The following is a 144,179-nucleotide window of genomic DNA, read 5'->3' on the forward strand; positions in this document are numbered from 1 at the left end:
TTACTTGGCTGGCTTTTTGTTTTTTCCTTTCAACAATCGGATTATAGCTACCACAGGCTGACAGCTCAAGACACAAATAGATATAGCTGCTCACTCGTTCCAATTTTCCTACTTCAAAAGCTAAATTTTGGACGGACCCGGATGAAGTGGATGGAATCGGATGAAGTGGATGGAACGGGTGAAGCGGATGGAACGGGTGAAGCGGATGGAACGGGTGAAGCGGATGCAGTGGATGGAATTGATGGATAGATGCAGTAGATGGATGGATGCAGTGGATAGATGGATGGATGCATGCAGTGGATTGATGGATGGATGCAGTGGATAGACGGGTGGATGCAGTGGATTGATAGATAGATGGAGTGGATTGGTGGATAGATGGAGTGGATTGGTGGATAGATGGAGTGGATATCCAGATGGAGTGAACAGAGTGGATAGAGTGGTTAAAGTACATGTAACAGATGAAATGAATGGAACAGGTGAAATGGACGGAACGGATGGATGGATGCAGTGGATAGATGCAGTGGATTGATGGATGGAGTGGATTGATGGATGGAATGGATGCAGTGGATGTGATGGATGGATGCAGTGGATAGATGCAGTGGATTGATGGATGGATGGAGTGGATTGATGGATGGATGGAGTGGATTGATGAGTGGATGGAACGAATAGAGGGATGGATCGAGTGGATAGATGGATGATGGACTGAATCGATGGATGGAATGGATGGATGGAAGGATGCAGTGGATAGATGGATGCAGTGGATACATGGAGGGATGCAGTGGATTGATAGATGGATGCAGTGGTTTGATGGATGGATGCAGTGGATTGATGGATGGAATAGATGGATGCAGTGGATAGACCAAATGGAGTGAACAAAGTGGATAGAGTGGTTAAAGTACATGTAACAGATGAAATGAATGGAACAGTTGAAGTAGATGGAACGGACGAAGTGGTTAGAACGGACGTAGTGGATGGAACGGGTGAAGTGGATAGAAAGGGTGAAGTGGATGGAACGGGTGAAGTGGATGGAACAGATGAATGGATGGATGCAGTAGATAGATGGATACACCATCACTCAACTAGAACACAGCTATTCTATGACACATTCGGTATGGCTGTTCACATACTAACATGGCCTTGAACTACTCATTATACTAATAAATCACAGCTAACTGAGCACTCGCCGCTAGCCTAGGCGTCTCCTCAGGCCTAACGCAGCCAGACCTCAGTCTGGGTGTCTACCCTTCAGACTGAACACATCCAACTGATTTCCTCAGCACCACATCTACCGATAAGAAGCAGCTATCATGCAACAAGCACACCAGCTTCACACATATCAGATGTGCCTGCGCATTATACGTCTCTCTCTCTCTCCCCCTACTGACTTGAACTACGGTTCCCGAGGGCGTTCAACCTACCAGTGCTTTGAGATCATACCAATGATACATAAGGCGCTATATAAATGCCAAATAACATAACATAACATATTCCATCAATGCCCCAAATTTGGTGTTTGTGCCATTTATGGTCCAATCCAGAAGGACCTGATCGTCAGCGTAGAGTGCACACCCCACTAGGTTTGAGCCGACTATCACAGAGTAGCCCATCTCGGATGCAATCGATTTGTGAAGATCTGATAAAATCAGGTTAAACAACAGTGGGGGAAATACAAAACCCTGCTTGACCCCCAGTTTGTCGTCACCTCATTAGTCAGTGTACCCACATCGTTATGCCTCACCTACACACTTGTATTGGTGTGGAAATGCATGGTAATGTCCAACAGCCAATTTGGGCAACCCAGCCTGCGCAACTTTTCCCACAGCTTTGATCGATTCAGAGTGAAAAGCTGCTGAGAAGTCAACAAATATTAAATATAACATTGGTTTGTCCTTCCCAGCAGCCTCTTTAAATCACAGAATCCATTAGTCTAATATTGTATGTGGTGCTTGACCCAGACCCAAAACCTGTTTGGGTAATATATAGAACATTTCATTTTTCCGCCCACTTCTGCATTTTGACCAGGACCAATGATGCAAACAGCTTCCCGGTTACATCCAGTAGGGAGAGTAGTCGATAGTTTTCCGGCAATTCTATATCGCTTTTTTATAAACTCGCAGTAGGATTGCATGTTGCCAGGTTTCCGGTATCTCCCCCTCTCTATAGATCTTGTCAAATAGGATCTTCAGAATTTTGGACCATTCCCTAGGGTTTGCATTGAGAATAGTGTTTGACAGGCCATTTGGTCATTACTGTATGAATTTCCCCAGCTGTAGCCTGCAGGTTTCAATGGTTTAATGCATTTTGAAGGCTCCCGATACTAGGATCGAGTATTTAGATGTTTTATGCTCAATCCATTTCGATGCCAGGACAGGATTTACTAGGTCCCGTTGACCGTCTCCCCTGGTATTAGTCACTTGCTGCCAAATATCTCTGGTATTTTTTCTGCACATAACCATGATCATTTTCTGCCACTGCGTTCTTTATTGTTTCTCTCCCCTTCTTGAAAGTATTTCTTATAGGCGTTTTTGTACTTTTTTATTAGAACCTCCATATTACTTAAGGGTCCACCGGCCTCATATACTTTTCTAATGTTGCTAAACACATTCTGATGCCTATATGGATGTACCGCCAGCTGTATTTGGGGCAGGGACCTGGTCTCGAGGGCCCGCAAACTCAGGTGATCACTCATGTCAGATACACTGTACATAGAGGATTGGGGTAGCTCGTACTTATAAAGGAGTGTTGTGGCACTCGCATCCTTACAGATATTTCTTTGCATCCATCCTATCCTGTTGCCAGCCTTGTTTACATTTACCACACCCCCACCATTTTGTTTTAGACTGGTAGTACCCATATTTAGGGTTAGGAGCAACAGAGCGATCGCTATAATGTGTCCCTTGCAGCTGTAGTGACTCGACCCACACCGCACTCATTGCTGTCGAACAGGTAATCTAGAGCAGATGTTTTATTGCTCATGTCCCAGGTACATTTACCCGGGCAATCGCCTCTGTTCTGCCATTTAAAATGATCAGACCGCATTCCTTAAAAAAGGCGACCCAGCTTTTCCCCTTTGCATTTCCCCTCTGTTTTGTCACACTTACTGGGCACACAAACACTGGTCAAGATCTCTACAACATGCATTTAAGTCACCCTCTGTTATTACAACTTCTTTACCCTTTTTTAGGAACCACTCAGCAAACACTGAATCAAGTATCTCAAACTCAGCCTCCAGGTTTACTATTACCACAGGCACATATACATTTACCAAGAACATAGGACGACATTTAGTCCCCCTTCCAATCCTTGCCTCAATGGCCAACACTTGATCTGATTCGGCAAGCAGCCTAGCACTCTCCAAGTCCAACGTTTGTCTGATGGCCACGATCAGACTACTGAACGGACGGCCCGGGGGCCCTTGTCAGCCAGCCGCTGAAACACAATATAACCCTCTAACTGTATCAGCTTTATTAACCAAGTTTCAAGCAAAAATAAGATATTGGGCCTCATTACGAGGTTGAAGATAGCCCTGCTGGTTTTACCGGCAAGGCTACCTCCAAACTCGCATCCGGGTCCGGCACCCGCAAATGGGCAATTACCGGGCTATTCCGGCCCAGCCGGACCCGGTAATTGCCCTTTCACAGGTGCCGGGCCCGGTCCATCCCCATTCCCATTGAGCCCTCTTGGTGGTAGCACCGGTAGCTTTAATAATGGTACCGGTGCTACCATCATGTTCTGCTCGCAGGTGCCGGTACGGCCACCAGGTAAGACCAGGTGGCTGCAAGGGCACCCGCAAGCAAACTCCTAGTATGGCAGTACGGTAGCAACGGTGCCGGTAGCGATACCGGCACCGGCGTTGCTTTACCGCCATACTTGTAATGAAGCCCATTGTTTTCACACAATAGGGGCAACGACTCCATTTTTTGCCAGAAAATGGCTATGACCTTGTGTATTCCAGGATGCCAGCTTCATGGTTCATGTGCTTTGTCAGGTTTTTCCTCAGGAATCTTTTGAACCACTCCCAAACTTGGACATCCTCTGTCAGAGTTGGAGGAGCCCCGCCCACTCTCCCAGGGGGTACTCACGCCGTGCTGCCTTTTATGACCTGGGAAAACAACTGTATGGGTTATTTTTTCCTGCTAGGGGTGTGTGAAGGGCAATCCACCAGATAGCCTGCCTTCAGGATGGATTCCCGATGTGATCTGGCTTAGGCCGACACTTCAGTAGTTACACAGTGGACCCATACATAACTTTCTCCTTCGTAAACCACTGGTTCAACAAAACCGCAGTGCCAATACCGTATTACAAATTGACAGCAAGTCCGATCTGTTAGTTCTTTTCTCAGTAAAGGTCGATGATCCACGCCCGAGGGTAAAGATCTTTTCCTCTATGCTCCAGGTGCATTTTCCAGCACCACAGCCCCCAGGTCTACGGTCGGCAGCAGGCCGTACAGGCATTTCCCCTGCGGGTTTGATGTCTCCGTTTCGGACTTAGTCTGTGTGGATTCACATACCCCGTTATCCACTGTTGCAATCATTCTTTCTTTACTCCCTACGGGCTCACCAGTCTGGCTTCCATCATCCACTAAGCAGATAGTCAGGGTGCCAGCGGTTTAAAAAAAGTCTCTTCTGTTTCCTTACCATTTTTCTCTTTATTTTTCGTTTGTAACCCACTTCGTGAGAGATGGCTGTAGAATTCAGTGGTTCTGGTTTCTACATGCACAGAGTGGGAATTTTGGCTCGCTATATTGCAGGCTTTTTCCCGCTTTGCAAGCCTTCATTCTTTTCTTGTCATGTGTATAAAGGTTTCAGCCATCACTGCCTCCATTAAGATCGAAGCTCCTGATGGGGCCAACTTGAGCGGTTATCTTTTATTTTGGGTGTGGGACGGGCTTGATGATTTATACTCCAGTTTCCGATGCTCACCATGGAGACTGGTTTGCACCAGCTCTTTCAACCTTCCATCGAGAAAAATCAGGGTATAGCACTGGTTTTGCATGCCCTCAAGAATTACACCACACAACTTCAGTAATCATTTTACAGCAAAGTGCACAACGTCTATCGAGGTTTTATTTGTACATGTTTGAACAAGACCGTCGCAGTCACTAGTTATGGTAGCATTTGCTTCTTGCTGCAACGCTTGGGATAGATCAGGCAATATGGACAGGTGCTAGCTCTTTTCTTGCGGAGGCAGGGTGTTTGGAGGGTCAAGAGGGGGTGGTGATGAATGGTCCGTGATTGTGGTCAGGTCATTGATGATATTTTCCTCCCCCCTATCAGCAGTATTGGGCATGTTACGAACCGCTTGCAGCCTGCAGCAAACACATGGCCAGCAGGGAGGAGTTGTCAATGTCACTTAGGTCGGGATTTGATCCGTTTGGAGTGACACCGGTCACATCATTTGTAGGTGGCATATCCTGCTTCAGTCCCCCTTTACCTGGTTGATAACAGTCATTGATTTTATTAGCATTGACCACTGTTACATTATTTTCCATTTGCACCCTCTCCTCACCCCTCAAGGGGCTCCTTTCATTATCAGTGCCAATTCTCAAATCGCGAGACTGCTCGAGTAACTTTTTCCATAGGGCTTACCCTTCCTGGAGTTTTGAATTCAAGTTTTTGTCTCAGCTTTGCTGAGCATCTCCGGTACTGCATAGGCTCCAAGAGTCATGTATTCCACAGGAGGATTCTCCCTTTATACCACTACACTCTGTCGGCTCACTCTGCGCGAACAATAATTCACCTTCTCAGGTCACGAGCACTGCCGCAATATAATAAATCAATACCATATAATAGATTCTATGGCTTCTTCAGGTTCTCTCACTTGCCTCAAACTTGTGGAGAAGCTTATCAGTATGGATACCGTGGGTACAACGGCAAAGTCAGCCAGTCGCACCCCTCCCCGCCAACCTCAAAGATGGCTGCTGTGACTCTCCCGTGCATCACTTCAACGCACCGAGCGCTCCACAGCTTCATTTTTTTAATGTGGAATACCGCTTGCAGCAGGGACAACATATGACACACGAAAGCAAAGGGGATTAGAAGAAAGAACATCTCTGCGTCAAGCCGCACCATTACACCAGGAACAGAAACCAACAACAGCTGCTTCCGACACCAGTCTAAGCAGAGTTCTCATGTTTTCATTGTTATTTGGTTATAAACTTGTAAGTACACTTTGTTATTTATCATGTTTATGCTTGTTATACACGATGTTCTGTATGTTTCCTCTTCCTTTTGTTGTAATGATTTACCACATTTAATTACTACATACATTGACTCAACTAGCCTTTTTTTTTCTTTGCTCTGTATTGGATCAAGTTACATTGTTTTGTTTTTCGAGATACGTTCATTTTGAAAATTGATTGTTCATGCTTTTGGTGTCAAAACTGGACATGAACTAGGGAATGTTTAAAATGAATTAATTCAAATGCACCATAGGAATATCGCAGCGTTATTTAGTTCTAGTTAGTAGGCGTTTATAAATAGGCCGAATAATAAAGGTTATTTGAATAGTAATATGGTCTGACGGGCATACCAGAAGCAACTTCAAATCCCTCTATGTTATCTGGAAGTTCAATTCAAAGCCTTATATCAAAGTCCATGTAACCTTTGCTTAAAGCCTGAAGTAGCCTGAAGTCACAAGACGTCTTGGGGTAAAGATGGTGCCTTATTATCAATCTGGATTTTAAAATCATCAAGTAAGAGGATATTTTTGCCCAACAAGTGCAGTTCTGCATAATACTCTTCAAAAAGAGACAGGAAGAGGGGACCATACACACACAGGAAAGATAAGATGTACAACAAGTGGTTAAGACTCGTTACTGCCACTGGATATCATAGTTGCAGTGTAAAAAAGTAGAAATGATATCAAAAAAGTTCAGGACCAGAATAAAAGCTGCAGCATCCTCCTTTTGTCTCCCCAAGGTTTTATACAACACCTTAAGTTGCGAGGCAAGATTTCATTAAGTGCTTTTAAGCAACTATTGGAAAACCGTGTCTCTGTCACAGCTAATGTTAGGCTCGTCTAATAAGTCATGCAAAGGCAAAGATTTTTTTTCCCTACCGAACAAGCAAATAATGTAATTAGTTCAATTGCACTACAGGAATATTTCTGTGTTATTTGATTTATAAGACCGATTTTCTTGTTATACGGGTACCCTTGCATGGATATAGTAACTAGAACTAATCAGACTCTTATTACTGTGGGGCGCGCCCCCCCGAGGGGGGCGCGGCCGCCTCCTAGGGGGGGGCGCCAGAGCCCAGCATGAAATGTGAAAAAACAAAACACTTTTTTTTTTTTAGATTTGAGGAAATGGGAGGGGGCAGCTCACATGGTCAGACTGGACCATAAAACGGTCTTAGGCACCAATGAAAACATGGCCAGCAGTTGCAAATGGATATTCAGTCCTTTAGTCACAGACTGTTTGAATAGTACCCAAGGGGCTGTTTTTTATTCAAATGTAAACAAATTGTGATATTTAAAGAATATTTATTCAGCAACAATGGTCAAAACTACTAGCTGCATAGTGAAGCAACTCCTCAAACTGGCGCACATTGGCCAAAAAAGTGGCCCATTTTGATTGGCCTACACTAGCATTTTGCATTTTTGGTACAGTCATCGCCCTATTGCCCTATAGGCCAGTCCAAGCCTGCCGACTCATCCCTAATGGGTAAGGGGGCGTTCACCCACTGGCCACCTCACCCATTATGGAGGAACCGGGGAGCCAGCCCAGTGAAACACTGAGCACTCCCTCAGCTGCTTTTTCCAGCTGAGGGAGTGTTCCTGGGCTGGCTGAACTGTCAAAGGGAAACACTGTTTGCCTTTGACAGTGCATTTTCCCAGCCGCACATGATCACTGAGCCATGCAACGTTGGGGGTGTTTTGCTTCACCAGCCTTACATAGCTCATTGGAAATGCTGGCTGGGGCACTGCATGTATGTATGTGCGAGGGGGTGCTCCTGCGCCTCCTCGCACATAATGGGCAGAGCAACCTGGAGCGGGGCATTTTAGAAACCATGCGCAGGCCCCTGCAGAAGGTAAGTTCATGGCGATTTTTTTTTATTTAAATGTGTATGGATGTCTGTATGCTTGTGTTATGGGACTGTGGTGGGAGCAGGATGGGCAGCAGAACTGGGATAGTGATGGGAGTATGGTGGGGGAGAGCCCAGGGTCTGTACTCGGAGTAGGGTGCAGTGACGGCACGCAAAAGTTCATAGCGATTTCTACATACTGTCCATCCGGCACTTTAGGGGGGCCCGGCCTGCCCAAACTTGGCTCAGGGGGGGCCCCGAGCCAAAAAAGTTTGAAGACCACTGAATCAGAGAGTCAAACCTCATCGGAATGTGGATAGAATCTACTTAAGAGCTCTGCCATGAATGTAACAATTTCATGCAATGGGTTTTGGACCATTCCTGGCCTTCCGTTATGCTATTAAATCATGTTAACATTAAATTCCTATAAGCTTTAGATTACCTAGGAACTTGTATGATGCAAAAAACAAAACCCTTAAACAGAAACATAATCAATCGTTGGTTCATCCCAGAACTATTTTATTTGAAAAAAGAAGACATGTGCATAGAGAACTGTTATAGGGAGACTATTGCCAAATCACATGAGTAGTTGCAAAGTTAATCTGGAAAACTATAAAAAAATAAAAATTTTAAAAAAGCAATCTTGGTGGCAAAATACCCACTTTGCTAGTAGAACATCCAAATTCAAATTCCGGCAGTGCAAAACCTTGTAGGATTTCTTAGCGAATGCATTCCTAAAGACAGGTTTCCATACATAACTCCTTCTTAGCCTTTATGTGAGGCATTATCCTCTATCGTTTAGTCTGATATTAACAATTGGATTAACATTCTCTATAGAGGAAATCACGAGGAGATTAATTGAAGAGGAAGTATAATGTTGTTGGAGGGCGAAGATTATTGTGATGAATTGAAATGAATGAAATGTGAAATCCGAAGTTGTATATATGAGAGAGATGCGTCTGTCATGAGAGTGGCTTCTACTGCAGGGGTAGTGAAGGTCTTCCCCCTTCAAGAGGTTGTCCCTCGACCACCACTGCAGAGAGCGAACCAGGGCTGGTGAGACAACTACCAGATCTTCCCATTGTCCTCTGGCCTGGCACCACTGGCTGTCGAGCCAATCTTGCATGGGATGCATGCGTAGACACGTGAGGAACTAAGTAAATACAGGACACCATCCTTCCTAGCAGCCGCATGGCCTTGCGTACCGTCACTCCCGGGCTTGCTCCATACTGAAGGATCTAAAACAGCATGTTTTGGACCCTCTCGGAAGGGAAGACGAGGTTGTCCCTTGTTCGAATTAGAGCCCTTAGAAACTGTTTGACTGGACTGGGGTCTAAGCTGGATTTCTTCTTGTTGATGGAGAAACCCAGACTGAATAAGAGGTCTATTGTCTTCTGAGTGTTCAATAGGCCTGTTTCGGAGGATTCCTGTTATGAGCCAGTCGTCGAGGTAAGGGTAAACCAGAACGGATTGTCTGCGCAGGTGTGCTGCTGCAACTGCCAGTACCTTCATAAACACCCTTGGCGCTGAGGCAATTCCGAAGGGGAATACTTTTAACTGATAGTGCTTGACCTCTATCATGAACCTTAGGTATTTTCTGTGCGCTGGCAACATTGAAATATGAAAATATGCATCTTCCATGTACAGTGTTGCCAAGTAATCCCCCTGTTTCAGCAGCTGGATTATTTCTTGTAAAGTGACCATACGAAACTTCTGAGGTTTGAAAAATTTGTTCGCTGGGCGCAAGTCTAGTACAGGGCACATGGTGAGATCCTTTTTGGGACAACTTCTATGGTGCCCTTTTCTTGAAGGATCGCCACCTCTTGCAGAAGGATGCACAGGTGTTCTGGAGTCAGGCGTCGTGATTTTGGTGCTCTGAACTGGTTAGCAAAATTCTATGCAGTACCGGTGGGCCACGGTCTTGAGTACCCACTGGTCTGTCGTTATCCCCTCCCATGCTTGAAGGAAAGATGTTAGACGCCCCCTGACTGGGGTGGCATGGCAGGGGACTCGGATTGGATGGTCATTTCTGACCCGAGGCCGTGGAGCCTCTGCGGGTGGAACCACAGCCTCTACCCTTTCCACGCAGCTGTCCTCTAGGTGGATGTGTGGTGGTATTAGATCCTTATGCCAAGTTCCAGTTATTTCCAGAACTGTACTAGTTCTGAAGGGATCAGGAATGCCCACGAAAGGACCAGCAGGAGCCGCCCCCTCTCTGTTGAGCAGGTTTCTGGGTAATCTGCTGAAGTGAGTGTCGCATGTTCTTTCTTGGCTGTTTCAAGTGTGTCGTCCGCTGCTTTGTCAAACAATTTGGTTTCTTCAACAGGTTTGTTTATGAAGGCAGCCTGGGTCTCCGGTTTAAACCCAGAGTTCCACAGCCAGGCATATCTCTTGAGCAAGGTACCTTGTTCCAAGGTTCTTTCCGCTGTTTCAGCGGGGTCTAAAGTGTTCTTAAACACATTCTGATTCACCTGCTTGCCTTCTGATACAATGCTGAGCAACTTAGCCCACAAGGCTTCTGATACTTCTTGAAGGCCTTCTTGCAGCAGGTTCCACTGGACATCGGCATAGCTAGCCAATAAGGTGGCTATATGGGTGGAAAATGCAGCAGCAGTTGTGACCCTTTTTCCCAATGCATACAGCCTCTTGGACTCCATATCAGGCGGTGCCTCTCCTGTAGACAGGGGTACACCTGCCCGTTTTCTAGTCGTGGTAACCACTAAAGAATCTGGAGTGGCATGGCCCTTAATGTAAGCAGGGTCGGTAGGAGAAGGTCAGATCAATTTCTCCACCCTGGGATTCACTGCTCTAGTTTCAGCAGGTTTCAACAATGATGGTTCCAATCTTCTCTTGATAGAGTTTAACAAAGGAATAGCCTGGCTGGCAGAGGGCTTTTCTTTGAGGATGTCCTCCACAAAATAAGAATCCGGCACAGCTTCCTGTGTGGCGATCTGAAAATGTTCAGCCGCCTTCTTCAAAATGACGTTAAACGCCATTTAATCGTCCACAGGGGAGGCTTGGTGGACTGGGGTCAAGGGGGTGAATCCATGCACAGGGCATTAGGGTCCAGGGTAGTAACAGGGGAAGGCCAAGGTTGAGCCTCAACCTTGCAGCTGTCCTCCCAATTGTCCATAGGATCCGTCATCCATATTGTATTCGTCCCCGAAGGGAGCATCATCTTCCACATGTGTGTCCACCTGGACCTCGTCATCAGTGAGGTCATGAGGATCATCAAAGGTCTGTGGAAACTTGGCCATAGGTGTAAAGTGAAGGTCTTCCTGTGGCCTTTTGGGAGCAAGCTTTTCAGAATAAGATTTCTCTAGTTTGTCCATGCACCCCTCAAACTTCTCCCTGATCCATGGGGATGAACCAGGGGACTCTGGGGGAGGAAAGGGCTCCTTTCCCTCTCTGGAACATCAAGATTTCGATGTTCCAGAGAGAACATTCCATTCTTTCCCCTTTCTTGCATTAGGAAATAGGAAAGGAAAGCATATTTCTGATGCTTGTTAATCGTCTTAGAAATCACATGCTGTGCATATAGTCCGACTTCCAGTGGTAACCGCAGAGTATTGCATCTTGTCTTTCGAGGATCGAGAGGGGGCGTCAATATGGGCGTGCCTTTAACACTATCCCTAACATGACGTGTAGTGTACCCAAAATCCCTCACGCATCGAAGTCCCTAAGATTGATTTTTTTCCGCCCAGATAACCGGTTGCCCTAATGCAGAGCTCTTGAAAAACAGATTGTGTTATCCTTATTCTAACATGTGCAAGAGGGCTCATCCAAGTCACCTTTCAACGCAGGGTCCTCACAGTTGAATCCAGTATCCCATACGTTTGAGTATCTACTTGGAGGTGCTGGAAGATCCGATTGCCGGGTCAGGCCTTTTGATACACCAGTATGCCGACAACACACAATTCTAACCTAATGTGCCATCTTTGACAGAGACTCGCAGGGACGGTTGCTGTGCCATTGGCGATTGTATGTCCTTACTTTCAAATGTAACTACCGAAAAAAGCCTCTGTTTTTTTCCTCCTCCTAGGTAATTCACTGCTTTCAAGATTGGCTATTAAAACTTTATTCTCTTTGTATTATTCTTTCGGGTGTCCTCTGAAATCAGGTTTTATTGTTGATTGCAATCTTATAAGTGTCATATTTCTCCACTCATTAAATTTTGCTCTCTTAGGATCCAATTTTCCATATGCCGACTCATATAGCCACACTGTTGCGAACACCCTTGTACTACAGCAACAGCTACAGGTAGGGTTGTATGGGCTGGAAACAGCCTTTACTGTACTCCAGTAAAATCCTGTCATGCCTAAATTACTCTACTCTGAACAGTATGTTTCCTTGCATTGTGCTCTGCGTTTTGCCATTGTATTGCACTTAGATGAAATGTGGAGACTAGCACATGTACCGCATTTAGATGCAATGTGAAGGCTGGCAAATGTACTGCATTTAGATGAATTTTGTAATTTATCTCATGTATTGCATCTAGAAGAACTGTGGTCAGGCTGGGCATTGCCCTGAAATCAATTGTGAAGGATACTGCTTGTGATGAATCTTGTACGTTAGCCATTGCTCTGCACTCAAAACATGTACAGGGTAGCCAGGTACTGCAGTTAGAAGATGGTATGATATGGCATTTATAATGCGCCTGTAGACAAGTGATTCTAGGCACGACAAGACAAAGAGGGGGCAACAGGAGGACAAAACAACAATCTTACTAGGCCTTGTGTCATTAAGATCACACAAGTGCAGGGAAGTGGCAGGCGAGAAGTGCTGTGGGGGTGGAGGGAGGTAGAGAGAAGTGCAGGTAACTCAATGAGTGCAGGCAGCGAGTGGCTCAGAAGTGCAGAGAGAAGGGACTGTAGGGTTGCAGATACAGACCATAAGTGCTGGGAAAGCTCAGAGGCAGTGCAAGGGTAACTGGACATGTAGGAGCCTGGGTCAGAGTTCATAGGGTAGCCAGGTGAACAGTGTGTGGAGCAGTCAGGACATCAGAGGGGAGAGGAAGAGAAAGCAGAAGTGAAAAGGAATGTCTTGAGTTGCTTTCGGAACCAGAGGTGGTTCTGCTCAAGTTTGAGAGAGGCAGAGAAGCTGTTCCAGAGGGAGGCCCCATCCGAGGTAGAGAGATCTGCCCCCAACTCTCTGCTTGGAAAAGCTTATGACCCACAGAGAGTTGGAAGTGGATCAGCGGAGAGCTCGAGAAGGGAGATGTTTAGGAATAGAGAGTTGGAGGTAATGGGGTCCCAGGCCCCAGAAGGCCTTGTGGACAAAGCAAAGGGTCTTGAACTTGATCCTTGCCCTAAAGGGAGCCAATTAAGAGATTTCAGAGCTGGAGAGATAGGATCCCTGGACTTGAGGCCAAGGACAAGTCTTGCAATCCAGAGACTTGTCTCACAGACCTGCTGAAGCTAGCATAGGCGTGGCACACAATAGATCTAGGAGAATACCAAACACACCACACTTGGATGAAATACAAGGATGGCCGATATGTGGCATTTGGAGGATGTTGAGGGGAGCCAATGTATTGCATTGTTTAATAATAACTCTCCATATCCATCACACATTGCATCAATAACTTGACAAAAAGCTCCAACACAGGACACCGAAACTACAAACACGTCTCTCCACAACATCTAAAACACCTGCTTACAACCTACAAATGCCATTACACCAAAATCATACTAGCACACAGTGACCTGTTTTTCTGATCTGAAGCTACCAACAGCACAACAAAAGCTCTCTTGCGCCTTTCCCTCATCCCCACTAACCTTTCCAATCCGCTTCCTTTTCAGATCTGCCAGAGTGCCAGGAGACCATGTAAAATGGCATATGTAGAAACAAAGATAGATAATGACTAAATGATCATTGGCCGCAAGACCGCAGAACTCCCAGGAAAAAGTAATGAGGGAATAAAATTCAAGCAACAAAGAAAAAGTGAAAGCAATATAAAGCAACATAAGAGACTCATCAGCAGAAAGAAGAGCGAAAGACAGGCCAACATAGCTATAAAGAGAGGTTTATGATATGTGCATTTCTGGGTGCATATAAGAGTTTTGAAAGAGAATAAGGTCCCACCATCTTTGAAGCTCTTGAGAGCGGCTGTTTGGACGTGCTCACCTATTTTTTTGTAGTCCTACATTTAATCGTGCACCATAATGAGAGCACCTTTATGACACTTTAATAGCTCCTGGGTCTCCCAACAAATGGCAACTACTTCCAGCTCTTGAACTGTCAATTCCATTTCAAAACTTGAAGAGTTAATGAGCAATTAGGCCAGATGCTATACTGAACCTACTTGCTTGGCTAACGTGGTGCTATCTCCTCCCTTCTTCCAGTGATTCTTAGAAAACCTATTGGACGATTCTGAAAGAAGTGGCACTGGTCACAGACCCAAGTATGGGTTACTCACACAAGTAGCTTACTTACTCCTAAACTTACTTCCTCCATCAGAGCCATCTATTAAGCCCCATCTCTGCCCTGGTAACTAGGGGTGTGGAAAGATGGAAAGAGGCACAATGCTGGGGGAGAAAAGCTGGTAGGTGCAGGGGGTGTGTCACGGACGGGAAAAAGCTGCAGAAAAAATGCTTTGTTCACCATTCTGTGGGTGAGATATTGCACAAGCCTGAAGAAAGGTAGACTAGAAGTGTAAAAAAGTTTCTATAGTAGCTTGGATTTTAGAAGTCCCTCTCCCACTAAATACCAGTCCAAAATGATTCGAGAATTAACACCATTGATTCTGGAATTACCAGCTAGTGAACTACACAAATGCCAAGTTAGCCTTGCAAGAATTAGTGAAGGCTTTTCCTCTCCGTTTTGTGAAGTCATTGGTATTTCATTTCTTTTAGTGAGCCTTCTGTAGCAGTGCCCTTGAAATGTAATCTGTGCCCTTGAAATGTAATCCTTTTTGTTATTCACCAAACTATCCGTCATCAGTTTATCCAGTGCCTTCCATGCATAGGATAGTTTATCCATCCACAGTTACAGGTAAGAAGAAAATAAGTCAGCATCCATAAACTCATTACAGTCTACCCACGAATCGCTATACCTTAAACCCTTCCCCTGAAAGGTAAAAACAAATCCCCATCTTTCACCAAACAGTTATTTTGAGCCTAGATAGAGTATATTTTCCAGCCATAAACGTAGAAAGAAAACAGCAAGCACGATAAGCCATGGTATCACAAAGCAGATCCTGAAACTATCCACATTCTGAACCGTGCCCACCAGGATTTTCCTCCTTTCTCCTTTAAAATATACAATTCTTTAACTTCGGCAACCCACAAAGTCAACCAGTCTACAGATTTCATTTCAACATACTTCCCAGGGTTTACATTGGAGTGTAGTACTGCTCCCGGTTCTCAATGTTTACACTTCTCCAAATGCAAGTCTTAGTGTGGTTTGCTGAATTTTCGTTCTTGGGTGTAATCTTGCTTGTTGCAACATCTCCCTAGGCCGCATTTGGGTGCAGAAGTTCACTTTAAAGACAGAACAATATGTTTTTAGAAAGGACTTCTACGCCTGACCTTTTATTCACCTGTATGAGAAATTAAGCCACCACCTTCCAAGAAAACTATGCACATGGTGTGCGGATGAGCTATAATATTGTTCTTGGATATCAGACAAAGACTTACCATTAAAACAAGGCTTGTCATTAAAACAAGGAAGACAACTATTTTTTCTCCTTCCCTTGGATGTCCTAAAATAGCTAAATGAAGGACAACCCAGTAGGATATAGAATGGTACAATATTGTTGGCAGCACTGGCTCCACGCCCAGCACAGTCACCAAATTCATTACATGTTCACCTGCATATATGTTGGGTTAATGTAGAAAATATCTAATCCCATACACCAGGATAATTATCGGTTTTAAGAGTATGTAAATGTGGGCAAGTATCTTATTAGCATTTATGAAGTGCTCAGTGCCAATCGTCTGTGAGTTAGAGAGCGAATTGTAAAGATGACTTTTTTATTCCTGCAGTTTCCCCACTGTGGCAGAGGAGTCTCGTAACTCGGAGACAACCTCAACCCCCGAAACTGCCTTACCATGGCAAAACTGTTGTATATTTGCAATAGGGTGGGAGACAGGAGGGCGTAGAAGGCTTGGAGTAGACTATATATATATATATACACAGGTGACCTCATAGTGGGCCAACTCAATGTACAGTTTCCCCACATTTTCTGCAGCATTTTTTTGGAGGAAAGCACCCCATAAACATCTCCTACATCCCTACCTCTCCCACAACCTTAAAATATTCTCTAACCCCACCCTCACCCATATAAATGCAGTGAAATACAGCGGAAATGGCAGCAGTGAGTTCGGCTAGTACAAGTTCTACTTTAAATGACTGGGAAAAAAAATCAAGGTGTCTCTCAGATTATATCACCTTCTGTGTTCCAAAATCAGGACCCGCTTTCTGCCCGCTTTTTAAGAAAAAGCCAAATTAAGCTGTTAGTTGGCTATTTTGTTCAGATCCGATTTCATCGCACATCTGTTTCTCTCAGTATTCAAATCAATTTCCATACGTTCTAGATCAATGTTCAGGTTGGGTCTTACAAAACACTGTAAACTTAAAGAAATAGTCAATTAAAACACAGTCCTATCCCCTAGTATTTTGATTGGAGGCTCTAATGATCATGACATGCTCCCTCCCTTATGCTCCAACTACAGTGAAGAGAAGACTGAAACAGACGAAAGGACCAGAATAACTTTGAAGAGCGCAAAATAAATTCATCACTGAAAAATCTTTTATTTATATGCACTTGTTCAAGTTAAATATGAAAACCCCTCTTGTGCCCATTATTCTTTGCCCCCTCTTCTTGCAGTGTAGATCTTCGGAGCTTGCCAGCCTTCTGGAAGCTTTCTCAAGCCCGCCCGACGCCAGATGCGCTTAAGGTCTCGTTCAAATTTCAACTGGAAAAGAATGAAGCAAGGAGATCCAACATTAATCATAAAAGAAAAGAAAATTCAGTCTGCGCTGTTAATGGTAATAACTGCTTGGAGACGGTACAAACAGTTGCTAAAGTAAGTTCCCACTACGGCTTGTCCACACGCGACTGAGTTTTAGAATCTGGTGGTATCTTCAGAATGAAAATGCAAATGACTTCTAATGAAATTCGTTGTATGGAAACTGATCTCATGCATATTCATAATTATAGCCTACAAACCTTACTATTTAGTTGGTCGTTCGAACAGATCAGGCCTATTTCCTACTGCTTATGCAGAACACACTAACTCAGGAATTAAATCTGAAACCAAGTTTCCAATTAAGAGAAAAGACAAATGGCAGCATTTTAAGCATTATATGTATTAGCTGGCAGTAATACATGTTTATGTAGTCGACAGAGACCTGTGGTAGGAGTGTGGAAAGGGGTTCTATGTGAAAAGACCTCATTATTAAGGTCTCATTAGAAAAAGACTGTTTTATTGGTCGCTTTTCTTTTGCTCGTACTTCACGAGACCTTAATAATGAGGTGTTTTCACATTGAACCACCTTTTTTTTTTACAATTCAGGGGGTTTCACCTCCCACTCTCAGCCCCCGCCCAACACACTTACCCGTTCTCCTCGTCATGTGCTTCCGGTTCCCACTGAGCCCATCAGCCCCTGTGTGAACTCGTGTGCCGCAGGAGCTTGACAGTTCGATTTAGAAAGACCACTCTGTGCCATCACGGAGCTGTCTTTCGACATTTATTTTTTTTTAGAAAAAAGCTTTTAAAAGATCTCTTCACCTAGTACCTGGAAAGGCGGCAATTTTGTGCTTTGTTATGCCTTTTATACCTTTCTACACCACGTTATATCTTTCTATACCTTTACTTGCATTATCTAGCTATATTAATCCTATTCATGCTATGTCAGAGGTGAAATTGAAGCCAAATGTGGGGGATCCCCTTCTTGCTGCCCACTGACACCGCATAGATATTCCAAACACATCTCAACTCAGCCTTACACCGGGGTCATGATCAAATGTGACCAGGCAGACACTTTGCATTATAAACTGACACAGCCAATCACACACCACACTGTAACCACAGCATCATCATGCTGGTAAACACTGGAACGGGAGAGCCTACTATGCTTTGTTAAATGAGTATGTTGTTATGTGTTAAGAAAGATTTCTCTTTTAGGCAACTTTCACTCCATATTCTATGGACCCCCAAACTCCTGGAAAAGCTGGCCATCTCCCAGCTTAATCGTCACACTGAATCTGTTGGTTGTCTCCATGACCATCAGTCTGGCTTCAGAGCTGCCAGAAGCTCAGAAACTACTCTCCTGAACATCCGTGAAGCCCTGCTCTGCAACCTTGATTCCAAAACCCCGTGTTCTCATCCTACTTGATCTCTCTTCTGCCTTTGACACGGGCAACCATGCCAACCTGCTCAACCGTCTGTGATAATCTTGGTATCACCGATCAGGCCCTGGCCTGACTGACTTCTTTCCTCTCCGATCGACCCTCCCAAGTCCAACTTGCATCCTTCCTCTCCTCCATCTCTACCTGTGGTGTTGCCCAGGGGTCTAACCTCGCTCTCCCTGGCTGTTCAACCAATACCTGGCACTTCTTGCCCACTGCATTGCTGCTCTAAGCTGCACCTTTCAGTGCTATGCAGATGACAACTAATTTTCAGACTCCCTTCCGCCTCCTCTTCTCCTTCTCTCATCTCTGTCTGCTATCCAGGAGTGGTGCGCCGCCAACAAGCTCTGCCTTAATACCAGTAAGACCAAGATTCTCCTCATCAGCACACCTGATCCTGGTCACTATCAGGCCGGCCTCTCTTGGCCCTCTTCCTGCTACCACCTGTGAGGCTAAAAGCTTCGGGAGTCATCTTCGACTCCACACGCTCCTTCTCTACTCACATCTAGTCACACCACCAGCTGCACCCCCTCAGAGGTATTCTACCTTTCCTCTCCTTCCCCCAGAAGCTCACTGTCTCCAGAGCTCTGGTTCTCTCTAGGCTGGACTACTGCAACAGCCTCTTTCTAAATATGCCTGCCCCTACTCTCCGCCCTCTCCAACTCATCCAAAACAGGACTGGGAGACTTGGCCTTGGCCTCAAGGTCCATGGATTGTATCTCTCCAGCACTAACATCTCTGCATTGGCTCCCAGTGGTGGCGGGGATTAAGTTCAAAACCCTCTGCATTGTCCACAAGGCCTTCTGGGGCCTGGGGCCTCATTAACTTCAACTCTCTCTTCCTAAATATCTTCCTTCTTGAGCCCTATGCTCATCCACCTCCAACTCCCTCAGGGTCAGTCGCTTCTCCAAGCAACAAGTTGGTGGCAGATCTCTCTTCTGCTGGGGCATCTCTCTGGAACTAGAGGAGAACCATCTCCAGTTCCGGAAGCACCTCGAGACCTTCCTCTTTGCTTCTGCTTTCTCTCCTCCTCTCCCCTGCTGATCTCCTGGCTGAAACTGCACTGGTTATCTGGCTACCCTCTGATCTCAGGACCAGGCCTCCTCCCCGCCAGTTGCACACCTGCACTGCCCCTGTGGCAACCCTTGCACTCAGGGACTGTTTCTGTATCCCTACAGCCCCTACCTGCACCTGATGTTCTGCACTTACTCATGCTCTTGCCACCAGCTGGCCACACTTTTATTGATTGTATTTTTGTATTTATTTATTACTGTTATCCTATGCTCTGCACTGCCCCCCAGCACTTTTCCCCTTCCCTCCTCCCCTGCACTTGCGCGATCTCAATGGCCTAGTAAGAATGTTGTCTCCGTCTTCCCTCTGTTCCCCCTCCCTTGCCTCGTCATGCCTTTGCCTGGGAAAGCTGCTGGTGTGTGTCGGTGTGTGTTCCCAAGAAGTGGGTGGGCCTTTCTGGTCCCACTCCACATCTGTGGTGCCAGAGAGTCTGGGGATTTGTGCATGAGTGAAACGCATGGCGATCCCAGATTGAACCATTGCTGGCGGTGTGAATGGTACAGATACTTAACCATTGGTGGGCTTGGACTTGCCTCCAGCCAGGATTTAGGATAAACTGACTCTTGCAGCCATTTGTAGAAGGGCGGACAACTGAAGATCTGTGGACAACTCCTAAGAGGCCTGGCGATCCTTCTTGTATTTGGCCCGATGAAGCCCTGCTGGACTGTGATCTGTGAAGGCCCTCTGCAGTGCTTTAATGCTTGGACTGGTGGGAGCAACCAGTCTCAACACCTTCTCGAGATCCAGATGTTGAGCCTTCGGAATCAGCCCTGGACCACACGGTGGACCGTCCATTCGTCAGTGGGCTACCACAACAGAAGCGTGGAGTTCTGCTTTTACCATCCAGAACTTCGGTGGTCGGCAACTCGCACCACAAGACAAATTCTTGCCAAGTTTCAGATTCCCAGCATCAGGAGATCCTGTTGTGAAAGGTCTTCTTTGAGGGTGAATGGTGAGGCTTGCTATCGCGCATTTGCAGTGAATGTCTGGAACCAACCTTCCGATCTGGTAGAGTGTCCTGAAGAGGACTGCATCAGTGCCTGCTGTATTTCTTCATCGAAAAAGGTTGCAAAAGCTCCTGCACCCAAAAAGAATCATCTCTGCACCCACAGCTCCTGGGCATCTTCTACTGGATCCAACGGCAGGAAAACCTACCTCCAGGAACTACCAATCGACCTGCCTAGTGACTTGGGGAAATCGGAGTCAGGAGGGCGAGTACTCGCGGGAGAGTACTCTCAATACAATCAGCTGCCCCGGACTCCACTATAATACACCTTAGAACAAACGTTTGGTTTATTGCATTCAATTGCTTTTTGGAAATTTGTTCTAAAATCTGTTCTAAAGGATAGGAAAATAATCTTACTTAACTGTAATATCGTTGAGAAGTCTTCTGGAACATTTTTCACCACCACAATAACTCTTCCTACATTGGTCCCCTCTCCTAGAAGCAGCTTTGTAACTTTTGGGCACAAGGTACTATTCAAAATAGGGATCAGACGTACAAAGTTAGGGAATCATTCTTGTGAACGGGTTTTCCTTACTGTATCACTACTTACCTTCATTGCATGCCTTCCTACAAATCTAAGGTGAGTGTATATATATGATACTACTTCTAGCTTGTCCCAATTTTCTAGTGTGTTTTGGGCCTATAATAGAGTATTTTTGTACTTACCTGTTTACGTAGAATTATTGTGTGCTTCACTGTGTGGACTCGTGGACCTACGACCCCACACTGTCTCCTGAGACACAGCCTTGACCACACTCCATCCTTACCTTGATTGGATCTGGCCAACCTCTCATAGTTCCCCTGTTCACTATAACTTGCGTGGCATCCTGAAATCTGTCCACCAGGCAAGATTTTAGAAATACATTATGCAGGCAATATTATATCCATTTGAAAATAATCCAAATGTGTCAAAAATCTACTCATCTTCAGTGTCTTGTCCAATGCCACTTCCTGTGCAATAAATTACCGCAATGTTCTCTCTACAATTCCCCCCAGTGCCCAAAACCCCTGCAGTGAACAACTCGCTCCGACCCGCCCCCCGCTCACACACCAGACTCATTTGCAGAGCAGAGTATCTCTAAAGGTACTCTAGACCCATTTCTAAGACTGCCATCCAGGAAGTCACACAGATACATGCACATCACCTCAAACCCGGACTGAAAGGTGAAGGAAGGCAGATAATTCTCTGTTCACCTGCTAGTTGCATGGTACAAATACATTCATTCACACCTCAGACCTGGAAGTGCTGGCTTAATAATTAAAGTGACACCAAGGTCTGGGTTCATTGCTTCTTTAACAAGGCCACCCAGACTTGAGGAAGATGGGCGCTGGCAATGGGAGGTGAAGTAATACATATGGGAGGTGAAGTAATACATACAAGTATGCAAGGTTTCAATCTGCAATTCAAAATGTCAAAATATTTGTTCTCTCTGGAGCAGGTTCCAGATTTCTTTAAGAGCGTAAAGAAGTAATCTTAATGCTGGCCATGTCACAGGGTAAGAGAAGGACTAACACCATATGCATCTTTCTGCAGGATTGGCTACATCGTGTACCAGATTTGGCAAATTTTTCCTTTATCGTTTACCAGATATGTTTTGGGGATGTCACCCAAGCGGCACAGTGAAAGAGAATCTCCATACAACGCTGTCAAGTTTTTCTACTAACATGTGTAAACAGTGGAGTACCCTAGGATTTGTGGAGGAAAGAGTCTGTGATACACTAACAGAGAAGGCATGGAGAGACAAAGTGTGAGGAATGGCACGAGAGGGTAGGAAGGACAGTCTTGGTATACGAGTTGGAGCAATTCAAATCTCTGACATACATTTTCCTCTGGAAAATGCACATTTCAAAAATGGTTTTCCACTCAGGGAGAAAGCACACAAAAGAACCCTACAAGGAGGTGGAGTGATTGGTGTCCAGGGTGCGGGGTAGAAACAGCAGCCTTCAACATAGGCTGGCAGGGGGAGCACCGAGGGGCACTGTGACAGCGATTCGCTGCAGCGAAGCCTTCCAGATCATCGCTTGGTAACAGACCAAGTGGACTTCTCATGCATCCCTTAGAGCAACAGATTATTCTGAGTTTCATTACATTATTTTGGATTTATTTGACGGAGGCAGTCATGGTCCAAGGGGCACAATCCTAGGAAACGGGTGGTGGAGCTGAGCGTAGTGACTACGTGTCTCCTAGAACTTATTTTTTTTAAAATTATTCTTCATTTTCAATTATTCAGATACAAATAATTCATAAAACAAATTCCAAACAAAAAACATCAATACAACAGAATGATGCACTAAAGAAGAAAACTATATACATAAACCAAATTCCGTACACCCCCCCCACCGCCTCCCCCAATCCAGTGCAATCAAGTCTAGCACAATTGCCAACATTTTCCCCAATTTTTCCCTAAACAGTGTGAATTTATTATCTCTTCTATAGATAGTATTCTCCATGTCAGCCAACTTGTGCATCTTCTCAACCCAGCCTTCAATCTTCGGTGCCACTGCTGATTTCCAACCAGTAAGAATCAATTTCTTACCAGTCATAGCACCTCGGAGCAACTTTTTTTTAAAAACTAATTGTCATGTCTTCCAGTAATTCATCATTCCCCAATATCAACGTTTTGAAATCTAAATATATCCTCTCATCCAGTAGCTTCTCGCAAATCACACCAAACTCTTGCAAAAACCACACACCCTTACACAATCCCACATCATATGTTCCAGAGTTCCCACTTGATGCACACAACACCAGCAATCACTGGTATCGGTGAGCCCTCTCATACACAATCTCTCCAGTGTCCAATATACCTCATTTAAGATTTTAATTTGCCGGAATCTTTCACCCAGACTCGTAGAACAGAGTTTAACATTCTGACACATCCTCACCCAAATCGCTGACGAAATGTCCCAACCAATTCTCCTGCTCCATTCATCTCTCAGCAACACATTCTCCTCATATTCAGCAACAATCTGACGATAAATCCTGCTGCCTAAACCTCCCTCGCCCTTTTTGGATTCAGTAGTGAAAAATTCCAGATTCAAAACTGTGCCCACCCCTCTATCACCTATGGCTCTCCTGAGCTTTCTATAATCCGAGATCGTAAATCCAATAATATTCAATTTTGCTTTAACATCCCTTGCCGTCAACCATTTCCCATCTTTAAACCGGTCAGCAATCCACATGACCCCTGCCAAAAACCATTCAGGCCAGAATATAATCTTACCATCCACACTGATACCAGCATTCAGCCAGATCAAAGCCCCTGGATCTTTAAGTGCATCAATCTTCATAAGATCACAACGTTTTCTCCAGGAGCTACGCAAAAATTCAGTGGTGGGATTCTTCACACAACCTTGACTCATCACAGTAGAAAGTAGTGCCTTTGGAGGCAGAGGCCCAGAAATGCCAGCTTCAGCAATCGCCCAATCGTCAGGGATATCATTAACTAAAGGGATAACAAAAATTTTGCCATGAAAGCTAGGTGGTACGCTCAAAAGTTAGGGACCCCAGACCCCCTTTTTCTAAAAGGCAGTTGCAATTTCCAAAGCTTCAATCTGGGCGGTTTATGATCCCACATAAATGCTTGCACAAGTATATCCACTTCCTTCCAAAAAGTGTGAGTTGATCTGTAAAGGTAACATTCCAAGTACATAATTAATCTTTGGAGTTGAAATCATTTTAAGGCGTTCATTTTCCCCCAAAGAGAAAGGTTTAGCATTCTCCAATGATCTAGATCTGATTTGAAATCTTTACATAAGTCCTTTAGATTTTCGTGAACAATATCTTCTACCTTAGGAGTCAACCATATTCCCAGGTAGAGCAGCCTGTAAGGACACCATTTGAAACCCACTGAAGATATTAACTGTTTGTTGCATGTCACTGTCAACGGCATCCCTTCGGATTTAGTCCAATTAACTTTGCAACCAGACGCTCGGTGGAAAGTTGATATGATATCCAAAGGTTCAGGCACTGAATTCTCCAAATCCCTCAAGATCAAAAGCAGGCATCCGCATAAACCACATTTTCTGTTGAAGTCCCCAGCAACTCACTCCACTCAGCCTACTCTCTTGTCTGAGCGCAATAGCCATAGCAATGACGAATAAAAAAGGTGACAAAGGACACCCTTGCCTCGTACCCCTCTGTAATTCAAAAGAGTCAGATCGTAATCCATTAGTATGTAAATCCACCGAAGGACTGGAGTATAATAATCTAATCCACAAGATAAATTTCAAACCAAATCCATCTCAATCATCACTGAATACAAGTAATTCCAGTTAACGCGGTCAAATGCCCGTTCCGTATCAAGTGAAAGCACCGCGATATCCTCCCTTGAGTCCACAGCAGACAACATCGTCTGGATCAGTTTCCGAATATTACTAGAGGTTCTTCTACGTTGAATAAAACCTGACTGGTTAGCATGAATCAAACGAGGAAGTAAGCTCTCCAATCTGGATGCCAGTATCTTAGATAAGATCTTATGATCTGTATTTAGTAAGCTAATCGGGCAATAGCTCAAAGGCAGGTTCTCATCTTCTCCTTTCTTTACAAAAACGGAAATAATTGCATAGCTTGTCAAGCGAGGTAAAAGGTCTGACTTCAAAGAAGAATCGAACATTTCCTTTCTCAGCGCCAGAGCCGAATAAGGCAATATTTTATAAAACAGAAGATTTGTCCATAGTCAAACGACCGATTGCACGTTTTAGCTCATCAATTGTAATGTTTTTTTCCAAAGACTTAAGGACAAACTCCGAAATTTTGGGAATCTTCAGTCCCCTAAGAAATTGATCTCATGCCCATTACTTCTGATTCATTTGTATGTAAGGCCTTATAATAGTTCTTGAAGGTATCATTGATCTTCTTCGGATCAAACCATTTTTGTCCCTTATCGATGTAATAGTTCTTTCAGAGTTTATTTTTCTCAATCTATAAACCAACCACCTGTCACACTTTTCTCCTTTCTCATAATATGAACCTTTCAGCTGATAAAGACTCGGCTCTTTCGGTTATCGGAGCATTCAATTGTTACTTCAAGCCACGTAGTTCCTTCATTTTCTCACATTGTCCCAGAGAACCCATAACATCACGTGATAGAGCCCAAATCTTTTAATGCAGATCAAGTCTATCCTTTTGTCCGCAAGACAAACCAAGAAGTATCCCCCTAAGAGTACACTTAAAGGTCTTGCAAATTAACTGTGGATTCAGTTCACCAATGTTATTTTCTTCCCTAAAAAAATCCACTTCCTTAACAATTTTCTCAAACAAGTTCTCATCCTTCAATATGGAAGTATTCATCTTTGACGTGAACGACCTAATGAGTGCAAAATCCAAATCGCAAGTATATGGTAACAATCGCATGGTCTGTCAAAATTATATTCCCAATTTTACCAGTACTGTAATTTTCTGCCATCTTCCCCGCAGTTAACATATCCAATCTGGAGTAGCTTGAGTAAAAACTGTATTCCCAAGCGGAAGGGTGTTCCAATCTCCAATTATCCTTAAGATTGTGTTCCTTTAACAACTCCTGCAGGGACAGATAATGATTATCCCTCAATTTGCGTAAGTTACATTGGCTTTTATCCTTTTCTGGATCCATGACCACGTTAAAGTCACCTCCCAAGATTATATTCGGTGAGCCCAAATCCTGAATTATTTGTGCCACTTGTCTAAAAAAGTATCCATCATCGACTGACGGTGACTTATTACAGAAGATCACCATTGCCCCTTGAATGTCCCTCATTATCTGAGATTACTTCAGCACTGTTAGAGGGGCGTTTCTGCGAATTAGAAATGCAACACCCCTGGACTTCGAGGTGTATGAAGATCCAAAAACCTTTCCAACCCAACCATTCTTCAAGGTTGCTTCAAGGTTGCTAGTTCTCCCTTCAAAATGTGCGTTTTCTGTAGGAATCAAACGTCACTTTCCGAATCACACAAATTGAGAATTTTCTTTCAACAAGGTTATTCAAACCATTCACATTCCACATCGTAATAATACACATTTTCTCACCAATCTTATCCATCTTTACTGCATCCAGCAATTCACACTCATGAGAAGGTACTAGGCACAATAAAAAACAAACTATAAAACTCAATACCCAACCTCCTGAACAAAAGCTAGACACCAGCAAGAGCTTTAACATATAATACAAACTATTAATTCCCCCAGGATCCTATACTCAAGGCTCCTCTCCTAATTTCTTCTGAACTCCATCCCCGCACATACAATTATTTTCTTTTCTTTTATAATTAACACCCCACTCCTTACTCCCCCCCAACTGGTAAACCAAAATTGTTATTACTAACACCAAACAAAATTGTAGATTTAAAATGACCAAATAAAATCAAAATATAAACACTATAAAAATACCCAAGGCAATTGCTGCGCATCATGTCTCCACGGATTAACCCACGGCCCAAACAAAACACACATTGACCACCTTTGTCTAGTATCCCTATATTGGAATACCTCCCTCGTTTTAGCATGAATTCTCAATGACATAAGTGCAGGAGCAAGAAAATATCTAAACAACTACCCAACATATGATATGTTACATATGTTATAGGAACAGTTCAACTGCTTTTGTATCTCCCAACCTGCCCCACCATGCAATCAAAAATGCACCCAACCGCCAGCCTATACTGTCAATAATTGAAACAAACACAGATATTATACCGCCAGGTTAGCAAAACCCCCACCACGCTACCAGAGTAATTGTTACTAACAATAATAAATGTATCCCCTGACTGGTCTGCAATATATGCACACGTCAGAATGATAAGCATTCAACCTTACTCAATGTAAACAATAATAGCTACATACATTCATCACATATAGTACCAATGCAACAAAGGTCAATGTACAGCTCTCAAGGGATGAAAGGGAAAGTTACATTCAAATCATTTACTGACAACACAAATTACAGGTACAGAAATCAACAAATAAAACTGTACTGAGCCAATGTCTCGTAAAACCCTATATATCACCCGTGAGCTGGAAAGTAAATTTTATTATAATACAATTATACTTACCTATGCAATTCTAATTTCCTGTAACCAATTGTGGTATCAGTATTAGACTGAAACATGGACGTACCACTCACCCACATAAGAGTAAGAGTGTGTAGCCTAAGGTGAGCACAAACCAAACAAATATCAGCACCTAGAGTAAAATCTTCTGTGTCAATCTCCCCACTCCACCACCATAATCCGACACAAATAAACATTTTATCAATAGTACCTATCTAGATCCAGAATTAAAAACGTGCATGTTGAAAATAGTTCCACCATTGGCCGAGTCAAATACAAACCCAACCCATCTCCCACCAGAGGCAAACTTTCTTCCCATAAAAGGTAGCCCAACCCCAAGTCAAGCCATTCATTCCCATTCCCCAGGGAGAGTAGAAGATAACATCCTTGACCAAATATGTAATTGGGAACCTTGGTGACTGTTAATCAGTGTATTTAAAGTAAAATCACAGATGAGAAATAATTGACTACTTACAAACCTGATATTATGTACCAGTATAAATTGGAGTTGATCAAATAAGAGAAAGGACTGATCCCGACCAGGCCTAGCCCATATGTCTCCTAGATCTTGACCACAAGACAGCGTATAAAAGGGGTTGGGGAGGTGAGTTTGGCATTAGGGTACAAAATGATGGGCTGAGGAGGAATATGCATAATGTAGAGAGGGTAGCTTGTCTTCCAAATATTAAGGAATTTTCCATAAAGACTAAGTGCAATTTCGTGAAGTTTTCTTTTTTTTCTCTTTAATTTGAAAAATATTTAAGTAAACTTGAATGGATATGTCATCACATTTTCAGATTTTTCCCTGTAATTGCAAACTTTTTTTCTCCCCCAAAAATTTAAAAATATTTCCATAGATTTTGAGTGCTTCTACTTATGAGTGGAGCGAAATGCTGAGTACAAGTCTTTGAATACTGTAAAGAAGTGCAAAGTAGACTATAAACGGAGCAAGAAGATGTGAAGCAAAAGAGCAGCAAGAGCACACAGGTGATGAAAGGAGGACCAGACCGAGAGACGGGGAATTTTGTAGGACTGGTGGGACGGAAAGGGAACAGAGCGGGCAACAGTGGGATACAGAGATTGGGCCAAGGACTGGAGATGGACGGGAGGGATGGCAGGAGAGAAGCACGTCCTATAAGTAATAGGGTGACTGGCTGAAATGTCAAGGGGAAATGCCGAAAGGGTGCGATGGCAAGAAGAGGAAACAGTCTGAAAGGAAAAGAGGATGTGGGGAGACAATGCATGGGTTGAGTAAAGGGACAGCATTACCAGCAGAGAGTGTCTGTATGGAATCGAGTGGGAAGGTAAGAAGGAGCATCCAAGGAGTCTTGTATGAATGATACAGCTGGAAAAGAAGAACAGGGTCTAGATAAAGAAAGCACAGAATAGAGTGACAGATGAGCAAGAGATGATTTGAGTAACTGTCAGAGAGGAACAGAGCCTCTATGGAATACTAGGTTGGAGGGGAGAGATCCGTAGGTAATAAAAGGGCAGGGACAGAAATGTAGCCAATGACAAAATGGAAAGTCGGTTGAGAAAGATGAGAGTAAGCAACAGGGGTCGAAATTAAGATTGGATAAGCAGGAACTCAAAGCAGCTCCTGGATATCCATCATTAACCAGAAGCTACCATTGTGGGAAAAGGAGCTAGCAGAGTTGCGCAAATCTAATTTTCACACAAGTCAGTGTGTCTTATGGTTTATGACTCCTTGTGCTTTAAATGCCATATAGAAGGGTGCTAATGTTTATTTATAGATTGTCCCAAACGCAACGAGTTGAATTCACATAGATACGTTTGTTCAGCATCAGTTTTCTTTGCGAGCCAAAAGTAGCTCCTGCTAGTTGTTGGTGTCAAGCTAACCAGGATATAAGCAGGAGCTAAATAGCTCCCAGCTGCCCTCAATTTCAAACCCCAAGCAAGGGCCTGTGTGCAGAATAGGATAAGGAGAAGAGACTGTGCATGTGGAGATGGAAGGACAGCATGAGGTGGAGGGGAGAGAGACAGTGTGTGATAGATAGGAGGGCAGACTGTGGATAGGAAATGTAGAGACACCAAATCCCTGCTCTCCTCACTCGATATCGGGATCTACCTTCCAAGACCCTCTTATCACCATGGAATACAAACACATTCAACATAAACTCTGCCTTTGAATCTAGGTGATACGTAGCACTGCTCTCTGTACATAAGCAGAACCCAGGATGTATACATTGTTGCTTGCACAGCTAGCCAATCCTCGCACACCGCACCTTTGCAATTTAGCGGAAGGCACAGGCTCAATTCCACACACCCTGCACTCACATATAACAAACACTATTTCACAACACCTCTGCCATAAGAATGAAGCTACTTTTAACAACAAAAATTCAAACTGTAGCTTCCCACATAATTCTCTATGTCCTTAAACACAATCCACTCGGTTTATTTCATAGTTTACTTCCACTGCGCCCATCCACAGACAATTCAGACATGGTTGACAAACAGGGTCTTGGCCACCTTCACATAACTTGAACAGCTGAAATGCACACACGCACAATAGCACCTCCCAATTGTCCCAATTTTGGACTCTGGTCCCTGCAAGGGCGTTCAACCAACAAGCACGTTGGCACCATAATTATGGTGAAAGGCGCTATACAAATGACAAAAATGAATGAATAAGGATGTGCCATAAAGCACATGGCAGGCAACAGAGCTTTCACGTTGCCTTTAGATTGAACCGTGGGCCAGAGAAAGCACAACACAGCACATTAGCCTATAGAGGCAAGTGGACAGAGTGAACCAGATCTAATACTGTTTTGCTCATCGAGCTATTTAGAATTGTAAAGGGTCTTCCTAGCACCCCGACACCACACAAAACAAAGATTAAAAAAATGCCAACTTCACGGCTTAATGCATACCAAGCTTGTCTTACATGTCACACAAGCAATCACATTTTAATATTACTGAGGCATGTGACAAATACATCAATTTCTGTGGGACGAGCGCCCTCAGGGGATTGTTGGAAATTATTGCAACGTTAATAAGAAATGATGGGCCATTTCGCCAGATAGAAACCACCTACATCTTACTCATTGTTGAAGCCACAAAGTCCTCTCCAACACCACAATATGTGTCACTCCTGTCAATCTCCGATTAAACTGCTGCAATCTTGGCTATAACGGATTTTTTGAGCTAGTAGCACATGTTGAAAAACACTGCAATCTTCGTTATAAGGGCATGACTGATTTAGTAGCAAATGTTGCAAAACACCGTGGTGTTTGCAGAACCGTCGACCTATTGTTGCGTCTTAACAGCAAGGGAATTGTCACTCGAGCTTAAAAACATTTCACCAATCTCCATAATCACGCAGATGTTTAGATGTTGGACACGTCTGGCAGGTTCATAAAGCGTAATGCAACACGACAAAGGGCAGCTAAGGGGCCCATTTCAAGTGCATCACCTTGTACGATTTACTTATTGGTGTAGCCGTTGCATTTCTAATGGTAAGACCAAGCGGGGAGCTGCCTAATGTGCAGAGACACTGCAAAGGCAGACTAGTGTCCGCCCCTTCAGGCTATTTGCATTTACTGAGCAATTAGGCTGTCTCGCAGAAATGACATACGTTGGAGGGAATAGAGAAAGAACAGAGGCAGTCCCCTGTGCAGTGTGCATTTACAATAGGGGGAAGTATTTATAATTAAAGAGCCTAGTGATGTGGTGATAAAGTAGGACCAATACCAGGGAAGATAAACGAGACCAAACATCAATAGAGAATAAGCGTTAGAGGCTGACCATGCAGTTGTTATACATAAGTCCAATAGTAACAAGGGAAGGTGGCATGGCCTGTAGTGGTAAACTGAGGTTAGTTAGTGGTCTGTGCTAGGGGCGTGGGAGAGTGACCCTTTGCAAGCTAACAGGTGAAGTTTAAGGTTGGTCATAAAGACATACATTTTTGGTCTAGCTTTGATATCAGTGGTAGGACATTCCAGTGGAGAGGGGATGGTAGTGAGAATCAGTAAAAGCGGGAGAAGGACAAAATGGTTGCGGTGAGAGAAGGAGCAAAGAGTACGAGAGGGAGAGTAGAAAGAGATGCAGTTAGCAAGGCAGAGTAGGAACCTTCGATAGATTTATAGAAAAGAGTAGGAATTTGAAGACAATGGCTTGGCATGGACTGCCATTCCGCAAGGTGAAGGTGTGGCAAGGTGGGGGTGGATCTTGGTAGGTTGTAAAAGGCGTGAGCGTAAAAGTTGAGAATTTTGCTTAAAGGATTAGAGGAGAGCAGGACTAGAGTGGTAGATTAAAGAGCAGCTTTGAACAAGAGTCTAATTAGCTTAGGTCAAGGGTAGAAGTTAGGGGTTTGGCTAAATGATGGGAGAGGTGGGGTGGATTTTCCTTATGTTAAGCAAATTAATCATAGTGGCAGTGGGACTAGCCATGATACATTGTTGGAGTCTTAGATTGCTGTCAAAGAGGACCCCACGTTTATGAGCCTTGGGTGACGGGAGTGAGGAGGTCAGGGAGAGTGAAGTTGGCATTGGAAGCTGGGCTATACACAACACTCATCTTGGAAGAGTTGAGCATTAGGCCGCACAGGGTTGTCCAACGGCATATTATAGTGAAGCATGTGGTGATGAGATCTGGAATAGCAGGGGCGAAGGATGGAATGGAGAACAAGAATTGGATTTCATCAGCGAACAGGTGGTAGCAAAAGCCAAAATATGAGTTCAGGTATACAGAATGAAGAGGAGTCGGCTAAGCACTGAGCTTTGGGTCACACCCACCGGGAGCGGTGAGGGGTAAGAGAGATTAGATTTCCAGCAGATGGAAACAGAGCAATTATAGATGGAATGCAACCCAGTTAACGGATGCTTCCATGAACACAAGGGAGGAGAGAATTTGGAGGAGGAACCAATGGCCCACAGTGTTCAATGCTGCAGAGAGGTCAAGACCCCAATGTTTTTGCATAATTAACATCCTAAATCCGTCAGCAGCAGAGGCGAGAAACCTGCTATGGCATCCCACATGCAGGCAGCATAGCCTTTGTTAATCAACCATCTCAAACATTACCACCTCTTTTTCAATCTAAAGATACCTTAATGTGGATGGGGCCCTGCTTTCCCGGGGCAACGTATGACCAGTAACCCTGTGCACCCCTTACGGAGGGACTTGCCACATCCGAGGGTGTAGGGAGGACGTAAGAGGCACTAAAATCACAAGCTGAACAAATAATAACAAAAGCCAAATCAAGACTACAGAGAAACAAACATCAGAGGGGAGGCATTGCTTAGAAATTGCGTTCACTTGCAAACACATCGTCAAGAATTAACCAAACATTGGGGTGGCTATTGCAGGAAACCCAATGGGATGCAATGGTGGCAATTTGCCACGTGGCTATCGGGTATCAGCAAATCTGGGTAAACTGGCTTGTTGGTGCTGAAGAATGGGCGTGGGTCAGGGATCCCAATACGGCCGACAGTCAGAGACTTTTATAGCAAGGTTAAAAATTCATCACTGTTCAACAATACAGATCACAAGTGCAGAATTAAGTGGAGGAGACAGGCAGCAGTTCAGCCAATGAAGTCAGACCACATGCAACAAAAAATAACCGCCATGTCCATACAAGCACCATGTCCCCAACAAACCTGTTCCATCAGCGTGAACTTTATTCTACAGCACAAAATTACCTCATTACCGTCCCACACCTTACATACTCAAAGCAGTTTAAAATGCGTTTCCAAATTTGCTGTGACTACATTATGGCTGAAATTATGGGTCTAAACTGCGGGCACAGACACTGGGTATTTAAAAGACAAGGTCGTTTTTTCCATGTCCACTACCTTCCACACATTTGCCCACCACATCGAGATAAGAGGACCTTATTGAGTTTTCAATTGTGGAGTCAATGCTGCATTTAGAAAGTGAAATCAATAGGACTGTAATTAGACCCACCTTCAGACAGAGCCCTTGCTCATCTTTATCCCCCAGCTAGATGACGAACAGGATCCATCGGGAGGCGAATCCCAAGTGTGTCCTTGCTCTGCTAGGATCTCTTTCCAATACAGGCCCTTTGGCAAATGCACTGCATGTGGATTATGCCCCACAAACTCTCCAAAATGAAGCAGGAGTTGCGATAAATAGGTTACTAAGTCGATGGGGTGGTCAGGTATTTTGTGCAACCTCTCTAATGGTATTATATAGTAAAGATGTATTTGCCCTCCACCAGATTTGTTACCAGCGTCATTCAAAATGTCAGACCCAAGTCTATCTCCCAATGTTGCATATACATCAGCATTTCCATGGGGTTCTCTCAATATAGGAGTCTATATGATCTGGAAATTCGCCTATACACCATTTTATGGTTTAGAATTTGCTCCAAAGGCGAATGTCTGCAACAATCTAGGCATTTTATGTACATGTTTAATGATTGGGTTCTACCAAGCCAGCATACCTCCAAATGATTCCACTTCTCTAAATCCCCTTTGATAGTCTCTAAAAGAGGATTTCTATAAAAGCTTGGAGGATCTCGGATGCTGCTTCTCAAACGCTACAAATTCCTCTAAAATCCTAATTATCTTTGGCAATGTGACTATACTATTTTCCATGAAGAAAAGCACATCATTCGCAAGTTAGACTTCATGAAACAAGCTTAGGTGCAACTTGTCTAGGCCCATCTGAGATAATGGCTTCACAATAAGAGCGAATAATAGATGCCAGAGGGGCTTTTTGCCTGTAAAGAGTTTAATCGGCAGACCTTTTGGTCCGAACCATTGTTTTTGGGATCTGGAAATTGCCATCACAACTATAAATAATGAAGTGCGAAACCACATTTTGTGACAACCAGATGTAGAAACAGCCAATTAGCCAGGTCAAATATTAAGATCATATCCAGTGGCAGAATTGCAAATGGCGTCCCAAATCACTTCTCCATCGTGATGGCGTTCAGTACCTTATGTATGTATAATTGTGCCTTTCCTGTTGGAGCTAAAACCAATTTAATCTGGATCTATTTGGCTTGGTCAAACCCTCGCCAGATGGTTGGCGAGGACTCTATTACATTGGATCTTTAACTGATTTTAGGATTAGGATACCAACTGATTCTACCATAGTAACAGCCGCACATCGCAAGGACAGAAAGGAGTTGAACAATCCCTCCATCTCCAGTGATTTAACCAAGATTTTAAACGCCCTGTAGAAACCACTTAAAAGCCTGAATAGGCTTTTAAGTGGTTTGATGTAATAGCCCATTCATTTTCCCCAACTTTTCTGTTTCAGTGAAGCCTGAATTTCATTAGCACGCGTCACATCTCAATTGAATTGTGAAGTTTGGCATGTGCCACATCTAGATAGAATTGAGAGGTTCTCACTGTCTACCATGTTATGAAACCTATGCCTTTTCTCCGATTATCTAGGAATTCTCAAATCTAGGTGTTTCTCATGGTCTACCACTTTGTGTAACTCAGGCCTTTTCTCATTGTCTACCATTTTGAGAACCCGAAGGAAACAACTAGGAAGCATAGACCCAGCATCAAACAGGAATCCCACGGAGGAACCCATGATCCCTACGTAATCGTCCCCAACCAGAGGGTGGGGGGGGGGCGACACCACGACCAGCCATGCCCACATACCGCTAGTCCACAGAGGAAACTTAGGTAGGTAAGAACCTCACACAGGAGGGTCAGGGAGGGACCAAAATCCTCTATCCTAAACTTTGCCAACTCCAGGACAGGGGAAACATGCCTCCATCAGCCAAGTAAAAATACCACTAAAGTGATACAGAGGAAACTGCCACTCCTCAACATCCCTACCAACTAGGCGGCCAAACAATTCTATCACACAGGATAATCATAGATATTAAGCGCAGAAACGCAAAGACAGAGGTAAGGAAAACCCGAAAAACCTGCAAACCCACCTCTAAAACCTCAACTTTCCACATACACTTCTCATACAGAAACTCACACAACCACATCTCTGCACAACAATCCGCACATACTTCACCACATCGCAACAGACTAACAACACATAACCCGGCAAAACAGCACATGGGAATTCGCACCGACCCAAAAACCGCACTTAAACTCAGCAAAAGTTGCAAACCGAACCAAAGCTGCCAACAGGACATCACAACTCACTTTACTATTCCCGCTACACCCTACTGATTCCCCATTGCCCCCCTTTTTTTCACACCCTTCTTTTAAGATCCACCAGAGCCCATGGGGACTACTCCGATGGTGATGGTGCGCGGTACAAAATACCTTTAGCAATGCAAGACATAGAGATCCTAAGAATTACTATTGTCCGCTATCATCCATGGCTTTCAGGTCATGAAAAGCAAAGAAGCAATCTCCCAACACCATAAATTATCTTCCTTCCTATGACGTATGGCACCCTTCACATCTCTTGGTGTGAGTATGAGGTTCCTTAAGCATTACATTGTGCGTTTATAGTGAATAGCATGCTCGTGTGGGGTTGCCCCTTAGAATAACAGCAGTGAGGTAGGAGACAGTTTGCTGTTAAGCAGAGTTGTCTTTGGTGTCCTCTAGAAGGTGGGAAGGCTGGAAAATTCTCCAAGACAAGGATTTAAAGCATTTAAGAGAAGAGGAAATTGGATCGCATGGTTTTAACTCTGTTTTGAATTTTGGCTTGCAGTTCTGATGCAAGGTTTAGAATGGTTTATGTTACTTACCTGTAACTATTTTTCTACAGCATGGGTCTGGCATGGATTCACATGCTGATGAATATTCCCAGTGGTTAGGCTCTGTGAAAGAAAAAACACATTCACTTAAAAACTGTATTTCTCCTCTAAACCAATCAATGTCCTCTGGGTCATACTGCCCCTATCCAATGACAGTCCTCTCCCCAAGCCCCTCCTCTGGAAGCCATCTTCAGATTTGGTCAGCACTTTAGTGGCAGCATGGCCAAGAAGAGCCAGCATGGCCAAGAAGAGCCACAGAGGGAGGGATTGCATGTGAATCTATGCCAGACCCATTCTGGAGAACAATAGTTACAGGTAAGTAACTTAAACCATCTCCAGCATGGGGTCTGGCATGGATTAACATGCTCACGAATAACGAATAAATAGCAGTACAACATTATACAACCACAGGAGGTGGCAAGGCTCGACAGAAGCAATTCATTCTTACCTCCAAAACATTCTCAGCTCAAGCGAACAGGTTGCGTACCACTGCTTGGCAGACTCTGGATTCCTCCCTGGAATCCCTGTCGACGCAGTAAAACTTTGTGAAGGTGTGCGTGGACCTCCATGTATCAGCCCTGCAGATGACCAGCAGGAGCACACCAGACAGGAACGTCGTTGCATCGATCGCTCTGGTGGTGTGGGCTCTCGGACGGCTGGGCAGCGGTTGGTTCGCCAGCCAATGACAGTGTGTGATGCAGCCAGAGAGCCACCTCGAAATGGAAGCCTTGGACAAGGCTTTCCCATGGTTCACAGGACCAAAGTTCACAAACAGTTGCAAGGTCTATCGAAATCTCTTTGTGCGCGTCACGTCGAACTTCATGGCATGAGCAATGTCCAGCGAGTGCAAGGCCCTTTCTGCGGGTGATGAAGGTTTTGGGGGGGAAAAACAGATAGCATCAAAGGCTCGCTGAGGTGGAATTCTGACAGAATTCGGCATGAAAGAAGGGTGCGTATGCAGCGCTACCCTCGATTTGTGGAAAGCCAGGTATGGTTGCTTGCAGGATAGGGCCTAGATCTCACCTACCCTCCTGTCAGAGGAGATAGCCACCAGGAAAGCAGTCTTCTACAAGAAGAACTTGAGAGGGGTCTGATGCATAGGCTCCAAGGGGGCGCTATTTGGCTCAACAGAACCACGCGAGTTCCCACGCCAGGGCAGGAGCATTCAATGGCGGGAAAGATTGAAAAAGTCCTTTCAGAAACTCCTTGACAAGTCGGTTGGACCAAAGCGACCATTTTCCTGGAGACCTGGTGTAGATGGAGATAGCCGCCAGATGCATCTTGATAGAGGCGTGCACCAGTCCGGCCAAGGATAGCAAGTATGGAAGGATCTGCGGGGCCGTGACCCAGAAAGGGGTACTCTAAGACCGGCAGCACATAGCGAAGCGCTTCCAATTGTGACCGTAGCATTTCAAAGTCGATGATGCTCTGGCCTTTGCAAGGACCTCCCTGCAGTCTCCGCAGGTAACTCTCATCCTCCAAACTCTAGGGCTGCAGGAGCCAGGCCCTCTGGTTTAGTCAGGCAAAGCACTTACACCCAGTTGCCTACTACTCTTGCAAGCGGACGCCTGCGGTCAAAAACCATACCATCACTGAGAAAGAGTTACTGGCCATTAAAGAAGCCTTTCTGAAATGGAGACATCTATGCTCCAAACACCCGTTGCAAGTATTTACGGATCCTAAAATCTACAGGCTTTAAGCACGGCTAAATGCACTAACGCACAAAAGGCTTGCTGGCATTTATTCTTATCTGCATAAGATTTCGTTATTACGTATTGGTCGGGTACCAAGATTGGTAAAGCAGACACATTGTCTCCTCAATTTGGTAGCGACACCATCTTGAGTCCAGAACATGTAATATACGTTTGTGCACTCCAACCTCTGGGCTTATTAGAGCGGCTATGTTCTTGGAGAACCTCGATTTCTCTTGATGATGTCCCATCTGGAATCAAAGAAAGGCAGGGCCTACCTGCAAGAGTCCTTGTTGTATCTTCAAAGAAGAGTTCGACAACACGTCGCGTTGACCTGGTGCCATGACACTAAGGTGGTAGACACCCAGCTTCCTAAAAACGTTGCATCTTCATAAAAGATGGACCTAGTGGCCATCCACAAGAGCTGGCGTGCACCAGTATACGCTTATGTGTACAGTTGGTAGTACTGCGAGGGCTCTGAAATGCGAGACGGACACAGAGTTTTCGCTTAAGTTGCCATTTTATTAAATAACAAGGGTGAGACAAACGCCCATCTTTCCCTAGCCTAGCAAGGATATCCCTGCCTAACAAACTAAGGCTAAAGAAAAATTACCTAATGTCCAAAAAGTTTCTGACCCTCACACTAAAAATTATACAGGAATTGTGGAGGTTTTAAACTCCACAGAATAACATACATTCAAAACCAAAAGTTAGAAACATTAATCCTTGTGACGAGGGTTGAATTCCCTTCCCCTGGATCAATTCGGGATTCTCTGGAACAAAGTTCAGTTTCAAAAAAGTTCAGTTCAATAACAAGAGTCCCAAACAATATAGGATACAAAGTTTTTTCCATTCAATATTTCCTTTCACTTGCCAAAGTGACTATCTTGCTTCCAAAGGTTTTCTCACACTTCAAAGCAATTGTTAATGTTTCCACAACCTCCTTTTTGGTAAACCAAAAGTCTTTTTCTCCAAAAAAAATGAATTCATAAATCAAATACAAATGTTTTCTTCTTTAAATGCCAATCACTTGTTAGCACATCAGACTTCTTCGTAACAGTTTTAGTCAGGATGATACATTCAAAAGAAACACTTTCGTTTATGCACCAGTCCCATCAAAACATGATGATGGAATTGACTTTTCCACAACAAACATTTTAACAGAACCAGAGTACTTTAAATCATCATCTTCCTGGTATACTCGCCTGCCAGGACTAACTACAATAGGCCCCTTTCCTGGATTACTTGCCTGCCAGGATAAAACTCCTACTACTACAATTTTTACTCTGTGGTAAGGTTTGTTCCAAATTCTCCACCCTAGAATCAGCAATGGGGAGATTCTAGCAACTGCTTCTCTGGGTAGACTTTTGACTGCTAACACAATTGGCTTATATCTTCTTCTAAATGGATATGTCACAAAAGGATAATGATGCTCTTGTAGGTCTGTTTGCCACAGGCAATGCAGGCTACAGTTCTCTCCCCCTTGATCCCTTTTACTCTCCCTCTTGACCCCTTTTACAAGGAGGGCTTTGCTACTGCAGTCTTTGATTTCTAGCTGTGCAACCTTTTGGCTGCTGGCAATGTTAGGTAGAATTCTCTCCCCTGGATATCCTTTCCTAGGAGAGTTGCACCCGGTTTGACTGCATTTCACTTTTGTTTGGCTTTGGCAATGCAGGTTACAATGTTCTCATATTTGGAATCCCTTGCACAGTTTGCCTTTTTATCACTTTTCTTTGGCAATGTGGGTTACAATATTACCCTATTTGGAGTAGGAGAGTTACGCCTGGTTTGCCAGTATTTTTAAAAAAATGTTATTACCTAGCAGTCTCTTTCGGAGCACTACGGGGTCACATACTTCAGGTCAACTCACTAGTAAGCATTGGCGTCTCTGGTATTGCTGCTTCAGTTGCTTCGCTCTTTGGGACCTCCTTTGTGTCGGACAGCGCTGGTCGGACGTTTGCCACTCGTGCTGACCTTCAATGGAGCTTTCACAGCTATGTGCACTCTCAGATGAAAATCCAATGCCGTAGCAGTGGAGTATAGAGCTTCTCTCTCTCACAGGATGGCTGGCTTCAATACTGCTTCCCGCTGCACGACCTCTGCATAACCAAGGCGACTCGACCTCTTTCTTGTACATAGCGTCCTGCTGCCGCTACAACTGTAACTCAAGCTTCTGCTTCTCCCTGCTGCTTCTTTCTCGCCCGCACCTGAATGGCCTTTAAATGTTTAAAGGTCCTGCTCAAGTGTTGGTCATTACAACTAGATCTCTCACAGCAGTTTACTAACCCTCCCGATTCCTCGTCTCACTACGAAGAGCACTTGGAGTCCATAATGTTTATTTAACCAATCTTGGGCGATTGGGAGGATTTACACTTAAGGGTTGGTTTCAAAAAAAGAGTTAATGTTCTTCCCTTGGATCTGAGATCTAAACATAAGGTAGAATCATAACTACAGGAAGTTATATTAACTTCCATGCCCTCCCCCCATGTACCATTTTCATGTTTATTAAAAGGGTCTTTATACCTGCACTTTGGCTAATTCTGGGAGAGGGAGCTTTACAGTGACAACATGCCATTAGATATTTAGGGATTAGGAAAATATCCTGAGAAGAGGATGAATGCTGCGCCTCTCCTAACGGGGTCCACACTTCCCCCTGATAGAAGGGAGGATCACATGGGAGGAGACGGCTAATACAACCTCCAGAGTTAGAATCAGGTAGCGGCTACCTTTCCCTCGCCACATTGTAGGAGATTTTAGTCTGGGGTTTTGTGATGACTCAGCAGGATTCACCACAGTACACAGTGTAAGAGAATGCCAGGTAAGCAATGGGGCTTTTACAAAGAATGCCCATACACACGCAACCTTGGCACGAGTCATTGATCTAGTAGTGAAGCTTCCACTTGTAAAGAAACACCATTCCATATTGATGGTCAGACTCATTTACCAAGATGTGACACTTGTAGTCTGTCAAGGTGTACCCAAGGCGGCAGACCTCACACGCTTTCCTTCTCGTCTTTCACCTACATGAGCTACCATCAGTATTCATATCCGATTGAGACGCACAGTTTACTTCAATGTTTTGTAAAGCATTAGCATTATCCTGGTTGGATATGGACTCTGTTTTCGTCAGTTTACCATCTTCAAACAGACGCCCAGACTGAAAGTCTAAACCAGACTCTGGAGCAGAATTTACAAAATGCTTTTGTCCACAAACAGTTGGCTATCCCTTCTCTGTACAGTAGAGTTTGCATATTATACAATGTGCTCTATTCCTCCATCAAGGTATCGCTATGTTTTGCATCTTATCGTCCTCAACCACAAATGTTGCCTGAACGTCTACAATGTTGTACTACGGCAGTGGCTGACAAAACTGCCCGTTATATACATTTTGTTCAGACAAGAATATTGGAAAAATTGCTCTTGGCGAGGAAGGCCCCGAAAAAAATGGGCCGATGGACACAGGTCTAACACTCCAGAGAATACATGTGGTTGCCCACCCAACATTTGAGACTCCCTGGATCTCATAAATTACTACAAAGTATGTGTGCCCATACCTTAAAGCTCAAACCAAGCACCCCATGGCCATGAGCTTGGACCTGCCCAAACCCTGGAAGATTCAGCTGGTCTCTAGACTGGCTCTGGTGCAAATGGCTTGGTCAAGATGCAAAAGTATGTCGGCTGCCTGTATTACTTTGTGGACTGAAAGAGGTATTGGCCAGAGGATCATACCTTGGAACCAGCCACCTATGCACATGCCCCCGACTAGTACCCCAATGTTTTCATCAACTAGGTCAATGGCCAGCCCTTGGGGAAGGGGTATGACATGCATTACTCACCATAATAGCATTTCTGATGATTGTATCTGCTTAGATTCACATGCTGTGCACATTGTCCGACATCCAGTGGTAACCGCGGAGTATTGCATCTCGTCTTTCGCGGACCGAATGGGGACGTCGGCATAGGCATACCTGTAACACTATCCCTATCGTGACGTGTAGTGTACCCAAAATCCCTCACGCGCTGAGGTCCCTCAGATTGTATTTTTTCTGCCATGAGTGAGCCCAAGGCTATTGTGAGTACATAAAGAGAGAAAGTAGTAAGACATCTATGTTTCTTCCACCCGAGCGGGGAGGCAGGGTGGGCGCATGTGAATCTAAGCAGATACAATCATCAGAAATGCTATTATGGTCAGTAATGTATGTTCTCTGATGCTTGTTAATCTGCATAGAATCACATGCTGTGCATAAACTAGCGAGCAGTACCCGGAGTTGGAGGTGGGTTGTGAGAAGGAACAGTACTGAAATGAGGTCATAATACTGCTTGTCCCACCTGAGAATCAGATCTGTTATGTTACTTGGCATTTATAAAGCGCCTTATGCATCATTGGTATGACCTCAAAGCGCTGGTAGGTTGAACGCCCTTGAGAACCGCAGTTCAAGTCGGTAGAGAGAGAGTGTTGTATGGTGCGTGGGCGCACCGGATAGGTGTGCAGCTGGTGTGGTTGTTGCATGATAGCTGCTTCTTAGCGGTAGTTGTGGTGCTGAGGAAATCAGTTGGAATGTGTTCAGTCTGGAGGGTGGACACCCAGACTGATTTCTGGCTGCATTAGGCCTGAGGAGACGCCCAAGCTAGCCGGTATGTGCTCAGCTAGCTGTGTATTATTGTCATGATTGCCTACCCCCGGGGACCCAGACCAAGTCCAGCAACCCCGGAAGCAGGCATCAAGTTATCCCAAGCAAGCCCAACAACCCCTGCTAGGGGCTATTTGGGTCCAGTCCTGGCGCCTATGGCGCTAGGCTCATATGGAGAGTCAGTCCTGGCAGCATAGGCGCCAGGCTCATAGATTAAAACTTACCTGATGCAGACCATGCTTCAAACTTACCTGATGCAGACCATGCTGCAAGAGCTCCAAGACAAAAGAGGCTTGGAAGGGACTACTTTACTTAGGGATTATTTTTTACTCGGGCGGGGCTGGGGAGGAATACTTACCTGGGACTACTTTGGGGGCTATTTAAACCACACCCGAAGAGCAGCACACGCTTTGCGTTATTCTGCATCCAGCAGCATAACGCTCACCGTGCCTGCAAATCTGCATCCAGGCTTCTGCCACGCCCGCCTCGAGTTTGGAGCTCCTAGAAAAAGGGAGAAAGAAGGAGAAAAGGTTAGAACAAGAGCAATACCTTTGATCCTTACCTGAATTCCCGATCCATCGCGCCTTCAAGCTGGAAGAAAGAAGCTATTTATGCGCGTCGCCTCGCCTGCTGCAGCGCTGCGCTGAACTCACCGGCCTTCGCAGCATCTTCACATTCCACCGCATCCTCCTGCATGTTCCCGCCGCACTCCGACACCTAAGGAGAAGACACTCGGGCGGGGCTGGGGAGGAATACTTACCTGGGACTACTTTGGGGGCTATTTAAACCACACCCGAAGAGCAGCACACGCTTTGCGTTATTCTGCATCCAGCAGCATAACGCTCACCGTGCCTGCAAATCTGCATCCAGGCTTCTGCCACGCCCGCCTCGAGTTTGGAGCTCCTAGAAAAAGGGAGAAAGAAGGAGAAAAGGTTAGAACAAGAGCAATACCTTTGATCCTTACCTGAATTCCCGATCCATCGCGCCTTCAAGCTGGAAGAAAGAAGCTATTTATGCGCGTCGCCTCGCCTGCTGCAGCGCTGCGCTGAACTCACCGGCCTTCGCAGCATCTTCACATTCCACCGCATCCTCCTGCATGTTCCCGCCGCACTCCGACACCTAAGGAGAAGACAAGAACAGCAAGGTGAGCCAAGGGAATACACAGAGGAATATTAGTTACCCCCCCATAGACTTACCTGATTTTACCACCGGGGGTACTATTCCTCTTCACGGGTCGGCGCAGCTTCCACTGCATCTTCGCCGAACCCCGGCCCCTAAGGGGAAACAAAAGGACAGCAAGGTGAAACAAAAGGGACTAATAAGGGGAACCCTCCTCACCACAATAGACTTACCTGATTTTACCGCCGGAGGTATTATTCCCCGAGACTTCATACTTTCTCTCAGCGCCTGAATAAGGGAGAAAGCAACAGGTTACATATTGACATTATTTTATCGAACTGTGTTGGAAAATACAAATCCTTACCAGAATACTACCGGTTGCCACGAGGAACTCTTCATTAGGGTCAAGCTGCAACCTGCAAGGAATCGGACAAGAGTGAACATCAGGCATTTGAACTCTTACGAACTTTATACTTACGGTGTCTTGCCGGGAATCTCTGAGTCAATATTGTTCTGTAACTCACCAATTCCTTCGAGCCAGTGAAGCAACTGGTTATCGACGTGCCCCTGCGCTCAATGCAGGATGGAGAGCTCATCTTTTCAAACCATCAGAAGAATATTCCTACGGCCAAGCAAACAAAGCTAGGTGGGCCAGTCCAGTCCGTCATCTCGGCCCTATGCATCACATTGGTGGAGACCGCAGCTGTCCAGTTCCGATCGACGCCTCTGTGGGAGCCAGGTGAGCGTAACAATTATTAGGATGATGAGGTGTTCATGGGGTCATGTTAGTAGGAGAACAGCTAGGCCAAATGAGTCATAGCATTGAATGGTGGTGTATAAGGGAGAGTAAGCGTAGTAGTGTGATATGGTGGTTATCAGTAATGTGCCTGCGACCAAGCACGAGAGCAGGACAGGGGGCGTACATAGCGGCATACGTATATAAAGCGACAGGATGGATGGAAGGATAGGGTAAACATGTGATACAGATAACATGGGGATACAAGAAGTTAGCATATACATAGCATAAATACGAGATGAAGAGCTATATCCACTCCATCCACTCTTATTTCCATCCACTCCATTCACTCTAGTGTATCCTTCCACTCCATCCACTTTTACATCCTTTCCATCTACTCCATCCTTTCCCTCCACTCCATCCTTTCCCTCCACTCCATCCTTTCCCTCCACTGCATCTTTTCCCTCCTTTCCATCCGTTCCATGCACTCCATCCGTTCCACGCACTCCATCCACTACATCTGTTCCATTCATTCCATTGTTCCGTCCTTTCCATCCACTCTATCCTTCGTCCATTCTATCTTTTCCATCCACTCCATCGAGTCTAATCCGTTCTATCCTCTTCATCCGTTCCATCCACTTTGTCCGTCCCATCCACTCCATCCGCTCTGCTAGGCCTGTTCCGCTCCGTTCCGTCCCTTCTGTCCTTTCCATCCATTCCGTCCCTTCGGTCCACGCAGTCCGATCCATCCACGCCGTCCGATCCATCCACGCCGTCCGATCCATCCACGCCGTCCGATCCATCCACGCCGTCCACTCTAAACGCTCCATCAGCTCGATCTGTTCCAACTATTCCATTCATTTCACTTACTCTATCCGTTTCGCTCAGTCTATTCGTTTTAGTTACACTATCCGTTTTAGTCTATCAGTTCCATCAGCTCTCTTTGCTCTTTTATTTTCTTTGTTCAAGCAACCTTGGATTTCCGTTTGTTGTGGCTATTCATTCTATTTGCTTTATCTGTTGATTCTTCAAGGGAAGAGCCTTGTTTTCTGTAATTTGTGGAATGACAGGTAGTCTTCGGTGCGTCGAATGTGGGTGGAAGCGAGTTCCATAAGGAGGGGGCCAGGGCTGAGAATGATGATCCTCCTAACCTGACTGAGTTGGTGTTTGGCATCACTAAAAGGAGGGCAGAGCTTGATCTTACAGTGCACCATGGGCGAGAGGGTTTTAGCTTGTCCTGTAGGTATAGAGGGCCGGTTTTATTCACTGCTCGGTGTGAAATGCCTAAAGTTTTGAAAGTCACCCTTCGTCCAACCGGGAGCCAGTGGAGAGTTCTGAGAGCTGGAGAGGTGTGGTCTCTTGGGCCAAGTGCTAGAAGCAGTTTGGCTGCAGCGTTTTGTGCTCATGAGATGGTATGCTTGGACCCCGAGGTAGAGGGAGTTGGCATAGTCCAGTCTAGACATTACAATAGATTGGACAGCGGCGAGTCTGTTGGGAAAGGAGAGGTACCAAAAATGTGTCTGAGAATTTTGAGGTGGTAATGGCAGGATTTAGAGACATTGATTTGGCGAGAGAGGCTAAGATCAGAGTCGAGAGTGCATCCAAGGTTTTTTACTGTGGTCGAGGGTGGATTGCCCATGGATGATGGCCATGGTAGAGGATGTGTGAGAAGATCAGTGTTTCCGCACACCCTGATTTCAGTTTTAGCGGGGTTTAAGTGGAGGTGGTTTATGGTCATTCATCGATCAATTTCAAGGAGGTAGGCTGCGAGGTCGTGCTGACAGTTGGGGTTTGAGTTGAGGAGTTTTAGGATTAAATGGGTGTCATCGGCGTAGTTGTAGCACAGGATATTGTGCAGGTGGATTATTCTTGGGAGGGTGGACATATAGAGGTTGAACAGGAGGGCTGATAGGCATGCTCCTTGTGTAACTCTGTTATTGACTGGTCGGGCGGTGGAAGCGAAGGTGGAGAGGAGGGTTGTTTCCTATTGTTGAGGAAGGATGCTATCCATTTGAGAGCGTTTCCATGGATTCCTCGAGAATGGAAGCGGTCGAGTATCGAGTGGCTGATTGTTTCAAAGGCAGCAAAGAAATCTAGAAGGATTAGTGCAGCGCATCCCGCAGAGTCTGCGGTGATCTTAAGGTCGTCCCAGATGGAGGTCAGAGTGGTTTCAGTTCCATGTCTAGGTCTGAAGCCCGATTGTGCAGGGTTTATGAGATTGTTGGATTCGACAAAGGCATTTACTTGGGAGTATGCAGTTCGATCGGTGAGTTTAGCAAGGAACCTGGTGTTTGAGATGGGGCGGTAGATTTTGGGGTCGAGGGAAGATTTTTTAGAAGAGATTTGACATGAGCAGTTTTGAAGGCGTCGGGAAAGATTCCTGAGGAGAGGGAGTCCTTTATGATGGTTCTTGCGTACTCTCCTGCGCAGGCGGATGAGAATTTTTCTTTGAGGATTGAAGCGGGGGAGGGCTCTAGGGGGGAGCCAGATGGTTTCCGGGCAGAGAGAAGTTTGAGAAATTGGTCTCTTGATATTGGTGTGAACAAGTCAAAAGTGGGTTGGGTTGTAGTAGGTGTGGCCGGCATAGGGGTGACTGGTAGGGCGGGTGGATTACCTGGCAGGGACATGGCAGCTAGTTTGTTGTTTAGTGAATTTGTTCTGTCAAGAGCAGTGGTGTGAAGTGGAGAGCGAGTGAGTCGCAGAGTGACTGAGATGGGGGTCGATTGGGTGGTGGTACAGGTTGGGCTGGTGAATTCAGAAATTTATTTTGTGGAGTTCCTTGCTAGGGTTTTTACAGTTGAGAATTAGGGAGTTGAAGTGGACTTTTTTTGCTTTTCGGATTTCGGCTTTGTAGTGGCGATGGTGCCTGGCCAGGTTGGATTTACTTAGGTTGGTTTGATCATTCCGCCATTTGCATTCAAGGAATTTATACAGTTGTTTTGCAGTCTTCAGTTCTGGTAAACCATCGAGGGATAAGGGCCGCTGCGAGTGGAGGCTTGGCAAGTCAGGGTGAGCGGGATTAATGAGATATTGAGCCACGAGTCCAAGGAGTCAGTGGTTAAGGGTTCATTACGTAGGGTGGTTGAGGGAGGAGTTTGGAGTAGGGCATTGGCTAGGTCAGGGAGGATTTTTAGTTTCTTCAGCATTTGCATAGATTTGGGGGTTCTGGTTCAAGAATGGGGAGGGGGTGGGCAAGCGAATGGTGAAGGGCACAATGAAGTGATCAGACCAGATAGGTGTAGGGGGCTTAGATGTATCTGGTCGTGGGAGCTAAAGATGGTATCAACGGTGTGTCCTTTAGAGTGAGTTGGGCCGTTCATGTGAAGGCAGAGGTTAGGTGCGTCTAGGGAGTCGACCGGTCATGGGGTTGGTGGGAATGTCGAGCCAGATATTGAAATCCCCTAGTAGAGTGAGGGTGGGATGGTTTATTTGGATGGTGGCTATCGCATCACAGAGGTTGCTTGAGAATTGTCTGTCATAGCCAGGGGGTCTGTAGATGATTAGGAAGCTGTGGGAGAACGATGGGGGGTAGAGATTGTTTGACGAGAATCGCAGGAAGGGATGATTGTCTGGGAGTCGATGATTGAGGCAGAGAAATGTGACTTGAAAACGATTGCTAGTCCTCCTCCTCTAGAGGGACGGTCGAGTCGGATGATGGAGTAGTCCGGGGGGGAGGGAGGCTTCATGGGCGATAGGGGCAAGCCATCGGAGAACCAGGTTTCCGTGATAAAGACTAGGTCTGGTGTTGTTACAGATCAGGCATTGACGAGGATGCATCTTACTTCGGCACGGGGGTAAGTTGTGGAGGTTTGGAGGGGTGGGAGGCTGAGAGAGGTGGGGGTTTGGGGTGAGGTGTGGGGTGAGGGGAGTGAGTGGAATCTGGGGGGTGAGGGAGGCGGGTTGGTCGATGGTGGTTGAGAAGAGAAGGTGGGCGGAGGAGGAGGTGGGCGTGGGGAGGATGGGGTTGGACGGGAGGGTGAGGGAGGACGGGTGGGAAGACGGATTTGAAGCTGGTGATTCAAGGGTGAAGCGTAAGGGGTCAGGGGTTCTAGGTGTGGTTGATGAAAATTCAAGGGAGAGGGGTTTGAAGCAGGGTGCGGAAGGGGAGGAGGGTGGTGGTGATGGTAGAGATTAAGGTGGTGGGTCGGGACAGGAGGGGCAAGGAGTAGTGGGAGATTGAAAGAGACCAGGATGGTTTCCTTTTTTCAGGGTTTTTATTGCAGTTGGGGTAAGTGAGAGGGTAGGTGGGGGGGTCTGAGGGCGATGGGGATGCGGCCACTGCTCTTGCCAGCGTGAGACATGCAGCTTTTAGGGAGGGGAAGGGATGAGGTTGGTGGAGGAGGTTAGAGGGAGTTGTCACGAGGAAAGGGCAGGGGGTGGTGGCGGGACGAGGTGCGTCTGGGGGTGGGCGGGCGATTCGTTGGTGGGGTAGAGAGTGCAGGCATGCTGGGGGGGTGGGCAGAAGGGATTGGAGGAACAGGGGTCTTCAGATGTTCAGTGCGCCATTGGGCTCCTCTGGCGTGATGGTTGGGTCGGCGGTGGGGTGAGTGCATGGTGGAGGGTGGGGTGGATTGGGATGGGGTTCTACTGGCTTGGGAGTTGGAAATAGGGTGGGTTGGGAGTGTGGTGGAGGGTGGGATGGTTTGGTATGGGGAGGGAATTAGGTGGATGGGGGAGGAGGTGCGCCAGAGGCGCTTTCTCTGGACCTAGCTAGGCGGGATGGACTCATGGCGTGGCGAGGGCGGAATTAGGGCTTGGTTATAATATCAAGATTCAACTATACCACAGTGATGCTAGTTGGGCACATTTTCTAAATCAACTATACTACAGTGACGCTATTAGGTACACTTTCTTGATTCAACTTTTCCACAGTGATGATATCGAGCACGCTTTATGAATTAAACTTTTAGCACAGTGATATTAAGCACGCTTTATAGATTAAACTTTTAGCACAGTGATGATGTTAGGCATATTTTCTAAATTCAACAATACCACAGTGGTGCTCTTAGGTACACTTTCTATATTCAGCTTTGCAGTGACACTAATTAGGCAAAGTTTCTAAATTCATCTATATCACACTTACGTTATTAGGCACGGCTTTTGGGTGATTTGCTGAAGAGAATTAAGAGTCTCATGCTCCTTTTTTGGCAGTCTTGAGGGCATCGTCGACTCCTTTACCAAAGAGATTTCTCTCCTCAACAGGCTTATTAATAAGAGCTGCCTGGGTTTCTGGCTTGAAACCAGAGTTCCTAAGCCAATCATGCCGTTTGTTCTTCAGTACATTTTGATTGACCTGCCTGCCCTCGGTCGCGATGGCGAGAAACTTTGTTCTGGCGGGCTCAGGTATCTCTTGGAGGCCTTCCTGCAGTAGGTTCCACTGTGCATCGGCATAACTAGCAAGAAATGTAGTATTGTTTGCTATGCACGTGGAAAAGGCAGCTGCCGTGGTGATCCGTTTTCCCAGGGCCTACAGCCTCTTTGACTCCTTATCAAGAGGTTCCTCTCATGTAGCAAGGGGGACCCGTGCCCGTTTACGGGTGGTGTTAACCACTAGTGAGTCGGTGGTGGCATGGCCCTTAATGGATACTATGGTCAGTAGGCGATGAGTGAAATAATTTCCCCACCCTCGGATTTTGGCGTGATTAAGGAAGGAGCCAGTCTCCTCTTTATAGAATTGAGAAGAAGTATGGCCTGGCTAGAGGGGGGCTTTTCTTTGAGGATATCTTCCACAAAGTCCTGTTCATGCAAAGCCTCCTGGGTGGCTATCTGAAAATATTCAGTTGCCTTCCTCAATATGGTGTTGAACGCTATCTGATCGTCCACTGGGGAAGCTTGGTGGGCCGGAGTGTAGGGAGGGGAATCCAAACATAGGACATCAGGGTCCTGGTCGTGAGTGGGGAGTGCCCATGGTTCCGTCTCACCCTGGCGACTGTCCTTCCAATCTCCTGTGGAATCTGCCTGGTCATCCACAGTGTAGTTCTGTAGGAAATTAGCTACGTCAACCTCATCATAAATGTCCTGATAAGTGTCCATCTGGATCTCATTTTAGGGAGGGATGGAAGCGTAATCCTCCTGAGAAGGTCCTAATTTTCATAGAAAATTTGAAGCAGGCACAGGGTCCTCCCGAGGTCTCTTGGGGGTAGGTTGCTCTGAAAAAGAGACAAACTTCTCCAACTTGTCCATACACCCTTTGAAGTTTTCTCTGGTCCATCTAGATGAACTAGAAGGGTCTAAGGGTGGAACAATTTCAATTTCCTCCCTAAGGCGTCGAAATTTGTCTCCACTAGCTCTAGACAAAGGCACAGAACTATTTTAGTAGTCCTTGCGGGCATCGGGGCGCGTCTTTCGACGTGTCCACGGGCCGCTCATTGCGCCTCGTCGTCTCCTTAGACCTCTCCTTCAGCCCCACTGCCGAAGCAATCCTAGCTATGCTTTCGGAGAGGTTTGGCAAATTGGGGCGAAGTGCCGGTTGACTAGGAGGCCTAGCGGTAGATTTTGCTCCTACCGGGGCCTTCGGGGCGTCGGAGCGTCAACTACGCATGCTTCGACGGCCGGATGTGTTTTGGAAGTAGTGCCCTTTGGTTTAGAAGGCCCAGTCGCAAGACGCTGCTGCGGATGCGGGGAAGGCCGCTGATCTTGAAGATCAGAGGATTCCGTCAAAATTTTCGGTGGTCCTGTTGGTGCTTTCACCAGTTTCGACGGTACCATCAAAACCGGGGTTGGGTGTTTAGTGTGGCTTCGATCTTGTACGCCCCTGTCGCCGGGTGTTATCCCCGTAGTGTGACTTGCATCAGGCCTAGCGGGTCGGGGAATGGCGTGGCGGACCTAGGAGTGTCCGTCGTGAGGTCGATGGCATCCGACATGGATGCCTGGTCATCACTAGTACCCCCGTCACTTTCGGCGGGTGCGGCGGTGGGGGAAGCAGATCCAGCCCGCGACATGCCATAGGCCGGCCACAGCTTAACGCGGCGCACCTTAAGGATATCTGGCCTTGCAAGAGGGGCAACACCTAAATGGTGTCCTTTCCATAGCGAAAGGCAATAAATGCGATGACCAGACCTAGAAGGCAAAGAGGGGGGAAAGAGGAGACACATAGCTGAAAGGATATGGCCACCCCGAACCCACTCTCTCTACTGTGTAGGCCGGCCAGAGGGCCCGGCAACGTGGACGGTTCCGCCGCCAGATCTTAGATGTCGAAAGTCCACCGCAGTCTTCAGCGAATTGCAGGAACCACCCTCTAAATGACTTAATAGGATAAATCGACAAAGTGATAAAGTCTCTCATGAAAGAGCTCTGCAATAGGGCGAACAGTAATCTGGGTGGAAAAAAACAATCTGAGAGACCTCGGCGCGTCAGGGATTTTGGGTACACTGCACGTCATGATAGGGATAGTGTTGGACACGCCAATGCCGACGTCCTCTTTCGTTCCCCGAAAGACAAAATGCAATACTCTGCGGTTACCACTGGATGTCGGACCATATGCACAGCATGTGATTCTAAGCAGATTAACAAGCATCAGAATGTCAGTTTACCCTCAAAGTGGCAGCTGAGTTTGCAGCAGGCATAGCACGGGTGTGTCCTATGGCGTCTTGAAGCATGGAGGGACTACATGTCTTGGTGTGCCGTGATATCGCCACAATGTACCGTGTCACAGCGATTAGGTGATGCGGACACTATGAGGCGCAACCGGCAGATCAGAATAAGTCATGAAACAGGGGACCCAACGCTCTACAATAGAGTACGTTTGCTGCTTGTTTAACTATTACTATGTCTGCCTGTACCCTGGTTACTTTACGATCCCTGTTCCTTTCTCCACTCCTCCTGTGCTGACTCCACGCTCACTTGACCTCTTGTGTGCCGACCCCGTTGCTTCTCTGGACTGTAAGTGGATGCCCCTGTTTGTTACTGGACATGGTTTACTAGCCCTCAACCTGAACTTTCGGGTTTCACCAGTGTATTGCGATTTTGACAGGTTGCCTTGATCTTGCACGATGGATGTTGTATGAGTAAGTCGGTCATTGGGATTTATGGAAGGCTTTTACCTTTTTGACTATCTTTACCGTTCATTAGCCGCATCTGCGTGTCGCCTCTTAGGCCCTGGTATTTTTACTCTTTTTATCACACCTCGACCCGTGTGCACGTTACCTGATCTATGGACTCAAGAGTTCAAGGAGGCATATAGTCTCCCACTAGGTTAACTGTGAATTTCCTTTATGCCCTAGGTAGTCGTTATTCCAGTTGTTCCATTCTGGGTCCCTTGTCTAACATAGCTGTATTTTCTCTCTGCAGCCTGGCGGCTCTCGTTTTTGGCGACTGCTTATTCCTCCCACCTTTTCACCCTCCCACCCCCCGGAAAATCCTGTACAAAAAGGGTTCCAACAGTGGGAAGGAAGAGGTAGGTAGGGCAATCCTCGCAAACTCTCCTCTTGGCAAAAGCTATCTGCCTGACAGAAGCCCGACACATTGTGCTTCTGTGGCCGTGGGCTGCATACTCACTGTGACTTAACAAGCTATCCAGTGACGTAGTTTATCTGCGTTGATGACTTTATATATTTCTCAAACTATTCCCTCCCTCGTCTGAACATTTCTTTTTCTAAGAAACTTGTAAACCTCACCAACTAAACATCATGAAGTCACACACTTGAGGCCTCCCACCTTGAAACAAAATGCCTCAGGTGTACAAATCATTACCCACCTAGATAACATGTATGGTCAGATACCATTTGCGTCTCGTTCTGCAAGCACCATCAATTAAGCACAACTCTTTGCCTTTTTCCACTCTCGTTTTCCACTCTCTCCCAACCAACCTTACCTGAACTTTCCCTTTCAGACCCAAAAGAGTGCCTAGAGACCATTCAAACGCCAGCAAGCAGTGCACATTATAAATCCCAATAACATATCCTAACAATGTAACATTTCTATTAATATAGCAAGCTCTTAAAATGTAGGATGTACACACATTGCAGCCTGCCTGAAAACAACAAAAGCTAATTAAAAAAATAAACGGGTAACAAAATCAATCTACTTTTGGATCACCTACAAAAAGTTGTAAAGATATTTTTCAGAAGTGGAAAGGCACCTTTAAAAAGGTGTGCCGTGCAGTGGACCTGGATATAAGAAAAAGACATTTACAGAGAAGCATGTGCATCTGAAAGACCAGTTGTGCTAGGCAGACAATCTGGTTAGGATTGCCTGCATTTTCAACATAACATATTACACAAAAATATGTTTTTTTTTTCTTTAAAAAGTCTTTCCTCATTTCTTTCTAGGCTGTAGAATATTTTTCTCAGCTTTGACTTTGGTCTGATGTCTTAGAAACATGCAGGTACTTCAGCTTCTGCATTGTGGGAGGCAGTCAGGAAAACGTCTTATTCCCCCAACAACGGTAACGAGCAAGTCATTCCACTACTCTCTTTCATTCAAGAGGTTCTGCATGGCGCCTCTAAATGATTAGAGTCAGGGAATTGGAGAACACCAGGTAATAATTAACCATCAAGAGGCTTTTCAGTTTCTGGTGTGGTCTCTACACCATGATCTTTATGGGATTAGTTAAGTGGTGTAAGCAATGGCCAAATTTACCACTGCACAGCAGAGATTGGAAAGTGGGGAGCTTTGAAGGCAGCTTTTGAAAGAGAAGGTCTGAGTTTCAGGGATGGGGGCAAAGTGATGGACACTGTCAGAGGAGGGGATGGCTCACTTAGAGTTTATATATTCACTACATGTATACCTGACAAATGCAAAATGGAAAAATAAAAATGTGTGTTAAGAAGGGGGTAGGGAGAAGCCCTCACCGCTTATTCTCACAGTATGCAGGTGTTTCTGTGATCCCTGTGTGGCCCCTCACCTGTTTTCTTTTGTTCCGGTTGTCCATGATCTTCCGCTTGAGAAATTTTGTCCTTTTCTGCAACTTCTTGTATTTGTGTCGGTTCATCTTCCTCCGGCGTATCTTTAGAACATTTTTACAGTGTATGCCATCCTGTCTGGCCTCTCCATCTGCCTCGCCCAACGGTGCAATGGGCTCAGCAGGCGGGCAGTCCAAAGAAGGGTTCAGGACAGAGGGATCATAGTTTATCTTTTCGTGGAGATCGATCACCTCCACCTTTGGCAGGGAGTAGCGAATGGTTAACCAGCTTTCTAGAGGTGTGATAGACAGTCTCCGAGGCACCAACAGGTCTTCTAGTTCTGGGTCCAGTGCATACCATCGTTGTGGGGGCCCTCCCCCCTTGCTCGTGTGCTGAGTGCTATAACTCACTCCAGCATTAGTAGATTGTAGACTTGATGACAAAGACCTTGACAGAAACGTGCCTAAAGAAAGAAAAAAGCTCCACTTAATCTGCAGATTAATTACGCATTATTGTAGAACAAACTCAGTACATCTTAATCACCTCTAGGCACTTTCTACCCAACCAAAAGTTGGCATGAAAATAGCTGGAAGGTTATTTATTTAGAAGAGCAGGCTACATGATTTTTTATGAACTGTAGGATATTTAGACACTGGCGTTTATAAGCAGAGCACCGAAATCCAGGGATAGAATTGGTTTAATGAAAACATATAACCACATTTGGAATTAAGATAGCTTTTGGGCTAAAAGTAGATGAGCATTGTGCTCCATTTGAGGGCAGATGTTTTATGCTTTGATTCAGATAGCAAGGAGCTTGGTCATTAATGCATCCTACCACATTCTTCCACTCATATCTCACTTACCTTTCTAATAACACACGTCGGTTGTAAGAGAAGAACAAAGTTAATGTGCTAGTCATATGGCCATGCTTGGAATTTGTGCCATTCAAAGTAGGGAAAATGTATGAAAGTGTCTGCATGCTTTGTGTTGGTCCAATGACACCTACAACAGGGAGAGATTGCACAAAGCCAAGGGTAGAAATCAGTCATCCATACTGCATGAATGAGGGTGTACTCCCATCAAATAGTAGATGATGTGCTCATTACCTGCAGCTGGCAGCTGCTTCTATTGATTTTGGTAATCTGTTATTCGGCCACTGCAGAATGAGGCCTGTGCTCCTGTGGAAGCAGTCAATAGTGTCAAAAACCAGAGGTCAACGAGAACTCAAGATTAAACAGGGCCCGTAATGTAAGTAAAAGCTGCCGATTAGCAGTCTATAGATTTAAGAAGCCATCAAACAGAAACGGTCTGTATCAGGTCCATGAGCACTAGTAACAAGCTGAAAATCCGATCCGATAAAAATTCCCTTGGCCTTGCTGCAGAACTTTCCACTTCATCGATTCAGGTGAGGACAATAACCATTCACCAGATTTCCACCTCCCCCTCTTCGACTTTGTGATCTTTCTACATGCTTAGATCCTTGCTGTTTTACTCTAATTTTAAGTTATAGTCTTAATATGCACGTTATGAAATTTCATTAGCAGTCTATGGTTGTGTTGAAAACGTTTACATTTAAATAGTAAATTACTACAGTTGAGTGCAGATCAACAAGGCGAAATTACCACCATTATCAGCTATTAGCCAGGCACAAAATGGCCACTCGCCCCCTCAATTCTCCACATGCACAACCCACACCATTTCTTACTTGCCAAGAGTCAATTACCAATGAATAATGGCAAGTACACATTTTGAGGGGTGTACTAGCCCAGCCCAAAACTGGAGGTCAGACATCAAAGTCCCTCACACCAGTGTTTGCCCCTATTTTTTTTTTTTTTTTATTTTACTTGCAAACAATTGAAAAAGATATTTTTTTTTAGCAAGGGAATGAAAAAGAAGACGCAAGCTAATTCAGTCCATCCTTGAAACAGGGGTTAGTCGTGGAAGCCCCTTTCCTCCTAGCCCGCTATTGATCGTCAAACAATGTTGCATAACACTTTACGACTGGAGAGGCCACCAGGGGGCGCAGGCAAGATGGCAGCCCGATCCTACTGCTCCCTGCAAAGCCCCAGGAAACCAGCGGAGTCATGCTGAGATTGATCTTCTGATCCCCGCGAACCATGAGATTCGGGCGGCGGAACCCGTAAGGAGCCCACCAGTCCTCCTCCGAAGATTTGAGGCCCCCCCAGGCCTGAGATATCTCGAGGCACGCAGCAACGCTTCACCCCCCAACGCGGCTCACCAGCACCAACAGGAGAGTTGGCCGCAGAGCTTCTCGCCGGCACGAGGGGGGAGGAGCCCAGCACCCCGCCGAGGCCACCCACACAGTAAAAACTGATCCTTCGGGATACCACCGCGGAGGAGCCCCTCCAGCTTTACGCAGGCATCCCCCCGCAGCCCGCCTCGCCTTCCGCTCCTGGAGGCAGTGAGGAGAGGTGCCGCGCGGCCCTCTGACTAACAGGAGCGCCGCCGTCCCTTCTCGCTCCCCTGCCCCCCGGGGACATTTAGGCACCGACCCAGGCCGACGCGGGAGCGCGCCCAGGCCCCCTCAGGAGACAACACAACAGGGCTCACAAGAAGCCCAGGCAACACCCCCCTTTGGGACTCCGCTCCCCCCCAGGTGAGGGCCCCCCACCCCCCGTGACCTGGGCCGACGCGGGTGCAAGCTACAAAACCATTATATTAAAAAAAGACAGTCACAAGGGGGCACCCCACCCCCCCCCGGAATTGAACTGCAGGGGGCCTAGGTGGATACTATCCAGCATCATCCCTGCACACTTCAGTCCACCCAGGCAGACCCCACCACCAACTTGGGCCGACGCAGGAGCGTGCCCGGGGCCCTCCCCCTTTCTCTCCACCCATTTGAGCCACGGTTTTGGACTGCCCCAGGGGACTATTTCAGTGCATAAGAGGACAGAATATCTGGGCACATACGAGGGACTTCAGACCGACTCTCCAGCACCCTAGAGTCGCTGGGATCCCCATTTGCTCCCCCACCAGCCAGAGCCCGACACAGAGGTCCCACTAGTGACAGGAGGAGGGCCACAGACAACCCCCTGGAGACACTTCTCTCCCTCCCCCCCTCACCACATGAGGGAGGCACAGGGGAGATGAAAACGACAAGGTGCTTGCAGAGGCATAGAATCCTTAACCTTTGAACCTGAAGACCCCTCGGAAACCCACAGTGGCGATTTAAAGGGAGCGCCTAATCAGCCCCAGGGAATCAATCTGAGCCCGAGACACCACCAGCGACGATTCCCTGACAACTGGAGAGATCGGGAACACGGGCAAAATAAGGCCCGAGGGGAAGTGTCGACCCCGACCCTCCTGGGGTGTACGAAGAGGTGCGCCAGCTGCACGTCGGGGAGGACGGCCCGCGGCGGTGGTGGAAGAATAGACCTGGGTAGTGGGGAGACATCACGAGGCACGTGAGGAAACCAAGGCCGCTTGGGGTAAACGGCACCCCATGAGTTGGAAGGAGACGTTAGCCAAATACTAATTTACACTAGGGCACCCAGATATGGAGACTGGTCCTTCCCCCCACTCCGACCCCAGACTTGCATGCCATCCAGGGCAGTATCCAAACAATTCTGGACGAAATAAGAGGGATGCGGTCCGATATGGGGGCTAAACTGTCCGACCTCACCGCAAAGGTCTCAACGTTGGAGGACCGTATTGAGGGGGTTGAAAACAATCAAGCTTCCACCGACCTCCTCGAGACACAGACTGAGGCTAGATTCAAGGAGATGCGACGCCACGAAGAGGACCTCCGCTTGAGGGTCGACGACATGGAAAATCGCAAAAGGAGAAATAATCTACGGATCTTTGGCCTGGTGGAGGCAGAAGGAGACTCAGGAAGGCAAAGTGCAGGGCATCATCAGGATTGTCCTGTGAATTGACTCTGGGGAAACGGTTGTGACTGACAGGACCCACCGAGCGGGTGGAGGTTGTAGAGGCCCGTGCTCGGACGGGAGGCGTGAGAAGTTATGTAGTTTGAAGTTTCCATACTTTACCCCCGAGTTCAAAGGGTGTTTTGGGGTCTGCAAGGAACGCGGCCCCACCGAGGAGCTCAAAATGAGGGGGCTGAACTGTTTTGGCATAGCCAGTAGGAGCGTAAGAAGAGCAGGAGGCCCTTGATAGACCCAGAGAGTAATTGATACTTGGGGACATCCCCGACGCGAAGACGGAAAGTTTTGTTGTTAAATTCCCGGGGCCAGGGTAGCAACCCTGGCGGTTCGTCGACTAACTCCGACGCGAGTTGGGCGAAGGAGACAAATGCCTTGTTGGATGGGTAAGGGAGGAGTGGAGGGGGGAGGAGAGTGAAGAGCAATGGGAACAACAGGTCATGGAACAACAAGTTACGCGAGGAGACGGACCAGGGGGACCACACTGTTATTCTAAAGGGCATGGGTAGCGACGACCATGGTTGAAGGTCGAATTGGCACGCTCAGCGTAAAGGGCCTAAATTCCCAGAACAAGCGCTCCCTGACAAGCAATATGTTTCGTAAGCAGAAACTGCTCGTCCTCTTCTTACAGGAAACACTATAGGAGGGGGGCTGAGTCGACGATAAAAGGGAAGGAAATAGGCAGGAATTTCTGGGCCTCCCATAAATCTTCCAAAAAGGAGGGGGTGGGCATTCTCTTGGGTAAATCAATGCACATTACCGAGGTGGAGACGAAAAGGGGCTTGGGGGGCAGATTTCTTGGTATAATAGTGGTCGCTGAGGGTAGGCAAATTACTTTGGCCACCTTATACGCGCCCAACACCGGTCAGGTCAAATTCATCCACAAGGTATTTCAGGTCATGGACGAATGGGCAGAGGGGGCAATGATTCTTGGTGGAGACTTTAACCTCATCACGGATACCCGCCTAGACTGGTGGACCGCTAAAGGGGTAGGGACAAAGGAACCCACAAAGGATAACCTCGCTATGAGGGATCTCCTGCAGGAATATTATTGGGTGGACGTCTGGCGAAAGTGTCATCAAGCTCCCGGGGGGTACACATTCTTCTCTCCACCACACCAAACGTATACTATAATTGACCTACTATTGGTGTCAGAGGAGGGATGATAAGTAGCCCATCAGTTGAGTCCATCACCTGGCCAGACGACAAACTACTTCTCATGGACTGGCGACTACAGGGTGCCACGAAATCATACAGATGGCACTGTAATGACACTCTCCTGAGAGATCAGGTATTTAAAGAATTTGTGCAAAAGGAGATTGAAGCCTACTTTACAACAAACGACACGGGAGAAACACCAATGGTCGCAGTCTGGGAGGCGGCCAAGGCCACTTTCCGGGGCCTCCTTATAGCAGAGGGTTCAAGGAGAAAGCAGGAGAGGCCCACATTGAATCTGGACTGCGGGGAGATCTGCGAGCCCTGAGGACACAGCTCACTAAGGGAGATATAGACCGGGCAACCCTTCTGGGGGAAATGAGAGAAAAGAGACAAGCCCTGCATACAGTCCTAATTGGTGAAGTGGTTAAAAAAATGAGATATGCTAAGCAGAGATACTACGAGAAGGGTGACAGAGTGGGGACCCTTCTAGCACATATGCTGAGGGGGAACAGGGCGGACAGACGGGTTGAGGGTATCAGAGAGGTGGGAGCTAATATCCAAACCAAAACTGAACATATAATACAGTCCTTTGCGAGGTTCTACCAAATACTATGCCAAACAGGAGGTAGGGTCCTTGGACGAGCTCCGTGAGTATCTTGAAGAGCACCCTCTCCCTCAACACACAGAACCGGAGAGGGAGGCCCTAGAGGGGGCTATAACGGAGGAGGAGGTAGAGCGGGCCATCAAACGACTAAAAGTAGGCAAGGCCCCGGGGGGGGTGGATATACAGCTGATTTCTTTAAACAATACCAATCGGTTTTGATACAGCCGATGACTAAGCTGTTCAACCAAATTAGGACCCCAGAGACCATCCCGCCAACATTCCTACAAGCCTTGATCACGGTCATACCAAAACCTGATAAGGACCCGACAGAGTTTGGATTTTACAGACCCATTTCACTTTTGAATGTGGACGCAAAGATATTCACCAGAATCCTGGCCACACGTCTGGAGAGGTGCCTCCCACGAATGATCCACCCGGACCAAGTAGGCTTTGTACTCAACAAGCAGGGCGCCGATAGCATGCGCAAAACCTTGCACATACGGAGCTCGAGGGAGGAGGGGGCCCCTCTCCTATCCCTGGATGCGGAGAAGGCGTTAGACAGGGTGAGCTGGTCCTTTATGGAGGGGGTCGTGTCGTCTCTGGGGATGGGGCCCAAGATGGCGTGGGTGGCTTTCCGCCCTTTACTCCAATCCCTCAGCAAGAGTAGTGGTCAATGGTGGCGAATCAGCAGTGTTCCCATTGGAGAGGGGCACCAGGCAGGGGTGTCCTCTATCTCCCCTCATTTATGCACTAGTGATGGAGCCATGGGCCATAGTGATTAGAGGTAATGAGAAGATCAAAGGCATTGGGATGGGGGACATGATTTGCAAAGTGAGTCTATTTGCAGATGACGTACTGCTCTACCTCTCTAACCCGTCCCAGTCGGTTCCTGAACAGCTTGGAACAATATGGGGCCCTTGCAGGTTACAAGGTAAACCTGGGGAAGTCGGTTGCATTCGTGGCAGGGCAGCTCAACGAAGTGGATAGACAATACATTGCGGACCTCCCGTTTTGCAACCGGGCAGAGGGCTTCTGTCATTTGGGGATCCAGCTGCCGCCAAATTTGGCTGATCTTTTTACAGCCAACTATCCACCCCTGTGGTCCGCAATCAAACGAGACATGGAAAGATGGGCAAAATCCGGTTTATCCTGGATGGCTCCACTCAACTCAATTAAAATGGTAATTCTCCCCAAATTCCTGTACCTATTCCAAATGCTCCCAACCCAGATACCGAGGCCATTTCTCCTTGAGATCAGACATGCCCTCCTGCGCTACCTTTGGGCGGGGAAGTCCCCTACAATTGCCTATGACGTACTCACAAGGCCCAAAGACGAGGGGGGGGGTGAACTTCCCAGTCCTAGACACATACTACAAGGCAGCCCGACTGAGAATCTTGGTCGACCACTTTGCACAGGGAACAATGAAACAATGGGTAGCATTGGACAACAAACTTTTTTCCCCGGTTACCCTCGATGAATGGCTGTGGGTCCCCAAGATACGTATCCCGAGGAGTATCCTGAATCATCCAGTGCTGGGGGTATTGTGGTCCATATGGAAAGAGGGCGGTTACTTTAGATGACTCAAGACATGGCCGTTGCCTCCGAGCTGCATTTGGGCTCCTCCACTGATGGACGGGATTGATGAACCACTAGCTTTTCAGCAATGGTATGAGGCGGGCCTGAGCGTTTCCCTCGGAGATCTCATGGACCACCTGGGCTTGAGCAACCTCTCCACATTCCGATTTTTGCAACTGAAAGGGGCACTCACCGAAAATAGATGGGGAGACACTCTTAGAAGGGATCTAACAGACTTCGAGAAACTCCTGAATACACATAAAGGCACCAAAGGGGTAATATCCAGGTCTATGGCATCTTACTACTGTCCACCCCAAGGGATCCCCCTCCCGCCCAGGTGCAGCAGGGAAAAGACCTAGGTACACCCATAACTGACAGGAGGTGGACCAAAATGTGTAGCCAGGCCAACCGCTCCACGGCTGCACCCCAATATCACCACCAGGCCTTGAAACTAATCCACAGATGGCATTACCCACCACAGAGGATAGCCAGAATGAGGAAGGGCAATGACCCACATTGTTGGATGTGCCACACTGAGGGGGGACTATGTACACATGTGGTGGAAATGTCACGTAGCACAAACTTACTGGAGTGAGGTCCTGCCCTGGATAAAAGAGGTGGACGGTATTGAAAGAACTCTATCCCCATGGTTGGTCTTGTTCGGCATTGAGGTTGAGGGAGGCCCGAAAGTGACACATGACCTCATGCTACAGGTCATGCTGGTCGCGGCCGGGTGTTGTTGGGCTCAAAGGTGAAAGGCTGCCCAACCTCCGGGGGGAAAAGGAGTGGGTTGTCAAACTCCGCGCCATATACGACAAGGAGTTCCTTACTCACTTGATTGATGAATCAAAGACCAATATTGAGGGTCTATGGCTCTCTTTCTTCGACAAATATGGGAGGGCGATCTGAGCTCAATGGAACATTTTAGAGCGACCACTTGAACTGGAGTTCAGCCTCACTGGACTCCGCCCCAAGGATCGGGGGGGCTTAACGAGGCGGAGGACTCAGCCCTGAGGCCCCGGGCCCTACGCTCTGAGCGCTTACACAAGGACTGCCTATTATTCGCAAAACATTTCATTATATTGTGTTGGACGCTTGCCGTATCTGTTATTTTATGAACCATGGCAGGGGAGAGGGAGGTGGGAGGGCGGGGGGGGGGGCGGGGGAAGAGTGACTGTAAAGGTTGTGCACGTATTTAACGCTATTTTTGATGATGTATGATTGTTTTAGAAATGTCATAACCCAAATATTTCAATAAAACTAAATTTTCAAAAAAACATTACGACTGAAATAACAAAGCCAGTCCTATTACTGTCCAGCAGCCTCTTCCACCACAATTCTGCATCAGATATACAGTATTCGATTTGCAAGGAACCAAAATGAGAAGCATTTATCTGTTAATGCTGGGCAGAACATGATCAAAGTTTCTACCGCTTTGCTGTCCTTGCAGACATGTGTTCAACTCCGTTATCCCACAAATTGCTCTTATTTCATTCGTGGGTAGAATATTTAGACGGATTCGCACAAATTGTTCCCTATAGTTCTTATCTGGGAATTGATTCCAGTATTTGCAAACGGAGTACAGTTTCCACGTACTTCCGGCAGCTGACGTTGCAGTCCCACCGGGGTCTGGTCGATCAAGACTACGTCATCTGCATACAGAAGACGTGAAATGGTGTCCCCACCGATTTTGTGGCGTTTTGCTTGCGTTTCGGCCAGGTCTGCTAAAAAGAAGCAAAATAAGGCTGGAGCCATCTGGCATCCCTATTTTACTCCTTTTGTTGTAATGATTTCTTTAGACAACAGACCAGCTTTGTTCAGCCTTACTCTCGTGTTTTGGTGGATGGCCTTAATCGGATCCAATATGGCCATTGGCCAATTTTTTTTTTCTTCTAGTTTAGTCCAAAGCCTCTTGCGCGATTTACGGTCAAAAGCTTGCAGCAAATCCACAAACCCCATAAAGATCTTGGATTTGCCGGTCTGTGCTCAGGCCTTCAATGTATTCAATAATAGGATATTGACTCATGTTCCAAGGCCCTTGACAAAACCCGTCTGTAAAGGATCGTTGCATCCGTTTTGTGCACTCCATTTCTGAAGATGATCCAGGAGTATTGCACCGCAGAGTTTGCCAATCACGTCGAGGAGGGCCCTAGGTCGAGAGTTTTTTGGCTCCTCACGATCTTCCTTTTTGAAAATAGGGACAACTATCGCTCTCCTCCATGAACCGGATAGTTGGTGGAGTAAAGTGACCCGAGTTAGTAATGCATGGATGAAACTCACCCACTCCTCAACGATTTCTTTCAACATGTGGTTTGTAAGACCATCTGGCTCCAGTGCCTGCGAACCATTTAGCTTTAGGATGCATCTTTGGATGTCATGGATGTCATTATCATAGGCCCAAGGTTCAAGATGTTGCACATGTGAGACATTTGGAATGGCGACTGGTTCGGCGAGATAGTTTTTAAATATATTTTATCCAGTTGTCTTTGCTTATTGGATTTGTTTGGTCATTTGTTGATTCTAGGGCAATCGATTTTATCAAGGACCAAAAGCTTCTAGAATCTTTAGATGCAAGAGTCTTAAGCATTGCTTCAGAGTCAGCCTGATACATTAAGCGTCCGCCAGTTCCAGTATTTTCTTTTCTCTCAGAGAAAGATTTCTTTATCTTCTGATGACAGCAAATTGTTTGCCCGTAGTTGAAGTTTTGTGACCACCCTTCTTCTCAGGACAAGCTCTTTGTTGACGATGACTTGTGAATGATGTTCCTGGCGTTTTTCTATTAATTCGGTATAGCTCTAAAAGCGGAGCATAATCAAGTCTCTTTGAAGTTTTTTTATATTGTCGTTTAGGATTTTAAATCGGGACCCACCGTTGCATACCTCCAGTGGCTCATGCATTTTTGGGCGTGTGTTGGAGGTTTGAAGCGACCACTCCAGAAGTAGTAGGTGGTGGTGGTCACTGTTAGATGTTTTGATGACTTTGAAAGTGTTCACCAGTGCTAAATAATTCCTCGAGACAAAGAACTAGTCGATTACTGACTAGCGGTCCATGCTTTCCCACAAAGTTGGCGGTATATCCCCTTGTGTGTTTCCATTCAACATGTTCATGTCTTTCCCGTCCATCAGCAAATGACACAATTTTCCCCTGGTGTGACCACCCTTTCGGTGTGATTTTTCTGCACCAGAAGGATGGTCTTCCAGTCCTCTTGTGTTGAGATCGCCACATATCACAACATATTGTGTCTGTTGGTTTAAGTAAGCGTCGTCGATTAAAGTTGCAATGTGGTTGATGAAAATCTCGTCTGCAATGAGCATGGAGTTCCAGTAAACATTTATCAATATCATGTTAGATGAAGATCTTTTTACTCCGTTCTCAGCGCCCTCGTCCCAGCTGATAAGAACTTCATGCGACAGAGAGCTGGACGAGATAGGTCCTGATAAAGTTAAAGGGCCATCAGATCAAACGGCTGATAAAAGGCCGGCCGACGGACGTCCGTGTGTTCCCTATGTTACCCGGCTAGACGAGATTTTGAAACTGTCCATAATAGGGGTCTGCTTGAACCATGTCTCTTGGAGACAGACCAAGTCAAAAACTCCCAGATTGACATCACTGGGTTTAGTGAGGTGGTTAAAGCCCCTAGTGTTCCAGGAGGCTAGTTTCAGAGAGGTCGAGCGATGATTTAAGTTGCCACCCTCTGGCAGTTGGTTTGCTGCATCATTTGTTCAAGGGAGCGGCTACAGATTGTTCTGAGAGGTCAATGCTCTCGATATCCATGACCAATCTTGCACTTTATTTCCTCCCTCATTTGTCTTTGGGACCATCGTCGAATTATGGACATGATGCAAGACAGGTTCTAATTTAGTATTGTTCCTGTGTTTTAATCCGGTCCCACCGGTTCCCTTCCCAATTTTAACAGATCCAGGTAAGTAGTGCTGCCGTTTGATGATTGTGTGTCTGTTACGCTATCATATTCGTTTGTGATTTTGAAGCTTTCCGGAATCTTTGACGGCAGTGATGTTTGTTTCTGTTCTGTCTGTGGGGCTGCGACAGATGTTAAGTTAAAGCCCAGCGTCAGAAGCTTTGCGGCCTCTTCCATATCATGTTTTTGACAACTGGAGAGACAATATAGAGGAAGATTGAATCCGTTCTTTGTTCGTCCTCAAATTCAATCATTTGGAGGTCTTCCGATGTTAAGTTGTCTCAATGCTGGAATACAGTATTCATCCATTCAGTCCATCACTGTTCTACGATTTAAAATTAGTTCATCATCTCCGTCTAATATTCTTTCAATTTTAATGGATTGATTTTTCGAGTTCAGTTTCGTCCTTAGTATATGTCGACTGGTGTTTTTACTAGCATTTGCTCTTCCGCTTATGTGTCTCGAACGGCCAGTCCCCTCCCTTGACTTAGTATCAATTCTCTGGTGGCACGGAGATCTATGGTTGTGTCGTTGGTTTTCTGTATTAGTTTGCCTATATCGATTTGGTCTCTCTAGTTGAGCAGGTATCGTTTTTCTACTGACATAGCCCCTACCTTGTGTTGGGTTAGGTTGACTTGTCGGCCCGGTAGGCCCTTCCACGTTACTAGGTTTGTTTAACTTTTTCCTTTTTTCAGCCATTGTTAAAAAAGGAGGCGATACAATAGAACTCTGCACACAGGCAGTGACATTTTCTGTGACTGAAGACTGGGAGTTAACCATAAACTGCTTTCAAGGGTCAGGGTTTTTTACCCTCGTTCCAAGTTCCCGGACTGAGGATATCTTTTCAACTGCCAGCGAGGTTTCGTGGGGAGATGTACCCCGAATGTTTGTTTTCCCGATAGCCCACATTGGGGTCGGTTTTGGTGCTGGTCTCTTGATTTGCTAGTCGTTTGGCTGTCTGTTGAAGGATGGTCTTGATTCGGGGATAAGATCTCTCTGTGAGTCCTTTGCCTCCAGAGCTCCATTTAGAGGCCTGCCTTTCTGGTTGAAGATTACATAAACTGGACTTTACGAGGCAATTTGGCCTTCCTCCAGGATTTGAATTTCATCATCCTTGTTTCCTCCGCTTTTGTCTTGATTGCGTCTCGTCTCGCCATGCATAATTTGCACTGGCTTTGTCATGTGTAGTGAATGGGACTGGTTGGTTTTGTCCCCAAACAAGTCCATGAGCTGTGAAGCACTTCGTGTTTGAGTTGATTTCGCTGAGGGTTCCCCATTAATAGGGCCCTTTGAACAGCAACCGTTACGTACTCCATCAGTCACATTTGCGTTTTCTGGGTGCTGCTCTTTTGCTGTAACAAAGCATTCCAAGAAGATAAGTTTGGTGTGCATCATCGCAAGGAGTGTCGTGTGGTCTTTTAGCAAGTCGTTAAGATGTTCATAAAGTTTCATAAATGGGGCGAGGGCGATGGTCATGGTGGGCATCATACTAAAGAGATCAGGCTTTTCTCGTTTGGTTTGCACACTCGGTTTTGGGGAAGTGGTGGATTGTTCGTTCCTCGTATTATTTAAAACCGTTTGGTCCGGACTATTAATAGAAAGTCCCTCACAATCATTTCTTCTGTCTGCAGACGAGTTTGATCAAATGACTTCACTGGCGGTACTCTCGAAAAGGTAAAATGCCTTCAGGGTCTGCCACAGTGCGTGCCACTGCACCTACACCTGCCAGTTCCTCCTAAGTCATCGAAGCATATTTGGTCGTTGTCCGTAGTCGGCGGAGAAACAGGAAATGTACTCCCCCCACCCCAATGCTAACCTGAAGATCGACTAGACTATCCAACTGGACTTCTGCCGTGGCTCCTCTGTTATGTTCAGTGGACCCAAACGTCATCTGTCCTGCCCTCAAACGAGCTTGCTTCGTGCCAGTATGAAGCCTCACGTTCGAGACGACGTGTTCAGGGGTCGGGTGATGTTATGAAAGGAGCTAAGTCGTAAGGGGTAGTTAGTTCATTTGATTTCAATGAAGGTTTTTCGCCTGCATCCAATGGATCCCCCATCATAGTCATTACACTGAGGGACTTGTTTTGTCACAAAGATGGAGGGTGTTATAGGGCAAGGTCGATGTCCTCTTGTAGCAATTTTGTGATACAGACGTGGCTTATTAGCCGTTTTTTGACTGCACCTTTACAGAGTTTTTGCCGTCCACCCTTCTTGTAGAGCCACAGCCTGCAAGTTGTTTGCCCAGTTTGAATAGGGGTAGGATTTGCTTAGGTCGCTGATTTGCCGCCTTATTTGGCCATGATAACGCTGTTTGCACGTTTGCCAGGTTTCCATCTCTCAGTTCGCTATGGCCCTTTTCATTAGCAGCGACATTCGACCCCTGATGTATATTTGCCATTTCCAGGTTTTGCTGTTCTTTTAACGGAAAGTCAGTTGGAATATGGGGGGGCAGCAAAGAATTTCTCGGCGAGTCCGTCTCAGTGGCATTGTCCGGTTGCACATTGTGAACCTCTGCCGCTATTTGCACATGTGGAACTGTAAAAACAAGCGCAGCCATAGGAATAGTGTCAGTCCACACTTTATTCCGGCCATCCGGTCGGGCTGGTGAAAATTCGCCACTCACCCCTATGGCCTTTCCCCGTTCAACACCATGTGGGGTGGCCTTACCAATGGGGCTTTCACGTCGCTGACCCCAGACAGTTCAGTGTCCTCCATAGTTGCACCCAAATAGCAGCAGTCCCTCTCCCAGTCTTTTGACATGAAACCTGTTCTCAGTTATCTTTCAAGACTGGGGATGTCACATCATTATCAAATAACCGTTCATTGTTAGGTGTTACGATAGAGTTGCATGTTACCTTATCTCCTTTGTCCCACTACGAGGGACAAGATTCGATGTTCCAAGGCGTAGGTGCAATTTCGTCGCCGTCCCGCTGGTTGCTCAAAGGTTCCCGGTACTCATTTGACAGCTTCTTTGGTTTTGCAGCAGAATTTGGCACCACCCCTTCCTTCAGGGACTTTGAGCTTCGGAGTGTTTGGCTTTAATCCATCGGTCCACTGGGTCACCAGACACTCAACCACACTCTGCCACGCTTTGCTACGCTGTATGGTTTTGAGAGCGAGCGTGAGCAGGAGGGGGAGTGTCAGACAGTAAAGTTGGTAGACAGTCAGCAAGTCCGTGAAGCACGTATCAGTGCATGCAGCAGGCAGCAGCAACAAGTGGCAATGAGTCTGCGGCAATAGTATGGAGAGAGTCTTCAGACGACCAGACACAAAGTGTTTTTCCCTATTCAACTAACACCAGTTGGTTCCCACTAAGAAATCATATATAGATGCAGAATTTAACATTAGTCATATCCAAATTTCAATATATACTGAAAGGGATATGAGTATAATCTGTACAGGTGTATAACTGGAAGCAGAGTGAGCGATGAGCTGCACCAACAGCTGGACACAAACATTTTAAAAATAGTGGCAAAAGGGAAGATCACTGTGGACATCACAGGAAACAGTGATAGAGCAGATGAAAGTGGACAGCTGTCAAGGGGGAAAAATAAGTAATCCGGTCAAATGCATTGACCTCCGATCAAACATTTAGAGAGGCAACTAAGAATGGAACAGAATGGCTGAATGCATTACAAATAGCTGAGAATACAGCTAAGTCAGTCCTGCTGCATCACCTTCATCAGCCAGTCTGTTAAATCATCCGGAAACAGATATCATTACACGTGTTCTTCCTGCTCGGTGAAATCCTGCTTGTTGGTTGGACTACTCAATAAATTGAGTTAAACATAGGGTGACCCCGATAATCAGTAGTGACTTCGGACAAAAGGTAGAAAGAATTAGGAGGTACTCAACCGCAGATTTCTTCAGGAACAGTCTAGCATAATGCATAGTAGATGTATTCATAGTAATGGAATACAATTCTGCAAGAAGGCATGGTTGTCCTTTCTATTAATCATTATTAAACTCTGTTTTTGAAAAACAAGAACTGTTTCAGTAGTTGACCCTTGCCCAGAAAGTATCTTTAAAATTCTCTGGCCTTCAATCTCCCACCACTTCCAGGACAATGTCAACAACTGTTAACACTTCTGGCATTGCCCCTTCACCACACAAAGAGGCTGTTGTTGCTGCCTTCATAAGGAAATTAGGACTCAGCCATTCTTCTCTCTGCAACAACAGATGTATCCAAGACCCATCACCCAATCTACTTGCAAAGGATGCTTTCCTTGGGAACAGCTCCAGTCCCACATCATGAACAATTACATCATCAATCCCTAGCAGTAAAGTTTACACCCTTGGATCAATATCAAATTGCTGTTTGCAAGAGGACCTTTGGATGTCAGCAGATGTTGGTGAATGCACTGATCATATAATTTTTAAGCAGCATTCAACATGGTCAACCAACACAGTCAACCAATAGCCATTCCGCAACTACAATCAATCTGTAGTGGACCTGCACCCTATGTCCTTGGTCCGGTTCTGAACTTTCTACGTTTCTTAAAAAGAGAAACAGAAAAGAGTAATGATCTGCACCTGATTGTTGGGCCCTATCACTGTTAATTATTGCATCCTAAATTCTCCTTTCATTATCTTCAACCGTCAGCCAACATCATCCGTTCCTTTTGCAATCAACTTCTACTTTTGCACTGATGAAACCGACAACCTACTCTACTTGATGGGAAAACATTGCCCAACAGATTCCAGCCACCACCTTGCCCCCGTTTACAATCAGTGAACCCATGGCTGCGCGCCAACTGGTTGAAATGGGATCCCTCCAAAAAACTGAAATCCTATAAATTGGGGACAACACTTACACCTGCAGGAAACGTCTCTGACCTGAGGCCCTTGACAACTGTCCCATTCCAAACAAGTCTGTTAAGATCTTGGTTTGGGCCTTGTAGTCTGTCCTTTAAAAGTGAAGCGTACAGAGTGTCATATGCGACTAAAAACCTTGGACTGAAGTAGTAATACAAAAATCAAAAGATGCACTAGACTAGCATTATTGCTGTTCTTTTTTGCACATGCATAAAACAGATTGTGCAAGAAAAAAAAACACCCCAAGAATTTCAAATTGATACAAGATTTCACTCCCATTCATCTGGTATAACATGGTCACAACATGCCACTGCTCATCTGATAAATATATTGCAATAATTCTTGGTTGTATATTTATACAGTTGTGGTTTTAATAAACTCAGGTTTAGAAATGCTCAAGGATTGTATTTTGTATACAAATTCTTACGTAAATACATATGTTGGGCCTGACTGGATTTTTAATCTACCTACTGTTTTCTGACACTATCTTGCATCTTTTTCCACAGGGATAGTGTTGTAGGCTTCCATTTTGTATCTCGCTGCTGTCTGGTGCCACTACCCTGCATCTTTTCCCAAAGGGATAGTGCTGTAGGCTTGCATTTTGAAGCCTACAGGCACTCAGTAAATATAGCACTCCATCTCAATGGAACATAGCCGTATCCCGTATGGGGCACAGCCACTCACCTGCAAACATCTGCAGCAATTCACTACTCTACTTCATAACGCACATTACCTCTGCCATTAAAACGCAGCTGAGTACCAAAACAAAAATGTGGTCCAGCGAAGCACATCAGTCTCCTTGATTCGCCTACTCTCCTGACAGTCTATCTATCACAGCACCCATCCACTAGCCACATCGCCATGGGCCGCCATCAGTGACTTAGCCACCCCTCCCTACCTTTGTGCTAGCTAAAATGGACATGCATTCTAAACATCCCCTTTCAATTCTCATACCCAAGACTTCGGTCCTCCAACGGCCTTCTCCCCACAGCGGTTTGAGGCCATACCAATACATTGGGCGCTATACAAATGCCATATAACATAACATTACAGCAGTGAGCTTTATCATCAGATCCTTCTTTCTCCATTTGAAACTTGGTTACTGAACATTCCCCTTTACTGACAGAAATGTTGACATTTGCTAACGAACAGTTAACAACTACCTCCGATGAAATTAATCAGACAAATGAAAACTTGATCAGGACATTTAGAAGAGATACTATACAGTAGAAGTAGGATATTGTTCACACTTGGCAAAAAAGCTTACCAAAGCTCTACAACAACAACAACATCATCAAAATCTAGTTATACATTAAGTGGATAGTTTGGAAAACAGGCCAAATCCTTGGTTAATGCAGCACAACATGGTTGCCTCTCATCCAAACATTACAGACCCTATTTTGACTTTGATGATCTTAGTGGGTCACAACAAGCTGGCTCTTTAGAAGGAGATGCTCAAATCAGTTCAAATCAGTAAGAGAGGGGAAAACAAAATATGTTGTGCAAAAAACAGATCCAAAAGAAACATTACTTGATAAATGATCATAGCTTAGATGCTATGAAACTAATTTGTGAGAAAAAGGAATACCATTTGTTCCATTAGGATACTACATTTTTCAAAGAAACAATTGATCTTTGATGAATTAGAAGACTAAGACTTAACACATTCTAGTGTAAGGACTGGTGATGATCCAGTATACAAATAATGTAATCCTAAAAGCACCTGTAATCATGTTTCCAGTTGCCACATGCAAGAAGGCCATTCAGTCATTTTGCCAAAGGCTTAGAGGAGAACCACAGAGCCAAATGTTTCCTTCGTTAACTTAGGCCATTTTAGGGAACGGATCATCAAGGGCAATCAGGGAAAGTTCAGGCGCCTCAGAGCACCATTCAAAAAAACCAAGATCCATTCTTAACACTATCAATCATACAAATTGGACACACCTCTGTCAAGGATTTTTAGTAAAGTTCCCCCGGAAGTCTGCCTGGCACTGTACAGCACGGGAGATCCTTAAACACAACTCATTTCTTTTAACTGTATGCCCTGATGAAGCTCTTCCATTTTGTCCTAGCACGGAAATGCAATGAAAGAATTTGGCAGACAGATTGCCTGTGCTAGTATGAATGAGGGGCAGTGAAGACATTTTCTCACTTACTATTTTGTTGCCCCTACCTACTATGCCAGAGTTCGAGCAACTTGCCTAACGCCCATATTAAGAGAGGCAGAGAGATGCTCAATTGCTGAGGCACTTGTCTCTGCTCTCGCTGAAAGCCAGCTTTGGTTTTTAGGGTATCCCAATACTTCAAGATATCCTGGAACCAAAGAGAGCATGTATTTTGCAGAACAGAAAGCAGTTACATTGCTTTGATAATCAATGGGCTTTTTAGTAATTTCTTAATGATGTGTGCGCGTGTGGGTTTCTCTATAGTACTGTTGTAATGGTGGTTTTTAGGGTAAATACAGCTATCGTTGTGTGTTTGTTAATTATCATTATATGTTTTCATTGTATGTGCTTTATATGCTTCAATTATCAAATGAAGACTGATTGTATGGTTTACTTTCAAATTATTTCTTTTGTTGATTACATTGTTTAGCTCTGCTGCTTTAGTTTATAAACCAGACATCTAAAGTGTTTCTTCTTGATCACACTATTTTCTTATTCATTCGGTCAATGGTGCATTACACTTTAGCCGTTTGGAATTTGTGGTTTCAAAATTGATAAGCGCCAACTGTTATTTTAGTGTAATATTGGTCTGTTCTGCTTAGCTTTAAAAGTTTACAACCTGCCTAATATCCATTATGCTGAGAACCTTTAATGTCATTGGTGAACCGTCCTGTGCCCATTACTACACAACATCGAACTGGTGCTTCTGTCGAGGAGGAGGAGCTGGTTAAAGTCACCTCTTACTACACAGACATTACTCCATTACAACAAGCTAATTTGACAATCAACCAGTTGTCTCCAAGTATATGAGCTTGTTAAGAAGACAACCACAAATAACAGACATTAGCTTTGTATTTTTGTCTTCATTTTCAGCTATTTTGACTTCCAGTGTTTCTGTTCCTTAATGAGTATTCAACCACGATTTAAGAGACAGAAATGTGATGGTATTACCCACTAGACCAGGGGGGAAAAACACTTGGATGGTCATATCGTGGTATCAAACCCTGGTATTAAAGGTTGTGAGAGTTTGCTTATCAAAATAAAAACAAATCCCAATACCTCGATTACTATATTTATCATCTATAGACCTCCGAAAGATGCGTCTCTATTTGAGGATCAATTTCTGGGTCTGGTAAATAATCTAACTAAATGCAAATCCCCCATTATCATTGTGGGTGACTTTTTTATTTTTGATTTGTGTTTAATCAGTTATGATTTTTACAAGGGGTGATGAATTATAGGAGTCTATGAAGATAGTTCCATCTGATAAGGTAGGTAGAGCTTCTATTTTCTCCATGGCGAGTTTTAAAAGCTTTGCTGCGGCGATAGTCCATCTAGTCTTTTCACCTGAAATCAGGCGGGTCCACCAAGTCTCTTCTTTCCATAACTTACAATCCGAGAACAACGGTGTGAGATATTTGGCTTGCGCTTCTCTAGTTGCTGAACAGGACATCAGTCAGTGCCTTACGGTTTCTTGATGCTGTTGTTCTGCATATAATCTGCATTCGTTTTGAGTTTGACATTGATCTTATTTCCAAAATTTCATGTGTCGGAATGTGGGAATGAATGTGCGTCTTAAGGTTTTATCTGGAAATTTGTTAATGTATGCTTTAGTTTCTTTTAATTTTCTAGCCGTTTTAGGTAGGTGGCTTAACAGTTTGTTACTTGCTGCCAATTCTTGGGTGTTAATCCAGTCCAGAGCGTCCATTTTTTTTTTTTTTATTTAACTCTGAGGGTTGGAAATTAAATCTTCCTCAGTGCAGATTATGGTTTCCAGTTGAAGTTTTTTTTGCAGTCACCCAGATGTTTAACATGTTGCAGCATCCTTTTTTGGCCTCCTGAGCGATCAGTTGGTAGACTGGCGGGCTTTCCGTCATCAGAATTTTCCTGTAAAGCTGCATACTGCTCTGTTCTACCATTGTTTTGTTCTATGTATAGCGCCATGTTATTAAGTTGCCTTTGGAGTCCGATGGGCGTTTGATCCAACAATATCATGTCGTCGGCATAGAGCAACTGTGAACACGCTGCAATTGCCGATTTTAGGGGGAAATGATCTTACCGTGGTCACAGAGTCTTTGTAATCCCCCAGAAAAGCGATGAACAAAGCAGGAGCCAGAGGACAACCCTGCTTTACCCCCATTTTGGAGGGTATTTCATCCGACAGAAGGCCCTGTTGACTATGTCGCACATGCATTTTTGTGTTGGTATGTAGATCAATCAAAAGGACCCGAGATGGAAGGCGGACACTTCCATGCTTCAAGGTTCTTCCAAAGTTTCTCGCGGTCCACTTCGTCAGAGTTAGGTCGATGAAGGCTAGGAAAACTCTGATCTTGCTTTTAATAATGCTTAAAAGCTTTATGTTCACAGATGTACTCGCGTTCTTCATAAAACCGTTTCAAACAGGTCAGCACATGGAGAAAGTCTAGTCCACGCCTGGAATCTTGAAAGAAGGAGGGTTGCAAAAACCTTTCCAATGATGTCTAGAAGGGCGATCAGACGATAGTTGTTCGGGTCTTTCCTACTGCCCTTCTTAAAAATAGGCACCACCACTGCAGAAGTCCACGAAGTTAAAATTGTTTTTAATTCCTTACAGCGACTGAAGATCTTGCTGATAAGCGTTTGTCCACTCCTCTGGATGAAGTTTTCGGTCTATATTTGTCAGACCGTCGGGACCTGGGGCTCTGGACGATTTCAGTTTCCGGATAACTCTTTTGATGTCTTCTTTGGCCGTTAAGTCTACCCATGCAGCACTGTTGGTTTTCTCAGGGGTCGGAGGATGCCCTCTTGAGAGTTCGAAAAGGCTCGTAAAGTGGTTCACCCATTTATTTTCACCCACTGAGTTTGTGAGTGTCTTGCTGGTTCGAGAGTCTGTGTTCTTTATTAAGGCCCAGAATTCTTGGGATTTCTTACTGCTCACAATTTTTAGCATTTCTTCTGCGTCGTGTTGCTATAGACTGATCCGGTGGTTTATAAACCATGATTTATAATTCTTAGTCTCCACAAGTAGAGCCGTTCTGGATTGGAGCGTGTTTTGCTTCATTGCCGTCCTTTTTAGTTTTCTTAGTTTGCTCCTTCTTTCGACCATAGCTTTATTATAATCATGATTTCTTGCTACACTTGGTTTCATTCTTGAGGTCGGTCCTACTTTGTATATTGATAGCAGAGGCTGGTAATTGACTGTTGATGCAATTTCGCCTTCTTCCCTGCTGGATGCTTGTTGCTTGCACTTTGTCAAGTCTGCAATAGTATTTATTGTGAGCCGCAGCCGGGTCTGTTGGTTGTTGACTTCAATGTTGGGCTTATAGGATGAGTTTAGAGGGCGCCTTGCGTTCCAGGACATGGTCAGCAGGTTGTGGTCGCTTTCTTCAGTTCTTATCACCTTGAAGGCTGGAATTAAAGGAAGTAATGCGTGGGGAAACAGAAATGTAGTCTAAAGTAGCCGACGAGGTGTCTCTCCCACTTAGGAATCTGAGGGTTGTCGGCCTGCAACAAAGACACGTTATGAAAGTTCTGCGAGTTCATTAGGTCTAACCACGCGGCCCCTCGTTCCTCAGCATGCGACCCCAGGTTTTCCACCGATTTGGTCAGATGAGGTTTTGCACATTTTGCATTAAGGTCGCCTCAGATAATTATATCCGTTACCTGATTGTCTACATATAGCTCGTCTATTGACTCCGCCACTGATGCACAGAAGTTTTTGTTCACAGTTCTTTGAGGATTCCAATAAAGGGTGATAATGGCCATTTGAGTCGTTTCCAACTTCCTACTCAGTCGTCTACGATGTTCCCAAGTTAGAAGTGTTACAAGCTGCGTGTAGGACTCCGATATCTTTTTTGTGATGTTGACCCCCGAGCCAGCACGCACCGCTAGGAGAAGGCCTGGCGATGGGTGGCCTAATAGTCCTTTAAAGGTGGGCAAAATTACAATCGTAAAGCCGCCAAGTGCAGGCTTTCCTCCAGCCAGGACTCCTGCAAGCAAAGAATGTCAAAAGCACCCAAGTCTGGACCTCCTGGTTGGGTCAAATGCGTGTGGCCTCTGGTGTTCCATGACCCCATTGTCAACGATGATGTTGTAACAATGTCAGGGGCATGCAAAGTTTCGTCTCGGCGCCTCAGATTTCGGTCGGATGGTTGCTATCTTGTAGACTTGATTGCAAGGGCTTTTGGTAGCCAAGCCCATATTAATTTCCTTGCCTTTTCTTCGTCAGCTTTTCTCATCGGTTTTCTCGAGTGTGTTTTGTGCCCAAATTCAGTAGATTTAGTTTCGGAAGTCACAGGGCCTCTTCCAGATGCCTTTTTTTTTAATGCCCCTTCTGACCTCAGATCTTCCCTTTTCGCGGACCGTAGACATCTGGCTCTTGATCTGTTCTCCTCCTTTTGGCCTTGACTAAGGTTATCTGGGTCAGGCCTCTTTAATTATTGATGAGTGAAACTGTGTTTTTGATCTATGGCTGATCGGGGCTGGTTGCCCCATCTGGAGTTTTTGTATAGCCCTTCGGGTTTTGGATGTGTAGCGGGAATTTTTATCACAGTCGCTCCCCCACTTTTGCGGGTGGGGTTTCCAGATTGTGTCTTTTTGATTTCAGTGAGCCGAAGTCCCATTTGCTGGAGTTCTCTGTCGACATCTTTCGGTAGGTCCTGCACCACACAAGCTTTTATGTGCAGATATGCTTTTGCTTTCTGCTCCCTGTGATAGGGTTCGATCAATGTGAAATCGTCTGTCTCCAGAGATCTCAGTTTCCGAACTTTAGAGAGTAGGTGTAAGACGGTTCTTCTATTCAGGACCATGTCTTCCTCGTTGCTCGACGTTTGTTCTAATTTGAAAATTCGAGTCTCTTTAGAGGGTTTATGATAGTTTTTAGCTTTGTGGGTGAGGCTTCTGCATATCTGGCTCTTTTTCTCGTCTGTGTGGTTTCCTTGACGTGGTACCGCTAGTTAGATCGATTGGACTCGACCGAGTTATCATCGCTAGTTCTAGTCCTATTTGTGGGAGTTGGATCATTGCGCTGACTCACAGGGACGATCTTTTTATGTGGCTTCATAGGTTTATTGGCGGTTGAGGTCCAGTCTGCTAAGTGGCCTAAATCTTTCCATTTGGCTTCAAGCGTCACAAAAGGTGACTAAAGGTTTTCTTTTTCTTTGTCATGCGACTTCGATTGCACCTCTTCCTCAGTCCAGCGCAGACCATTTGTTTCACTCGTCACCGGGGAGGTGGTCTCCTCTGTTTGTAGTTCGAGGTCTTGGGAGAGATGTTGCATTATGTCCATTAGAGATTGGTCCACCATGAAATCTTCAACTTTTTCCCGACGATTTCACCAAGTCCACCACACCTCCATCCGACGTGCGCTTACCTTTGAAGACTTTTGGTTTGATAGACTCCATACAGGTTTTCAGTGTGCCGGTACTTGGATCAGGCGTGTAATGGCCCGAGGCTGGATTTTCCTCCGTTGCTAGGCAAAGCGTCACTTGGCGCTTTTTGTCATTACCCGATTTTGCCTTTATTTTCATATTTTCAAAGATCGAGAAGCCTTTAGGTACATCAAATGAAACCTGTATTTTAGGAGAAACGTTTGATAACTCCTGAAAGGCGGCTTTTCGCTCTTGGTGGTCAGATTTCTGAACCGATGTGTTCAAGACTGAGCACTTATTTTGATGGCGATGTGGTTTTCTGAAGGTGCGGTCGAGCTGATCGCTGGAAAGTTGCTCAGTAAGGTTTAACTTGCATTGAATGGCGCTGTTCACCTGTCTCTTATGTGCTGAAGAAGTTGGATAGAGCTTGGTACAAAAGGAATTTCTTTTCCCACGTTGATTATTCTGAGGATTTTTGCTCTATGGCTGTTATATAGTCTTCCAGATGGATGAGCTTCGAATGCATCATCACGATGATAGTTGTCTGGTCCTTCAAAGTGTCGTTTAACGACTCAAAGCTTGCTGAAAGGTGCCAATGCGATTGTTAGGTTGACATGATAGTCAGGAGGTCTGGTTTCTTTGAAGGAGTATCTTTCGATGTCGTGCAAGGGATTTCGCTCGTTCTTCGGTTTCTAGTTGGATTGCACACCAAAGGGATACAATGGTGGTTGGGACTTAGAATGATACTTAACGGTTCACGTGGCTTAGTCACTCCTGCGATTGGTAAAGTTGGAGGTAAGTCTTTTTCGATCAGCGAGGTCTGAGGTAATAAGCTAGTAGGAGCTTCAGCAGCTTTTACCTTAGGTGAACCAGGCTCCTTAGGTTTATCCCTTAGGTGGCCGGTGACTGGCTTCGGGGGTTAATTCACTATTTGAGTCTCGTGCCGGCGGTACCGAGACCACTGGACCTTGATCTCCCCCAGACTCCGGTCTTTTCATCGGATGTAGCCTCTGCAAGATAGGTGGCGCAGACTGCGGGTCCTGCTCCACTGAAACACCGGACAATTTAGGCTGTATGTCAAGACTCTCTCCATGTTGCGTGTCAGTCTGAACATCTCTCGCAACCACCCACTCAGACTCCTTCGACAATGCTGGCCTTTGGCCAAATTCTCTTGAGGCGAGGGGGGGATGAAAGTACACAGTCTTTATTTGTCGATTGCAGCTCCAGTTTTCGTGATTTGTTTACTGGAAGTTTTTCCTGTACTGCCTCCAAAATTTCCACGTCTGATAATTCGACGGATGAGTCCTGTTTTCTTTTACACTGCTTCTTGAAGAAGTCTTTTAAAGCACTTGAAAGCAGGGGGCTGGGAAGGATGGTCCTGCCTGCCTCACCTTTTCTATTTAGCGGCAACTTTTTAATTCTTGGATTTTTATTTTCGGAGGCAACGGTAGGTCGACTTCCAAGCTTACCCACTTGGGGCAGGTGGTGAGTTTTCTCTTTCCCCTCTTGGTAAAAGTTTTTTTCGAAGTTTTGGGGGCAGGTTGATTCTTCGTGGGGCTCTCAGAGCTCTCTGTACCTGATGCAGACAGTCCCTGGTTATGAGCCTGATTCATGTTGATCGAACGTTTGCTTAGGGAATCCACAACTTGACAATCTAGTTCGGTTTCAGGCTCATCTGTCACAAGAGTTAATAAGACCCTTGGTCTTTTTAGCTTGGTGGAAAATGTCCAAGATGGGAGCAGCCAGGCCACCCTCTGTTTCTGCATGTACTAAAGCTAATGTCTTTAGACCCAGTCACGTCATCAGTGAGGGTGGTTGATCCAAAGTACCCTCAACTGGTGTTGACCAGGGTGGGGTTTCACTGGAAAGTGGGGATACCCCCACCTACACAGTTCCATAAGTTCTAATTATCCAGTCGGCCCTGATATGGGTGAGGCAGAGTCGTGTCTCGGGTGGGTCGCAATACAGTCCCCCCCAACTCCCAACTCGATGTCCATGGCCATACCGGAGCTTGCACTGCTCACAGCCACCAAGGGCGGCTTCGCCAGGGACCATCCTCCGGTAGTCCCTGCTGCAACGCCGCTGACAAATGCAAAGCCTTGGGGCGGGGCATAGTGCATGGGGTGGCCGTTAGGTCTAACTTCTCTCGATGGGACTTGCTGCTGATCGAGGATTTCATTACCTCGGCCGTGACTTTGATTGCTGCCGTACATGCGCCAAATGCGAGGTCTTCCTCACCTGAAGTTTGCAGCAGCGTAGCAGTGTCACTCGGAGGATCCTGGTGTGCCTGCTGCAGTGGGTCGGCTATCGAACAAGGTGAGAAGCTGGCGGTGTTGTCAGGAGCGGCCGGGCGCTTGCACCTACGGGGCGGGGAACTGCTGTCCTGATGCGGACGATAGCTTCTCAGACGACGTCCTTTTGCGTCGTCAACCGACTTGTTTCTCGGGGCGGGGTGGGGGCAAACAGGCCCACGCTGGGGAGTGCAGAGTCCATAGACTTCCAACAGACAGCTCCACGAATCGCGGTATGTAACGGGTTTATGTTTTCAGGATCTGCAGCTCTCGGCTCCCTCGAGTCCCGAGATCACTGCAGATCACTTTCTCTCCACTTTCCACTCCGCGTTCCGCGGCGGAATGGAGTATTTGAATACTTGCGTTCAAATGCAGTCACAGCTGCCACACCTCCAGCAGTAAACGTTGTGGATGATTTTAATTATTGGGCAGATTACAAGAAAAAATAAATTGGTACATTTTCTACTTGCAGCATTGAAAACACACAATGGATTAAAGACCCAACACATAGGGATGGTGATACTATCGACTGGGTCCTTACGCATCGGTTGGAGGTCTTAAATCCAGTTTGCTCACTCTGTCCATGGTCAGATCACCTTATGGTTAAGTTCACAGTATGTCTTCCTGATGCATCCGTCCGCTTGGACAAACTGCCAAGAATTTAGAAAAAATGCCTTAATTTTAGGAATATTTCCTCTTCCAAATTAATTTCACTCCTCAAATCTAAATTGCTCCCTCCTGACTCCTTTGAAAATGTTACACCTTTGGTTACTCATTTTTCATCTGCTATACCCTCTGTACCGAGGTGTTAGCCCCAGAAAAGAAAAAGTAATAAAACCAGAGACTCTAAAAAACACCTGGTTTAGTGATAATGTTCTTGAATCCAGATTGTTAAAAAGGACACTAGAGAGAGAATGGCGAAGAAATCCGTTATCCAAAGCACTCCCCAATTATAAAACTGCTGTGAAGAACTATGAGAATGTTATTATGGAGGAAAAATATAAACATTGTTAACACAAGAATATGCAACGCCAAATCAAGATCTGGTGAACTGTTTAAGAGCACTGACACCCATAATATCAAGCGGGACTCTGCTTGGTGTCAAATGATTGAAGAGAATTTTTGGCCATTAAAAAGCGATCCGAACAAAACAACTCTGTTCTAATATCTCATTGCAAGATGGATCAGCATCTGATGTTCCCACCATCAGTCATTAACATCGGAGTTTAAACAATGCTCCGAGGCAGAGATCCTTGAGATAGTTAACAACTTAAAACCTACATCCTGCAGGGGGGACATATGTGCGAGTGAATGAACTGGGAATATGGGCTTTGTGAGAGACTTTATTGAAGGGTTATGCTTCCTGTACACGTGATCACAGGACTGTGCAAGTGAATGAACTAGTATCGAGTTCCTTCAAATAGAGAAAGGGAGGACACATGCACATTCTTTGTGTCTACTGCTATTTGACCTTGCATTAGACCCCCTGGCTACAGCTTTTCAAAAATGACATGGACAAGCAGGGCATGGAGAAAAGGAATTAAAGATTTTATGATTTGCTAATGACATGCTTCTAAATATCTCAAAGTGCAAGGAGAGTGTACAGACAATCTTTGTGATTATTGAGGACTTGGATACAAGGGAGGAAGAATATTCAACATGTTGAAAGGAATAGCTCACTGGCTTATTAAATGCACATGAATTGGAATAACATACCTAGGAATATCCACCCCCCGCCCGTCCCGCCAGTATGATCTTGAACACTGTCCCTGTGACCTTTCAACCGCAAAACAAGGAAATTAAACTAAAGTGTGTGAGATGGAAACTACTATATCGAAGGTTTGAGGTAACAATACTTGTAATTAAAATTAACCTTCTTCTGCTGCCCCATATTTTATTCAAAATAATGGTCCAGTACAAGTTGGTGTACTTTCACAAATCGGAATTTTACTGTCCAGATTCCTATGGGAAGGCAAAAAGCCCAAACTGACGCTAAAGAAGACACAGTACCAGAGAAGGTTGGGGGTGTTGGCTTTCCAGATATCCAAGGCTATCAAAAGATTTTATAATCAAATGCAGAGTGAAAAGTTTCACATTGAAAGCTACTATTTAGACATAAAAGTCACTTGCCCACTTGCATAAATGTCGGTTTTCCACATTCACATAGCAGACTACTTCTTACTCACCGCGAGTAAATTATCACTAACCATTAGATAGTGTTGATTACTATGTTTGCAGCCTATAAAGAGACATAGAAAAAACATAAGCAATTTAGATGGCAGTCTCTGTGGGCTCCTGAAGAAAGGAAAGTATACAATGTGCTATGGGCGGGAGGAGAAAGTGAGGCAGAGTTCGAAATGTGGGGGTGCAGGGAGCGATTTAGCTCCTGCTTCTTGTCTAGAAGAGCATGGTTAGCTTGACACCAACGGCTACCAGGAGCTACTTTTGGCTCCCCACGCCAACTGATGGCGAACAAATACACCTTTGTGAATTTAACTCTGTGCATTTGGGACAATCTACAAATAAACATTAGGACACACCCATAGGACATGTAAAGCATAAGGGCTCATACATAACTGACATAACGATATGCTTATTCAATCTTAATTTCGATCCCTGGAAAGCATGCCAAATACTTTGTGACAAAGTTCCATGCTGGGATCTAGCAATAAAGGTGGGATGGCCATGTGAATTGAGGGCTGCCACACACCATGTGATGCTAGGTCCAGGGGCAATGTGAAGTAAGATTGAGAGCGATCCACACCTTGTCCCTTTAAGGGAATCCTGTGGTGCTCCCCCCCAAATTCTCTGGAACACCCGGATACCGCCAGCCCCATTTTACCTTAAAAGTTGTGGGCCCCCTACATTCCAGAAGGAGTCTGGGAAGGTCAATGCCGCACATGGCAGGATGCCCTTGCGATTAAAAGTACTCACCAGTATAAACATTCCACCCCCAATAGCATACAGACAGGATTTAACTAGTGGTATCAAAAGGATAAAGATCATGCTCTCCATGAACAAGAACAGCCAGACATTCGGTAAGAGTGTGCTTTGAGACTTAATAAGCACAGGCGCATAGGACCGTGTTCACGTGTGGAGTCAAAAGCTCCCAGATAGTGGGCCTGCACCCTGCATGTGCAGATCACAAATAGAAGCTGGATGCTGGCCTCCGAGGACTTTGCCCGCCTTCCTAGGCAGCACAGAGCAAAACTGCTAACAAACTCCCACTGACCAATCCAGTAGAAAGAACAATAATAGTAACAACTGACACACACTGACCAGCATGGCTCAGGGGGCAGAGCAAGGCATTATGTAAGTCGTTGACTTACGAGAAGTGGGATGGGCGTTTGGAGACAGAGCTCAAAAGTTCATAGGCGAGAGTGGAATGATCCGAAGTAGGAGGTTGGAGAGTCTCATACGGGAGGGAGGGGAAGATGCAAAGAGTAGCAAGTTGGTGGTGAGGGGGTACATTAGGGAGGTGAAGGAGAAGAGTAAGGAGGAGGTATTTCTCATGCTAAAGCATGGTTGAAGGGCAGTACACTGTAAGCAAAGAGGTACACTCTGAGCAAAGGGGGTGTGATCGGAGGCCAGGTTGCAGTACCAGTAGGTGGCAAAGCATCAAAGAGGTGGAGGAGCAGATAGGAAAGATGGCCCCTTAGAAACAAAACCATTGGGAGTCAGCGAGATGAGCGCGCCAAGCAATATCTCACAGAAATAGTATGTATGTTATTACCCTGACCCATCTCAAGTTGCTCACAACGCCCCTAGTGCAAGGCAGGTGGAGGTCAAGGCCTGAAGGAGAGACTCTTCTAGGTGTCAAGATGGAGGTCGAGACGCAGACAGAGGATACGATTGTTTGGAACCAAGAAAGAAGCAGGGACTGCGACTGACTTATTTGCTCATATGCCCAGGAAAGACCCTGAGCCAACGTGGCAGAGAACCAGATACTGTTTGTAGGAGGGAAAGTTGCCATGCTAGATTTTTGTTGGTTGTTTCAACGAAGAACATCTTTTGTTAAGACCCTAAATAAAGTCCTTTCCATTAAACACTATTTTGGTCTTTTGTTCTTGTATCCACCTCAGCCTTGTGACGCTCCACATAATTTACATCTACGTAGCATCACAACCACAACATCTGATTTGTGAAATCAGGATGCCAAAAGCAGATTGCAAAGAGAGAGTTACCCACTTGTTAAAACAGATTAAAAAAAGGTATCATCAACTTTAAATATATTCTAAATTAAAGGAGAGCCTACCCTTTCAAAGACATGAAAACGATATACCATCTCTACAGGCCACAGACCTGTGGGAATTCGCCAGAATGAAGAGAATGGAGGAAAATATGCCTGATGGAAGATAGTGAGAGATGCAGGGGACGGTTAAAGGTCAAAGTTTTGAATGAAAAGGATCGAATGACAAAAGGGTCGAATCAAAAGGACCGAAAACAAAAAGGGTCAATTTTTTTTTTTTGTTTTTTTTTTAAAGTGGTCCCCCCTAAACTCCCTTTTTGTGGTAAAAAACACTTTTTGCCTATACGGAAACCCAAAAAAAAATGTTTAAAAAAAAAATGCGACCCTTTTGTTTTAGGTCCGATTGATTCGACCCTATGGCATTCAATCCTTTTGGATTGGAAACTTTGACCGGACACCGCAGGGGAGGAGACACCAGCAGATAATGAAAAGGTAAACTTGGTGACATAAAGGTGTTTTTTTTTCCACCCAGCACATCTGAAGGAACAATGCAAAGTGCTTTCAGGAGAATAGACTTACCTAGGGGACAGAAGTGAACGCTAGAATAAGTGAAAATCTTTGGAGAAATGCCCTCGCAGATAACCAAGGGGTAAATGTGGATTTGAAGAGTATACTGTACTAACAAAGTTTATTTTGAGAATTGTGTTGATAGATGTGAAAATGTAGATTTTAAAGTTGGGGTCATGCAAGTGCTGGTGTGGGTTGGAGGTGATATTTACATCCATAGGTTACAAACCGGAACCCTGGTTCTACTCTTCTGGCACAGGTTTTCATCCTGCATCAATATTGTAACAAATATGACCCCAATGCCAGAACCCAAGACTATCCTTTTCAATTAAAATGACTGTTGTGATGGTTTCTCAGAGTCAGGTTATGGGTTCTGCGAAGCCAACCAAAAGGCACAATCATTTCACACTGAAGTCTTTCACTAAACTCACAATAGTACAGCGATTGAGCAGTTAGGCTTAGACTCAGGAGGCTTAGACTTCGTGAGATACAGTGAACAACATCTGTTAAGGAATAGAGGTTTGATAAGTACAAAAATATACTATGTTACAAACACAAGCAAGCATCAAGTTAAATATTACTGTTAAGAAAAAACGCTATTAAACATACGCAGCTACAGATGGCAACTGTTAGGGAGAATTCTCAGAAATGTGTTAATTCCCCTTCTACCTAGGACTTTTTATCTCATGTAAATGTAATATGATTTTTTCTCTGCGTTTCTTCTGACTTTGGAGTCAGACAAACTCCATAGGCATCATCTTTACATTGTGTCACACAGCACCTTCAGTGCAGTGGCAAGGTTTAAATACCTTCTCTTGGTGTAACTACGGTTTCCAAGAGCAGTGAAGTGAAATTGACTTTACTTACATTTTGTAACTTTCTAGACCCAGCACACACTATCTTACCATAAGGTGCTGGAGGGGTTACTTAGTATCCTCTGTGTCTAGTTTCTCATGTAACATTTTTATGTTACCCTTTCTACAATTAATGGCTGGTAGCAGTGGTTTACTTTTTACTATCATTGTGTGTTTTTACCACGGGCTGCGTTCGCAGCCACGGTAAGGCACCTATGGGTGCCCATTTCGTCAAAATGGCCCGGTCTTTTTTCGCTATTTGTTGATGGAAAGGTCCATCTTGAGATTTACTCTACGTGCCACACCAAGTTTGGTCCCTTTGTTAGTTTTGTCTTTGGTGGGCTTCGCAAGTGAAACCCGCCTCTGGCTCCAGTATGTCTGGCAGGGGCAGAAGTGAGGTAGGTGCCCAAAACTTCCTGTGGTTAATCCCCTTGGTTACAGGAATGCACCCAAAGGTGATTGGCCGGCTGGCTGTCTGGCAAGGAGAGCCACCCTGATGTGCGATTGGCAGCTAGGCTGGAATGATGGGAGAAACCTGCATAAAAAGGCAAAGTTTTTTGTCTTGGAAGGCAGAGTCGACCACTGGACGAAGGAATCCGGAGAACTTAGAAGAGAAGCCTGCTACAACTCCTGGACCGTTGGTTTGCCCAGTGAAGCCCTGCTGCTGTGCTGAAGCTCTGAATTTGCCTCGACTAGAGAAGCCCTGCAAGGACAACTTCTGCCTTTGAGTTGGTGGGACCAATCAACTCCAAAGTAAGCCCGTCCGGACATCCTCTTGAAGCTGATTGCATTACCAATGCTGCTGCTGCTTCTGGAACCAAAGAGCCAGGGAGAGGAACACTAGATTGTGTGCGTTGCCTATAAGTTGGACCCAAGCACTAGGAAGATCCTCTGGACTTCCCTGATGCAGGACTAACCAAGCCCGAGCCACCTCAAAAGAGTGTTGGACCCCAGAAGTAAGGAAAGTCTGAAGTGGTATCCGAGAACCGCAGTGTTGTTATTTGCTGTCAGACGCAAGGAGGTGAAACACTGAAGAACCGCTGAATTGAAGTTTGTCCATTGCTGCTGCTGACCTTCCCATTGCTGAGCAGGAATCCCCGACGTCCTCCCTCTTGTCCCCATGACTGAGGCTTAGGAACAACAGGATATGCAGAGCTGTACAGGAACAGAAGCAAGCTGGAACCATTTCTTCTAACCAGGGGTACTGTAAAGTCTAAGAGAACTTAGCTCTTGTTGTGTAGCCTTACTTGCTCTCAGTTGAGACCTGTTTCAGTTACCAGAGTTGCTAAAGCGTTGCCCCTCACATGCCTCTCAGCTTGTGGCCGTTCAAGTGTTCCATTTTCTAAAAGCATTGTGCAAGACTTTTACCTACCTGCAAAGAAGATCTTCAGCTCCCCCTGACATTGTGCAATTAACACTGGCTGCCCTGGCTCCCTGAGTGACTCCTCTTTACCTCTGACTTTGTGCTTTGGCCTTTCCCCCAGGAAAGGGTTAAACTTATTTGCCTTTGGAAGGTGTCTAACAGTACTTACCTGTTTATGAATTATTTGTTAACCTTTGTTTTATTCCTCTATTCTATCTTTTTCACCAAAATCAGTATTGCTCCAAATGTACCAGTGATAAATCAATGTCCACAGTGCCCTGGCTATTTAAGTCACCCGAGGGTGTATGAAGTGTCTCTGTGTCATCCTCAATGGGTATCGTCCGATTTAGATAAATTAAGAGTGTGTTTTGAAGTATATTTAAGTGTTACATGTGTTGCTCCCTTTCGGAAGAAGGCTTATATAACTGACTGTGAAATACATTAATAATTGTTTTATCAGGAAACCTTGAGTATAAGTGTTTATTTGAATAACTGTGTGAGGAAACAGTCACAACCTTACTGCTCACATTGACCCCTCTTGAGATAAGCCTGGCTGATCGACCACACTATCAACCTGTGTAGTTCAGACTTATACCAAAGGTTGGGTCCCTATTAACAGGAGGTCAAGGTTATTGTAGTGCACCCTAAGGGTACTGCATACAATCTTGCCTAACAGCAACACTGAGAAACTGCAAGGAGGTTTTTGAAAAAAACCTTCCTTTAGAATTCAACATAGTCAAAGGCATTATACACTGTAAACAGAGCATGTGTTGTGGGGAGGGTAAGATTTGTTTCTCCCAGTACTAAAAGAGCTACTATACCTTAACAAGTAAGGACAATGCTTAAGAATTCCATCCCTACCCTTTTCGGAGTTCAATTGGTTACAGGCCTGTGATCTTATAGAGCAGATTGCTGTAAAAGGGCACCGTAAAAATGGTCCCAGTTAAGCCTCCAAATATGGAAGGAAGAACTAGCAGTCTACAGGCTCTAGATGGCCAAAGAAAAGACTCCTGAACCTTTGTCCTAGTACGGAAGCTTCTTCTTAGATAAGAGCTTTATGCTTAATGCAAGTCAATTAGGATAAGGGTGCATACAAATAGAAAGTATCTGACACCCAGGCTCTGCCTTAACATCATGTGGCAGGTAATTGGTGGGTGCAAAGGTGCTCAGCATGGATTAAGTCACTAAAGGCTCACAGGCTGTGGGTGCAAGGCTTACACCGATGGTTGTGTCAGGACCTTGAAGAGACCACTGGATAGGGTGAACATGGCTTGATTTCAGTTGCTGCAGCCCAGGAGGTCTCCTCAGGAGCAGAAGGTGTTGGTTATGATGTAGGACAGGCTTAGTAGGCTGTCAGCAGTACTGCAGTCAGACTTTGAGTTGCAGCAGGTCCTTCCTCTGGGAAGGGGGGTACGGCAGCAGCATGGTGGCGAGTACTCAGCAGAGCTCTAAGCCAAGTTTCCAGCAGCAGGGTAGGAAGGGGTCAGTAGAAAGTTGCAGTCCTGTTCGAGGCAGATGCAGGCTAAATGCAGACCCAGCAAAAATTCCAACTTACAAAAAGCAATGGATACGGAGCACAGCTTCAGAATGGTTGGTCCCAGCAGTCCAGAGAAGGAAGGCACCTTCCCAGGTCTTCCAAGTCTATCTGAAGGCAGAGGCACAAAGCGCAGTGGTTGGTTTGGCCAAGTCTGGTAGCAGCATCAGTCGTTCCGCACGTCTCTGGTGGGCCTTCAGATGCTTAGATCTTGAAGCCAAGAATCTCAAAAGGCTCCATGTCCTCTCCTTTTATCCAGAATTTGGGCCAGTGGCTACAAAAGCAAATATATGGAATGGCACTGCAACATTCAAACATGTGAAGGCTATCATCAGGTACAATCTTCCACTTCACATTCTGCCCAGCAACAGGAATGCCCTAGCTAAGAGTTGAGTGAGACCAGACAGTACCAAAAACCCTGCTTCAACGAGTTCACAAACACAAAGCACTGGCAGCAAGTCAAGAGATGGCCTTCCATGGAAGTGAATTCCCTTATATGGCATGTTCTGACCTGAAGACCAAGGAAGAAGGCCAAGAAAGTAGATGGCACAAAGGACAGTGATTGTATCATGCAGGGCAGCCTTTCCGGGTATATGGCACTCAAAAAGGCATTAACGCAGAAAAGGACATACATCTGTACCAGAAAAAAGGTTAAAACAAATGATCACTGCCACCAGCCTGTTCAGTACACATCACAAAAGGAACTGTGATGTTAAAGAAAAAGAAAAAGGACACAAACTATCCCTGTGGAACTCCACCAAAGATGGCCTGTGCTGCATTGTAAATTTAAAAGATTAGGCCGATTCCTAGCACCGAAGTCCTGGCCACTACACTTCAAACTAAAAGTGTGAAGCAGCTGAGTGGGGAAAAAAGGGCCTCATCCCATAAAAACCAGCTTGGATACAGCCAAAAAGCAGTCAGTAGAGGGAAGCTGCAAAAAAGAAAAGAAAAAAAAATACATTCCCAACAATCAGTAAATATACAAAAACATAGGCGTTCCGTGTTAAGAAATCCTTGGCGCTGGGTAAGAGGGGAATCCTTAGAATATGGAAATCATAGCACAACTAAAGTGTGTCATGGCTTGTTGCCACCATGACCCTTCTGTTGCACAAGTTAACCATTTTAGCGTGGGTGGAACTAGTCAGAAACCCTGTATGACCAAAACAGATAAACATTGTTCTCAAATTCAGGGAACTCGGATCATTGTTCAGAGCTTGGACGTTTTCACATAAACGGCGTTATAAATGGGGATAACCACGGTTACAGTAAAAAACCAGTTGGGGAATGAAAGCGCATCACGTGAAAATAACCATGAAAATAACCAGAGTTATTTGAAGGTATTTACGGACAACCAGGATTATTTGTAGTACATTGCTAATATAACTGCGGTTATGGGAGAACATAAAAGTGGAATTTTACAGCTGCAGTGAGGTGGGGGTAATGGTGCAATATGGAAAAAAAGAACATAGCTAGTGTGACCAAAATAAACAGTGGTGTACCCACGGGCGAAGGCCATGGCCAGTGGGCCTGTTTAGGAAACCTATTGGAGCACTTATGGACACCTATGTAGGAAACCTATGTAGAGTGGCAACGGCTGAAGGTCATGTCTAGTGGGAGTGGAAGAAACCTATTGGAGTAACATGTAAAGGGGCCATGGCCAATGGTCATTGCCGAAGACCATGGCTAGTGAGTAAGAAAGAAAGATAGATAGTGTTTTGAAATAAACAGTTGGCACAGTCAAAGGCAGTGCTAACTGGCCAGGGCCAAAGGCCCTGACTAGTGGGTCCGAAAAACATGCATAGTGGCCACGGACCTAGTGGGTCAAAAAGAAACATAATGGGGGGAACATGTAGTGGAGGCATGGCCAAAGGAAGTTGCCACTGGCCATGGCCTAAGGCCATGGCTAGTGGAATGCAAAAAAATATATATATGTTACAACAAAGCCCTTGAAATTCACTGAAAAAACCTTAGTTAACATGCAGTTAAGTTGCACAGATTTAACATAATAAAACCCTTGAAATTCAGCGGATGTGGGAAATCATGGCCAGCTTAACTCAGAGAGTTCCAATTGCAAAGCCCATGAGCCCATACATATTATAAGAGAAGGGATTCACAATGACATTCAAAATGGCATTATGGGGGACATCAAAGGGGGGCTTGCAGAGTTAAGCTGGTCATAACCATCCCACATCTGCTGAATTTCAAGTGTTTTGTTGATTTAATCTGTGCAACATAACTGCACCTTAACTAAAATAAAATTCAGTGAATATATTACATCATAGAGCGGCGGTCGGAGCCTATAGTTGAGGTGAGTTGCGAGTTCCATTGGAAATAAAAAAAATTGACAATAACTTGAACCATGTGAAGGATTTTGCTGAAATTATGTAGACAATTGTATACTTTTGTACAGCAGAGAGGCTGAGTGATGCTAACCTTTGATTTGCTAGATGGAGATGGATGAAATTTTGCAAAGAAAAGGTTTGTCAATAGCCCCTCTAAACTGGACATGTTGGGAACATGTTTATTAAGAAAACATGAAAACGCCGTTTTCAGCCTACTCGCATTCATTTTCCTTTAGCGAAATATGGGGTAAGTCCATCAAGTCAGGTTTTAAAATATACAACAGGCATGGGGGGTGCTCCCCCCCTGTTTCTTGAAACCTTGGTGCTTTGCATTAGAGAGGCTTTTCAGAAATGAACATCTGCATTATTTTTTGCTCGATTAAAGATTTCCGCAATATTGCCAGGAGAAACCTCTAACGAAAGAACTCAAAATGCTATTTGGAGGAGGAAAAATGATGCCATCGAATTTTGGAATGAATTCCCCCATGCCCTTACTAAATCTAATAAAGTTCTCAACTTCAGAAAGAGACTCAAAACTCTACTGTTTATGTAGTCACTCCAATGGGAACGTCGATTATTCTGAAGCACAGCGCTTAGAGGGCCTGGCCGTAGGCGCTATATAAACACCAACAGCAATAACATCATGCTAGAGGTTGGAGAGTGGAAAAGGAGACACCATGTGAAATTGGAGATTTGGGGTGGGTTGGGGAACCAATTACTGGTAGAACATGTTTTACAGGGCAAGACTGTGGGAATCCCACAACATTAAAGCGGCAATGCCACAAGAGGCACTCAGAAAATAAATGTGCGTCACACAAAATGATGAGTGACGGGGGGAAATGGGAGAGGGTTAGGGAGGGGGAAAAAGCAAGTGAGTGGAGTGAGGGGTTGTGGAATAAACCAAAGGGGACTTTTAATTCAGAGCAATTTTTCCCATTATACCGAGGGAATTGGTGAACCTCTGCTTCGAAAGACATGGGGGTGCACCACTATTCCGGAGAACCACTGACTGCTCTACTGCAGGAATTTCTGTTTTTTGGAAACTATTATTGTGAAATGATTGCAGGAATAAGGAATTTGAAAAAAAAAGGTTTAACATCTCGAGTGCCTACATGTACTGGGCAGTGGGCAATGGGTGTTGGTAACAAAGTGATGGTTTGGCATTTGCAGTGGCCATGGCTAGTGGGCCCAAAAGGAAGTTATTAGTGCAATACCCAACAGAGGTCACAGCCGAATGCCATAGCTAGTGAGACCTCAAACTATGCAACATGTTCGGCCACTGGCCATGGCTGAAGGCCATAACTAGTGGGCCCAAAAGAAAACTATTGGTAGAAACTGTGCACCGGCCATGGCTAGTGGGCCCTGAGGAAACTAAGATATAGCAAAACCCTTGAAAAACAGTGAAAAACCATTTGTTAAGTGAGTTAATGTAATCAGATTTAATGCAACAAACCCCCTGGAAATTCAGCACTCGTTTCAATCAAGTCCACCTCGGGGAACAGAAATGTGTCACAAGAACAAAACAGTCATAGGAGGTCATGGTGACGAGGGGGCCAGGGAGGCTAAAAAGCAATTGCGAAGAGTGGAGGGACCATGGAAAGAGGAGGGGGGGCACTTGGTGAATGCCTGCGAGGACCGGGAAGAGTTTGGAATGTTCACACATTATCGGGGGTATACCGGGGGCGGGTAATCCCACAGGCATGGGTAGTTCAATTCTCCTCCATGTGTAGTTCATTGTCATTAACAGGGGAATTCCACGGGAATGGGGACAGAGTGAGAATATATTACACAGCCACAGTAGTGGCTGTGTAATTATGGTTAAGTTGCTGTTTCCATAGGAAGAGCACTTTCTGGGCGGCTTATAACTCTGCTCCCCCTGGACGAATCCTCACCAAACTTTGCAAAAAAAAGTATATGGCCCACTTTGAATTTTTCTGCAAAGTTTGGTGATGTTTGGTCCAGGGGGGAAAAGTTATAGGGGGGGTCCCAAAGCGTCTTTTTTTGCCATAGACTGAATGGGGGAAAAACTTTGCACACGCCTACAGCCCAAACCGCTGGACGGATTTTCACCAAATCTGCGGCAGGAGCTGGAGCTTGGTCCCGAAAGCGTGCTTTTGTACATTTGGTGCCAATCCATGCAGTCGTTTTCTGTAAAACGACCAAAAACTATGGCTCAAAAAATTAGTGATATCTATGTCCGCTCCGCTGTCACACTTCCCTGTTCGCTCTGCCGACAAGATAATGATTGGCTAATCTGTAGCGTCATGTCCGCGGACATGTGACGCGTTCACTGATTGGATGTTCACCAGCGTGAACTGCGTCAGATGGTTTCACTGCGCCCGCCATCTTTCATTTGTGTTTTGGTGTACGTGGACATTGCCGCTAACACATATAACATAACACAACATTGCACTTGTTAAACTTATGAAATACTGTCTTGGAAGGTGAGGCATAATGAGGCTGGGATGGGATGTGGCAGCAGGAAGTAAAAAAGTGGTGTTTTCTTGTCACCAAAGTCATACAGTAAATTGAAAGTTGCTGCTCAATATAGTGTCCATTAAGTACAGGCGAAGATTTACTGTGTCCGTGTTACATTCTATTTAAAATTGCAGTCAGACTGGCCTGCTAGAGTTTGAAATCTGCGGCAGCCACCTGCACTGTTTGAAGGAAACAGCGGGTCTGCAAGTGTATGGGACTACCAGTTCTCATGAATGCATGGAGACTTGTTGTTGCAAAGTCAGAATGTATTTTGAGCGAAGGTCACTTGCTTTGCTTTTTTGGTAGTGAACTCAGTAGGCCCACACATCCGACTGAACCCATAAGGGTCAATTGTTTTTTTACCTTGAGCGAAAGGGAAAATTCCGTAAGAATGCAGGGAGTGAAAGTTTGAAAAAAATATTCTTTGCTAAGGTTACGTATTCAAACCGTGTGTAAGGCACATGCAATATCAGTTGAAGAAGATTCTTTGGTGGAAGTACATTGCTGTCTGAGTTTTACGAAGACAATGGAAACTGTAAATATCGTGTAAGTTTACTTTTGATGACTCTACACCGGAACGTTATTTCTTTCTGTGTGGTTGTCATTTTTTTTAACTTATGGAGCATGCAGATTCTCGGCATTTGTAGGCTATCACTAGATTCACCCATGTTCAACGCTAATGTTTCTTTGAAATGTCATGTATGACCACATCGATTTGTGTATCAGTTTCCACGTTCTTTTTGTCTTTTCTGAAATCACGAGATTTAATTTTTTATTATCCGAGTATTAATTTTGGCAATGTAACTGAAGTACTATCTTTTTGTGTAGTTGTCATTTTTTTCTACTTATGGAGAGTGTAGCTTCTTGGCATGTGTAGGCTATCACAAGATTCACTCATGTTGAACAGTAATATTTCTTTAAGATGTCATGTATGGCCACGTCGATTTGTTCATCACTTTCCTCGTTCTTTTTGTTGTTTTTGAAATTGTTTGCTAAAGGTTGGGTATTGATACGTATTTTCTGTTATGTTTTCCGACCAGCTACATCCTGCCTTACTGTGATTGCCATGGTTTCCAGATGCCAAGTGATGGATTTTTTCCACCCCAAATGCTCGTAACCACCTACCTAACCATCACAGTTTGGTGGGACGATCGGCCAGGACCCATTTGTCCGTACGCTGGTGTGGCCCTTAGGAGTAACATAACATATTTTATGGTGGTGTAGGATGAAGTTCACGCCGACGTCTTGGAAATCACTGTGCGACCGAAGCGGTTGCTTTTTCGAAAACGATTACTTTGTGTATGGGAAAAGAACAACGTGTGCCTCACGATTAACATTTTCAATGGCGACCGAAGAAACAAAGATACTATTTGATTGAAAATGGGAATAGTCCGATGGTCTCGGACAGTTTATTGTGAAATAAAGGTACTTTACAAATTCTAAAATGTTACACTTTTCTTTTAACAGAGAAGAAAAAAGTTCTACTAATCATATGTTAATAGGGTTTGCTTTTTACAAGCTGCCATGGAAAGCAAAGAGGGGCCCTTTATGGAACAAGCGCCTTCCCTTTCTATGGTGGCCATCTTGGAAAAGGATTTTGTTTTCTAATTCGGGACGCCAAATCCTCTTTTTTAGTAGTACGGGTTCTTGCTTTGGAAATCTAGATTGTTAATGGCATTCATCCCCCATTTTAGGGGTGGAATGGGGGGTAATGATCCAGAGATCGCGTTATGCACTCTCGCTTCGATTGGGCTGATAACTTGGCCTGCTGGCCCGCTGGCCCTTTATACCATTCCAGTCCCAGGAACAGAGGACGAATGCTACAATAGTCCCATTAGCATAAAACAAACTACAAATGGAAATGTTGGAAAATCTTATTGAGTCTATGTACTTTACTGAGAAACATAAAGTACATGGAGTGTATGCAATTTTTTTTAATTTATATTTGTAAACTGTGAAAGGTGCTTCTTAAAAGGAACATTTACTTTGTTTACGGATGGCTTTTTTTTTTATTATTATTTTTTTAGGAAGGACAGCTAAGAAGGAAAATTGCAGACGGAAATGAGCAAAGAGGCACCAAACAGTAATATGGAGGGGTAGGTGGACGGGGGAAAATGTTGTGCGTGTTTTATTTGTAAGGTAGGGGCAGTGTTCGAAGTGAGCGGGAGCGGTTGGCAGCGGTGATCTTCTACTTTTTTAAATTAAGTTTTACTGCTCCTATACTTTTATTTTAAAAGGAAACCGTTCCGGAACGGTTTCGTTTTAAAATAACAGTGTAGCAAGAAGTTGAAACTTGCACTTTCAATGCACTACACTTTACATTCCCTTAAATAGCAGGTGCTAGTGTTTGGGGTTTGTATTGTGTGTGGGAGGGGACGTTACAATGGGGTTTGTGGAGAGCGGGGGAAGACCAGCAGGGAACATAGTTCCACTACTTCTTTTTGTACACTTTGACCACTGGGTAGGGGCAGTGTTCCTCATGCTCCTTCATTACAGCAGTGGTGCCGTTTCTTGGGGAGGAGGGATGGCCTTAGCTCATGTCGTTTTCAGATAAAAAGTACTTTTGCTAAAAGTATGTACTCTGTACTACATTGTTAATGTCTGAGTATGAATAGGTGTCGGAGCTGTGCAAGGGAAACGTTGAATAGGAATTAAAAATTGAAAAAGTACTCTATTTGTAGACTTATCCTTCAAGTATTTTCTTACAGTAATTCCCTTATGGTCCAGTCAAATCATGTGATACATATGCATAGGGTAAGTGGCACCTTTAAAATAGAGCAATCATTTCTCTGCATAAAGGTAATCAGTTAGAATATGAACACTTTCTGCTACTACGGCTGCTTTTTTCCTTACTTCAAATTCCTTGTATTTACTCATATTTGTATGTGTTGTTGTCTCTTTGTGTTTTGTCTATAATAATGCAATTATGTAGTAAGTGGGTTTTATTACCTACTTATCACATGTATCACAGTACGCAAAACTCTAATAAGAAAACAGTTATCATTTCACTATTCGACATGGTAATCTTATGAATATTGCACCTCTAGCATATATGCTGCACACAATGCCTATGTTTCTACATGAGTACGTCAGTATACTGGATAGAACTTCATAATAGAATGCTATTTATATCAACGCATTGCTTTATGCACTAATTTGCACTTGATATTTATTCCAATGATCCTTGCCACTTTTTGGTCAACATTATAATAATACCTTCTACAGAGTTTTCATGAAAAGTAAATGTACATGTGATGTCATCAGTGATGTCATCAATGACATTTGTGATGTCATCTTTGATGTCTTGGGTGTTAGTCTTAGCAGTGCACAGTGGTGGCGGGAGTTATGGTTGCTTAGCTTACCATAACTGGTGAATTTCAGGGGGTTTTTGGTTTTACTTGGAACCATAACATCCCTTTACCTAAGTTTTTTTTACTGAATTTGATAGGTTTTTAGTAGTCCAACTTACCCATAACGTCCCTTTAACAAAGTTTTTTTATTGAAGTGCATAGGTTTCTAGTAGTGGCACATAACCATACTGTAAACTAACGTCTGACTTCATTGCACACCTTCCGGAGAATGGCACATGACCATATGCTGGCGCACAGCATGGTGACATGTCCGAGAATCCGTACACACTTAACAATAAGATCTATGCCTCGTGCACAGTGTGGAACTACATTTTTTACTGATGTAGGAACTTGCAACTTCAACATTTCCCTTGCACAGCTCCAACACCTATTCGTACTCAGACATTAACAATGTAGTACACAGTACATACTTTTAGCAAAAGTACTATTTATCTGAAAACGACCTGAGCTAAGGCCATCCCTCCTCCCCAAGAAACAGCAGCACTGCTGTAATGAAGGAGCATGAGGAACACTGCCCCTACCTTAATAATAACACACGCACAACATTTTCCCCGTCCACCTACCCCTCCATATTTCTGTTTGGTGCCTCTTTGCTCATTTCCGTCCACAATTGGGGGATGAATGCCATTAACAATCTAGTTTTCCAAAGCAGTAATCCGTACTACTAAAAAAAAAAAAAGAGGATTTGGCGTTCCGAATTAGAAAACAAAATCCTTTTTCCAAGATGGCCACCATAGAAAGGGAAGGCGGTTGTTCCATACAGGGCCCCTCTTCGCTTTCCATGGTAGCCTGCAAAAGGCAAGCCCTGTTAACATATCATCAGTAGCACTATTTTCTTCCCTGTTAAAAGAAAACTGTAACATTTTATAATTTGTAAAGTACTTTTATTTCACAATAAACTGTCTGAGACCATTGGACTATTCCCATTTTCAACCAAATAGTAAATTTGTTTCTTCGGTCGTCATTGAAAATGTTAATCGTGAGGCACACGTTGTTCTTTTCCCATACACAAAGTAATCATTTTTGATAAAGCAACCACTTCGGTCACACAGTGATTTCCAAGACGTCGGCATGAACTTCGGCCTACACCACCACAAAAGATGTTATGTTACTCCTAAGGGCCACAGCAGCGTACGGACAAACGGGTCCTGGCCGATCGTCCCACAAAACTGTGACGGTTAGGTAGGCGGTTACGAGTACGTGCATTTGCCGTGGAAAAAATCCATCACTTGGCATCTGGAAACCATGGTAATCACAGTAAGGCAGGATATAGCTGGTCAGAAAACATGTATCAATACCCAACTTTTAGCAAACAATTTCAAAAAAGACAAAAAGAACGAGGAAAGTGATAAACAAATCGACATGGCCGTACATGACATCTTAAAGAAATATTACCGTTCAACATGAGTGAATCTCGTGATAGCCTACAAATGCCGAGAAGCTAAACTCTCCATAAGTAGAAAAAAATGACAACTACACAAAAAGATAGTACTTCAGTTACATTGCCAAAATTAATACTCACATAATAAAAAAATATCGTGATTTCAAAAAAGACAAAAAGAACGTGGAAACTGATAGACACATCGATGTGGCCATACATGACATTGCAAAGAAATATTAGCATTGAACATGGGTGAATCTAGTGATAGCCTACAAACGCTGAGAATCTGCACACTCCATAAGTAAAAAAAAAAAAAAAAACACAACTACACAGAAAGAAATAACGTTCCGGTGTACAGTCGTCAAAAGTAAACTTACACGATATTCACCGTTTCCATTGTCTTCGTAAAACTCAGACAGCAATGTACTTCCACCAAAGAATCTTCTTCAACTGATATTGCATGTGCCTTACAAACTGTTTGAATACATAACCTTATCAAACAGTATTTTTTGCAAACTTTCACTCCCTGCATTCTTACGGAATTTTCCCTTTCGGTCAAGGTCAAAATACAACTGGCCCTTATGAGTTCAGTCGGATGCGTGGGCCTACTGAGTTCGCAACCAAAAAAGCAAAGCAAGTGACCTTCGCTCAGAATGGAAATACATTCTAACTTTGCAACAACATGTCTCAATGCATTCATGAGAACTGGTAGTCCCATACACTTGCAGACCCGCTGTTTCCATCAAACAGTGTAGGTGGGTGCCGCAGATTACAAACTCTAGGAGGCCAGTCTGACTGCAATATTATTTTAAATAGAATGTAACACAGACACAGTAAATCTTCGCCTGTACTTAATGGACACTATATTGAGCATCAACTTTCAATTTACCGTATGACTTTGGCGACAAGAAAACACCACTTTTTTACTTCCTGCTGCCACATCCCATCCCAGCCTCATTAAGCCTCACCTTCCGAGACAGTATTTCATAAGTTTAACAAGTGCAATGTTGTGTTATGTTATATGTGTTAGCGGCGATATCCGCGTACACCAAAACCCGAATGAAAGATGGTGGGCGCAGTGAAACCATCTGACGCAGTTCCTGCTGGTGAACATCCAATCAGTGAACGCCTCACATGTCCGCGTACATGACGCTACGGATTAGCCAATCGTTATCTTGTCCGTGGAGCGAGCAGGGAAGTGTGACCGCGGAGCGGACACAGATATCACTCATTTTTTTAGACATAGTTTTTGGTCGTTTTACACAAAACTACTGCATGGATTGGCACCAAATGTACAAAAGCACCCTTTAGGGACCAAGCTCCAGCTCCTGCTGCAAATTTGGTGAAAATCCATCCAGCGGTTTGGGCTGTAGGCGTGCGCAAAATTTTTCCCCCATTCAGTCTATGGCAAAAAAAGACATTTTGGGACCCCCCTATAACTTTTACCCCCCTGGACCAAACATCACCAAACTTTGCAAAAAAAAAAAATCAGAGTGGCCCATATACTTTTTTTTGCAAAGTTTGGTGAGGATTAGTCCAGGGGGAGCAGAGTTATAATCCGCCCAAAAATTGCTCTTCCTATGGAAACAGCAACTTAACAATAACTACACAACCACTACCGTGGCTGTGGGTATTTATATATATATATATATATAGACAAAAAAGAAAAGAGGAGAGGGGCGCACTCCAGTTCCCTGCACAGTAAACCTTCTCAGCCACTGATGTTCTCCTCATACCGGTTTCTGTGCTCTTGACATTGTCAGGAGGCAGTTTTAACTGAGGCACTCCAAAGCAGGGCATTTTGTCATATTGAAGACTGCCCCCCTGACGATGTCAAATGGCAGCTCATTCCAAAGCAGAGCTGCTACTATGGAAAAGGCACTGCCACCAATTTGCACAAGCTGGAAGGAAGGTACAGGGAGCTGACCAGACGAGACAGAGCGCAAACAACGCCTGGGGCAGTAGCGAGTAAACTTTACTCTAAGAAATTCTGCGCCCTGATCGTGTAGCACCCGATGCACAATACAAACTGAATACGCTGGGCGACCGGGAGCCAGTGTAGTGAACAAAGAATCAGAGATATGGGCCCCGTAAGGCGTGCCAGTTGCAATGCGAGCCGCCAGATTTTGTAAGCGATGCAACCGCCGGATCAGCCCCTGAGGCTGTGCCAAGTAGAGAGAATTACAATAATCCAACCGGGATAGAACAATAGCAGCTACCACCGATGGACGAAGGGGGTGCAGGATCATAGCGAGCACTTTCTTTAGCACTTTCAGATGAAAATGGCCTGCCTGACAGACAGCTGCAACTTGACTGTCCATAGACAGGGATGCAGACTGAACATACACCTCATGTTTTCACCTTCTCCACTGGAACTGGGAGAGAACAAAGAAAAGAAGGCCAGGAAAAAAGACACCCAAAGTGAAGGGTCAGGAGGACAGCCCACCACCAGAACCTCAGTCTTGTCTCTGTTCAATTTCAGCCAGTTGTGGTTCATCCAATTCCCCACGGCCCATGGGCACCTCCATAGGCACGACGACACCTCAGACTGATCAAGATCTAAACTGATCAGGATATGGGTGTCATCGGCATAGGAATAGCACCTGACGCGGAAGGAGCGGATGAGACACAAGTGCCCAGATGTAAATGTTAAATAGAATCGGAGACAAGGATGAGCCCTGGGGCACCGCACAACTGAAGTGGCAAGAAGCAGAGAGAAATGAGACATGGCAAGTGTCTCGGTGCGGTCCGCCAGGATTGAAGTAAACCAGGCCAGCAATTGACCAGATATTTCCATCTGGGCAATACAGGACAGCAGGATGGGGTGGTCAATGGTGTCGAATGCCGCTGACAGAGCTAAAAAATCAGGGCGCCCACCCCTCCTGAGTCGACCAGCCTGGCCAAGTCGTCCTGGACGGAAACCAGAACACTGTCAGTACCCCTACCAGGCCTGAAAGATGCTGCAGAGTGGTGGAAGGGGCTCTTTCGGCAGAACAGATGGGTAAATCTACCATTCTTCACTCAAGAGGATACTCCAGCACCTTTGCTATGTGTTTGGGCAAGTTACGCCGATTGATAAACAGTGTTCAAATACCGTCACTACACACAATTCAGAACTGCACGACCACATGGCAGGATTTTTCATCATAACAGATGAGGACAATAATATTTTTTACCTGTAAATCTGCTATTTCTTGTCAAATGAACACCTAACCTCGACAACCACATTGTTTTAATCGATTCATTCAAGCTCTGTCACAGTGATGGATCTGTAAAAACAAGAACAAGTGTTAAATCCCACTCTAGAACATCAGTGAAAATACATTCGGAACATGCACAATTAACCAGGTAGCAGGATATAAATGTCAGTATATTGAAAGCTCTGGTAGATACGTTTGTAGCAGTTCAGGTCTGGACTTCATTACACATGTACAAAAACAATCCTCAGATTTGCAATTAAAATAAATTTAATAAAACACTACTTGCAGAATAAATCGCACTGCCTTTCCAAATGTGCAGAAGTCTACTCATTACAAATGGGACGTGCCAGATTTGATCATATCTCTGTACAATGCAAGGTAGCAAATTCATTGCGGAACTAAACTTGTAAAGCATCTCAATACCTATTAACTCAGAGACACATGCACTGTTCTGTTACTTTAAACCATGCGTAAAATTTTCCCTTTAAAGTAGTATCCAAACACAAGGAGCTGCATGTGGAAAGTTGAAGACTTGAGTGCTTACGCAGACAATGCCAGTGCACTGCAAAGGGCCATTGTGGGGACATGTCGTGTGAGCGTCTGTATGCAAGAGAGCGCTTTAGGTGCAAAAGGACATGTGCATTTCACTACAAGAGGTATGCATGTGGACTGAGAATTGGAAATGGAGTACATTCAGTGCCAGTTACAGGAGACTGAGAATCAAGAGGGCACCCGACATTGCCGTACCAGCTCTAGAATACATTCTCATTTGTTCCGCCTTATGATTACATGGCAAAGAAGCTTCAACACAAAGCATGCAGAGTCTGCAATTCGGTGGCAGGCAGCTGCACCATATCCACGTAGTAAAGTATAATGACGCAACTATAAAAACACAATAGAACACCAACGGTGGGGGCCAAAGGGGACTCCAACATCTGTGGATGCATCAGCCATGCCCCCGCCCCAGGGTTTGAAAATGAGGGGAGCTTGGAGCTATTAATCTCCTGCTTGTAGCCTAGAAGAGCCTGGTTAGCTTGATACCAACAGCCAGGAGCTACATTTGCCGCCACATGCCAACTGATGCTGGACAAACTCAACTAGGTGAATTTAACACTGGCGGAGTCGGTGCAGAGTCTCGTGAGTCTCTGACCGAGTGCTTTTCCTGGAGTTCCTGCTGCTGGTGGAATTTGGCCTTCTTTTCTTTCTACCATCTGTGTGAGGGGTGTGGACTTTAAAACCCCTGCTAACCGCGGAGCGGCGTGGAGTCGGTGCAGAGTCTCGTGAGTCTCTGGAGGTTCACGGGGCTCGCAAGGCACCTTCCAGTACGTGGAACACTGCACAATCATGAACCGCGAGACTCATCTAATTCAAGAAATTCACCATCCCTTAACTTGACTACAGCTGCGTCGTACCGAGCGTGGAGAATCCTTAAAAATGCCTGATTTTACGAATCGACATCATGTGAACTCAGCGGCTCCTCAAGTAAGCAAACCTTGTGGTGTATCTTCCCTTGCCCCTCGCGTAATCTCCCTACCACGCCATATATCAACTAAGCCGCGGGAAAGTTATTCAGACATGAGTGATATTGTAAACACTACTGATAATGCGAGTGGGGCAACACAGACGACGCACACAAGTGATAACATGCCGCGATTCCACCCCGTTCATAAAGCCTGTGGGTGTTCTCCTTCAAATGTGTTCTCACCTATGGGGGAGTCAGCGGTGGATGCTGCCGGTGTGCGTGTTGATGTAGCGGCTGGCTGCCGGTGCACTGGAGTGGAGGTGCTAGGAGATGAATTGGATGGTCGCGACCTGGCTGATCTGGGCGAGCACCATGAGCCGAGCGTGCGTGGGTGGAGGACGATGGCCGACCCCCCCCGTGGCCCTGGAGGGGGACGATACTGCACTTGCCTTGTTGATGCCGAGAATTTTGGCCGTGCCCACGGCGCTGCCTGTGGAATTGGCTGCTGACCCATTGAGTGGAGTAGCAGTGCCTACAGTGAGGCGTTTGACATCGGCGTGCACAGGAGATTGGCTGGAATGCGCGATGGGTTGTCCAGAAGGCCTGGCCAGCATTCATGAAAGTCATACTGCAGACCTCTCCCGCCTCATGCTCCTGCCAGCGCTGTGTGAAATAAACGCAGACCCTTCAGAAAAGTCCGAAATACACAAAGAGAGCACGGAAAATTCTTCAACGCCAGAAATGACAAACGTAAATCATAATACTAATAACCCAATATAAATAATAAGTCAACCATGCAAAAACCGGAACAATACAAAGATGTTGTATCGAGTCACGTTGCACTACGACGGCGCGATTCATCTCCCCCTATAAAGAATAACACTGCGAGTAAAATCTGGCTATCTCCGGCCAAAAGGCGAAACTCGCTTGCAATTGTAAATGAATTGCTGCTAGACTTGACTGAACTAAATGGGTCTTTAAATCTAAAAACACCGGCAGCCAATGAAATGAAACCTAACCTAGAGGCTTTGAAAAGTGAATCCTGTAGACCACAGCCATCTTTAATGGCATCGGTCAAGGAATCTACCCCGCAACATCAATGGCCGATGGGTGCCAGAAAGAGAAGACGCGTGGCAGCAAGCCTGTCACCCCCTTTCGAATGTTCACAGAGTAGAGTCAGACAATCTGACAAGAACTCTCCTCTAAAACCAAACCGCTATGAGCAAGAGAAAAGCATATCATCTAAGAACCTTTCTTGTTTGAGTGTTGATGAGAGGTCAGAGTTATCTAGTAATGACAAATCTCTATTGAACTCACCAGAGAAAGAACGGAATAACTTAAAATCAAAACATTTGCATAACAGAGTTCCGTCAAATCAAAGCAGAGGCGATGCTCATGTCCAAAAATTAATCAAGGAGGCGCTAAATGATTTAAGACCTTTCGTTATGTCCTCTTTGACAATAGCGATAGCTCCTATGCTCAAGCTGTATGAGCAATTCAGCGAAAATATAAAAGTTCTCTCAACGCTGTCTGCCCTGATGAACTCAAAACTGCCACTGACTAATCCCCAAGGATCTATGGTAACCGATAAACTATGGGCAAGCATCCAAAGAATAGATCAGTCCATAAAGGACTTAGCAGACCAAAAGAGAAATAATACTGAAGACAAGAGAGTGCTAGCCGAAGTGACAAAAGAAGCCTTGGGACTATTGAAACTTTAGCCAAAAACGGAAAAGGGATGAAGTAGAAGCAGCGACAACTCCAATTCTGCGCCTTCCAGCAGAGTTAGATGTCACACAAAAGTCAAATATTGATGAAATGAGTCAACAATCAACAAGAGTTACTGACACCCAAATGTTAGTACCAGACACACAAACAGACAAGGTAATGGTGCAAGCTCAAACAGAAATAATGGACGGTACGAATCAAGCCAATTCAGGATTTTTACTTCCCATTTTTAAGCAAATCTACAGCCTCGTCCTGTCCACCACTTTACGGTACAAACAAAGCCAATCCTTGTCATTCTGTATCGTCATATCCAACTATTGCCAATTATTCTGAAAAGGAGAGGAACGCAGTTGATCATAGTAGAGCTCCTCGATGTGTGGAGATTCCAACTACTTCTGCCAATGCAGACGGCATAATTGGGTCTGGTGAGGACCTTATGCAAAGTCAACAAGTTATTCGGACTCCATTCCAACAAAGTGAAAAGGAAAAGTCTGCAAATGTCCCTAAAGAACTAACTGGGACTGACACAATTACTCCAGTCGTGGCAAAGGAAGTGGGTAGTATTGGACTAAGTGTGGAGATGTCATCTGAACAAATCACTAGTAAGGATAAAACTTATGACATATTTCTAAAACCAAAATTGGTCAACTCAAACCAAGATACAAGAAAAAAGCCTAAAAATCAGAAATGTAAAAGGAAACAGAATAATTTGGGGTCTAGGAAATTCTTAAGAAATTTCAAGGCAGTGAACGTTTTTGTAAATACTGAACAGTCATCTGAAAATCATTAAAAAAAAGTACCCCTAAACAAAAACACAAATGAAAGAATTATCCTGTAAGAAACAATTATTGAGGCTGAAAGTGTGGAAAGTCCACAGAGTAAGCTTCTAGATTTATCCACCTATGAAGATGAACTTTGCTATCAAGATATTGACGGACAAACCGCTGATGAAATACCGAAAACAACCAGTGCAAAATCCAAGGATAATCTAGTGATAAAGTCTAGTTTAGACCTCACAAAAAGTGGAAGACTATGTCAATTAATATTACCCATTGAAGACTCAAAAGTTTCAAAGCCGATTCAACAAGAGACTAAATTTGAGACTATGGATGAAAAAAGAAAACGTCAAGGAGCGGCCTACAGAGTGGATGAAACTTCGCAGGACCGAATTTATATAAGGCCCTTTTTGGATGAAGTAAAGGAGAAAGAACCTGGTGTAATTCAACGGCCTCACATTCCAGCTGGTGAACCGGCAAACGGAGCGTGTCTGAGCGATCTCAACACAATAACAACTGCCAATAAATATGATAGAACAAAGAGACACTCTACACAAAAAAATAACCCCCGACATGAGAATCACAAAAAACCTGGAAGATATGTGCTGATTTTGCAACGAATCTCGGACACAAAGGATGGCCGAATACTAAATAGAAATAATGTATTATGCCTATTGCACCATGTGCCTGGTCTTTGCTCCATAGAATCAAATGACATCCAAACTGGGGAATTTGTAAACGACCACCAAAATGACAGAGTCCGACTTCACATTGACTCCAGATTAATATGTGATCTACTTACTAATGCGATCCATTTTTTGTTGACCCTGGGGTTTGATATTCATGAAGAGCGTGCCTTGCATGATATAGTTGTGAACCGCGACGATAACACAAAGGGAGACGCGGAAGCAACTAAAAAGCAAGAAAAAAAATGCTGTAGAAACTGATGCTGCCCAAACAGCATCGATAACAAAAAAAACAGACGAGCAATTGAAAACAATTCGGCTTGAAAAAGAGTGACGAAAATAAACAATCATGCTTTAGGCTGAGTAAACAAATTAAAATCACGATAAATGGAAATGTAAATACTGCAATAAACGAAAATAATGCAGTAGAAGATACAGAGAAGTTTAATAAGAACTCAAATTGGAATTGGTTGGCTGGTGTTCTAGGTGGAAATTCGAGCTAATGCCAACAAGGGCCCGATGGCCCGATTACAAACATCTTATCCTGGAACACGAGAGGCTTTGTACACTTATTCAATGACACAGAAAATTGGAGCAAAGACTTGACTGCAATCTGTTTACAAGAAACATGGATGGCAAAATGTCCATTGTCAGATGCATATGAGCTTGCATTTAACCCTGCAATAACAAAAGCTAAGGGTCGCCCGTCATCTGAACTATTGACCATGATCAAGAAAAATTCAGGCTGGAATTTAGAGAAATCATTAAATCTATCTCCATTTATACAGTATTCCATAAATCGCCACAAAAAATGAGTTGAATAATACTATAAAACAAATCCATACCATCAATTTATATTGGCATCATAAAAATGCGGCAAGATACAAATTCATAGGTATGGTGTGTAATTTGATTGACGAAATAAATAGCGTTCACCGAAATCCAAACATCATATGCTGTGGTGACCTCAATTTAGACTGTGTGAAAGAAATGAAGACATCTGGACCGAAGACACCAATACAAAAATTGGCAAAAAAATGGTGCGTTGATCTTGAGGAAAGAAACGTTACCATTGTAGCGGGACAATCGCGAGTGACATCCCGCCAGAGAAGACTTGGAGAGGCATGAAGCAGTCTTCAACTATAGACTATTTTTTTCTATCTGATAGTCTATACCAACGAACATTGTCGCTGGTAATCACACCTAACTTGAATAGTGATCATAGTCAATTAAAATTGTCGTTAAAAATGGCGAATGTCAGGAAGCCTCAACAATGGCCCAACCAGGTGACTGTTGAACCCAATAGGTCCCGGTTGAGAATACAACCTCAAGAAGTTAAGATCTTAACAGAGTCTTACGACAGGTACGTAACAAATACGACACAAATGAGAGTTGAATACAACTGCCTCTTTGAACAGTTTATGACTGTAGATAACGGAACGAGAAGACCATCCTTTCAACCGAAACACCATTTTGACAAGCAAGTTCATAAAAGAAAGCAACAACTCTGAAAAGAATTGAGGCAACATAGATTCCTCAAAAACGAACAACAAATGCAGATGATCAAAAAGGGTAAACAAAAATATAAAAACTGGCATATTTCTCACAAATCAATTATGTACCAAAATGACAGCGAAGCTATGTTTGCCAGCCCTGATAATAAAAATTCATCTGAGTTTTGGAAGATAATAAATAGCATTGATTGCTCGCAAGATGCTATTCAATCAAGTATGGGAGCGAATGAGATTGGATCAAGCACTAGAATACCGTGTATGAGAAAAAAAGTACCACCGCTGATCCAAATTTGCCTGAGCTGTCAAAATGGGACTTGCAATTTGATAAAGAAGACATTCTCTGGAGTATCCAAAGAAGCTCCTCTTCTAGGAGGGCTCCTGGACCTGATGGTCTAACGAACTTTACTCTCAAACAAAACCCTGAAGAGTGGGCCTACTTCGCATCAAAATTGTTTGCTACAATTGCCAACGAAGGAAACGTACCAACTAGTTGGAAAACAGCGATTGTTATCCCAATATTTAAAAAAGGCAATAGAGCAGAACCTAAAAGCTATAGGCCTATTGCTTTATTGGACGTATTGGGAAAAATATTTGCAACCCAATTACAAAAACAACTACTTGAATGGATACAAAATTCAAACCATTTGGATTGCCGACAAGCGGATTTTGTCAAAGGGGTAGGTTGTGGATTAAATCTCCTTCTGTTGAACATACTCAAGATGGATGCTATAAAAAGAAATAAAAAGATCTACTTGGCATTCGTGGACCTGTCACAGGCCTTTGACAGTATCGACAGAGAGCTACTTTGGAAGAAAATGAAGGATTGGAAATGCCCAATTAGCTTGCTTCTAGCAATAAAAGCATTACATACTAACACAGAGATAAAAATAAGACTAGACAAAAGGGGGACCTTGTCAGCTCCTATAAAAACATATCGAGGAGTAAAACAAGGGTGCCCATTAGCATCGATTATTTTCAATCTATTTATCTCAGATCTGGGCGACGCCTACATAAATGCCAAAACTTTTTCACCAAAAGTGAATGGAAATGACGTTCACTGGTTATTGTATGCGGATGACCTGGTTCTCTTAGATCTGACTCCAATAGGCCTGCAACGTAAACTCGGAATTCTAGCACAAGACATCGACCTAAATGGACTAAATGTAAATACCCAAAAATCGGAGATCCTAATTCTGCAAGACCTTCAAAAGGAACAAAAAACCTGTTGGAAAAAACAAGTTCACATGGAAACTGGATGGTGGTACGATTGAGCTAAAAAACGAATCAAGATATCTAGGCATGGTGTTGAGTGCAAGTATTAATGACTCCCCATGGGTAGAAAAAGTCAAATCTAAATGTAAACAATTGACAGCGCAAGCCTGCATCGTGAATATGAAATATGGAAAATACTCATTAACACCTGTCTTGACCTTTTACAAGTCAAAAGTCATACCAGCTTTAATCCATGGTGCTGACTGCGCCTTTGGATGCCCAGCTGGATTATGGGCCTCCTTGGAGCCTTCGTTTTGGTCTAAAGTCTTACATCTACCTCCTAGCGTACCAACCGCCTGCATAAGACACGAGCCGAGTCTCTTATCTATCAATGGGAGGATTACATGGAACTCACTAAATGAATACCGTAAAGCATCCGCTGAAACTCCAAATCCTCAATATAATATTCTAAAAATGTCAACTATTAATCAGAATGATACCATTCTTTCCATGTGGGTCCACCGATGTGAAAAAATCCTAAGCGACATAGGAGCGGACAAAAATCTACTACAAGAAAATCCAAATAAAGTGAAATCATTGTTGTGGTCACAAGACTGGATAGACACTGGTGACACGTCTAGAAAACATAGAATAATGAAGCTAAAGCTCATTGTTGAGAGAAAATTGAATGAGACTCAGCCATATCTGCACAGATTTCCTGATCAAAATCGTCGAGCGATATTTATGAAATTCCAGCTCAACCAATTCCGACACGAGAAAGCATGATTTTACGGAATGGCGTGGATTCTAGCTTCACCATGTGTCGCCTGTGTGGAGAAGACAATGAAACATTGAAACACCTAACGCTAGTTTGTTCCAAACTTACTCAGGAACGCATATAGCACTTTGGAAGGTTCATACTGGCAAAACCTTCTGTGTCTATTAAAGAATGGTGGAGACGATTTTTTCAAGACTCAGATCGTAGTCTAACAATTGAAACAACTTTCTTCCTGGAATCAATGATGGAAAAACTTACAAAGGCAGAGATTAACTCAAATCACTAGTAACTAAAGCCATCAGTGGTGGCTAGTTAAATCAGCATGTGTGAAAACTATGCTTTATCAGATATCATGCACTATTTTTTAAAATTTCATGGTGAATGAGCAAATTGCATGCATCAAGATGATGCCACTCGACGGCTGCCTTGTTCGTTTCCGCATATGTTTTTTAGCTTTTTGAGAGTTTTGTTGGTTCTTGTTTGCAACGTTTTAAAGGTTTGTAACAAACCCACAAAATAAAAAAATAAAAAAATTAAAAAAAAGAATTTAACAATGCATTTGGGACAATCTATAAATAAACATATGGACACATCCATACGACATGTAAAGCAGATATGCAGAACACCAATTACTAGCTGCTCCTCACTCTCCAGTGGCAGCTCCTGGTCACTGTTAATGCTGAATACCAGGAGCTGCTTTTATCTCCTCCTTATCGAATCTTAATTTCGATCCCTGCCAAGTCATGCATTACTCCTTCACTGTTTTAGTTTAAGGAAGGAGGGTTGTGGTGGTGTGGGGACCTATTATGAAAGTGCGTGAATGTGAGCAGTCAGTATGTGGGCATGGGCAGTATAGCTCAGTGGCAACAAGCTCGTCTTGCGAGCAAGACACAGAGAGCCACAGGTTCGAATCCCGGGTTCGCGCTTAGAAACCTCTATTAAGCGCATTTTAAATAGCCAATTATACATGTATGTGTGTGCATTATGGATGTGTGTGCATGTGTGGCCTGAGGAAAAGTGAAGTAAGTGTGTGTGTACATTGTTTTTTATCAAACTGTAGATTATGAACTTAATACCTGGTACAGTTGTATTACACACAGTGGAGATTATCTACACACCTTGAAACAACGTAACTGCCTTTATACTTTATACACTGTGGAGTTATTCTGTCCTCCCTATGTTTGCTGCTAACATCATGTAGTGCCTCTCTGAACGTTGTCCTCTCCCTTTGGCCACCTATGAATGCTGATAGAATGGTGGTTTAACTGCTGTCACAGTGGGTGTTCCGAATGCATCAGTTGGGGGCCTGCGCTATGGAGCACGAGGATGGCATGGTTTGGTCTCACCTCCATATAGCATATGAATAACTGGCACCCATATAAAGTACAACATGTGCAGTAAAGTGTACCTAACTTTACAACCAAGAGGCTCATAGCTGGTCTGTATCTGGACTACCATCTATCTTCTACTGGTTACTACACGCTCCTCCCAAACTACATGAAATGATCACGAACCTTCATGCAGGACTATCGTAGTGTTTTTAAGATCATTCTTGGCTAAAGTCTCTTCTTGTTCTATTCAGTGCTCTTTTTGGGCCCCAATTCAGAACTTTGACCTGGGTTTCATTTTCTTGACATTGCTCAGCCAAAGTGCTCTTGCTTCAGCTGCATTTTCTTGCCATCATTCAGATTTCTCTTGTTTAGGTCTCCTTTCTGACACTGTTCATAACACTTTAGTCACGGTTATCCAACCCTCTTTTGGATGCTCTTTTCTTGGCATTATTCAACTTCATCTTCCTTCAAACCCACTCTATGTGCCATTCCAAAAGTTGCTGAAAACGTAGTTGTTCTCTAGGAATAACTCATAAGCTAAGATGATGATGTGAAAAGCCCCCAAACAATGCCACAACGAATTCATGAGGACAGAGCATGTACCATTCAGGTTTGGACACCCGTGGTCGTAGTCACAAACTAGCCTAATAGACCACAAGCTGGTGAAGTCAGCAACAGCCCAAGGGGCAGGACTCAATTTACAATCACAACTAGCCATTGGTGAGAGTAAGATATCCTGTTAGTAAGTTAACAGTGTGCTATGCTCATGTGGAGAACTGGCATTTATCCCAAGGGGCGAGTGACTAACTGCCTGGCTACTAGTTTCCAACATGACATTTGTATCCACCTTCAAAGCATCCCATAGCTACTCCATGCAATACCTCTAGGTACCACACATCTTTCTCACTTCCAATCCTTGCAACTACAATCAACATTTTCATCACCTAAGAAACACCCACAGAACACCCCATCCTCTCTGGATGCACTCACTACATCATGACACCCTGCTCATCACACTGTGACACACAACTCTACTCACGTCAGTGGAGCGGAAATGATCCAGAGTAACAGGATGGGATTATATAAAAACAAAAAGGGGGGGCAGTGTCAATTCTGGTGATGTACATCCCACCTAAGCCCAAATACCTAGAAGCTGCCTAGTACATAGAACATAGATCCACTGATCTGCATGCCTCAACACATCAGCACATGGAAGAGGCGAGTTATTCTTTACCCACTAGCCTTCCACATTCCTCCTGTTGCAGAGTTTTGTTGGTTCTTGTTTGCAACGTTTTAAAGGTTTGCAGGAACCATTACTGAGGGACCACCCAAAAATGGTAAAAGTTGCACTTTGCTACACCCAGTTACATTACAATATTCAAAGGTCTCTTGGTATCGGACCATGCTCTGGCCCTTCTAATCCCTATTTGATTAAGTTCTTAATTTTACCACGGTTGATTCCTTTGCCAGTACGGACGCAGTTTTAGCGAATCCTATTCTTTGACAAGCGCAGATTGTAGTCTTGGTGCCCCAAGGGCAACTGCCACACAAATGTCATTGTCATGCAAAAGCATGTAGATGTCTGCTATTCAGTTGTGATTTTATAAACAAAAAAAACATGTATTCCTCCGCGTTTGAGAAATAGATGGGTAGGAGCCCACAGTTAAAGGGCTCCAAGATTAAGCGCCGCCTAATAGACTGCTAACATATTACAAAACTTTCCCCTACCTCGGGGGTTGAGGGCCACAAAGGTGCATCTCCGTTCTTCCAACTGGAAGAAGTTGTGTACCATTCATCGAGCCCTATTGGTTTTCAGCAGGTCCCTGGAGGGCCAGGCTGTGGTTGTCAGGACGGACAACACGACTGCCTTGGCTTATGTGAACTGTCTAAGGGGCTCAGGGTCTAGAACCCTCAATGACTTGGCCTCTCAGCTAGCTGCCTGGAGGGGATCGTGGGGGAGTGGGGGCATCTGATCTCACTAGAAGTCACGCATATCAGGGGGGGGGGGCATCTGGGTGGATGACCTCAGCAGGTGGTTTACTCCCTCTCAGGACCTGGTCCTGTTGGACAAGGTCTTTTCAGAGATCTGTTGCAGGTTCGGGTGTCAAAGTCTGGATCTCTTTTCCTCCCCATCTTCAGCAAAGATCCCCCTCTTCTGCTCCATGTTCCCGTGGTAGGGGCCTCGGTGGCGGGGGGGGGGGGTGGATGCCTTGAATCTGGCCTGGCCACAGGTCTCTTCTTCCCTCCTCTCCCTCTTCTCCCCTGGGTGGTACAGTGGATCGGGGGTGTAGGGCTACGGTCCTCCCAGTGGCCCGCTTTTGGCCCTGGAGGGGGTGGTTCCCTTCTCTTATGGAGCTTGTATCAGGACCGTTGGTTGATTCTGAAGTGGCCTTGCCCTCTACAAGCAGGCTGGGGTGCGATGTCAGAAGATTCAGTGAGCAGTCTGGAAATTGCGAGGTCTCAGTTGACTGCTGCTATGGGGGTTTCGGGCCCAGTGGTTGACTCTATAAGGCAGCTGTCTACCTTGAAAACATACGAGAGGCACTGGGGCATTTCCTGGCTTGGTGTGTGTCATTACCCCCCACCCCCCCCGTTACCCATCGGCTTCCTTCCATGCTTCAGTTCCTCCAGAGAGTCTAGACAAGAAGCTTGCTTTGTCCTCTCTTCACTCCCAGTAGGCTTCCAATAAGATTCTTAAGGGGGATTCTGAGGGCAGGATGGAAGGGGATGCCTGGGTGGGGAGGTGCCTTAAGGGGCTGGCTTCTTCTCACCCCTATTCCAATAAGGATCTTCCTTGATGGGGCCTGCCCCTGGTCTTGAAGTTTCACCAGGGTCCTCCTTTTGAGCCTATTGCAGACATCATCCTCATCCGCACCTCATTCTAAAGACTGCATTCCTAAATGCTATTATTCTTCTCAGATTGGTGGAAGTGGGGACTTTGTGGTGTCGTCATCATTTTCTGCGTGTCCTCCCGGATGCCACTGTGTTGCGCTGTGACCCCAAGTTTCTTTCTAAGGTGTTGCTGATGTTTCACAAGTCCCAGGACCTGGTTCTCCCAGTGTTTTTTCAGAATCCTCAGGGTTCTGAGGAGGTGGAATGGCACTCCATTGAGTCTGGAGTTCTTCCTGTAGTACCTATAGGACTGACCAAATGCGGCGGACCAACAGTCTTCTTGTTACTTTTGCAACACTGGGGCTGGTCGGAAGGTCTTGGTGGTGACCAACAGTCGTTGGATAAGGACTGTCATTTCCATGGCATATGTGTCTGCTGGGTTGCCTGTCCCGGAACATGTCCAGGGTTGTTCCACTAGGGGTATGGCTGCAGACGTCCAGGTGGTGTGTCTGCAGGAAATTTGCAAGGCTTCTACTTGGGATGATAAAAGCACATTTATAAGACATTACCAGCTTAACCCCAGGGATGGGTCAGTTGGGGTAGGGCTTTTGTCTGTGGGCATGGGCTGATTGTTAAGGGGAAATAAAGTGGTGTTGCAGCACTTATGTCTCTCTGTGTCACATTGGGTCCTCTCCTCGTTGTCTATGCTTTGGTAGGCCTCATAAGTACCGCAACAAGGAAGAGGGGCGTGGAGGTAATGCTCTGATTACTTACTGGTAATCTTCATTACTCCTAGTGCACAGTATTGACGACCCTCCTCTCCCGGTGGGAGGGTCCAATGCTCCGGCTTGGAAATTGATAACTGGGGCTTATGAGTAAGTGGGAGGTATTATACCTCTAAAGCAAGGAAAGTGAAAAGGGGTCCCTGGAGTGGAGGCAGGGCCTCAAAGGTAAGTACTGTGACGAGGAAGAGCAGGACTGGGAGTAAGGAAGGTTTCCGGTAAGTAAGCAGGGAATAAGGACAGATCTATAAGAGAATGAAAGCATAATTGGGTATACATATTGGAGAAAAAAAAAGTTTGCGCCTTATGTCGAAGTTAGATTTTCAGCGCAATATTTAGTAATATGTAGCAACTGGTTGGTGGCCATGAGCTTATTCTAGCTCCTGTTTAACAAATCTTAATTTCGAAACCTGCAATTTTTTTTTTAACTGGCCCCAAACCTTGGGTTGCCCGGGAGCTTAGACATAGAAAACTGAATAGCTTTTAAAACTGAATAGCTTTTAAGTAGTGGTTTAGGTTTCAGCTCACCCATTGGCTGCCTATATTTGTTCTGCTGTGCAGTGGTCAATCAACCAGTCCCTTTATCTACGATTTTATTTCTAAATACCCAGCGACCACGGCGCAGCGCCAGCATGGCGTGTACAAAGGACAACACCGGAGCCTCAAGATGAAGTGACTGGCGAGCCGGAAGCGACTTGCTTCTTTTATTATGTTGGTCACCATGACAACATCCTGGGAGCTTCCATGCTCCCAGGGGTTTACTTTGCAACACCGGGTATATATCTACTGGCAAAGAGCAGTATTGCCACTCATATTTTTAAAGACATTTGGTACGGGATGTCAGTTTGGAGAGCCCTGGCAGATCCCTGGCTCAAGGGCAATATTTGGAGACTTCCAGGGCTAAGCCTTGATACCACTTCAAAGGGTGTTCCATTATCAGACATGTTCCACCTTGCGTTAAGCTCTTTGGTGTGAGGCCGTGAACATTTTAAAGATGCAGGTGGTTCAAAGCGGGGCCTCATATTATGAGTGAAATCTCCCACTAGGAACATGTTTTCATTATAATCCGTGCACCACACAGCAGCATCTCCTGCCGAATCCATGTGTTTATCTTTCACTGAAATCAGATCTTCCCATTCCGCCGTCAATACAAAACTGCACCAACTCAAACTGCTTATGCCGACAAAAAATGTATACATTTACCTAGGTTTAACTCTCTTCTGCATTTGAACGCCTCTAACTACACCGGATCGATTACCATGTTAACATATGCAGGCGTGTTTTTACGCAGCTGTACACTACGGGACTCTCAACCATCAATTGGAAATGGATCCCCCCCCCCCTTCGCACCCTCAGCAGGCATTACAGATACACCTTGCATTTCAAAGGTACAAGATTGTCTACGGAAGTTTAATAACTGTAGTTAGAGGTTGTCTAGTCTAAATAGAAAGAAAAACAGGGTCGAGAGGGTTGTGAAATATTTTCCAACCCCCGCCCCCTCCGAACTTTTACATAATGTAATTTTAGAAGGAAATTGCTTCATTATAGGGGAAGTTCTCTTTGAAAATAATGCAGGGCGAGTTGTATCTTTCTCTGCACTAGCATTGCTGGTGCAGAGAAAGTCAATTGATGATTGAGCGGTCCACTAATGAAGCGTAAAATTATATGTATGTAAAGTGTCGATTTCCAGTAACCCAAAAAATAAAGTAGCTCTTTAGACCGTCTTACAAAGTGTCAAAATCTGTCTGCCCCCTTTCCATAAAAACCGTCTTTCCAGCCCCTGTGTAAGAAATACGTGCTTTTAATAATGCAGCCACAGCAGTTTCATTTTTGGGCACCACTTTACAAAGACACAAAAGAAAACAAAAACAGTGACCTTTTCACCCTCCTTCCCTGTAGCTTTCTTCTTACCTACACACTGCTGCTCCTCTTAGAGTTTCCTCTACCGGCTGAAGCAGCTACTTCCGGTGCTGCAATAGAACGTGTCCGGTAGGGAACTGTGAACAGAGATGCAAGGGGCCAGAAACAGGAGCCCCATGACGTAGAAAGTCAAGTGAAGAAGAGTGGGCGTGCAATTGTTATAGTCCGTTTCTTGGATGGGAACTAGTCGCTAGCTACCTTTCGGGAATCGGGAAGGCTGTGGCTGCCGGTGCAAGTGGGCATTTTCTTTAGCATACCGGGAACGTTTTTGCAAAACCCGGGAGCGTCCGACTTCGTCTTGTCCCTGTAAGTTTTCTGAGGGGGAACCAGGAAGCAGCAGCAATCCGTGCTGAGAATACAATTGTCATTTTCTTTGCGAAACCGTGAACGTTCCTGCAAGACTCCAGGTCGAGAAGGGGAGCGGAAAATTACATTTACTTTAAAAATCATGTTCAGCTTAGGTCTGGTGGTGTGGGTTTGGAGGGAGGGTTAGGGACACATTGGTATGGGTCTAGAGGGAGGGATAGGGACACAGTGATGTGGGTTTGGGGGGAAGGTTGGGGTACACTGGTGTGTGTCTGGAGGGATGGTTGGGCGTTGGGGTACAGTGATGTGGGTCTGGAGGGAGGGATAGGGACACAGTGGTGTGGGTCTGTAGGGCGGGATGGGGACACAGTGGTGTGTGTCTGGAGGAAGGGTTGGGGCCATATTGGTGTGGGTCTGGAGGGAGGGATTGTGGCATCTTGGTGGGGTCTGCAATGGATGGGGGCACATTGGTGTCGGTCTGAAACAGGTATGGGGCATCTGTTGGTCTGGAGGGTGGCATGGGGCATATTGGTGTGGGTCTGGAGGGAGAGGATGGGGCACATTGACCTGTGTCTGGGGAGGAATGGTTCATCTAGGTGTGGGTCTGGAGGGGGCATGGGGGCATCTTGCTGTGTGGATGGAGGGATGGTGAGATCTTGGGGTCTGCAATGGATGATAGCACATTGGTGTCGGTCTGGAACAGGTATGGGGCATCTGTTGGTCTGGAGGGTGGATTGGGACATTCTGGTGTGGGTGGGATGGGGACATCTATGTGCATCTGGAGGGTGGGATGGGATATTGGTGTGGGTCTGAGAGGGAGGGATGGATGGGGCACATTACTTGGGTGTGGGTCGGGAGGGATGGGGACATTGTTGTGGGTGTGAAAGGAGGAATAGGACGCATTGGTGTGGGTCTGGAGGGAGGGACGGGTGTTCATTTGTCAGGGGAGGGATAGGGGCATCTTGCTGTGTTGAGGGAGGATGGGGCATCCTGGTATGGGTCTTGAGGAAGGGTTTGGGCATCTTGGCGCAGTCTGGAGCGGGTGGGGGCATCGTTGATCTCGCGGAGCAGTCTGGGGTGCGTGGGCAACCAGGCGCCGGGGAGCAGGGATTCCCTTCCACTGTAGGGGATTTGCGACCCAGCAGATGGGTGGGGACGTCTGGCAGGGTTGGGTTAACCTGCTGAGATGTCCCCAACCGCGCACCGGAAAGGGAGCCCCGCGCGGCCTCCTCAACGAGCCGGCCTCTGCACTGGCCGGGGGCATGCACTCCTCTATCTGACCTGCCAGTGGGTGGGCATTGGTGAGTGCACCCTGGGCACCAGGGAAGCCCTGAGTCGGCAGCTGAGGGAAACCTGACTGCTCTCGAGGCGCACCTCCCCAGGCAGACGGGCCCGGCATGCCAGGCATGAGCCCTGAGCCATGGCGCAGCAGGCTTACTCACTGGGCAGGTGCTGAGGTTCCAGCCACCCACATCTGTGGGCGAGTGATGGCCAGCTCTGCTGGCGCAGCGGTTGACCTTCCCTCTTTCCCAGGTACCTGGAGCTTTGCCTCCCCCCAGCCTCTCCTGCACTGGCAGGGTCAGGCTGGCGTCTGGAACAAAATAAAACTTGCCTGTGACTCTTGATGGTGGATCACTCTTCTCGCGCGTCGATGAAGAACGCAGCTAGCAGTGAGAATTAGTATGGATTGCAGGACACATTTATCAACACTTCGAACACACCGTGCGGCCCCGGGTTCCTTCCAGGACTACGCCTCTCTGAGGGTTGCTTGTACATCAATTGGCCGGGGTTTCCTCCCAGAGGCGTGGTTGGGGCTGTCCCAGGGACCCCGTTCCCTTCGTTCCTCTAATGTCAGACCCTGATCAGCACCATCGCAGGATCCCTGGATCTGGCAAGCAGGCTCATTGCCGGTGCGGCCCGGCCCCCCCAGTTTCCCCGCCTCATGCGGGTTTCGGGACGGTTGGGTGCCCTGTACCCCGGGGCACCTGGCCATGCTATGTGTGGCTGCCTGTGGTGTCCCGCGGCTGCCGGTGCAGGATGGCCATGTAGCGTGGGCCTTTCGACCATGTGGCCTCGGCCGCAGATCGGGACAGCGCACACACTGCTGTGCCAGAGGCACAGGGCTGGGGCAACCCCCTGTACGGGCCTGAGGCCAGCTACCCCAAGCTTTGTGCTCCCCCCGACTACGGCCTCAGATCAGACGTGGTGACACACTGAATTTAAGCATATTACTAAGCGGAGGAAAATAAACTAACCAGGATACCCTCAGTAACAGCCAGTTAAGAGGTAAGAACCCAGCGCTGAATCCCCGTTCAGCGGCAGGCATGGGAAATGTGGCGTACAGAAGACCGACTCTCCGGCATCGCTCAGGGGGCTCAAGTCCTTCTGATCGGGTCTCACCCCGTGGATGGTGTTAGGCCGGTAGCAGCATCTGGCACGCCGGGATCAGTTCTTCTTGGAGTCAGGTTGCTTGGGAATGCATCCCAAAGCAAGTGGTAAACTCTATCTAAGGCTAATATGGGCGCCGGGCGGATGGCTAACAAGTATTGGAAGGGAAAGTTGAAAAGAACTTTTAAGAGAGAGTTCAAGAGAGCATGAAACCAGTTGGAGGTAAACTGGTGGGATCCATGCAGTCTGCCCGCAGGATTCAACACGGTATTTAGGTCGGTTGCCTGGAATGGTGGATGCCCTCGCGGGACTGCGCCCCGGGCAGATCCGCCCTCCGCAGGGCGCATTTCCTCTGTGGCGGTGCACTGCGACCGGCTGGGAAGGCCACATGGGGCAGGTGGCTCTCTGCTCCAGAGTGTTACAGCCCCCTGAAAGCAGTTTTTCTGTGTCCGGGAGCCGAGGGAGATTGACTGCTGCAGTGCTCTTCTCCAGCAACCGTCCTGGCCTCTCTTGGCGGTCGCCGGGGTGGCGACGGGAGACAGGGCTCCAAATGCGACTGTGGTGGACTGCCCTCAGTGCGCCCCGACCACGTTGTGCTGCTGGGCGGGGAGGCCAACAAAGGGCACCAGGGGTCTGAGGTGGTGTTGGTTAACCAACCGACCTGTCTTGAAACACGGGCCAAGGAGTCTTAACACGTGCGCAAGTCGGAGGGACAAATGAAACCCTGTGGTGCAAAGAAAGTGAAGGCCGGCGCGTGCCGATTGCGGTGGGATCCCGTCGTGGTGGGAGCACTACCGACCCATCTCTGTCAAGGAGATGGAGCATGAGCGTGTGTGATAGGACCTAAAAGATCGTGAACTAGGCCTAGTGGCAGTCCTGATGTGTAAATCGGTCATCCGACCTGGGTATAGGGGCGAAAGACTAATCAAACCATCTAGTAGCTGGTTCCCTCTGGAGTTTCCCCTCGAGATAGCTGGCGCACAGAAACCCCATTTTTATCTGGTAAAGCGAATGATTAGAGGTATCGGGGCCAAAATAATCTCAAACTTGGGTAAGAAGCTCGGCTCGCTGGCGTGGAGCCAGGCCTCGAATGCAAGTGCCTAGTGGGCAACTTTTGTAAAGATGAACTGGCGCTGCAGGATGAACCGAGTGCCGCGTTAAGGCACCTGATGCCGACGCTCATCAGACCCCATTAAAGGTGTTGGTTGATATAGACAGCAGGACGTTGGCCATGGAAGTCGGAATCTGTTAAGGAGCCCCAGGTAGGGTTCTCTTTTCTTTGTGAAGGACAGGGCACCCTGGAATGGGTTCGCCCTGAGCGAGGGGGCCAAGCCTTGGAAAGCGTTGCGTTTCCGGCAGTGTGCGGTGAGCTCTCGCTGGTCCTTGAAATCCGGGGGAGATGGTATCAATCTTGCCCCGGGCCATACCCATATCCGCAGCAGGCCTCCAAGGTGAACAGCCGCTGGCATGTTGGAACAATGTTTGTATGGAAGTTGGCAAGTCGGATCCGTAATTTCGGGATAAGGATTGGCTCTAAGGGCTGGATCGGTCAGACTGGGGCGCGAAACTGGGCTGGGCGCCTGCTGCAGCTGGATGAGGTTTCTCATCCCCCCTCCCCTCGGGGGCGGCGCCGACTGTGGGTGCGAGCCGGCCCTGCCTATGGATTGCCCCAGCTGCGGTGGACGCCTTTCTCCGTTCCCCTCCCGGGGTTCGGGACCGACGTACTGCCTCGGCCGACGCCTATCAGCTGATTTAGAACTGGTGCGGACTAGGGGAATCCGACTGTTTAATTAAAACAAAGCATCGCGAAGGCCTGCAGTGGGTGTTGATGCAATGTGATTTCTGGCCAGTGCTCTGAATGTCAAAGTGAAGAAATTCAATGACGCATGGGTAAACGGCGGGAGTAACTATGACTCTCTTAAGGTAGCCAAATGCCTTGTCATCTAATTAGTGACACGCATGAATTGATGAACGAGATTCCCACTGTCCCTCCCTACTATCTAGTGAAACCACAGCCAAGGGAACGGGCTTGTCAGAATCAGCAGGGAAAGAATACCGGTTCAGCTTGCCTCTTGTCTGGCACTGTGAAGAGACATGAGAGGTGTAGGATAAGTGGTAGGCCCTCGGTCCGCCGGTGAAATACCACTACTCTTATTGGTTTTTCACTTACCCGGTGAGGTGGGAGGCGAGCCCCGTCGGGCTCTCACTTCTGGCTCCCGGGCGCCCGCCGTGCGCATCCCGCTCCGCGGACAGTGGCAGGTGGGGAGTTTGACTGGCGCAGTACACCTGTCAAATGATAACACAGGTGTCCTAAGGCGAGCTCAGGGAGGACAGAAACCTCCCACGCAGCAGAAGGGCAAAAGCTTGCTTGATCTCGATTTTTCAGTATGAATACAGACCGTGAAAGCGGGGCCTTACAATCCTTCAGACTTTTTGGGTTTCAAGCAGGAGGTGTCAGAAAAGTTACCACAGGGATAACTGGCTTGTGGCAGCCAAGCGTTCATAGCAACGTCGCTTTTCATCCTTCAATGTCAGCTCTTCCTATCATTGTGAAGCAGAATTCACGAAGCGTTGAATTGCTCACCCACTAATAGGGAACCTGAGGTGGGTTTAGACCGTCATGAGACAGGTTAGTTTTACCCTACTGATGATGTGTTGTTGCAATAGTAATCCTGCTTAGTACAAGAGGAACCGCAGGTTCAGACATTTGCTGAATGTGCTTGGCTGAGGAGCCAATTGGGTGAAGCTACCATCTGTGCGATTATGACTGAACGCCTCTAAACCGTAACGATACTGCAGCGCTGTCGAACCCGGTTTGTCTAGGATAGCCGGTCTCTGGGCCGGTGCTTAGAACCGCTCGCCTCGGCACTCAAGTGTGGACAGAAGGGGGCTACCTCTCTCGCCCGTAGTGCACCACATGTTCGCGGGGAACCTGGTGCTAAATCATTCGTAGACCTGATTCTGGTTCAGGGTTTCGTAAGTAACAGAGCAGCTACCTCACTGCGATCTATTGAAAGTGATCTCTCAGCCAAGCTTTTGTCACAAGATTCTGCGGCCGATAAGAGTCTCCATCCTTCCTCCTGCTGTGCCGCGGGGCGTGCGGGGATACTCCCACCTGCCCTAGGTGCACACCCGCGGATGTGTGTGGGCTGGGCTGGGAGCGCTCTTCACACCTTTCCCGGTCAGCCTGCCGGACCAGATGGCCTCAGCCCCAGGCCTTTGAGGTGGTGACTTAAGCCCCCGGACAGGGCGGAGGAACAAAGGCTGCAAGCCACCCCGGGGTGCGGGGGCTGGTTCCGTAAGCCTGTGCCCACGAACGGTGGGGTCAGGGCAGGCACGGCCGCCGGGCCAACTGGCCCCTGGAGTAGGCCCGAGTTGTGTCCGGCGGACCAGATGGCCCGAGTTGCGGATGACTCCTGCATTTGTCTCTGGTCGGGGCTTAATAGTGGGCGTGGAAGTGTCCCCAGGCCCCGGCCCGGGTGCATGGAGGTGGTGCCTTAAGCCCTGTGCAGGGCAGCAAAGAGAGGTGGCAGCTTAGGCCCCCCCAGAGCGCGGGGGTAGTACCTTAAGCCTGTGCCCCTGGACGGTGGGATCGGGTCAGGCATGGCCGCCGGCCCATCAGGCCCAGTGCGTATGCTCAGTTTGCCTGAGTTGTGGCCGTCGGACCAGATGGGCCGAGTTGCGGCTGGCACGGCTGGCTCCTGCATTTGTCTCTGGTCGGGTGGGGGCTTAATAGTTGGCGTGGAAGTGCCACCCTGCGGCCTCCAGGGTGGCCTTGGCGCAGCTACCGGCCTCGGTTCCATGGTGTTCGTGGGTTGCTCCCAGTCCTCGGGCAAGTGTCACCCGCTTGTGGTCAGGTTAAAAATGGGGTGTGCGTGTCAAGGGGCGCCCTGAGTGGGCCCCTTACCTCCACGGGGCTATAACCGCTTATAGCATCCGGCCTTGAGATCCATGGCGTTCGTGGGTTGCTCCCGGTCCTCGGTCCAGTGCCACCCGTGTGCGTTCAAGCCCAAGACAGGGTGCGCGTGTCAAGGGGCTGTGAGGGTAAATGCACTTGCAGTGGGCGGCCCTGCGTTCCACAGTGTTTGTGCGTTAGTCCCATAGGGAAAGGCTCTAAGGGGGGCCCGGCCAGAGCTCCAGGGAGTTGGCCGGTCTGCTGCCCCCAGCCTTGGGCGCCTGTCTCGTGCCTGATTTTGAAGTCCCCATCGCTCCCCACAGGGAAAAGCTCTAAAGGGGCCCTGCTAAAGCTCCAGGGTGGCTGCGGGTGCTGGCCCCTGGCCTTGAGCACCTGTCTCACGTCTGGGTTGACTGTCCCAAGCCCGGTGGCGGTCGTGGCGATCCCCATCCCTCCCCAGAGGGAAACGCTCTAATGTGGCGATAGAAGCTCTAAGGCTGGCCAGAGCTCCATGGTGGGCGGGGCTGCGGCCCCCACTGGCTTGGTGCCAGCCTTGTGCGTGTGGGTCGAGAGTCCCCAAGCCCGGCGACGGTCACAGAGCCCTGCTAAAGCTCCAGGCTGGCTGGGTGGAGGGGGGTGTGCTGATCCCTCCGCCTCCCAACCCCCCGGCCTTGGGCGCCTGTCTCATGTGTGGCTCAACTGTCCCTCCCCGGAGGGATAAGCTCCAAGGCGGGCAAGAAACCTCTTACTTGGAGGGGGCAAAAAGCTCTAAGGTGCCCTGGCCAGAGCTCAAGGATGACCATTGCTGTGGGCCCATGCCCTTGGGCACCTGCCGGTCCTCTGTCTTTTGTCAGGCAGGGGGCCAAAGGCCCTTCCCGTCTAGGCCCATTGGAATGCATAGCCCTACCAGATGGCCGCTCTCTGAGGGCTGCTCTGGAAATCCCGATGGGCGTCAATTTGACATTTTTCTCCAGTTGGGTCTATAAATTGCCCGGGCGCGTTTCCTGAGAAGTCTCACTCTGGGTACACAGATTACAAGAAAGCTTAGTCACCTTCCTCCGGATTACTATAACCGGGTTGAGAGGGACCTGCCTGCGCTCCTCTTGTTCTCGCTGCCCGACCAGGGCTCCATGGCGAAACCACTGCACCTCCATGGGCAGGCCGGGGGGCAGGGGGCGTGCCCCACGTGATGCCCCAGCAGAGACTGGCCTGTTGGGGGCTCTCTTCCGAGCACTCTGTGGAATCGATTTGCCGCACTTGGTCCGTCTAGGGTTGGACTGCTTGGCCAGCTTCGGCTGTTGTTTCAAGCAATTCACTCCTTCCCGCCTGGGTGCCATGTCAAGGGTATGTCCCCCTCGGGTATGGCCCCCTCGTGTGGGCAGCTCTCCCCGCAGAGCTGATGCCGAGCAGCCCGGCAGCTCCCCAGTAGTCAGATCAGAGTGGACGGGGTCCCCCCGCAAGCCATGACATGCCCCCTCCTTCACCAAGCACGTTTCTCCGAATGCTGACCCCCTCTGGGGCTACAACGGTGGTGGTGTGCGGGCGAACCCCCCCCCCCTACTGCTTCAAGTTGTGCCTTTTCCCGGCCGTTCCCTCCCTCCACCCCATGGTGTGGTGGAGCAGGCCGGGCCGCCGGCGTCCATGTGACCGACCTGTCCACCCGACCTGCATGCGTCAGGGGATGATCTTTGACGCTCGGGTCCCACAGACGGCCCAAGAGGGTGAAAAGGTTGGCTCCGAGGTGGGCGCGCGGCTCCCCCGTTGCCACCCTCCAGCAGGTGCGGATACCTGGTTGATCCTGCCAGTAGCATATGCTTGTCTCAAAGATTAAGCCATGCACGTGTAAGTACACACGGCCAGTACAGTGAAACTGCAAATGGCTCATTAAATCAGTTATGTTTCCTTTGATCGCTCCATCTGTTACTTGGATAACTGTGGTAATTCTAGATCTAATACATGCTGACAATCGCTGACCTTCCGGGATGCCTGCATTTATCAGACCAAGACGAATCCGGGCTCGCCCAGCCGCTTTGGTGACTCTAAATAATCTTGGGACGATCGCACGTCCCCGTGACGATGCATTAGGATGTCTGCCCTATCAACTTTCGATGGTACTTTCTGTGCCTACCATGGTGACCACAGGTATTGGGGAATCTTGGTTTGGTTCTGGCGAGGGAGCCTGAGAAACGGCTACCACATCCAAGGAATGCAGCAGGTGCGCAAATTTCGAGGCACTGTAATTGGAATGAGTACACTTCAAATCCTTTAGCGAGTACCGATTGGAGGGCAAGTCTGGTGCCAGCAGCCGCGGTAATACCAGCTCCAATAGTGCATATTAAAGTTGGTGCAGTTAAAAAGCTTGTAATTCGATCTTGGGATCGAGCTGGCGGACCCCCGCAAGGCGAGCCACTGCCTGTTCCAGCCCCTCCCTCTCGGCGCCCCCTTGATGTTCTGAATGGAGTGTCCTGGGGGTCCAAAGCATTTACTTTGAACAAATTAGAGGGTTCAAAGCAGGCCGGTCGCCTGAATACTTCAGCTAGAAACAATGGAATATGACTCTGCTTCTATTTTGTTGGTTTTCGGAACTGGGGCCATGATTAAGAGGGACGGCCGGGGGCATTCGTATTGTACCGCTACAGGTGAAATTCTTGGACCGTTGCAAGACGAACCAAAGCGAAAGCATTAGCCAAGAATGTTTTTATTAATCAAGAACGAAAGTCTGAGGTTCGAAGACGATGCAATACCATAATAGTTCCGACCATAAACGATTCAGACTAGCGTTCTGGGGCGTTATTCCGATGACCCGCCAAGCAGCTTCCGGGAAACCAAAATCTTTGTGTTCCGGGGGGAATATGGTTGCAAAGCTGAGACTTGAAGGAATTGACGGAAGGGCACCACCAGGAGTGGAGCCTGTGGCTTAATTTGAATCAACACAGGAAACCTCAACCGATACAGAAACGATTGACATATTGATAGCTCTTTCTCAATTATGTGGGTGGTGGTGCATGCCCCTTCTTAGTTGGTGGAGCGATTTGTCTGATTTAATTCCGATAACGAACGAGGCTCCTCCATGCTAACTAGTTACGTGACCCCCCAGCGGTTGGCGTTCGACTTCTTAGAGGGACAAGTAGTGTTCAGCCACACGAGATTGAACAATAACAGGTCTGTGATGCCCTTAGATGTCTGGGGCTGCACGCGCGATACACTGAACGGATCAGCGTGTGTCTACCCTTCGTCGACAGGTGCAGCTAACCCGCTGAACCCCTTTCCTGATAGGGATTGGGGATTACAATTATTTCCCATGAACGAGGAATTGCCATTAAGTGCGGGTCATAAGCTTGCGTTAAGTCCCTGCCCTTTGTACACACCGCCCGTCGCTACTACCGATTGGATGGTTTAGTGAGGTCCTCGGATCAGCCCCGCCGGGGTCGGCAACGGCCCTGGTGGAGCGGCAAGAAGACTATCAAACTTGATTATCTAGAGGAAGTAAAAGTCGTACGGGTTGGGTTAACCTGCCGGGGACGTCCCCCACCCCCCCCACCGGAGAGAGGGAGCCCCAAGCGGCCCCCATCCTCTCCTCACCAAGCTGGCCCCTGAGCCACCGTGCCGGGGTGCGCACCTCCACCCTGACCTGCCAGTGGGCAGGCATTGGGGAGCGCACCCCGGTCGGCAGGGATGTCCCGAGTGGGAGCAGCCAGGAGCCGAGGGAAGCCCGGCCATTCTCGAGGGACGCCTCCCCAGGTGGACAGGGGCCCAGCAGGCTGGGCGAGCCCTGAGCCGTGGTGCAGACGGGCCTCGAGGTTCCGGCGGCCCATGTCCGTGGGCGATTGATGGCCATGCCCTGTGGGACAGCAGGCAACCTTCCTTCTTGCACAGGTACCAGGAGCTCAGCCCCATGCGGCCAGGCTGGGGTTTGAAGACTCTAGCGATCCCACCCGACCCCCACTGCCTGTGCTGTCTCCAGCCCGTCTCTCTGTCCAGCCCCCAATAGGGGAGCAGCAGAGGGGATCAGGGAAGGATAAGCGGGATCAGGCTGGGTGGGCCGGCGGTGGAGCGGCCTGCCTCTGTCACCATGGGAAGCCCTGCCGCCGTGCTGCTGCAGGCAGCGGGCAGGCTTCCCGGGCTGAGCGCCTGAATTTATTTTTGTTTTGCTTTAAAACCTGGATGGTCTCGGCTGACATCCAAGTGGGGAAGCTAGACGGGGCGCTGGGCTGTCTCACCGCGGCTGGCAGGACAGGCCTCCCCCCTGGCCTCTTGTCCTATCTAATTTTCATCCGTTTTTCTTCTTCAATTTCTTATGAAGCTTTTTTTTTAACGTTATTTTTATTGCATTTTAACGTCTTGAACATTAAAAATCCCCTTCCGCGATGACCTCCCCCTTCCCCTCCCCGTCACGATGCCCCCATCCCCAGATCACTGCGCTGCGTATCTTCTGAGGCAAATGTACAGGTGTACAGGGTATAATGGGTTGTAGTCTATAGTATATCCAATAGTCTTAATCTCTGAGGGCACCATTGTTCACAGTGGACACCATTGTTCACAGTAGTCTTTGTGCAGGAAGTTCAGGACGTGGTCCCACTCGTTCTTGAATTTAGCGTAATTCCCCTGTATAGTTTTTTACCCATTCCAGTGAAGTGTAATGGCAAATATTTGCTATCCATTCCTGTTCGCTGGGGATCGTGGTTTGTTTCCACTTTTGAGCAATTTGGTAGAGGTCCGCCACGCTTAGGACCATATATGCTTTCCTCTGTGGTTTAGTCAGGAGTGTGTCCAGCACGTCACTCAGGCCCTGCATAGCTTTTCGATTTTCTCTCCGTATTTGGGGTCCAAAGATGGCTTTTTTTCTTTGTTGACCACTTCCCAAAACGGTTTTAGGATGGGGCAGGACCTACTTTGCAGCCCCGCCAACACATCTGTGATACTGAGGGGTATATTTTATGTAGCTTCTCCGGTGTTAGGTGGCACTGCACCACTATCCTGGTCCACATTTCCCTGATCTGCACCCCTCTCGTCAATTTGGGTATTCGCTGCCACGCTTCCCACCACTGTTCTACAGAGATCGGGAGGGGCAGTGTATCTGCCCATTGTTTCATATGGGGCCACTGGACCTGTGCCTCTGGCATGGTGAATAGTTTGTACATTTTACTAATAATTTGTCTTTCGCCAGAATTTGTTAGCAAGTACCTTCCTAGTGGAATGAATTCTCTGGTGGTGGATTGTTTCATATCTCGAAAAGAGAGCCAGTGCTGCAGTTGAGTATAGCGGTACCTATTCTCCTCTCACAAACCCATGGTTTGTTTGCGGAGCTGTAATGACTTAACCTGTCCCTCCATTGTGTACCTTGCGCGAATGCACCTGGCATATGCTCGTTTCTCTAGCCCCGGGGTAAACTGTGGGTTGTGGAATAGGGGAGTGAACGTAGATGGGTAGGACGTGATCTTTGCTTTTTTAACCATAGCATCCAATGTATCCCTCACTAGGGTTATAATTCGGCTTCTGTACATGTTGGAGGCCTGTCTGCTCTTGAGCCCCACAGGACCTCGTCCAGGGGCCTTCCCACCACTGCCATATCCATCCGTCGCCAGATGCTGTTGGGATTCCCGTTGAACCAGACTCGGGTGATCCTCTATTGTATTTGTATTTATTTTTATTACGCGCCGAAAGACCGCAGGTATCAGGGTGCGGACATAGAGACGAGGACTGTGAGTAAAACAGGACAGGAACAATAATCTAGCTTGAGGTATTATGTAACATTAGTTAAAGAGCAGTGTTTTCAATTTCTTTTTCAAAATCTGAAAGTTGGTTTCAAGTCTGAGCGCAGTAGGCAGACTATTCCATTTTAGGGATGCTTTAATGGGGAAAGAGCACCCCATTCCGTTTGCTTTCTTTGTCTGAATGATCTTAACTAGACCTTGGTTTTTTGATCTCCGTGATCGTCCTGGTTCATACAAGGATATTTGTTCCTTTAGGTAGATAGGAGCAGATCCGTATAGGCAGTGGTGGACGATTGAGGCCGCTTTGAATGTAATGCGGTCATCTACTGTCAGCCAGTGTAAGGCTTTACCGTCTTCTGTGATGTGATTATGTCAAGGTTCCTTTTTTATAGCTCTCACTGCATCATTCTGAATGACCTGGCACTGATTGATGCAACCCTTACTTGTCCCCAAGAGAAGGCATTGCCATAGTCAAGTCTTGAAAGGATGACGGCTCTAGCGATGGTTGTGCTATTTTCTTCATTTAAGAAGGGTCTTATGTGTCTTGTGTAGTCTGTGGTAGTATCTGCAATTCTTTTTTTAGATATGCTACATGGGCGTTGGCTCCAAGGGAGGATTCCAAATAAATTCAAGGGTTTTCACTTTGTCTGAAGTAAGGATGCTAGAGTTCTTTATGTTAAATTGGGCATAGTTCGAGTTCAATTTTGCTCTTGCCTGGGTGGAGCCAAAGATCATGAGCTCTGTCTTACTGCTGTTTAGGCAGAGCCAATTTGATTTCATCCATGCCTCGATTATGCTGTAGATGTTGGCTATTTTGGTGCTGTCTATGCTGCAGCCTCCACTCAATTCTATAATAAGCTGAGTGTCGTCAGCAAAGTTGGTAAATAGTACACCTAAATTGTTGAAGAGAGTACAGAGACGGCGAAGGTAGAGGCTAAAAAGGAGAGGAGAGAAGCTGGCTCCCTGGGGTACACCATAGTTTACACTTATGGGTATGGAGGATTTTTCCCCCCAGTGTATTTTGGAGCTACGATCTGAGAGGAAAGGGAAGATCCAATCTATAGCCTCTTGAGAGCAATTTCCTGATGTCCCCAGTGCTTCCTGGAGTTTATGGTGGTCTAGCAAGTCAAACGCTGCTGATGGGTCTAAAAGCATCAGCATGCCTGTCTTTCCCTTTTCCAAGATGTTCAGCATTCTAGTTTGTAGATCCAAAAGTGCGGTCTCTGTGCTATGTGAACTTCTAAATCCAGATTGTTGTGCGTGGAGTAAATTGTGTTTGTCTACGTATGTTTGCAGTTGTTTAGTTGCAGCTTTGTCTAGAATTTATTTTGAGGAGTAAATTACAGTTAGTTATCGGCCGAAGATTAGTAGGGTCTTGTTGGTCGAGTCCTGGTTTTTTTAACTGAATTGAGCTGCTTTGTGGTACATTTGAAAGTTCGGAACTTCCATGGGAGTGACCATGAACCTCCAGGCCACCCTCTGTTTTTTCATTTGCCAGATGTAGTTACGTACTAGTTTATTCAGGGTTTCGAAGAATTTGTGGGGGACCACCAGGGGAAGAGCATAAAAGTAATGTAGCGCTCTGGGGAGAATTATTATTTTAATGACATTGATGCGGCCCATCCATGATATGTCAAGGAGCCTCCTCTCTCCCAGCTAGGTCTTGATAGTTTCCAACAGGTGGGGATAGTTTGCTTGGTACATATCCTCTAGGGTACTGGTTAGTGTCAGCCCCAGGTATCGAAGGGATCACCCCGGCTCATGTGAATTGCCCTGTATCTGATGTTTCTGAGGGCGTGCCTTCTTGTAGCGCCATTAGTTCTGATTTTTGTTTGTTGGTCTTCAGGACTGCCGCTCTGCCAAATTCCCCTAGGAGTGCCGTTAAACTCGGGCGGGAAGTGTCAATGTTTGTTAGCATGACCAGGGGGTCGTCGGCAAAGGTCATTGCCTTGTGGTCTTCCCCACCGAATGTAATCCCTTTTATTCCCCTCTCTGTCTAATTCTAGCTAGGAAGGGTTCAAGAAAGATTGCGTACAAGTCTGGTGACATGGGGCAGCCCTGCCTAGTACCCCTAGTGACCCTTATCGCCTGGCAGACATGCCCATTGATGGCTAGCCTGATAACAAACACAATCACTCCCTAGAAGAAGGTAACGCTGGGCATGGTATTTGATCAGCAATTGAACATGAAAGCTCATGTGGGGAGCTTGGTCTCCTCTGCAGCCTATTTTATTAAATTGTTGGCTCATCTTCGTCCCTTTATATCTCAGGCTAACGATTAGACGATAGCCAGAGCAATTATCAGGGAGAAATTAAGACTACCGTGGTAGTCTTTTGGTTGGGATCAGTAAAGCCGCTATTAATAGGCTTCAAGTAGTGCAAAATGGTGCTGGAAGAGTAGTGATGGGATTAGCCCACTGCAATCATGTATCAGTTACTAGAAGGTCACTGCATTGACTCCCTGTAGCTTTTCGGGTTCTCTGTCGTCTCTTGATGATCACCTTTTAAATGCAGACCCGGAGTAACGCCTATGTATCTTCAAAATCTTATCAAACGAGATGAATAACCAATCTTTGAGGTCCAGCAATCAGAATTACTTGACTCTTCCGAGAAGTAAGACCAAAAAGGTGGAAAATGCAGCATTTTTCACTGCAGCCCCTAAAGCTTGGAATTCGCTTCCTACGGAGCTCCGTGATTAGGCATCTCTAGCATGTTTAAAAAAACAATTGAAAACATGGATGTTTAAGTGATTTTTTTTTTTGATTTTTTTTTTAGCCATTGTTTCTAAGAATCTCTGCGTTAGTTAGGACTTTTGTTTGTTTTATGTTTTGCGTCTTGTTTGCGCCCTAACGCCTTTGGGTCCAAGGCCGCACTATATAAATGTTATCAAGTAAAGTAAAGTGGTGCTCCATAGTTGGCTTTGACCAGGCGGAGAAAGCCTGGGCCAAACTCCATAACCTCCATGGTAGCAAACAAGAATGACCATTCGACTAGGTGGAAAGCCTTCTCGGCATCTAGAGCTAACACCCCGCCCTGTTTGACTTCTCTATCAGGCTATCAGGTGGGATATTCACCTAATGTTGTCAAATGTTTGTCTCCCCTCGACAAAGCCTGCTTGATCCGGGTGGATTAGGTCGGGATTACTTTATCCATTCTAGATGTTACAATTTTTGTAAAGATTTTGGCGTCAAAGTTTATTAGGGCAATAGGGCGGTAGGAGCTACAGAGGGTTTATTTCTTGTTTGGCTTAGGGAAGAGGATTACCTTGGCCTCCTCCATGGACTGGGAGATGCGGACCGTATCGGAGAAGGAGTGAACAAGGATGTCATTAACGGGACTTATGTAGTCTGGAATGCTTTATAGAATGTGGCGGGGTACCCGTCCGGGACTGGGGCTTTATTTGGTGGTAGCGATTGGATCACTGCACACACTTCGTCTTTGGTAACCGTCCCTTCTAAAGCGTCACGCTGGCTCTGTTCTAATCTTTTTAGCCGGTATGATTTTAAGAAGGCCTTTTGGAGGTCATTGTCCGGTGCCTCTGTAGAGAACTTGGTGAACGCCTGCAGGATCTCCTCTGTACGCGTGGTTTCCTGTCACCCCCCACCATCTGAATGCGGCGTATTGTACCTGCTGCCTCCTTCTGCTTAACCGGCCTGGCTAAGAGCCAGCCTTTCTTGTTTGCCTGGAGGTAATACTTCTGCCTCAAGAATAGGAGCGATTTTACTGCTTGTATAGCTAGAAGCATATTGATTTGCCCTTTGATCTGCCTATACTCCCTCCTGATCGTTACCCCCTATCTGTCTGCATTACCCCTTTTTAAGCGCTGTTCTAGGTCCACCTGGAAGGCCGCCTCCTTTTTGGCTCGAGATGCCTGGTTTGCTATGAGCACCCCCCGCATGGGCTTAAAGGCGCCCCATACTACATGTGTCTGCACCTCCGGGGTCTTATTTTCCCCAAAGAAGTTGCGGATGGACTCGAGTATCTTGTCGCAAATTACTGCATCTCTTAGCAGATGGCAGGAGTTCTGCCACTCACAGAGCCCCGACCCCACCCCCCTTTTCCATTGGATTTCTTGCTGCAGGGCCGCGTGGTCAGACAGGGCTATGTGTCCCCTTTCTATGTTCCGTACTTGGCCAAGCAGTGTCACCGCGAAACCCATATGTAATCAATTCTTGAGAATGATCGGTGCACATGTGCGTAGTAAGTATACCCCTTGGAGTCCCCTTTTAGTTCATGCCATGTATCTTCTAATGCCATTCTGTTTATGCTAGCCTGTAGTTTACTAGATGGGCCTTTAGATGTGGGCGTCCTGTCCGTGCTTCTGTCCGTAAATCCCCTGTCAATATTAGCTGGCCCATTGTGAACTGGTCTAGCTTCTCCAAAACCTCCCGCAAGTATCAGTCCTGCCCTGAGTTGGGGGCGTACACCATGGCGATTGTGAGAGGTCTCCCCCTGCCCCCCATTGTAGCTTGTCAACTTTTGTCAACTTTTGTGCCTATTATTTGGACGTCTGGTAGGTGTCTAAATACTATGAGGAGCCCTTGAGCCTTGCTCTTGTCATTGGCCTGCAGAACCTGGGGGTACCCTCTCAATTTCATTCTGTGTTTGTCTTACTTACGGATATGCGTCTCCTGGAGTGTCACAATGTCAGGCTTTGTATCCTGGATGAGGTTCTCCAGTTTTCGTCTCTTAGCCAGTGTGTTTAGTCCTCTAACATTTAGTGTTAGTATTTGGATCCCTTTTCTGCGACCCATACCCCATTATACCCTGAGAGTAACCATGTTGCAGCAATCCCCCCTCAGTTTTTTTTTTGTTTTCCCCACGATCCTTCCCCCCCGCCCCAACCTCCCCCAACTTTCCTCTCGCCCCCTCCGGCTGGACTCGGCTCAACTTCCCTAGGCGTAACATCATCCTAGGTTGCCGGGTCTCATTCCCATCCAGGAGAATAACTGTGCGGGGAGAGCCATTCCTCTGCCCTCCTCCATTTCCAAGATCCGTCACCAACCCATCCCCCCGACTCCCCGAGCCGACCCTTAGGCCGACATTCCTCTTGTAACCCCACCGGGTCTTAACCCTTGTCTCGTGATCCCCGCTGATGCTGTTAAGTGGACAACCTATTCAGCCTGGGGGCTTTGGTTGCTGCCGCCCTGGGCCCCGCAATTGTTTGCGTCTTGTCTTTGACCCCTCTACTCTTCTCCACTCCCATGGCTTCTCTTGGTGGCTTTCATGTTCTGGCCTCCTAGTATGTCCTCCCCCTGCATACCCTTCTTCTTCAATATTCAGGATCTTGAGTCCCTCATCCAACGTGGTGATGCAGTGTTGGCACCCTTCCCACTTGACCATTCCAAATGGGAATGACCACCTGTATCTTATCTGGGCTTTAGTAAGGGCTTTGCTCACTGGGCCCATTTGCCTCCCCTTCGTTAGTGTGGATTTGGCCAGGTCCTGGAAAAGTTCTATCACAGTGCCGTTCACCTTTATCAGGGTTGCTTTCCTCGCCGCTTGGAGGATCGATTCTTTTTGGTCGTATCACTGTAAAGCCATCACCACTTCTCTTGGCCTGGCCCCGGGTTCTTCTCGCTGTGGACCCAAGCAGCAGTGAATTCTATCTATGATAATTTCTCCCCTAGCCTCTACATCCAACAAATCTTTTAACACGTGCTGCATTGTTTCCCTGAAACATCGCTCAAACTTTCTGGCAGCCCCTTCACCCTGATGTTGAACCTTCTTGTGCGGTTTTCCAAGTCCTCTGCTTGGAGCTCCAGGTTGTGTGTCATGACCGCCAGCTGCTTCGCTAATACATCTATCTTCCCAGTGTCTGCAGTGAGCTCTTGAATGGCGTTTTCATTTGTATCAACTCTGTCACACAATTCAACTATGTCGCCTTTGATTTCCTGCAGGGATTGTGCAAGTTCTGTGCGTATTAGGCTTAATTGTGTCTTAAGGGTAGCCGTCATTTAGTCACTGAATGCCTTAAAGCACTGTTGCAGCACCTTGTTTGTGACCTCTTGCCCCTGTAGCAGCGTTGGGGTTCCTCCGCAAAGGTGACTTTAAAGTGGTCATGATTGCAGTGTCACACTGGCACGGAGGCCGCAAGCTTCTTGAATTTCTTCCTGGGGTGCCCCCGTGCTCCCGCCGCTCCTGGGCCTCTAAGTACGCTCTTGCCCCCCTGAAGGTTCCTTCTCGGTTAATCTTGCATGGCAGGGTTAGTTTTCATGAGGGTGGTCTGTGGAGCGGAGCAACGCTCTCCTGCGGAGTCCAATGCTGAGGGCTGGGAGCATGCACGCCCCCCTCCCGCGGGTTCCTTCCCTGGCCGTTGGTTAGCCAGGGGGATGCTACAGAAGACTTAGTGCTGTCACCCTTCTATTACTGCAGTTTGCCTCTGATGTTGCTGTTAATGTTAATGTTAAAGGTCATTTGTACCGCGCACTATCACCACCGGAGTGGTCCCCTGGCGCTCTGGCGGCTCTGAAAGAGGGAGGGAGGTGTGGGTTAGTGGATGGAGGCTGGAAAAGTGCAAGAGAGCAGTGATGTGCTGTTGGCAGCCTCAGCCCGGTGGTTCCGTCGGCTGGGCCTGGGGTGTATGCGGCCGGTAGTCGTCGTGTGCTGATGTGCGAGTCTGTGTGTGTTTTGTTTTGTTGTTGCAGTGTAGTGAAGTTCTTGCGGTTTGCTGCGCTAGAGGTTTGTGGTTGTGTTTGATTTGGAGTTTGAGAGGTGTATGCAGAGAAGGAAATTGTTAGTGATATTGGTTAGTTGGTATCTCTATCCTGGATTGAGCCAGTTGGGCTCGTGTAATCTTACACGGCGGAATGCTTGTACGCCCTGTGCCTCAGGAGATATGTGCCCGTTTTTGCATTCGAGGCCGTTTGAGGATTTAGCTGTCCCCTCCGCCCGCTCCCTTAATAACTTTGCATGCCCCTTACCCCCCCCCCCCCACATGATTAGCGCAGCTGCTAGTGTCCATATTTCCGATTGTGGGGTGATTGGTGGTATCTCGTCCGTACCACAGCCCTGTGTTGCTGAATGGTATGGGTGTGGGCCTTTGCCTGGATCCGGGTATGCTGTGGGTCTCCCACCATAGGGGGTCCCCTTCCAAGTGTAGGTTATTGTTACGCTCACCTGGTCTCTGCAGAGGCGTTTGAGCATGGTTGCCGCCCTCCCTGAACTTGAATCACCCCCTTCAGGCCTCTCCCTCAGTAGAAAAGCTGTGAGCAGTGGTACGTGGTGATACTGCTCCTGTGAATTATGGAAGATAAGCTCTCCGTCCTGCAACTTCTGGCAGGGGCACGATGAATGGGATCTAGTTCCTTCACTGATCCCTGATAAGGATTAGTCCAGTCCAGCTGGGACTATGCTTCTCCTCATGATTGGCGAGTCTTTCTTGAGATCTTGTGATGCTGTTTGTTCTGTTTAATGTCTTTATATGTAGCTCCTATTTATGCCCGCAATAATGTCTCTCTTCTGTTTTCTTCCCTTAGATGGAAATGCGGCCTCAATGCAGCTGTGAGACGCGAGACGCGGCCGGACGGAAGATGGATGCTACCCCAATGTTCGACGGCAGGTAAGTGATGGTTTAAGGAAAATCCCGAAATATGGCGAAGCGCAACCTTAAACTGTTTTTTCAATGTCTGTCTAGCCTTGTCTTCTGTTTTTCCTTGCAGGCGCTGCTGTCGACGATGGAGCGTGTCGTACTGCGGTGCCAAGATGAATATTTCGGTGTTCTGGAAAGATTAAAGATGAATACTTGTTTCGCCAAAGAGATGTACAGGTAAGAACAGCTTCCCTCAGTTGGTAAGTATGCTGGCAGAAAGCAGGATGTCCAGGAAGCAGGATCTTCAAAGGTAAGTCTGACTTCAGTCGACGGTGAGCGTTACGATGCTTGCAAGTGTAGAATAATGCGAAGCGCCTGTCTTGAGGTTCGGGGCAGCTTATATAGCTGAGTACGTGGGCACGCCCATTAGGGCCGGCTTACCAGCCACACCCTGCCACTCCTAGAGAGTGAGCACGTGTGAAGGCAATCCATTAGCAGCCACACCCAAGAATACACTTGGGGCTGCTTAATGGATGCAATGTTCAAGGTTAATGCATCCTGCTTAATGGATGGAATGTTCAAGGTTAACGCATCTGAAGTGCTATGTCCATAATAAAAAGCTTTTTGGTGTTAAATGGATGTTCTTGTTTACTTTTGTTCATGAGCCTGGCGCCAAGGCGCCAGGACAGTGTCCACCCAGGTCCCCTGTGCATGCAACCCCTGCACGCCTGTGCCCCTGACTTCATGACCATGACAGCTATGGTGCGTTGGGGCAGATGCTTTCATAAACCTCTATGTCCCTTGTTTAGGAGGGGAGCGGCTTGCGTATTTATTTATTTATTTAACATTTATAAAGCGCTCACACAGCCCACAGGCATCAAGGCGCTGTTACAGGAATTTTGTTTTTCTTAGTTGTGTAATTGTGTTGTTTTTTTTTTTGTCTTAGTTACATATTTATAACGCGCTTAAACACCCAGAGGTTTCTAAGCGCGGACCCGGGGATCGAACCTGTTGTTGCTTCGTGTCGTCTTGCTTCCAAGACGCGCACGCTGCCGCTGAGCTATCCTTCCGGGACAGGGCTGTCGACTCCCTTAATTATGCCTTCTTACCCTCCGCCAGCTGGGACGTATCACAGCTCATGGGGGGGCCCTGCGCTGCGTGGTTCGTGAAGGCCCTCGGCTGCACAGAGCTGGGCTTGCTGTATGGGGCCGAGGCGGGCACAGGATTGCAAGGGAATGCTACCCGCTCCCCCTCCTTACTTTTGTAGCTGGTTTCAGGCCGCACCGGCTCTGCTGGATTGCAGTGCTGCGGTGCATGAGCCAGCGCGTCACGGCCCCAGAGGGCGCACTGGTCTGGCAGCCTCGTCTCCCCGGTTGGCCGCCGGGGATCGGGAGTAGTCTGCTCACACTCCCCAGTCTCGCCTATGTTGCTGTGGCTGAACGGGCACCCTGTGTCCGCGGGGGTTCACTCTGATCTCCTCCGACTCGGCTGCCAGTCCCCATGCAGGCATCACTGCTGGCGGTCTCAGGTTTGCTCACTCTACCACTCTCTGCCTTCAAACGCTACTTTTGGAGTTTTATTGGGGACCACTTGGTTCTCGGGTCGACCCCTTTGCTTTTGCTGCCATGGGGTCTTGTTTTTAACGCTGCTTATTGCTCCTTTTTCGGGTCGCCAGAGAGGAGCGCGCTCCTCATGGTGGAGTGGTCACGTTGGCCATCTTGGAATCTTCTTATGAAGCTTTTGAAGCCTTCGTCGGGCTTTTCTTGAGTAATCTTTCTTCTTCCACACTTCCCAATCCGTTTTTCATCAAGGACGTGGCACAGAGGGGGTGCTGGTCTCCACCGTTGACAATGTGGTTTGGCTGCACGACTCGGGTAGCGTCTGTGCTTTATTTTTACTTGAATTACCTGCCGCCTTTGATACCATTGACCATGCTGTCTTGCTCGTCCGGGCCGGCCTTTCTGGTGCCATTCTTTCCTGGTTTTCTTTGTTTCTCTCTGACCGAACAGTCAATTTCCCTCCCCCCTTTTCACTCTGTGCACACTGCCTTGACATGTGGAGTCCATCAGGTTTCCTCCATCTTCCAGGTTTTGCTTAACATGTACATGCAACCTCTTACCAAGCTTATTTGCTCTCACGACTTCCAATGTTATTCTTAACAGATGACACAGAACCTGGTCCGTTTAGATCAATCTCTCTTATTGAGACAGTGATCAGATTTAGGGCCTGCCTCTAAGCTGTGGGTGCATAGATGTGTAATAGCTGGCTCAAGTTGAACATGCAAAAATTGAGGTGTTGGTGGTGGGCCCTCCTTCCTCTACTGCAGTGGTCTTCAAACTTTTTGGCCTGGGTCCCCCCTGAGCAAAGTTTGGCCAGGCCGGGCCCCTCCAAAACGTTTGCGTGTCGTCACTGCACCCTACTCCCAGTACAGACCCTAGGCTCTCCCCACCCTACTCCCACCACTATCTCAGTGCTGCCGCCCATCCTGCTCCCACCACAGTCCCATAACACAAGTATACACACATCCATACACATTTAAATAAAAAATAAATCACCATAAACGTACCTTCTGGAATGCCCCACTCTAGTTTGCACCCCCTCGCACATACATACATGCAGTGCCCCAGCCATCCTTTCCAATGAGCTATGCAAGACTGGCGAAGCAAAACACCCCCAGCGTTGCATGGCTCAGTGATCACGTGCGGCTGGGGAAATGAACTGTCAAAGGCAAACAGTGTTTCCCTTTGACAGTTCAGCCAGCCCAGGAGCACTCCCTCAGCTGGAAAAATCAACCGAGGGAGTGCTCAGTGTTTCACTGGGCTGGCTCCTCGGCTCCTCCATAATGGGTGAGGTGGCCAGTGGGTGGACGCCCCCCTCAACCATTATGGATGAACCGGCAGGCTTGGACTGGGCTATAGGGCAGTACCAAAAAATGCAAAATGCTAGTGTAGGCCAGTCAAAATGGGCCACTTTTTTGGCCAATGTGGGCCAGTTTGAGGAGTTACTTCACTATGCAGCTAGTAGTTTTGACCATTGCTGCTGAATAAATATTCTTTAAATATCACAATTTGTTTACATTTGAACAAAAAACATCCCCTTGGGTACTATTCAAACAGTCTGTGACTAAAGGACTGAATATCCATTTGCAACTGCTGGCCATTTTTTCATTGGTGCATAAAACCGTTTTATGGTCCAGTCTGACCATTTGAGCTGTCCCTTCCCATTTCCTCCAATCTATTGGAAAAAAAAAATGTTTTTTTTTTTAACATTTCAAGCTGGGCTCTGCCCCCCCCGGGATGCAGCTGCGCCCCACAGTTTGAAGACCTCTGCTCTACTGTCTTTTGAACCCCCTCTTTTTAGCCATCTTTAGGGGGTGAATATATTAGCTTTTCTGTCTGCCAAATCTCAGATAAGTCCAGTATGTCAACTGAAAACCATAAGTAAGGTTCTTTGTTTACTCCTTTCTCAGTTACGTGCCCCTGTGGTGTCCTCACTTGTTATGTCCTCCAGGGACCACTGCAACGCCCTATTTCTGGCACAATCTGTCTACCTCTTATGGCACCTTCAGGTCCTGCAGAACTCTGCAGCCAGAGTAGCCACTTGCACACCTAGCTGTGCTCACATTACTCCAGTTGTGGCCTATTCAGGTCAAGGCCGAATGTCTAGTTCATTTTGCCTTTTATGGAACTTGGGCAGAATATCTACAGGCCAAATTTTGTCTGTACATTCCTGCTCATCCACTCCGCTTAATGTCTGATGTTAAATACTAACAAAACTGTCTTGTACATACAAATCCATTATACATCCATATTAAAGTGCTGAGTGCAAAATGTGTCCTAAAGTCAATGCAGAACCATATTACTTCACCAAGGCAAATCGTAAATATTGGAAATGCCCGACTAAAGTTCAAAGAGTATAACGGATTCAAAAAGTGCCAGGTGCACTTCAGAAAAGTGTCAAGTGTTTCGGAGTTCCTTCCACTCTAATCACTTTTTTAATTCTAGGCAGTGTGAGTTGTTTTTCATGTTATTTTAACTCACTGTCCTATAAAGCCATATTTAGAGTGACATTTTTAACTAGGAAATGTTTTTTCTGAGATCTTTAGTTATAGTTTACCCGTACTTGTTCACAGTGCAGCACCATTCTGTAAAGCAAATAATTTATAGATTGATAATTGCGTCACAAACCTCCGGCAATGTGTATCCGCGTGCCCCTGCTGAAGGTGTGAAGTTGTGATATCTGTTGAACCCTTACAGGAAATATTGTGTCGAAAGATTGTGAACATTTGCAATAGTAAAGTTTACTTTTTCTGTTATCAAATTCTTGCAGCTTTTCGTGTGCAGTTATGAGAACTGTTTTCCCACAAATGTTTCACTATTCGGCTACATTTTCTTCCAAACCCCCAGGTAAAGCAGGTTCACTCCGTATGGCTTCACAAATTCGATTCTTGGTTTTAAAAAAGCAATTGCCAAATATACTGTGTAATGTATAGTATGTATCCAGTCTACACATGTATATGTACTATTTTTTGCTTTACAGTGTATGCACTTTTCATAATAAACACACTCCCAGTTGTCTATTTCTTTAGGCTATATGTGTTATTCATTTTTAACCCCTTAACTGCCAATGGTTCCCCCCACTCGCCCCCGTGACAAGCCATTTTTTGGTGGTTTCTGTATGTCGCCATTCAACCCCTTGTATCTTTTTTGTTACATGTGATATCGCGGCCAGATTTGGCCCCCCTTTCTTCCTACATGTAGGTGGTGATAACGCCACCAAGGAATCCTAGTTTGCTGTATGCGGGTGAGAGAAAATAACCAAAAAGGAGCACATTTTGTGTTTTTTCAGAAAATGCCAATAAAATGATGTACAAAGAAGCCTGTGTTTTTTTTTTCCTTGTAAGAGCTAGGAACACATGGTTTGCTGTGCTGAATGCACAATTTTCCAGGCTTTGAAGAACAGGTTGAGAGGAAACCAAAATCATTTTTATAAGGTTACCATCAATTTTGTGAGAGGTAGGCGATTTTTACCCTTTTTTCCCCCAATAGTCCATGTGTGGACGGAATGGAAGAGGAGGGTAGGATGGTGAATGGGAAGACAGAAAGGCATACATTTCTGAAAAGTAGAGAGAATTCCAGGTTTAGGAAAGGCTGATTTGAGCAGGTCAGGCAACATCTATCTAGGGAAAATGTTCATAGTTTGGGGAACCATTTGAAAAATGACAGATAAAAAAAGGTATGTGCTGGACATGGTTGGACCTGTAAGGTAATGGCTTCTGTGAATATTGAGAAAAGCAATGTCTGCTGCATTCCCCTGACTCTTCCAGTTAGCACACATGTTTTTGTTTGTATTGTTTCACAAAACAAGCAATACTACAAGCCACAAACGGAGCCATGGTACACCAGATTGTTATGTTGACGGCCTAAACAGACGTACTTGGCATGTGTAAATAAGGAAAACAAATATGAAGAATGGCAAGCATACCAATTTTGAAAGAGCACACACCTTACCAGGGTAGGTGACTTGTGCAGGTTACAAAAGCATACAGTGCCTAAATCAGCAAATAAATGTAGGTCACATTTGGGAAATGAAAGGGTTGTGTAACAAAGTGCAGTAGCAAACGTATGAAAACCAAGAGAAAACAAATGTCCTACCTTCCCATAGGTGTCCCAATGAAAACAGTACCTCACATGTGGGGGGTGCACCTACCTAGGAGCAAAGGGAAAAGGCTAACCCACTGGTAACCCAAGTGTTTCGGGAGAGCAGACTCCTGTGGGAACACACAGAGGTCTGACTTGCGCGAATCGCCCTAAAATTTATTACCCAAAAGCCTGGCAAAGTCTGAAATGTAGGGGGATAAAACACAATTTTCAGACATTTCCCACCTGGAAACTACTGAAACATACCGCCAACAACACATGTCCTCCCTTCCCACAGGTGTCCGAATGAAAACCGTACCTCTTGTGTGGGTGCACCTACCTGGGTGAAAAAGAAAACGTGTCAACCGTCCTGAAGTCCAACGGCAGTCCCAAGGAGCCCTGGCAGGGTCCCATCCGTTCCCTGAGGGAAATTCTGTAATGCTGCCTAGCCAGAGCTCCAGTATGGTCGGGGGTGATGTCCCCAGCCTTAGGCGACTCTACCATGTGCTTGGACGACTCTACCATGTGGGTCCACCATCATCAAGCGCAGCACCACTCCCAGGGAGCCCCAGCAGTGTCCCCGACCTTTCTTGGAGGGAGAAGCTGTAACAGAGGCCAGCCAGGGCTCCAGGATAGTTGGGGGTAATGTTCCTGGCATTGGGCAGTTGTTTTCCATATGAGGCGACCATCTCCAAGTGCAGCAGATGTCCCAGGGACCCCCAGCAGGGTCCCCTTCCCTGAGGAAGTGGGACCTTGCCGGGGCTTCCTGGAACCGCTGCTGGACGGTTAACCCACATGGGAGACAGACACCCAAGGCCAGGGATATCACCCCCGGCCATCCTGGAGCTCTTGCTGCCCTGCGTTACAGCTTTTCCCTCCGAGGAAGAATGGGGACCCTGCCGGGGCTCACCGGAACTGCTGCTGAACTTTGGGACAGTCGACCAACATGGGAGACAGGTGCCCAAGGCCAGGGACATCACCCCGACCATCCTGGAGTATTGGCTGGCTGCGTTACAGAATTTCCCTCTGAGAAGGGATGGGGACCCTGCCGGGGGCTTCCTGGGACAGCCACTCCACTTGGGGATGGTTGCCCCATATGGGAGACAGTTGCCCAAGGCCAGGGACATTACCTGTCATGATCTCTGCTTCCAAAAGGTCAGGGTTTTCCCAACTCCCTTGGAAGCAGATCCATAACCCAGGTTCCGAGTGCCAACCAGTCCCAATTGGGACCTTTTGGACCCAGTCCTGGCGCCAGTGGCACCAGGCTCATAAATATGCCCAGTCCCAGCGCTGGAAGCGCCGGGCTCATAATGTTTGGGTGGACTTACCTGCAGCAGACCATGCTGCTTACTTGCCTGCCAGTTGAGCCTCTGATCCTCTTCTGTTTGGAACTACTTTTCCTGTTGGGTGGGGCAGGAGCCACTCCCTAGATTCAGAACACTGGAACTCTTCTGGAAAGCAGGAACTCTTTTCTTACCTAGGCGTGGCTGTGGAAGGAGACACCTAAGCACTACAGGAGGCTATTTAAACCACACCCGATGGATGAATCTTGCTTTGCGTTATTCTGCATCCTCTGCAGCAGAACGCTCATCGTGTCTTCTGCATCTGATCCTGGGCCTAAGGAAAAAGGCTTACCATCCTGAATCCAGTCTTCAGCAACACCTATAAAGACAAGAAAGAACAGGTTAGCATTACGGTCTTCAGTGACAGCTCTTCACTTACCTGGTCCATCGGCTGTCACCAACGCCTCGCGCTGCATTCCGGCATCTGAAAGACAAAGGCTTACCTACTCTTCGTGCGCTCCGGAGGTCTTCACACTGCATTCCGGCATCTGAAAGACAAAAGCTTACCAACTCTTCGCACGCTCCGGAGGCCTTCGGCGCTGCATCCCGCATCTGAAAGACAAAACAAGGTGCGTTTAAAGACATTGGGGAACTTTAATACTCACGTGCCATTACTCCTTTCCACATCTAACCCAGTGGGTATTCCGGCACCCTGCAGCCGCTCCGAACTTGTACCTGCAAAATAAAAAGACAGTTAGAGCGCATCGTGAAGCAGGCAACAAGCGCTTACTTACGTGCTTCCAGGCGCTTCTATTCATCACACGGGCTCCATCTTCAACTCACTTCAGCCCGTCATCCGCCATCGCCGGAACCCTGCAAAACAAGAAACATCATTACTAAAGACTTTAAAGACATTAGAATTACTCGAAACTTACCGTTCGTGCAGTAAATGACGGACAGCAGTCCTCTGAAGTCAAGAGGCCTGCTCCCCTTATCCAGTGAAGAAACTGGTTACAGCACCCTGCCCCGAGGCAGATGGAGAGCACGGCGTTCACTTACCTAAGGTGAGAGCGTTAACCTTTGGGGTTCTACAGGAGAAGAGAAAGGGAAGAAGAGAGAGACATTCAATAACCCAGTTCCTTAATCCCATATTTTCTATCTGTAGACATCTTACC

General features: G+C 46.3%; 1 protein-coding gene and 1 pseudogene across 2 annotated transcripts; one reads left to right on the forward strand and one right to left on the reverse strand.

The window, feature by feature from the left end:
- Positions 1 to 16,757: 16,757 nt before the first annotated feature.
- Positions 16,758 to 116,375, reverse strand: AURKAIP1 (aurora kinase A interacting protein 1). 2 transcript variants are annotated; one of them, XM_069610114.1, is made up of 4 exons: positions 116,241 to 116,375; positions 101,205 to 101,297; positions 54,175 to 54,635; positions 16,758 to 16,945 (listed from the first exon to the last, which is right to left on the reverse strand). In XM_069610114.1, exons 2-4 carry the CDS (start codon positions 101,254 to 101,256, stop codon positions 16,832 to 16,834), a joined length of 627 nt encoding a protein of 208 aa, XP_069466215.1. In that variant the 5' UTR covers positions 101,257 to 101,297; positions 116,241 to 116,375; the 3' UTR covers positions 16,758 to 16,831. The 2 variants fall into 2 exon arrangements, with proteins under 2 accessions (XP_069466215.1, XP_069466216.1); XM_069610115.1 differs by lacking the exon at positions 116,241 to 116,375 and adding an exon at positions 116,206 to 116,226.
- Positions 116,376 to 118,171: 1,796 nt separating this feature from the next.
- On the forward strand, positions 118,172 to 118,322 carry LOC138474881 (5.8S ribosomal RNA; annotated as a pseudogene).
- Positions 118,323 to 144,179: the final 25,857 nt, after the last annotated feature.

This window comes from Ambystoma mexicanum, chromosome 8 (genome assembly GCF_040938575.1).
Source record: "Ambystoma mexicanum isolate Mex_15411 chromosome 8, UKY_AmexF1_1, whole genome shotgun sequence".
Taxonomy (NCBI): domain Eukaryota; kingdom Metazoa; phylum Chordata; class Amphibia; order Caudata; family Ambystomatidae; genus Ambystoma; species Ambystoma mexicanum.

What these genes read in the sequence shown, in the direction of transcription:
- AURKAIP1 (XM_069610114.1), bottom strand. Translation starts at nt 101,256, where the DNA reads ATGTGGTTGTCGAGGTTAGGTGTTCATTTGACAAGAAATAGCAGATTT. An exon ending in AAGAAATAGCAGATTTACAG is followed by an intron (nt 54,636 to 101,204) that starts GTAAAAAATATT and finishes TTCTTTCTTTAG; the next exon opens with GCACGTTTCTGTCAAGGTCT. An exon ending in ACCGGAACAAAAGAAAACAG is followed by an intron (nt 16,946 to 54,174) that starts GTGAGGGGCCAC and finishes ATTCTTTTCCAG; the next exon opens with TTGAAATTTGAACGAGACCT.